The sequence below is a fragment of the Phodopus roborovskii genome, unplaced genomic scaffold (assembly GCF_943737965.1).
Source record: "Phodopus roborovskii unplaced genomic scaffold, PHOROB, whole genome shotgun sequence".
NCBI lineage: Eukaryota > Metazoa > Chordata > Mammalia > Rodentia > Cricetidae > Phodopus > Phodopus roborovskii.
The window spans coordinates 951512-1066718 of NW_026125853.1; the positions used below are offsets into that span (position 1 = coordinate 951512).

The 115207-nt window shown below is 39.7% G+C and overlaps 1 protein-coding gene across 1 annotated transcript; it reads right to left on the reverse strand.

The window, feature by feature from the left end:
* Positions 1-1918: 1918 nt before the first annotated feature.
* Stk26 (serine/threonine kinase 26) lies at positions 1919-55826 on the reverse strand. Its single transcript, XM_051178812.1, has 12 exons — positions 55763-55826; positions 55498-55648; positions 26921-27151; positions 19196-19252; positions 13315-13423; positions 13071-13228; positions 10713-10898; positions 9578-9726; positions 8477-8570; positions 7922-7984; positions 7704-7840; positions 1919-2196 (listed from the first exon to the last, which is right to left on the reverse strand). The coding sequence occupies exons 2-12, from the start codon at positions 55537-55539 to the stop codon at positions 2172-2174; spliced, it is 1251 nt and encodes a 416-aa protein (XP_051034769.1). The 5' UTR covers positions 55540-55648; positions 55763-55826; the 3' UTR covers positions 1919-2171.
* Positions 55827-115207: the final 59381 nt, after the last annotated feature.

A 115207-nucleotide genomic window follows, 5' to 3' on the forward strand; every position in this document is an offset into this window, starting at 1 on the left:
CTTTTCCCACAAGAAACTCAAAATTTTGTATGTTACATGCTTTTTCTCATCTCATTTTCATTTCTAAATCTTGGGCTAAATGTGTATTTTCCTTAAGAAGTATAAAGTTCAAATCTGTATGTGATATTTTATTAAAATGGTAATTAGGTAGATCATTGAATTGCTTGTCTGAAGACATTTTTGAAAGGACTATTAATAATTCTGTTAAGGAAGGAGGCAGAAATCAGAATATATGTGTTCAGCTATAAATTGAGTCAGTTCTTAATAACTTTTAATTTCAAAGTAAACCTTGGTTATGCTCCAATAATAAAAGAAGGAGGAATTTTTAAAACAATTAGAATAACATATCAGATCCATTCTTAAGGAAACAAACGTCAAAGATCATAAAATTTAAATATTTATTTTTTAAATCCCCCAAACACTGACATATGCTTCACCTAGAAAGAGTCTACAGGACTAAAGCTATGAGTAAGCAATACAAGTTGTATTTGGGATGCAGTTATGTGATAAGGGCTTATGTAATCAATTTATGAACTGGTTGATTTTATTTTTACAAAAATACGAATGTAATCCATGATTCAAGTCACATAATTATTTGTAGATCACTGTGGAGAACAAAGTGTAATTGAGTTTCAATTACAGAGCAGATGAAAAGTCTAACCAAAACATTACTTCAAAATACAATCAATTAAAAGCAACTATTACAGTATAGGCACCAATGAAAAGAATTTTCTTGGCATATGACATTACACTTTCTCAAGTGTCTGTATTTCTTTTTTAAAAGAAGGGATGTAATGGCCACTTCAACTAAATACTGCATCATTTACTTGAACAACATTTATTAAGATATTTTAAAAATCATTTGTGCAAAAATCGAATGTGCAGATACAAACATTAAGATCTTACCTGTTGAAATTAACCAGTACCAACAAGTCTAAAACTATGAAACTATAGCCCCAGTTCAGCACTTAGGCAAGCGTAATACATATACATACATATATATATATATATATATATATATATATATATATATATATATATATATGTCTAAAAATAAGGATATTACCCACTTAACAGTACCATAAATAGAACTGAAAATTCACTGTACAGTCTATCTTCCCTTTGTATGAAGATAAATGATCTTGCCCTATGAGCTAGAAAAATGTTCACTTAAATACCCTTTCAAAACTGAACACACTAACCTTATGTGTGGAGAATTATAAAGAAAAATGTATAAATAGTTTCTACGAAAATGCGTTACCATGAAAAAAAGATGCTGGTGTCATTATGTTCATACTTTCCGATTAGGTACTTACTCACAAGACAACAAACACAGTTGCTAAAGTTTTCTAAATCTAAGCATGTACTATGTTATTTGATCTGAAGATTTAAAGATAGAAGCCAGATTAACTCTTCCAGTTTAACCAAACCCTCATCCTTGGCTAAATGAGATTACTTTAACTGTCTAACCATGTTAAATAAGGGTTCATTGCTTCTTCCCTCTGGAAGAGAAGACAAAAACACCGAGAGGTACTTACTTCTTCTGCTACATGTTACCTGGAAATGCTTCCAACACACAGTTCTCAAATGTCATAAACAGAGCTAGTTGCCTGGAATCCAGAACACCTTGCTAGAAAAATCAATACTTTTTTTGGTGTTTTTTTCCCAAGAGATTATTAAAAATATTTGTTTTAAGAAGGTCTGACTTACTTCCACCTTGCTACACATACATAGTCATTTTTAGAATGTGTGCAAAAAAAAAAATGTGTTTTGAAACTTGACTCTCAATGTGTAGGATGTCTTTGAGAGACCTGTATGTTTGATGAGTGTACAGTTAACTAAAGATTGAAAACCAAACAGTATGCATTCTAGTAACTTAAGAAATAATGGTATCTAAAATTAAAAAAAAAAAAAAACTTATCTCAACATTTACTACAATACAGGCAAAACTATAGTATTAAAATTATTCCTTACAAAATAATCTCTTTAAAATACAAAATGATAGCCACCATCACAAAATAGTTGAATAGCTTCTCCTAAAATCTTCAATGTCGCAAAGATCCAAAAGGCACCGGAGCTCATGGGTTAAGCATTATTAAGGTTGACATAGCTTTGGTGGGTTTCTCTGGGTCCATATGAAACAGAAGCCAACAATAACAACAACAAATTTCTTAAGAGGATTCATCAGCAGAACACCTATAAAATTAAGAAAAATATAAATTAATGTATAGTTTTAGATATGTCATTTATATTTCTTACTCATGAACTCTACAAAAAATGGAGACAAATTATTTTCATTGAATCTTATGTTGATGGATGCTAAAAGATGCGAAAATGGTCAAAAATTCCTCTGCATTTGCTCTCACAACTTGCAATGGATTTGTTTGTAAACAAGAAAAGAGATTCCTATTAGAATGTGGGTGATCTTAAGAGTGCTTTAGCTCCTGAGTTCTCAGTAGGCCATATTGGATGGAAAGATAATTATGAGGGATTTTATAGGCCACATAATTTAGTTTCTCCTTGAGCTCAGTTGGTCAAGGAAATCTAAAGATGGGAGAAGAAGAGATATGATGGATTTAAGGTTAAAATCTGTGTGATCTTGTTTGAACTCTCTAAAGTTAATGAGTTTGTATGTATAATATGAAAGTCTTGTTTAAGAAAAGAAATTTCGCCGGGCATTGGTGGTGCATGGCTTTAATCCCAGCACTTGTCAGGCAGAGGCAGGTGGAACTCTGTGAGTTAAAGGCCAGCCTGGTCTACAGAGCGAGTTCCAGGACAGGCTCCCAAGCAATATGGAGAAACCCTGTGTCGGAAAAAAAAAAGAAGAAAGAAAGAAAGGAAGGAAGGAAGGAAGGAAGGAAGGAAGTAAGAAAGGAAGGAAGGAAGAAAGGAAGGAAGGAAGAAAGGAAGGAAGGAAGAAAGGAAGGAAGGAAGAAAATGAAATACATTTCAAACCAAATGTAAGGACTTTTTTGAACAAAATCAAACTAATAGGAGACAAGACAGGAACTGAACACAAACAAAGCCATTATTAATGTCTAGGCCAGTAGTCTCAACCTAGCAGGTTGAACCTGCATTTCACAGGTGTCATCTAAGACCATTAGGAAACACTTGCATTAATATTCATATCAGTAGCAAAATTACAGTTATGAAGTAGCAACATAAGCAATTTTATGGTTGGGGGTCAACACAACAAGAGGAATGTATTAAAGGTCCCAGCATAAGGAAGGGTGAGAAACACTGTCTAGACCATCAACATGAGGAACTGTATTAAAGGTCACAGCATTAGGAAGGGTGAGAACCACTGTCTAGACCATCGACATGAGAAACTGTATAAAAGGTCACAGCATTAGGAAGGATGAGAACCACTGTCTAGACCATCAACATGAGGAACTGTATTAAAGGTCACAGCATTAGGAAGGGTGAGAACCACTGTCTAGACCATCAACATGAGGAACTGTATTAAAGGTCACAGCATTAGGAAGGGTGAGAACCACTGTCTAGACCATCAACATGAGGAACTGTATTAAAGGTCACAGCATTAGGAAGGGTGAGAACCACTGTCTAGACCATCAACATGAGGAACTGTATTAAAGGTCACAGCATTAGGAAGGGTGAGAACCACTGTCTAGACCATCAACATGAGGAAATGTGTTAAAGGGTCACAGGATTAGGAAGGGTGGGAACCACTGTCTAGACCATCAACATGAGGAACTGTATTAAAGGTCCCAGCATTAGGAAGGGTGAGAACCACTGTCTAGACCATCAACATGAGGAACTGTATTAAAGGTCACAGCATTAGGAAGGGTGAGAACCACTGTCTAGACCATCAACATGAGGAACTGTATTAAAGGTCACAGCATTAGGAAGGGTGAGAACCACTGTCTAGACCATCGACATGAGGAACTGTATAAAAGGTCACAGCATTAGGAAGGATGAGAACCACTGTCTAGACCATCAACATGAGGAACTGTATTAAAGGTCACAGCATTAGGAAGGGTGAGAACCACTGTCTAGACCATCAACATGAGGAACTGTATTAAAGGTCCCAGCATTAGGAAGGGTGAGAACCACTGTCTAGACCATCAACATGAGGAACTGTATTAAAGGTCCCAGCATTAGGAAGGGTGAGAACCACTGTCTAGACCATCAACATGAGGAACTGTATTAAAGGTCACAGCATTAGGAAGGGTGAGAACCACTGTCTAGACCATCAACATGAGGAACTGTATTAAAGGTCACAGCATTAGGAAGGGTGAGAACCACTGTCTAGACCATCAACATGAGGAACTGTATTAAAGGTAACAGCATTAGGAAGGGTGAGAACCACTGTCTAGACCATCAACATGAGGAACTGTATAAAAGGTCACAGCATTAGGAAGGATGAGAACCACTGTCTAGACCATCAACATGAGGAACTGTATTAAAGGTCACAGCATTAGGAAGGGTGAGAACCACTGTCTAGACCATCAACATGAGGAACTGTATTAAAGGTCACAGCATTAGGAAGGGTGAGAACCACTGTCTAGACCAACAACATGAGGAACTGTATTAAAGGTCACAGCATTAGGAAGGGTGAGAACCACTGTCTAGACCATCAACATGAGGAACTGTATTAAAGGTCACAGCATTAGGAAGGGTGAGAACCACTGTCTAGACAATCAACATGAGGAAATGTGTTAAAGGGTCACAGGATTAGGAAGGGTGGGAACCACTGTCTAGACCATCAACATGAGGAACTGTATTAAAGGTCCCAGCATTAGGAAGGGTGAGAACCACTGTCTAGACCATCAACATGAGGAACTGTATTAAAGGTCACAGCATTAGGAAGGGTGAGAACCACTGTCTAGACCATTGACATGAGGAACTGTATTAAAGGTCACAGCATTAGGAAGGATGAGAACCACTGTCTAGACCATCAACATGAGGAACTGTATTAAAGGTCACAGCATTAGGAAGGGTGAGAACCACTGTCTAGACCATCAACATGAGGAACTGTATAAAAGGTCACAGCATTAGGAAGGATGAGAACCACTGTCTAGACCATCAACATGAGGAACTGTATTAAAGGTCCCAGCATTAGGAAGGGTGAGAACCACTGTCTAGACCATCAACATGAGGAACTGTATTAAAGGTCACAGCATTAGGAAGGGTGAGAACCACTGTCTAGACCAACAACATGAGGAAATGTAGTAAAGGTCACAGCATTTGGAAGGGTGAGAACCACTGTCTAGACCATCAACATGAGGAAATGTGTTAAAGGGTCACAGGATTAGGAAGGGTGGGAACCACTGTCTAGGCCATCAACATGAGGAACTGTATTAAAGGTCCCAGCATTAGGAAGGGTGAGAACCACTGTCTAGACCATCAACATGAGGAACTGTATTAAAGGTCACAGCATTAGGAAGGGTGAGAACCACTGTCTAGACCATCAACATGAGGAACTGTATTAAAGGTCACAGCATTAGGAAGGGTGAGAACCACTGTCTAGACCATCGACATGAGGAACTGTATAAAAGGTCACAGCATTAGGAAGGATGAGAACGACTGTCTAGACCATCAACATGAGGAACTGTATTAAAGGTCACAGCATTAGGAAGGGTGAGAACCACTGTCTAGACCATCAACATGAGGAACTGTATTAAAGGTCACAGCATTAGGAAGGGTGAGAACCACTGTCTAGACCATCAACATGAGGAACTGTATTAAAGGTCCCAGCATTAGGAAGGGTGAGAACCACTGTCTAGACCATCAACATGAGGAACTGTATTAAAGGTGACAGCATTAGGAAGGGTGAGAACCACTGTCTAGACCAACAAAATGAGGAACTGTATTAAAGGTCACAGCATTAGGAAGGGTGAGAACCACTGTCTAGACCATCAACATGAGGAACTGTATTAAAGGTCACAGCATTAGGAAGGGTGAGAACCACTGTCTAGACAATCAACATGAGGAACTGTATAAAAGGTCACAGCATTAGGAAGGGTGGGAACCACTGTCTAGACCATCAACATGAGGAACTGTATTAAAGGTCCCAGCATTAGGAAGGGTGAGAACCACTGTCTAGACCATCAACATGAGGAACTGTATTAAAGGTCACAGCATTAGGAAGGGTGAGAACCACTGTCTAGACCATTGACATGAGGAACTGTATAAAAGGTCACAGCATTAGGAAGGATGAGAACCACTGTCTAGACCATCAACATGAGGAACTGTATTAAAGGTCACAGCATTAGGAAGGGTGAGAACCACTGTCTAGACCATCGACATGAGGAACTGTATAAAAGGTCACAGCATTAGGAAGGATGAGAACCACTGTCTAGACCATCAACATGAGGAACTGTATTAAAGGTCACAGCATTTGGAAGGGTGAGAACCACTGTCTAGACCATCAACATGAGGAACTGTATTAAAGGTCACAGCATTAGGAAGGGTGAGAACCACTGTCTAGACCATCGACATGAGGAACTGTATAAAAGGTCACAGCATTAGGAAGGATGAGAACCACTGTCTAGACCATCAACATGAGGAACTGTATTAAAGGTCACAGCATTAGGAAGGGTGAGAACCACTGTCTAGACCATCAACATGAGGAACTGTATTAAAGGTCACAGCATTAGGAAGGGTGAGAACCACTGTCTAGACCATCAACATGAGGAACTGCATTAACGTTCACAGCATTTGGAAGGGTGAGAACCACTGTCTAGACCATCAACATAAGGACTGTATTAAAGGTCCCAGCATTAGGAAGGGTACTGCTGCTCTAAACTCTTCTCTCTAAATCTTTTTTGTTTGTTTGTTTTTTTGGTTTTGTTCGTTTGTTTTGTTTTTGTTTTTTGGGACAGGGTTTCTCTATATTGCTTTGGAGCCTGTGTGGAACTAGCTTTGTAGACCAGGCTGGCATCAAACTCAGAAATCTACCTGCCTCTTCCTCCTGAGTGGAGGATTAAAGGTGTGAACCACCAATTCCCAGCTTCTCTAAATCTCTTAATTAATATTTAATAAGGGTTCAAATGTAGGAACTTCATTACCGGAAAGAAACAGAATAGTAGTGTTTCTGTGAATACTAAGAGTACTGTTAAGAACAGAAACATGTATAATGTTTCATGTGACCAAATTTCATCCCAACAGAAAAAAAGAGGGCAAAAACCTGGGCCGTTTGGTTCAGTAGAAAACTACCTTTAATACTGGACAGCCTCAGTGGTCTAAACGCTTGAGGTCCAAGCACAAGGACTTGAATCCATACCCCTAGTGCCCATGTTCTTTTCAGCTGTGACTGAGTCCCATAACTTAAGCATTGGAGGACAAATCAAGGGAATCACTGGATACATTGTCTGGCTAAAAAGGCAAGTTCCGGGTTCAGTGAGAGACCCTGCCTCAAAACATAAGGTGGAAAGTAATAGGGTAAAAAATCCTATATTGATCTATTTCCTACACAGGCCCATTTGCAAGACAGCTCACCCACGTACCCAAGTGCATGCCCAGATCCAGTGCATGCATGCATGCTCATACAAACGCATACACATTCTTACAAAAAGCAATGTTTAAGATGGGCAAGAAACAAAACTACTTTCAAGCATACAACTATTAAAAAGCGATTTTTCTGGGGAAAATATAAATGAATGCATCAAAGTAACCATATTTCATCATGAATCAACATCCAAAATGTCAACATCATTTGGAAAACGATACTTCAAACTTACTTTTGAAACTTTTCAATTAATTTCTTCACCATTTTATCTGTGATGCCAGGACAGGCAGCTTCAGCCACAGCAATACTTTTCTCAAGTTCTTCAATTGCTTGGTTTCGCCTTGCATTGTTTTCATCCTGCTGCTTAAGCTGAAGAAGAATGATAGTTAGAACATTTATAATACCCTGCCACTTGAGACACATAGCGGATACTAAATAACCCATACTTACTTCAGCAAATGCAGGTGTGATTATCATAGACAAACAGCTCAAGGTTTGCACAAGTTCTTGCTCCTTTGAAGAAATGATACAGATTACACACACGAAATTAAAATAATCATTCATGGCTTTTCTTAGTTATTTGATAGCAAATGTGAAAAGCCCAAGATAAGGCCAGCCTCTATGTTTTCTTTCTGTCACAAATTCTCATCCATCACTGGAAGTCCCCTAACTTCTAGGATTCCAATAGATATTTGATTCCCTAGGTTTACATCTCTACATGGAAATGCATTTTAAAGATAACATTGATCATTTAAATGACTTCTATGACTTACTTAGGTCACAATTAATGACAAATGAACATTCTTATGCATATAGTGATATATGCAGGCATGCAGGGGTATTATACTCTCATAGATTTTTATAATCTCATCACACCATTTTTATAGTCTATAAGGAGGACATGATGAGATAAGAAAAATTATAATGCCATGTATATAAAGATGATATGATGAAATCTACTACTTTGTATGCTAATAAATAAAGGGATGAGTTCCATATACAAACCTCCCCATTTTGTAGTTTCTTTGGATCAGGCTTCTTACGCACAGTGGTGAAACTCCATTCAGGGTGAGTATTACTTTCTCTGCTGGTGGATTCCCTAAAGAGATGCCAAAGATACTAAGTAGTTTGACATGGCAAAAACACCAAATCTGAAGATCGCACTGTGTCAGTGTTTACAAACTCACCATACAACATGGCATCTGACCTGTTTCAGGTGTGTACTCTATTTGACTCAAGAACAGCAGCATTTATCAGCTCCAACTGATCTGATCCTTCAAATCCTATGTGCATAGCACTATATTGTTAATTTTGACATTCCCCTACACCTAAATTACGAATCCTAGTAGACTGCCTTGTGTTTTTAAAAGTTCTATCATGAAGTTTTCATAGGCAGTTAAGATTAAGAAGCCTTAAATGAGGCACAAACTATATCCTGATCTATTTTATTCATTTCAAATATTGGACAATTTCTCATAAAAGCAGGTGCCTGAAAATATTGTGTGAAGACATAGGGTGCTATCTCTGTGAAGGTCTACATACCAAAAGACTAAACCCTGGTGCAGCCCTTGAATTCTTCAACTCAAGTTAAAATAAGCACACAGAAGCAGAGATACTGCCATTTTTCAAACAGACTAACTTGCCCACAGGGTAAAAATCATACATAAGTAAATAGGTGTCGCAATTCACAGGTCAGTCTGAGAAGTTTGGTTTGGGACCAGGAAATAGCAAAGGCCACAAGATCAGTTCTCAAAAGGGTTTTGCAGGTTGTAATCACACTATGAGAAAGCATAGTTCCATATTGCTTCTGGTGAACTAATAGGATACTTTTAATCAAATTGTATTCCAAAATTTTGTAATATACTCAAGTATCCACTAGGGGTTAGACCGAGACCATTTAAAAGCAGAGCAGAGCTTTTCTCTTCCAAAGCAAGTTTCCAAACTTACTGTATTCCATGAACTGTAAAGAAACTTCACAGTGGCCGAAGTAAGCCCTCTGACTGCGATTTATAACTTAGTCTAAAGCAAGCACACTAGGTCATTGCAAAAAGGCAGAGAATATGAAAACAGGCTGCCTACATAAGAATGGCAGTAACAAGTACATACGAGTCAGAGCCATCGGAGTCAGATTCATCATCACTGTGTCCTTCGGCCTTCCATCTCTTAAATCGATCGATCAGTTCAGTCAGATAAGAAGTCTTCTTTGAATTTTTTACAATGAACTTATGTTTCAAAAGTTCTTTTGCTGTAGGACGCTAAGGTACAGACACACACAAAGAAAAGAAGGACTAGGGACCATTTTGAGGATCTTTCAGAGAGACATCATTTGAATTATTAAATGGAAATCTACAAAACTGAATCTATGGACAGAAGGACATTTAACATGCAATAGGAAAACTGACAATTGAAATGAGTCAAGGTAGCAACTTTAAATTTGCTGTTTTAGCAGCCTAATTTGTTAAAGCACAGTAGACAGATGCTAGGATACCTCACCAGCATGCCACTCAACAAAGCTTTCTCAGCAATAGCGGGACTTAGAAAGTAACTATCTAAAAATGTCAAAACAACACTTTAAGACACTTTATTACATTGACTGTAACTTGAAAAAATTATGCAAATGAGCAAGATTGCTATAATTTTGTTATCATCTGCACACCTTATGAATACCTAATTTTGTCCTTATCTGCCCACATCTTAGTATATGCTTTTCTGTGAAACACTAATTCCTATTGTACATAAATGCAAACAGCAAGTGCTGTGGGGAATATGCTCCCTTCAGGGTTTCATTAATGTTATAATGTTCAGTGTCAACATAAAATACTTACATCCAGCTTAGAAAGGTGCTCATGTATTTCTAATCACCAAGAGTGAAAGGCAGTTTTATTTTAACAACAGTAGGACAGATAATAAATGTAATCAATTCCCTCACTAACAGTACAAGCCTACTTTAATAAGAAGGAATAGAAAGCCAATTACTCATTTCTCCAAATTTTCTCCTTGAAATAGGAAATGATCAGGTAGTTGAGGACCAAGAAGATGATGTCAGGGAGGAGAAAACAGGACCAAGGATCTGGCTACAAACAGAGTGGAATTAGAAATACAGAAGGAGAAACAAGCTTTGTGGGTGGATCAAAGATGTTTTTCACAGGCATTCATATTCTCCACCATAGAAAACACCACCTTTGTTAGAAGTAGATAGAACATCTGGAAACCACCAGTGGTAATAAGGACATATACTCACAAATGATGGATCTTTATTCAGGCAAGCATCAATAAACTCCTTGAAAGACTTCGTAAAGTCTCCAACGAGAGTTGGGGGGTTGTTTTTTGGAATAAGAAACAGAACTCTCATTGGGTGCATGTCAGAATTTGGAGGCTCTCCCTTGGCTAGTTCAATAGCAGTAATTCCCAAAGACCAAATGTCAGCCTAAAAACAGAAACAGTAACATTGACATGTCAAAAAATGTGGTGAATTACAATTTTAATTAATGGAATTCATCAATGAATACTTTAAATCCCATATTCTGTACAGGCACAGCACTACTTGAGTGCTAAACAAACCAGGTGAAAATCCTTGCCGTGAAGAGGCTTACATTCTAATAAGAAAGGCAGATAAATGAGTAACAATGTCATATGGGACTCAGTTCTGTGGGGAAACAAAAAGCAGAATAAGGGAATACTGAGCAAAGCAGAGAACGGAGTTACATGTTGATGTGGGATGGTTAGGGATGCTTAGAGAGAGTTCACTGGGAGCAAGGCTATTCCAGACAAAGGGGAAAGCACTGAGGTCAAAATGTAATTGTATTTATCCCTACTACTCTGAGATACTATCTTGCTCCCATAGAATGGCTAAAATCAAAAACACCAAATACAGTTTATGCTGGAGAAGATGTGGAGAAAGGGGAACACTCCTCCACTGCTGGTGTGAGTGCAAACAGGTAGGGCCGCTGGAAATCAGTATGATGGTTCCTCAGGAAAATGGGAATCAGTCTACCTCAAGATCCAGCAATTCCACTCTTAGGCATACACCCAAAAGATGCACATTCATGCAACAAGGACATCTGTTCAACTATGTTCATAGCAGCATTATTTGTAATAGCCAGAACCTAGAAGCAAGTTAGATGCCCCTCAACTGAAGAATGGATGGAGAAAATGCAGAAAGAAACAATGGAATCTTGAAATTTGCAGGCGAATTGATGGAAGGAACTAGAAGAAATCATCCTAAGTGAGGCAACCCAGTCACAAAAAGACAAGCACGGTATGTACTCATTCATGTATGGTTTTTAGACATAGAACAAAGGATCACCAGCCTATAATCCACACTGCCAGAGAAGCTAGGAAACAGGGAGGACCCGAAGAGAGACATACATGTTCCCCTAGAGAAGGGGAAAGGGACAAAATGTCCTGAGCAGATTGAGAGCATGGAGGGAGGGGAGAGGGAGTTATGGGGAAGAGTAGGAGAGAGGTGGGCATGAGGGAGCAGGAAGAATGAGTGAGGGAAAGACTAGAGGAGAGCAAGAAAAGAGACACCATAATAGAGGGAGCCATTATAGGTATAAAGAGAAATCTGGCAATAAGGAAATGTCCAGAGATCTACGAGGATGACCCCAACTAACAATCTAAGCAAAACTGGAGAGGCTACCTTAAATGCCCTTCCCTGATAATGAGATTGATGACTACCTTATAAGGTAGTCCTAGAGCCTTCCTAGAGCCTTCACCCAGTAGCTGATGGAACCAGAAGCAGACACTCACAGCTAAACACTGAGCCAAACTCCTGTAATCCAGGTGCAGAGAGGAAGAAGTGATGAGCAAGGGGGTCAAGACCAGACTGGAGAAACCCACAGAGACAGCTGACATGAACAAGGGGGAGCTTATGGACCCCAGTCTGATAGCTGGGAACCAGCCTAGGACTGACACAGACTCCCTCAATGTGGTGTCAGTTAGGAGGACTGGGCAGTCTATGGAGCCTCTGACAATGGATCAGTATTTATCCCTAGTATACAAATGGACCTTGGGAGCCCATTCCACACAGAGGGACACTTTCTCAGCCTAGACACATGGGGGGAGGGCCTGGGCCTACGCCCTGCTCCAAATGATATGACAGACTTTGAAGATCCCCATGGAAGGCCTCACCCTCCCTGAGGAGCAGAAAGGGGATGGGATGGGGGTTGGTGAGGGGAACAAGGGAGGACAGGAGGGTGCGGGAACTGGGGTTGATATATAAAACAAGCTTGTTTCAAATTTAAATAAAAAATTATAAAAAAAAACTGTACTTGTGTTTGAGGAACAATGAGGCCATAACAGCCGAAGCAAAGAGAGTATGGATGACAGCGCTTGAAGACAAGGATGGATAGACAGACAATGGCCAGATAATCAGTGGCCTTATATGCGACTATGAGGACTCCAGATTTTATTCCAAGTGGGATGAAAAGCCATTGAAATAATTAGGGCTCAAATATTACCAACACCAATGGGATTTATGATTCAGAAACAAAATATGACACAATTTTTTAGAAGCCCTTGTGAAGGAAGGAAACATTAAAAAGCTTATTGACAAGGCTACATTCAATTAATTCCATCTGTATGGGGAATACTTTACTTTAGAGTCATAAGCTGACTGTTGAATAACTTCGGGAGCCATCCAAAATGGAGTTCCCACAAAGGTGTTTCTTTTAATTTGTGTATCTGTCAGCTGGCCAGCAACTCCAAAGTCAGCAAGTTTAACGTCACCTTGCTCAGAAAGCAAGACATTGGCAGCTAGGGGGTCAAAGAAAAACAAAGTCAGTATCCCTCAGTTTCCCCAAAATATGTTTTTCTCAGGCTTCTATTTGACTTTTGTATACCTTTAATGTCTCGGTGAATTTTCTTTTCAGAATGTAGATAGTCCAGACCTTTCAAAATCTCCTTGAGCATGGTGGCAATCTGGAATTCATCAAATGGACCAGCACGTAGCTTAAGAAGAAAACACATGTACACACACACACTTTAAAATTTTTGTAAAATAAATTCAAAATTGGTAGTTCTGAAACTTAGGGATCATTTAGGTATCTGAAATAGTTTATTAAGCCAACATTTGAACACATGAGGAGAAAAACTTAAAAAGGAGAAATGATAGTAAAAGGGTCATGTCAAATGGCTGTACAGCTTTTTAAATGATTAATTTGTAGGTTGGTGATACAGTTTAGCCGGTAACATATGTGTCTGACATGAGCAAAACTCCAAGTTAGAACTTCAACTCCCATAAACTGGGTGTGGATTCACATGCTTGTAATTCCAGCACTTTGGAGATGGATACAGGAGGGTCTGAAGTTTAAGTTAATTCTGGCTGCATAGACAGTTTGAGGCTAGCCCAGGCTACAGGAGAGCCCAGACAATATGAGATTTTGTCTAAAAACAAGCTATCCGTTTACACACAAATAAGTGATTTATCTTGAAAGGTCAGCTAATGAGCATTTTTTACCTACACATTAACTGCTCCAAATTCTGAGGGTCCTAAAATTTATATTCCAAATTCAAAAGATACATGTAAATGATAATGGGAATGCTGTTATATGAGGAAAGGTGGAATGAATCTGTTATTTAGGGAGTAAAACTCTCGAAGGGAACAACAGGGACTAACAGGAAGATTAAGAAGCCGGGGTTTCAGGGTATGAAAGGAAAAACACTTAGTGTATAAATACATGTGTGTGTATGTCAGTGTCCTTATGTCACACCACACTATGCACAATGACTAGATAAAATGATAAAATGAGAATGCAAAAACAAAAGAAGCCAGCTGCCTGAATTTTGCATTTCCTTTTAAACAGTCAGTACATATTAACACTGAAGTGGTTTTTCAATCAGACATTCCTAATTTAAATTCAGCCAGGAATATAATAACGAAACTATTCAGACTCTCATTGTAAAAAATTCAGATCATGGAGGAATAATATTTTTCAAATAAACGGAACACACTTACCTTCCTTTTCCCACCCCTGAACCAACTGGACGACAAGGAAAGCAATCATTAGGTTTCAGGAGAACTTGTAATGGAATACCCAAAAATCTCTTTAAAATAAATGGTCATTTAAAAATTCTGGTACCTCATAAAGCACAAACAGTGACCTGTACAATATTATTACAGGAAGGGTGGGAAGCTGAAGTCAGAGGGAGGTAGAGTTCTGTTTGCTGGAAGGAGGGGCGAGGAGGTACAAATCATACATTGCCTATTCTGCCTCACACTGGGAGGGGTTCAGAGTTCTTTGGCACCTTGTGTATTTCATCTTTCCATGAATGCCATATTTATACTGAATAAAGGGCACGTTTATGTCCAAATTTAACAGCTTAAATAGACCTTGTACTTTGGTTTCACCATTCACTATTAAGAGTGGCCTGGGTACACTGTATCCTCCAGGGATGTCTGTAATTCAATAGATCCCATTCCGAGGTAACATTATCTATTTACTTTCAAATCTATCAACTTCTACCTCATTTTTTTAATTTAAAGTTTAGTGATTAACTTGATTCTAAAGGTTAAAGTAAGACATTATTTTATTGATGGCTGCCAAAATCCAGTGGAACAACTAAATAATCATATGAGTTAAGACTGGAATTTAACACATGATCATAAAACATTGGCAGGGCCAGAGGCATACTCTTGGCTACTTAAGAAATTGGGCAAGGACAATTTAAGGTCACCTACTATCATTTTGAAGGGTTTCTAAGTGAGGGATAGATACCTCAATTCACTTCCTAATATAGAACTTTTAAAAGTTCTATAAAAATGAAGTGGGTCTTAAAGAGTCAATACTATATGACATAATTTAGGATTTGTTGAAAATTCTAAGTAAAATTTCAACTGGAGGCTGAAAGGGGAATACTTTGTAGTGGTGGTGAGGGGGATGGGGCGGGAAGGATATGGGATGGTGGGGGGGGTGGATTCTTCTGGAACATTACCATACCAAAAATAGTCTCAAACCTAGTAGTGCATATATTTCCTAAGGTGTGCTGGCAGTCGTGACAAAAAGAGAACAAAGTATGCTGGGAACAGAAGGAATGTCACATAGATGGAACACTAGAGGAGATGTTTGCTTGTTTTCTTTTTCTTTCTCTCTCTTTTTTCTCCCTTTTAATTTCAAATACAACCTTGGGAGATATAATGCCAAGGCCTTGGAATGCTTAACTGAAACTGCTTTGCAAAGTTCTAAGCCTCTGCCCCAGGGCAACATACCTGCCTTGTATAATCTGCCTGGGTTTGAAAGTAAGGATATGCAGAAGAGGGACAATTGGTCTTTTAAAGACCCTGCACTTGCGGGTTTATGGGTTTTCCCTGCATTCCTTTCACTTCCTGCCAGTCCCCGAGGCAGCATGCTACAGTAGGCCTCCTTTCATAACTAGGAATATTGTTCCAGGCTTCTTTCCATGGGGCTCATGCCTTATCCACGCTACCCAATGTCTTTGTGCAAGACCATGTAAATGTTTTAGATAGAAGCAGAAAATAATAAATTCCATAACATTGCATCTAATATGGTCAAAGTCTGTTCATCTGCAAGGAATGGCTTTCCTGGAATAAGACGCTTGAGGTGTACAGTGTATAGTCCTGACAATAAATCACAATTCATAGTGTCATGTTATTCAATTAGTTGAGTGCCAGTTTGAATGGAGAAACAGTCTGCTCAGAATCCATCTTGTTTACTCTAGCTTCTCCACAAATTCTTGGATAACCAAAAGTGATTGCTTTCACCTATGACTATACATTGAGAAGGAGCAACATGCTATCTCAGTATCTTCTTTGCTGTATAATTAAACAATAGTATTGTTAATTTTAGTTTTAGCTAGAAAAGCAGAACTAGAGCTTTCTAACCCATTTTCTTCACCTAATTTAACATTTGAGGAGATTAAGTCACAGCGTAACTGACATGCTCAGTATCAGTGAGCCATTTAATAGAGCTGGGATTGGGTACCTAGACTTTTAACCAATATGGTTACATTCATTATGTTTATATTAACCTGCCACTTGTCTTTTGTGAAGAAGTAGGTAGCAATATGAGATAAAGGAAATATGTTTGTTTGACTCAGGCATTACATTAAACTGACCAAACTATTAGTAGTGGATGCAGGTTAGGGTTGTTAGCTGGGACTGTGCCAGCAGACAATAGATCACATTACTATTAGTGAGTGTAGCTTTTCCAATGCCTATAAAACAGAGGAAAGATATGATGAGTGTCTTAGGGGACCCAAAGTAAGTGATGAACCCGCAAAGGGCTATCAGTGTTTACGGAATTGGAGAGGTAGAGCTGAGCAACGGCAAGACCTGGTGGTATAGAAATATGGTCATTCATGTTCAAGACAACAGAGCTTAAACTCATATGCATGGAAGATTTTTTTTCTATAAGAAGTTGCTGCACTGGAAAGGAGAGAGAAATAGTGAAGATTAAGGGTAAAGTCAAGGATGGATTAACAAACTGGATAAATGCATAAGCTACCATGCATTCCTAGGAGGTGAGGCTCTCCATTAAGATTAATTGTCGTTTCTGTGGAATAGTTTTAAGTATGGAACATCCACCCTCCCACCAAGAAAATCTCTCAGACATCTTTTTAGTCATAATATTTTTTGAAAATTTAAGGCAGTCAGGGCTAAGGATTTTATTTTGTGTGCATTAGTATCTTGTCTACATGTATGTATCCAGACAGTTGTTAGCTGCCAAGGGGTGCTGGAAATCAAATATAGGTCCTCTGGAAGAACAGCCAATGCACTTAACCACTGAGCCATTTTTCCAGCCTCATCACTTTCATGACAGGATACAAATTTAACACACAAAAATAAATATCCATTATATATACCAATAGCAAACATGCTAAAAACAAGAGAAACTAGGGAAGTCATCTCATTTACCATTGTTTCAAAGACATAAAATACTTTGGAATTTACATATATCTAACCTAGAAAGTGAAAGAATTCTACAGTTAAAAATTTTAAGTATTGAAGAAAGGAATTGAAAGTGGTAAAAGATGGAAATTATATTTAGGAACACACATGTGTGCACATAGTCATGTAATAACAATGAAGAAAGAGGTCATGATCTGAAAGAGAGTTAAGGAGTGTATATGAGAGGGTTTGAAGATCCTGCCTCAAAACAAGTTGGAACACTCAGGGATGTTGAGGCAGGAAGATTATGAGTTCCAGGACATTCTGGGCCTTAAACACAAAAGGACAAAACCCCCAAATATGTCACATACTATTAAAAATATAAGAACTTAGTTCTTTGTGCTACAGGATCTCCAAGTCCAAAGAGTCTATGTGTCTTCTTCAAAGTAACAGACCTTGATGACTACAGCCAGATGGAGAACTTCAAACCAATATATGTCCATCCAATGATCAATATATAACAAGTTTACTATTATAATTTATATTACATTTTAAATATATTGCACACTCATAATTTTTCAAGGGAGGGATCAACTTTGATATCGTCACAACAATTTAGGAAAAACAATCAGTGAACATGTCTTCATTGGGTGGAGCTACACACCACCAGATTTTAGGAAAATGGACTAGTAGATGGCTCAATGAGTAAAGGCACTTGCCATCAAACCCAGTGACCTAATTCAATTCCCAGAATGCACAGGGTAGGAGGAGAGAACAGACTTTGGTAACGTGCCCTCTAACTTTCTTATGTAACCCAAGGACTGTGTGCACCCCTTCTCCGCCCTCATAATAAGTAGATTAATAAATGATAATGTACACAATTTAAAAATGCAACGATAGTAACACTTTTCAGTTCTTTTAACAACCAAAGGAGGGGGGGGAACACGACATTTTCAAATGACCTACTGAGGAGCAGAAATCCCTCTTTAGAAAGCCATATCTACATGCCAAGTGGATTAAAAAAACACCTCAGTCTTACCCACCTCAGGTTGCTATAACAGAGCATCTCAGACAGGCTGAATTAAACAGCAAACACGGATTTCTCAGTTCTGGGGGTCTAGGCAGATGGATATCTCCTGAGACCACTCTTCCTGGTTTCCAGATGGCCTTCATTATATGCTCACATAATAGAAGGAAAGTTACAGAGGCCTCCAGGGATCACTTTGACAAGAATACTGTTGCATCCCTGAAGGCTCCATTCTCATGACTTCAATATCTCTCCTAATACAATCATGTTGGGGGTGAGAGTGTTGACACACACATTTTCAAAGACTCAAACGTTTGGTTCATGATCAGTGTTAGTGACAGTTATCTCAATAATGGTATTTAAAGTTTTTCTTTGATTATTATTTTATGGATATACATGGCATTACACTACTTATGTGCTTGGTGCCTAGGAGGCCAGAAGAAGGCACTGAATCCCTTGGAAGTGGAAGCACAGCTAGCTGTGAGTTGCCAGCTGAGTGTTGGGAATCAAACTTGGGTCCTCTAGAAGAGCAGCCAGTGCTCTTAACCAGTGACCCATCTTTCCATCCCCCATAATGTATTTTTATTAACTCCAAGAATATTCGGTATTAAGGGAAGCATAAAAATGTCAAAACTGACAGCAATTGGCAAACATTGACTCTGAATTCATGACTTTATTTTACTGAGATATTTGTATTTCTTGTATACCCGAAGATTGTCAGCAGCATGACCAAATCTGTAATACAGTTTGTGCGCATTACCCAAAACAAAGTTCAAGGTGAACATCTTTCCTGAATAACTTAGCTTGCCCAAAAGCTACAGTTTACATAATTACAGTTTAAAATACTCACAAGATCCAAAGCTGAACCTCCACCTAGATATTCCATTATAATCCATAGTTTTGAACCCTGTAAGGACATAAAACAATTTAATAGTTACATGCCTGGCCCCAAATCACATATGGAAAATAACTTAAATCTTACATAGTAACCAGTCCACTGGTTATAAATACAGATGTTAACACAGTTGTTTGGGACCCAGAATATATATATTATCTTTCCATAGAAAATTACAAAGAGTCAGATTCCTGTACCTCTTGCAAACCTATCTAAACAAGGCATCTAAACATACATAAGTGCCACACATCACTATTTAACTCTTTCTAGTTTTTATAAAAGCCAGAAAAGGAACGATAACTTTAAGTCACTATCTGGAGTAATATTGAAGGAAAAGTATAATTTACATAAAAACGTAAGGAGGCAAGTGGATTCTGTGGAAATTTTTGAATGCTATCTGTGTAATTTTAGAGTGTGAAGACATTTTGCATTGTTCCATTTGTTTTAATACATTTTAGAACTTTTACCAGCCATAATTTTAATATGTTTGCAACACTTGGAATTAAAATAAATCCCCCCCATGAAATGAGAACATGTAGTTTACTATGACAGCTACAGATTGTTAAGTTCCAAGCCTGACACTTCATTGGGAGCTGAACAAGCGAAAATGCTTATAGGTGAGATATAAAGAAATGCACTATAAAATACACGCGCGCGCGCGCACACACACACACACACACACACACACACACACACACACACACTTCTAGCTCTATTGGATCAATACACGATGACCAGAATAGTACAGTAGCACTCTATGAGGCACTAGATTTGATCTCCTGCACCCCCCCCCATAAAACCTTTTTAAAATAAATCACCAACTTCCTCTTTCTTTCAGACATAGCTTGAAAAACTTCTTTCTCTATAGCAGTCCATGAATGGTATTCGCTGAAAATTTGTGAGACCAGAGACTTGACTAGAGGTGGAAAGGCAGGTTTAACTAGGCTGACAGCAGCTCACGCTGTGAATGAATTGTGTTCTGTTAGCCCATTTCCAAGTAAAATATTTAAGTTTTTGAAGCCTGTGCTTCCTCATTAAAATAACGTCTAGGTTCCAGGAGAAGGGGGCGGGGATAGATGCTCTCAAAGATAATTTTAACATACATGACTCCATAGTAGCATAGCATGAAGTATGCCAGAGGTACTACCTACAGTTTTCTACATTAACCATTTTACTAGCGGAAAATGGTCATTGCTATGCTTCAACTTATGACACATGTACTATTTTTGTCACTTGAAAGCCTCAGTTGTGGGTCACTGCTACTAGCATTCGTACTTTTAACATTACACAACAGCATTCAGGGGTTCAATTTAATGTGTGCAACATTTCCATGGGACTGGAACTTTATCAAGGCAGGAAATGGACTCCAGAGATACAAACACTCATGAGATGAGGACAGTTGTATTGACATTGTAGGGAAGCTGGGATGTAGCTTACTCTGGAGTTAGGGAGAGAATGTTCACATAGAACAAATATAAGACACACAGGAAGTCTTTTTTCTTGTACATGGGTATGCATGATGTGTGTGTGTGCGCGCGCGTGCGCACATACACAGTTTTCACGTGTCTGGAAACACACGTGTGTAGAAGCCTGAAGGTGAATGGCTTCCTGCATTCCTTTCTACCTACCTTATATACAGAGACCAGTGTTTTAGGGTCCCCCCCACTGAACTTTGAAGTTACTGTTTTGGCTAGTCTGGTTAGACAGCTTGCTCTGCGGGTTTTCTGTCTCTGCTTCTAGCAGGCTGGGATGAAAGGCCATATGTACTTACAGAACTTCTACCTAGGTTGCAGGGATTTGAACTCTGGTCCTGATCCTTGCATGTCAGGCATTTTAGCTGATGAGACACCTCTCCAACCCCTGGTAAACCTGTTTCTATGTGGGAGATATAAGAGAAAGTGTCCCTATCCTCTTCACACCCCCTCCAGTAATCTTGCTGTCCACTTTGTTCCACCATTGCAGTCGAGCTTGAACCCAGGAAGCAAAGCACTTGTATTACATGATGGCTACGAGACCTCTGCTGCCTCCCCTATTATTGTGGGCATCTATGTCTTATTTTCTAATGTAGACACAGGAGCCTCTGTGCTTTGTATCGTCAGGCACTGAGAACCTGACAACTGCGAACGCGGTACGGTTTTACCTGTTTTAAGAGGAAGAAAAAAAAATTCTTATAATGACTTATAAATTAAGATTTATTCACTCACCACAGACTTGTTTCTAATAAGAAACTCTACTCCTTCTACCACGTGCACTCAGAATGGTTCCTGTGTGCCTGACATTTAAAAGAAAGTCCCTATAAAATATGCTTCTACTTTGCTGTTCTGCATGAACGAAAGCACCTGTTTTTCTAGTTAAAAAACAATGCATGCCATTTGGTTTGTGCCATTTCAAAATGGAAGCTTTCCAACTGTCACCAAAATGGATGCATAGAAAGCTTATAAGCAGTGACCTCACAAAACAGGATATATGGCTGAGTTTTCTCAAGTCACAACTGAGTAACTTCTACGTCGGAAAATAAGGCTTCCTAGCAGTAAGCGAGCTGTTCCCTGGAACTTTGAAACAAGCCAGGGATTTGAGAGGTTTTTGTGGCTGTCTTCTTTAGATCCCTCTATTTCTAGAGACAAGCTTCGCAGGAGAGTATTCTGGACTCAGGCAAGGCCTGAGGGAGCACAGTCAAAAAAGAAACACCAAGGAAGCATATCCCAGCTCTGACCCCACCTCTCTATCCCCACCCAACTTCATGCTTTTTCTCTTAAAAATACAAACAAAACATAGAGTTTAATTTGTGTTGGGATGGTCTCTGCCCTGGAGAGTAGCTGATATATTCACGGTTCATTTTGAAGTATGCCATTTTTGCATTGTTGTTCGACTATCACCACTATCCATTTCTAGAATGATTTTAATGTAGCCTGAATGATTTTATAGAATTATAAGGGACAGTAGAGATAGCTATATGAAGAATGTGGCCAGAAACTTTACCCCTTCTACATGGCGTTTTTTCCAGTTGTGAACCCATCGTTCATAACCCACAGCCCACAAAGTCAAAGCTCCAGTAGTTCAAACGCTACTTCCCCAGGGTTAGTGTTTTTGCCCTCAGTATACTCAAATATAAGTAGGTAACAAGAGAAAAATCTGAAACACATACCTAGGGCTGAGGAAGGAGGCAAGCTGTCAGAATAAAGTGGATGAGACTGCCTGAGAAGATTACAGGCAATGAGATGAATGCACATAGTAGGCATTCAATAAACACATGCCTGTTGAAGTATGGGCCTTCTCAGAGATGGATTCTGCTAAGCCTAAAGGCACTTTTATTTTTAGAAAAGAACATTTTACAAAGGAGAAAGAAATGACCTTCAAGCCTTATAAGCACATTTTCAAATAAAAGAATATTCCAGAGGCATTGAACATATTCTACATGAAATCACAAACACAGTTTTGTTGTAAAAAAAAAAATAACATGAAGGCTGTACAACTAAAGATTTTACTCTGGAACATTTCACTTCATTTTCAAAACAAATACTGGTTGTGGTATATATGGACCTTCAGATGGGACCATATTTCCTTAACATAAACAGACAATTTCATCAGCTAATACAAGCGTGACTCAAATTCTAGTCAATGCCTGAATGAGCCTCATTTAAAAATTACATTGAACTAACAAAATATTTAAAGATTATAAAAGATTCTTGCACTATTATGTGATCAGTAGGAAAATGTTTGTGTACCTTAGCACTCTTCATAAAAGACTAACTTTGTCAAGAAAATCTGCAGTGAGCAAAAAATGAAAGGGAAACACTGTGGTCACACTGATGTGTATGTCTGCTTTTTACTCTTGTTTTTAAGTCCTACAGCGAGCTCAGTCAAAATGAACACCTAGTACATTTTTGCATGTCTGAAGGAAATCACGACAACAGCACACAGTTTTAGAGAACATATAATTTTCTCTCAAATGTAATAACTTTTTAGCCCAGCTTACAGTAAAGTCACTTTTTACCCTGGCTGACAGTAAAGTCTTGGTTATGTATGATACCCTGTGTAAATCCCATATCCTCTGTGATCAAGTAAGCTGACTCACAAACTCCACTGGCATGTAAAATGCAAGGACAGGCCCCCAGTATGTGTCTAAGTCAATTGACAAAGCCATTCCCTCATGGTAATAACAGGATGTGGTCTTAAGTTACGCTGACTGCTTTAAAGAGAACCCTGTTAGATTTGATGTGGTTTTAGTTTATAATAATAAAAACAAAAAACAAAAAAAAAATGCATGCCTACGCATCAATACAAATGGAAAATAAAGAGTTGATTAATTTCACTAAAATACTTCGCCCACAAGGGTGGTTAATAACAGTACTCAAAAAGCTCCACAAGGTAAGGGCAGGAAACCATGAGTACAGGGCCAACCTGGACACTTAGGCCTAGGATTTAGCTTAGCGGTAATATGTATCAACCATGTGTAAGTCTCTGGGTTTCAATTACACACACACACACACACACACACACACACACACACACCACATGCGACTCAAAGAGGAAGTGACTTAAATCACAGAACAGTTCTAAGTTTTGTATGTATAACCATTTATCTATAACTACATTTATACAGTTTTGTCACAAAGGAAAAGGTTCTTCAAATACCCTTTTCCAGGCCCTCCATTAATGATGGATAAAGATGAAAATATTCAGTTTTATCCTTTTGTAAATATATTGGATATTAGTTTTCAAACATGGACTAGTGTAAACACATCCTACAGTCAATATCTGGGACAAAATAAAGCATCAGTTTGTACATATTAATAGCTGAAGTAATTACTAGATGACTAGTATGTAGATACTACTAAGCTAGGTTTGAAGGTAGTATTTTAAAAATATGGTATCTCACAAATAAAAACCCACACAGCTACAACAGTTGCCTATGAGCAAACTGTACTAAACAAAGGTTCTTAGTAACTATTAAAATCTTCACCACCATGGAACTGCTGATTTAAAATAAAATATTATGAAAAGATTTTAAATAGGGTTTATTTAACATTTTAAGGCAGCCACTGAAAATAGCTTATCTGATCTAGGTGCCTAAAAATAACAAGGGTCATGTTTGCTCTAGAGAATCTGGAATTACCAGTATTCAATCCAGAAAGAGCAATGTATGACAGAAAATTCCCAGAGCTGCCTGCAACAAAGCCCATTGTGGGAATTAGAGGGAGATCCTAAAGGTCCTGAGATGGAGAAATCACTCCAAAGCATTCCATAAAACAATATGACCTGCCAAGTTAGATATTTAAGGAATGAATACAAAAGCAAACATTATGCTACAAAGAACCAGACTTTTTCATGTGTAGTAAAATATGATGACAGCTAACTCTTAGTAATAAATGCTGAAATTAGAATTTTCCAGCCTCATCACCTCTTTCTTGAGGCCATTTCTTCATGCTGTTCTTGATTAAAAATACACAAGTAATCACTTGCTTTTTTGCGCTTATTAATATGCAGCTTTTGTTTGAGTTTAATTTTTGCAGTCCTGTGAATGGAACCCAACAGGACAAGCATGCTAGGCTACACTCCCGTCCATTTCACCTGTAACCTGGCATACATACTTTTATCAGAAAATCTGTACTTTTTTTGTAATACTGGAATGAGTGTTCTCTGGTTACAGGGGCATGCTATTCATTTTATATCTCCAGCACCTGGTACCTTGTATGACACAGTTTCTAGCTGTTGACTGACTCTATAGTGAATTCACTCCTGTTCCATCCAAAGCATACAATATTAGAATTAAATAAGTTTTGCAAAGTCAGTAAGCTTGATGACTTTTAGTATCAACGTAAACATGTATATGTACACACACACACACACACACAGGGGTGGAAAGAAGAGAATGAGAAAGAACATATACACAAACCAAAATAACTCATAGCCCTAACTGTAACAACATGGGAGACACAAAGGAGCAGGATCTCTCCACAGAAAGGGTCACCTGTGACACTAGCATACCTGTGCAGCCAAGAGATGTCTAGGAACAGAAAAGAAAGGTATCGCCGTGCAGTAGGAACCACTGTGGCCCCAAGTGGACTGCTCCAGAAGATACTGCCATCATTACTGCTGAAGATACTGCCATCATTACTGCTGAAGTGATCAACAGCCAATTTTCCAGGAAGGCACAACAACACAGCCTTGCTCATGAGGCAAATAACTGCTGAGGCAATGGGAAAAGGAGCCTCTATTCTCCCAAACTATGCCACTTCCTCATCCTGGGATTAATGGCTGCCCCATGACGGTCCACAGTTCAGATCTTGGATCTGTAGCTGTACTGGATCCACACCAAGTGGGACCACTGCATTAGACTGCTAGCTCACACTCGGGTAGAACTAAAGTATCTCTTTGGGAACCTGTACTTCCCACACTAACTAGTCTGGTGGATATGAGGGAAAGCAAGCTCTCTGGAGGGAGGCTAAATGTCTTGATGGCAACATTTTATTCACATCTCAGACAACTCAGGCACCACCGTACTGAAACTTCCATCTGCACAGAGCTGGAAATCTTTCTGCACATGCCTGAGCTCCAGACATGCACTCCCGCCTCTTAGAAGCACTGTTAGTAAAGCTATGCAGTGAATCCATACTACTGTGGCAATGTCTCCACTCACAACTTGGATTTAATGCTACCGCCCATAGCGAAATGGCTCACACTGGGCTGCAAGTAGTTTCTTTCATATTTATTTGTCTCTTATTTATTTTATCTTTCTTTATTACTTTTTGACAGTAGGAAAAGGATTTATTTATTAAAGAATGCAGCTGTGAGTCACTGGATAAATGAACACACTTGTCATATATCACTTTGGGGTAGAACATGTCATTGTGCGTGGGATGGGAACTGTCTCTGTAAATATTGCACCATCTTCTGTGAATGAAGAATTTGATCATATAGATTTTAGTGTTGTGGAGGAAGAAAGCAAGAACCTGGTGATGGTGCAGGTAAACTATATCATGTGCTCAGTATTAGTCATTTGCTGGACCGAGGGATATAAAAACTAGGATCAGTCAAGCTAAACTGTGTTATCAATGAGCTCACATCCGTGTAAGAGAAAAATGCATAAATAACCACTATAACTCAATGCTATGCAACTTAATCAGTTCTGGGTTTGAGACAGATTAGAATATTAAGAACAGCTGTAGAAATCCAGGGGTACAGCTTTTATGTGGCAATATGGCCTTAAAGACCACAAACCTTTCTTCTGGCCTGTACCAAAGTTCAGGGATAGAAGAGTGTGTCTAAGCTCTGGAGTATTTTCAAGCAGTGGCTGCTAACTCTAACAATGCTTTAGTTGACACCATAAATGGAGCTGGATTCTGCATGGAGGGTAGAGATAGCCAAATCCTAATTTAAGTCTCTGCCTTTAATACTAGCAGGCAGATCTCTATGAGATCAAGACCAGCCTGTTCTATATTGTGAGTTCCAGGACAGCCAGGGCTACATAGTGAGACCCTGTCTTAGAGAGAGAGAGAGAGAGAGAGAGAGAGAGAGAGAGAGAGAGAGAGAGAGAGAGAGAGAGAAAGAGAGAGAGAGAGAGAACAAAGAAGATACTACCTTTCAAAAACAGAGTTAAAAAACAAAATATAATGAAAACACCATATGAAATAATACAGCATGAACACCTTATGAAATAATATATAACAAGCACATTACCTTCAAATAGGAGCCATAGTATTTTGTTACATATGAGCTGTCGCACTGACTCAAAACAGTTATTTCTTGCTGAATGTCTTCTATTTCATCTTCAGCTTCCTCAAGGTCAATGATTTTAATTGCAACCACTTGCTGGGTACGGTTATCAATTCCTTTGAAAACTTCTCCAAAAGAGCCTTTTCCAATGCGCTCTAATTTTGTGAACAGTTCTTCTGGATCAGCTATATTATTCTAAGGGGAAAAAAGAAGAGAGTAAATCCAAATGCTTTGAATCAATTTCCTTTAGGTTTATTTTTATTTTATGTGCGTTTATTTTTATTTTCCTGCATGTACGTAAGTATACCACATATGTGCCTGGTACCTATGGAGGCCCAAAGAGAGCATTGGATCTCCAACAACTGGAGTTAAAGACAGTTGTGAGCTGTTACCTGGGTCTCTGGCAAGAACAGCCAGTGCTCTTAAGCACTGAGCCATCTCTCCAGCCCCATGAATCAAACTTTTTAAAGAAAATCAGATTAAAGTTATAGCATACTTCATGCACATTTTCATATTTATCACACTCAATATATATCAAATGTTTCTAAGGGTGTAGAGAAAAGGGAATTAGCATAACCACTACAAAGAATGGTAGGAACAGTCTTCAGAAAACCAAAAATAGATCTAGCATTTGATACAGATATCAGACACTTGAGTTTACCTTTTTAGAAAATGAAGTAACCGTGTCAGAGATGTGCGCACTCTCATGCCTGTTCACAATAGCTAGGCACTATTCATAAGAACTAACATAAGGAATTAGTCTAGGTACTATACAGAGAAGAGATGACTAAATAAGAAAAATGTGATGTATATACACATTTACACAAATAGAATAACAGCTATCAAAAGCATGGTATACTATCCTTTACAACAAAATGGATAGAAGTAGATGGCATTACGGAAAGTAAGACATGCAAAAGACAAAAATCTACATATCCTTTTTACATAAGTATGCTTTAACAAGACAATTGGAAGAGTTGGGAGGAGAGCATGGGGGAGTTTGGATGGCAGGTAGCCAAACATAGCAAAGAGGTTTATAAGTTCAAATGTATAGTGTGTGAGTTGGGGGGGTACAGTTCGCAATAAGCTAATATGTTTTATGAATAACACAAGGTAATGATAAAGAGATAAGAATGTTAATTACCATATATGGTGTGCACATTTAGCATATACACATGGAAATACTGTATCATACCACATAAATATATACTACTGTTATGTCTTTAATTTTTATGTTTAAGGAGGTATCAATATTAACTACCCCAGTTTGATTGTTACACACTGTTTTGTGGGTACCAAATTATCATGCAACACCCCATCATGTGTATAATTACAATAATTCTAAAGAAAAATTTTTTCAAGTCATCTTACAGAAGGGAACTAAAATTAGACAACACAATACAATCTAGAACTAAGCATACATATGTACATTGGCTATGCTTATATGTATAACTGTACTGTCCTTTCTTGATACAGAGATAGCTTTTGCCTTAAAAGATGCAAAATTCATCCCATGAGACAACCTTTTTTATATTCTTATTGCTAAAGAGCCACTGCAGATCAGGTTGAAAATGAAGATTTGTCAAGCCTTTCAAAGAGAACATCATTAAAGTATACTTGAGGGACCTGTTAGTCTAAAACTTTACTTTGAGCTTCTTCAAAACCGAAAAAGATGTTAGTGGTTCTAGTCACTCAATCAAATTTGCCCACTAAACCTAAAGCATCTGTTCATTTACTATAATTTCCCGATGTTTCATCTCAACATGGATTTCAGGAGACAATTACAGAATCTGCATATCCTTTGTGTTTCACTTCATTAGCCAAAGAAGCCGCTGAAGTTTTCACATCAAGTTCTTTGTCTTGCACTGCAATTGAAGATTGCCATGTGCTTCTCTTTCTCATCTTACCTAAAATAAAGTTAGCACATGATCTAGTCACCTTCCAAGCTTCCCATATTTTCTCCTCCACGTGGTTTAATTTTCTTTTCTCAAAAATATACTTTCCATTTCCGAGTGTTTTCTTTTTTTTCTCTAGTTCAAGATTAGTGTGCATCCATACCCACCTTCAGTCACCATCTCCTGCGTACATCTCTAGATGCAGACAATATACATGGAAATTCCCATACGGCTCCCAGAGGGGCTTTTAGTGGGTTATAAGTGACTCTCCACAGTTCACATTTGGTTAGGATTTCTTTTCAACGACTCAATTACCAGCACTACAGATGTTATGGAGCATTGTTGGCTTCTTTTGTTCTCAGTTTGGTTTTGTTTATGTTTTTCCCAATTCATTGCCCAGGCTACCCTAGAACTTGTGATCCTCTGCCTTGGACTTCTTAAGTGCTGGAATTATAGGTGTGAACAACCAGGCACAGCTCCTTTGGTGTAGCCTTTTACCAACAATTTACTGTGATTACTGTCATATATATGGCAGCTAACCCACAGTTACCTCTTTGTGGTTTGTGTCATAATTTTTCCTCATTTTAGTATCTTGTGGTGGAAATAGTCATGAAAGAATTTGAGGATGAGTTCACCTCACTATAACTTCCTAAATTTAGAGTGGAATTAAAAAAAAAAATCCAGTGTCAAGTTTTTGCTTTCTTTCTTTAAGGTGTATATGTGTATGTGAAAGTGAATATGTGTATGTGAAAGTGAATATGTGTATGTGAAAGTGAATATGTGTATGTGTAAGTGAATGGGTATGTGGGTTCAAATTTGGGTGTAGGTACGTGTGTGTATCTGCATGGGGAGGCTAGAAGTCAACCTTGGGTGACATTGTTCAGGAGCTGCCCAACTTGTCTTATGTCTTTAAATTTTATTATTATTATTATTATTATTATTATTATGGAGGTGGCATAAGTACCACAGTGCATGCGTGTCAGACAACCTTTGTGGAATAGTCTCTTCTTTCCAAGGACTGAGCTCAGGTCACCCGGCTTATGTGGCAAGCATCTTACCTTGTTGAGCCATCTCACTGGTCCCTACCTTGTATTTTTAAGACATGGTCTCTTGTCGGGGTGTTGCAGCACAGTCCTTTACTCCCAGCACTCTGGAGCCAGAGGCATGTGAATCTCTTTGAGTTCAAGGCCAGCCTGGTCTACAAAGTGAATTCCATGACAGCTAAGGTTACACAGAGAAACCCTGCCCCAGAAAACCAAAACAACAACAAAAACATGGTTTCTCACTGGAAAAGAGGCTCACCCGATAGGCCATGCAGTCTGGTCATCAATTGTCTACCCTATCTCCACCTCCCCAGTACAAGGATTACAAACTTGCATCCACCCCACCAGGATTTTACATGGGTTCTGGGCATCAAACTTGGGTCCTCATGCTTGCAGAGTAAACACTTTACTTTAATGATGCTATCTTCACGGCCCCTCGGGATTTTTTGATATACCTGAACTTTGGAACTACAGACTTGATTAACAATGCATATTGGATGTACCATCTAATAATACAAACTGAGGAGTATACTATTAGCTAACTTACTAATAAGAAGGTAATAAGAAACAGAAATTAAATTCTACTCTTCTTAATTGGTGTTTTAAAAGGCTTTAAGTGAAGCTATCAACCCTAGGGAGGACACAGCTGTTCACTGCTTTCTGTAATAAATGGGCTCCTGCAAAATATGTAAATCATGCATTTAAAACCCAAGTCACATTTCACATTTTAAGGAAGCTATGAAGTGAATCCTAACTTAGCAATACAGTTTAAGAATTTCAATTGAGTAACAGTAAGTTGGAGACAGAAAAACAGACAGAACCATCCCTTACAAAGTATTTACAAGTCAACTCTAATTCTGGGCTTAAAACTTCTGCAAAACATCGACTTTTAAGTAGAAGAAAACTTAAACCAAGGATTCCCCCCGACCCCCGGCTGTAGCCTTATTCTCCTAACTATCTGAAGAGCAGAGACCTTTGTTTCACTGCCAACTCTAGAACCCCTTATAAATAACACCCAATTTCTAATTTCCTCTTTACTATCTTATACCGAAGTATCCAAAGGCAGATTTCCTTCTTGAATCTCTGCTTGGTTTTGTTTTTGTCTATCATCATTTTCTCTTTGTCTTTGTCTTTTTTTCTTTCTTTCATGAGGCTACTCTTTGTCAGCACTTCCTTTTTTGTTTCTTTCTTAGGTAGATGCTTCCCATGTTGCCTTGACCAGGATGAGAATATCTAGGTTTCCCAAAATGTCCTTCATCTTACAAGATCATCCTGCCTCAGCGGGCTGAGTGTTGAGACTGTGGAAGTATGCCATGATATCCAAGACAGAATTGGATATGATGGCATACTTCCACAGTCTCCACTCTTTCTTGTCTTTAGAATTAAGGCAAATTCAAACAAATAAATGGCAAGCATTTAAAGCAATGCAATGAAAACCCACCTTCCCAAGGACATGTGGAAGAGGGAGTTTCGAGTTCTCAAACTACGGGGACAAAGTGCTAGTAGAACTATGAAAGGCTCTTAACATGATCAGTTGTATAGCCTTAAGACATGCAGACTTCTAGTACACACCCAGAACTTCTGATTCAACATGCCTGAGACTGGGACTTTGCAATCAGCACAAAGAAGTGAAATTTACATCACTAGGTACAGAGAACTCTTTGCCCCAGGCAAGCATATAGGTCTTATCTACTTATGCACACTAAAGTGAACAACTTGGAGATTAAAATAAAAACCAAGACGTTTTATGTGTAGCTCAGTGGCAGAGACTGGGGCTGGATCTTCACCATCATAAAACAAAAACAAAAGCAAGAACGCTGTGTGCTTATATACTTCAAAACTGAAGTCTGCAACACTTCTAAGGGCTCATCTCAAAAATCAGTGCCTTTTCCTCAACACTACCAACATTCAAGGATTTCTCCAGCACAGGCCATGATTTTTCTAGAATTCTTCTCAAACATCATTTCCATCCAATACTGTCTCTGGGATACATTATAGTTTGAAACGTAATGGATGATAGTATTTATGTTAAAATCCAACAATGACGAGAAATAAAAGTCTTGATCTAGACGACAAAAGAGAATAACTTCAGGTTGTTAAAGAGAGACACTGCAGGAAAAGAACTGTAGAGAAAGTCAGATATATACTTTGGGTCCTAGCAGAACAGAGATCCAGAAAGGCAGAAAGGAAAGAAAAAGAAAAAAATTCAAGTATTATCTATTTTCTTTGAATATGAGGTAGCTAAGTAAGATTACCACTATGGGTCAAAGAGTGAAATCATTACGATGTACAAGTAAAGAAGGTAGATTTCTCCGTGTTAAATTTTTTCTCTGTGAACACCGTGAAAGGAAAAGGTTTGCAGTGGATTTCCTCTACAAGATACTGACACAAACTGGTTGAAAATGAACAGGCATAAGCCTCACAGTACTGCTGCATTCAGGATGACAGGACACCATCTTTCAAAGCAAGGACTTGGACATATGCAAGTACAACTGGCTTCTGCTTCAGCCCTAGGCCTTCTGAGCCAGCAGGAAATGCAAAGGTCATGAAACCTCATCTCTTATCACTGCTGCTATCTATATTCTGGATGTGTCCTAAACTACTATCACCAAACACAACCAGTGACATCTAAGGTATGGCAGAAATAATGAGAGGTCAAGGACCATACAAAATCCTGAGATTAAAAGAATGAGAGGACCTTTGAGATAAATAGGAAGTTGGCAAGACATCTTAGCCAAAACCTTCCTGTAACAGAGCAAACCGCAGCCTAGACAGATGATAAATCATTAGGTATACAAGATACATTGTCAGTGACAAAGGTCAAACTGAAATCCAGAGTTCCTGATTCTTATGTCCAAAGTTTCCTTTCTACAGCTTGAGTTTATCTGCAACTTAAATGATATTCCCCTTTTCCATAACACAAGAAATTATTCCCACTATAAATAGATCAAACAAGTGCCCAATGTCAACTTTGTAATAGATCATTATTTTTTTCAAGACAGGGTTTCTCTGTGTAACAGGTCTGTCTGTCCTGGAACTCAGTTTGCAGACCAGGCTGCTGGCCTCGAACTCACTGAGATCCTCCTGCCCTTTCTCCCAAGTGCTGGGACTAAAAGCATGCGCCACCACTGCCCAGCTATAGCTCATCATTTAAAGAAATTAAAAAAAAATTAAAGTTTCTTCAAATTTTAACACAGGAATTTCCTATTATAATTCCTTATTTTAAATCAATTGATAACATCCCATGTTTTTCATGTATTTATAATGTTTTGAAGTATGTATGTTTTAGAATAATTAAATCTAAATGCATCACCTCACAAGCTACAGTTTCTGTGCTGAGAACATTTAATATCTACTCAGTATTTTTCAAGACTACACTATATAGTTGTTAACTGCAGTCAACACATTGGATAATAGATCTCATAAACTTATTCCTCATAGCCAAGTAAAATTTTCTACCTTTTACCAACTACTTTGACTTCATCACAAAGCCTAGTGAACATTAGTGAAATAAGCTAAGGACTAAAAGACAAAAATAAGTCATTCATTATGGAACTTAAAAAAAATATGACCTCACAGAATCTGTGTGTAGAGGGATGCTTAATGGAGATCAGGACTGTTCGTGAGGGTAGAGCTCAGTATCAAGGAGATATTGTTAATAATATAGTCTCTTATAAAACTCTCTGAACCAATCTGCAGTAGTCTGACTCCTGCACATATATGCAACTACCATTTATTTAGATTTAGAATCTTTCAAAAAAAAAAAAAAAAAAGCGATGATCCCAAAATCTTGACTTCCTGTCAAGGATACTACACTTGGTTGCTTTTTTCCTATGGCAATAATGAGGCCAGAAGCAGCTAACCTCCAGAGTATGGAAGGCCAAGTATGGTGATAGTCTATCTGATGATTCGTATAGGCTCCAATGTCAGCATGCCAACAGCTCCAGTCAGTGACTGTTTATGTTAGCTCAGTTCATAAATAATCCCCTCAAACTGACGAACTGATCCAAGATTAAAATATGTATTATCAATTATTAAGCTTGTGCTAAGTACTGTGTAGATCTAGAGTGGTTGGAATGACTGAGTTTTCAGATTGCTTCACTAATGAGAAGGATTAAGCAAACTGTCCATAAATTTTGCTAAACACTTGAAGAATGTGGTGTGAGTGGAACATTTATCTACCAGGCACAACTCAGGATCATATTACACGGATCTGATAAAAGCCTTAAGAGACTTCTATGATTTATATTTCTGAAGTAAAATACTTAGCCTGACTATATTTTACGTATGACAAAATAAGAACTGAGATCAAAATTACGTGTGTTTCTAATTAAACATAAGGAATTTGGCTTGAGGTCAGATTCCTTTAGGTGGCCAGTTGCTTAAGTTTGCGTTTCCATGTTTCTAAGACTTCAAAATGTTTATGTAGGTATATGAAGAAAATGTTCTTAGTTTATCTATTCTTATAGTGTACTTACATTTTTATGTCTCTCTCAAAGGTTATTAAACTTGCCTCTGCAAAATAAAGCAGGGCTCCAAGTGCCATCTTTCACGGGTGTGCAATGAAATAAATGGAATGTAGTCAGAAATGCAGTTACAACAACTCCGAGCTTCCCCGTGGTCATTAGAAAGCATTCAATCACTCACAGTCCAGTCCTTTTCTTTGTCCACCCACTTGAAAGCCAGCTTAGAGATGGATGAAGCCAGCACAGGAACCTTGGTCATAGTGGCAAAGCATGGACTCAAAGGTCTTCAGCAGCATTGTTTTGTACTCTTAAGGCAAGCAATAACTTTCAGCAAGTCTGTGCTTAGCAACAAGAAAAATGGGTTCATAAAGCAGAAATACAATTAAATGCTTAAGTACATTTTCAGCTTCCTCTTATTTTCTTATCCCTGTTTGTAAGAGCATCTCATTAACCAAAGTAGTGAGAGTGTAAATATATCAGTAAAGGATAACTTCATTAAAATGAGTACAAAAGGTTCTAACATAGTTGCATGCGGAACAGCAGTCTGAGGAGTTTCCCATGATTAGTAATGCTAAGTCTACTTTATCTTTTAAGAACAAAAGAATAATTGATAATATTCCTTCATCTTAATTCCACCTACTCAAGAGACGATGGCAAAGAGAAGAACTCCCTCTGCCCATAACTTGCTAACTTGCATTCTGCTCCTTCCCCTAGGGTATCAGATCACAAAAAAAAGGAAGTGACTGGGGCCCAGAGATGTGAAGAATGAAGTTCTTTACATATGGTTGTGAGACAGTTCAGTTTGCAAAGGGGAGAGGAGAAGCAAAACCTTTGAGTCTCCTGTCATCTTTCCACATGTTTTTAAAGAAAGGTGAAATACAGAAATAATGAGCAGCACTTTACCATACTTAGAGCTGCACACACAGGAAGCAAAGCCAAGTAGCAACACTTTTCTTAGCTGCAGTCTCCAGACAGAGTGGTCTCTACATCCCTGGGATTCTAATGGACGTTTCTCAGATTATTTTGTTCAGCCAACTAAATCATCCTTGGGCCTAAAGTGCTTGTAAATGGAAGGAAATAACTAATTTTCTCTTTTTTACTAACTGTGGGATCCAAAGTTCCTGAAACCTTTAATTACAGCCGTAGGTACGGGGAAAGAAGGATCCTGCAAACAATCACATTCTTCTCTTGATAAACCAAAAGCCAAGGCTATCATCACAAGAAACACTGGATGCAAATTCCATTGCATCATTTAGCTCATTTCTCTCTGACCTTAAATCCAGTCCGAAGACAAAAAGGAGGTCTGGTGTCTCCTAGCATTCTAGAGGTAAAGAGAGCAGAGAGGTCAGACAAAATTGGCTTAATTTTGCTTATCCTGAAAATTACAAGACATCCACAATTAAATGTCAGCTTCTCCATCTGTCTGATGAGGGAGAGTGGGTGGACTCGGTGCTCTTTAAATTCCTTACTGTTCAGATGTTGTGTGGCTGTGAAGCATTACAAACCAAGTTCCTTTGTTCTCCCTTTCACACTCACAGTCACCAACCGCGGTTTTTAAATATAAAGTGAGGGATTAATTGACATTGACCACATAGTAGAACACAGTGAGTGAAAAGAAAAGCATGCACTACCATGTGTCAGTAAGAAAATCAGCATCACTAGCTGATTGTACCAAAGCCCCAACTCCCTGGCAGCGTAGTGATGCAGGCCCCAAAGCTAAGGGTAGAGACACAGTAATACAGTGAATCACTATGCATTCTGAGCTCTGCCCCTCACCATTATATATAAATGACTGTCCCCAAAGACATCAAGACAGCCAGGACTGGAAACGAAGCAGAACCTAAAGTAACTTCTCTCTTAATTGTGAAGGACTTTCATTCAAAAGGTATTCAAAATGTAACACAGTTTACTAAGCATAAATAGAGCATTAACATCCAGCAAAAACAAGCACTGAAGGCGAAAATTCCTGGGAAAGTTAACCATATCTCAAGCCCAGTGTTTCCTGCAGATTATAGCGTAGGCATACAAATTTTAATACAATTCTCCAGTAGCCCATGATTCTACTTTCTTATTTTTGAGGCTTTGAGCCACGAAGTTTCCTCAACAAACAATATCCTGCCTTTCTTCTATCTCTGGATATCCCCTGTCTCTAATAAAGACAACAATACTTTCTCCCAACTCCATTTCCGAGTGGAAACTACTGTTTCATCCTCTGTCATCTCGCAGCCCTTTCTTTATGTCTCAATTAGAGCATGCATTGTCTTGTGTTTGCATTCACTTGCATTGCCATGACCATTTGATTTCATCAGTAAGTTAATTCTAAGGGTAGGGCTCTCTTTTCCTCAGGACCAGGGATGCTTCAAGGGACCCCAGTGCAATATTTTATACACTGTGGTCTTTAGGTGTTCACAAAGTGTTTACTTTCAGGACCACTTAGGGAAGAAACCCTTGGTATCAGGTTATCTTCTTATTTACAATCGAGTTTCAGACTTTTGGTACAAGGGAGATTACTTTTAATAAGCTGAAGAATTTTAAAAATAGGTATGAAATTTTCAGGTATTCCCTATGTTCATATATGATTAACCTTTCCCTAAAGGTTGAGAATTTTCTTCAGTGGGAGACATCATTAAAGTTAGCAAACAGCAGTTTGGGAAATAGTATGGATCTACCGCCAAGGAAGAGTTGGAGGTAGCCACAACACAGGGTTCCTATCAGTAGATTTGCAAATCTGATTCTGTGAGCCCATCTGCCACAGCAATTAGTCAAAGCTCGTGACTCCTGCACGTCCTGAGGGCTGTTTTGCCATTTTATACTCTAAAGATTAGAGACTTCAAGAACCAGGACTTGCTTCATCTCTGTACTACACATCTCTTCTAATTTACCGGGGCTAAACATATATAAAAATGCACAATTCAACCAGGGTCAGGCTTACCCATGGGCATTAATGTTAAAATGAGAGGGATTATTACTGACTAGACAGGACGTTACATAAATATGGCCCGGGATTGATAATAAGCTCTAACTATAAAATATTCATTCAGAAAGGAGGAAAAGGCCACACAGGGAAAGAAAGACAGGGGTTCTGTTAATATATAAATGGTAAAATAGGTAGCCTGATATATTCAGGCCATTATTTCATCGAACCCACACAGGGCACTTTAAAGTGATGGACAATGAGAAGCTCATTCCGACACCCATATGAGAGTTAAATAAAGGGTTGTCAATTTAGCACTTCCAGAAGCAGCCACCTTTGCTCAGCACCTAGGGCCACAGCCCGTTAGAGCAGATATTGAGCTGTCCCGGGTAATGTTATGATGAATCTTTAGCACACTTATTAAAATGCATTGAATTAAAACAAAATTGATTTGCTCGTGCCCGGGCTTCCTTTTAGATACAGAACTCCAATTAAAATCAATAGGTTTGAAGCTTGTAAGCACAGCACTAAATTATTAACACCGTGAGTTCTTTTAGAAAATTAACACTGATTGGAAAAGTGGAATTTTGCGTAGCCTTACCTTTTCATTCTTAATGAAAAAGTGGCTGTAGAATAAATAATTCCCCGCCAACATTTTCTTCTTTAATCAAATCTATCCTTGGAATGAATTTAATCAAACAGTATGTTCAAGGAGTTGCCCAAAGGAATCTCAAGACTGAGGAAAATGATCTCTTGGGTCCTGCTGGCTTTAACATTCTACAATCATAAGAAAATGATGCTGGTGGCATGAGGGCATCAATGGCAAATGGTTTGGATCATGGAAAACTCTACTAATGGAGTAGAGGGGAGATTATAGTAAACGGAAAGGGATGGTCTTCCAATATGGTAAACAATTCAATTTCACTTCCCAAAAGGGAAAAATACCATTGGAGTCTTTGTGTATACATGTATACGATTAAAATATTGTTTCTTGTTATTGTATGCTTTTTAAAAAGATTTTGAAGAAGTCATTAATCAATGGGAACTCACTTATAGTAACTGGACTCTGTACTTTTACATATATATGTCTAGATGCATATATATATATATACATATATATATATCAATAATGATTATGGAAGAAGAGGACATGAATTTGAGGATGTGAGATGAAATGCAGGAGTTGGAGGGGGAGGGTGTGAATATGATGAAGATACATCGTACTCATACGTGAAATTCCTAAAAAAAAAAAAAAACAATAAAATGTTTTTGAAAAAGAATACACTCAGAAACTAAGTAAAATAAAATAGCTATGCCTGAAAATCGGCGCTAAGAACTATTACAATTGAGCTAAACAGTTAGTTGTATGTGCACTCAGTGTGATACACATGCAACTTTAAGGTGACAGAGCTGGCTGGATTTCACTGTCCTCTTTAACGACGATGGCTTTGCTTTATTGTTATTTCTTCAGGAAATGCAATGACATTCATTAAGAAAAAATACTAACCATCTTCCTAAAGAAATGAAGCTATACAAATTCTTCTACTTTTCCTTTTCTGTTAATCTCCTCTGGAAGTTCACCAACATTTCCTAAACTGAAAAAATTTCAAACCTATCTCCATCCCACTCAAAACCCCTGTTGTTATCCCAGTTGTCATTAGCATTGTGGATATCAAATGTCTCTCCGTGCCAGTACAGATTCACCAGTGTTTAAACCCATTGGTCTTGCTGACATTACCAAAATTGCTACCTATTACCAAAGCACAATTGAAATCTTTGGATAGATTAAATGTCAAAGTAAAGGGAAAAATATCACTGAGTTCTGAGATACATAATGAGCTAATTTTAAATTTTAATAAGTATTATAAACAAGAAGCTGTTTCTGTGTTTTCTCTACAAATATGACTCATCTATACTAATGGAAATGCAAATCATTTTAATTTTTTGCAATTTATAGTCCTTGTCTTTTTAACAACCAATCTGGCAAAACTGTCATTCTCCAATTAGGGTAAACAATAGCCAGTACCAAAGTTTCTCCCTTCAAAAACTGCCATATGGTCTATTTATGGGTTTTGAAAAGTGTAAGTTTTTAGAGCAGACATGAGCCTTGAAAAGCACTTGCTTGCCCTGTTGACTTTATATTGAGTTTCTAGGTGGCAGGGTGGTGCAGTGGGTTGTAACAAACAAGTAACCCCAGGTTGAGCACAGATGATAAAATCCCTTAATCAGCTCTCATATCGCTGTCACCAACATAATCTTGATGGCTGATTCAGAGCAATTAAAATGCTTTCAGCAATCTCTACATAGAAAGATCTGTAATCTCCTTCCTATTTGAGCTAAATTTTAGTCTCTCACTTTATAGAGCCCTAGCTAGAAAGAGCCCTTATCTAAGGAAATCTCACTGCCCAAGCCAAAAAGACTGGAAAAAAATGGAAAATACAATAGAAGTCCCTTTGATCTTCCTTGCCTTAGGTAAATTCTTTCTCCCCTTTTTTTAATGGCAGCTCAGAATGGCAATGATTTTCCTGATCATTTCTATACTCTGGCCTGCCTTAGCCTTCCTCAGAATTTCCAATCAGGCTGGTAGGGAGCCACTGACAGTTTTCAGGAGATGAGGGCTAAAATAAATGTTGTATTTCAGGTAATCCCATCATATCTGCACACAGCCTTTTGTCGAGTTACTGACAAAAGCCAGAGGAACGTGATAAAAAGCAAGGATGCTATCCGACACTTTCGGGGGGGGGGGAGGGAGGGAAATGTTGATAGAGCCTCATGATTAACAGAATGTGGAGAGAAAGGAAATCTGCACCAAGTTATACATAATGCCTGCTCGTCGTGATCATTTGTGATTTGCCAATGCATGCTTTATGGCTGATGTCACCTCCCCCACCAAATCAAGCAGTTTAAGTGGCTTTTGGTAGAGCCTGATTATTTCACTTGCTATGATCTAATACTTTTAATGCATTTTTGATTAAGTATTCTCCTTCCTGCTGACGAGGTACCTGAGATGTTAACTGTAGGGAAGACACTCAGTACAGGGAAGAAACAGATGTGATTATTTCTGACACTTAACACTCGCTATTCAATTCCCTTCTCAAACAGATATAGCCATTTAATTTAAACTATCAATAAAAGCAATTAATGCCACCTTCTGCCCTCCATTACATTCTGTATTTTCTGTGTTAAAATTGAGAAAAAAAATGTTTAAATGCATCCATTAAAAACACACACACACTCTTCAATTTAACTTTCTACATGCCACAGTATGTAGAAATTTATTTTTAAGAAGTGAAGAAAAATAAGCTTACGTTTACTATAATCTGAGGTCTTGAGTTCATTTTAATAACAGGACTACATATAAACCAGGTGGGTGTCTTGCAAAGAGAAAACTCCAGTTTTCATACCATACATCTACCTCTATAGGAAACAATATAAAACTCTTTCTTTCTCTTGACCAGCAATTATTAGTGGGGTCAAGGTCCTAAGGGAGAGTTGGGAAACATTGTCTGCAAAGGGGCTTTGTGAGTCAGATGAAGACTGCAGTCCATGAGTGTCATGGTTTTTAAAAAACAGTTCTCTAAAAACATAAGCAGTGTCATCTTTTTCTTCCTCCAACTGGGTCTTGAGGATAGAGTTCAGGGTTAAAATGCTTCCCCAACACGTGCTGGGTTGCATTCCCAGTATGGTTACATTCATTATTATTATTATTATTATTATTATTATTATTATTATTACCAGTATTAATATTTAATATTGTTTTAGCTTGCAGGCCACACAAACAAGCTGCAGGCAGAATTTGGTTCTCAGGTATAGTGTACTAACTGTTGCCATCAGGAGCCCACTATATGTTGCACACACACACACACACACACACACACACACACACACACACACACACACACAAGTATACCTGCTCTAGAATACAAACAGAATTAGCCTTAGTCATGTGTCCTTCAAAGGAGAATGGGGAACTTTTTTGTTTTATGATTCTGATAACAAAGTCCTCCTTGAGAAAGTTCCAAAAGCTCTACTGTATAAGGTGAATGATAAATATTTTAAAAACACAAGGACTTGGGCATGGTAGGGCACTCAGGAGAGGAGACACAGGAATTGTGAATGAGAGGCCAATTTGGACTAAAGTGCTAGACTTTGCCTCAAAAACATAAAACCAAATACACAGCCATTCATAACTATTTACTAAGGGACAAAGTAAAAATGTCAAATCTCAAGCTTCAAGCCATTTTCCTTTGTCTCAATTGCAAGGCAAACATTATAGCCTTACCTCCTAGTAGAAAACATATTTATCAGCCAATAATTAATTGTATATCCACTGCCTTCACAAAAAATACATCACATCTCATTCAAAATCTGTTTGGAATGGGTATGCAGACTCTTCAGTATGTAAATACGTGTATATGCCCCTGATGTACGAATAATAAATAACCCACATATGGTGCATCAGGCATGTGATCCCAGGCCTTGGAAAGTTGATGCAGGAGAATTGCCACAGACCCCAGGCCATCCTGAACTATGTTTTAAGATTCTATGTGAAAACAAAATGAACTAAAGCACAGCAAACTAAACAAAATCCACCAAGATTAAACAACAATGCCTTGGTCCTCGTTCAAATCATTCCTTGAGTGTTACTGGTGCAGCCTGCTCACATCACAGTTTAGTGGATGCTAGAGAACAGGGAGTCAGAATGTACTGAAATCTTCATCTTAATAGTTAAGAGGAAACAATCTAGTTCCCTCCTGGGGTTAAAAAATCCAATCCTCCAGCTCGGGAATTACTTGCTTATGTTAACCAAGACTACATCTTTGCAGCCTTATCTATCAGCTAGAAGCTCGATCCCTGACATTGTAATTGGATGTCAAACTGTCATCAAAAAAAAAATGCATAGCAGAGCAATCAGATTAAAATGCTTCTTGTTACCTAGATTCAGAGAGAAATGCAGGTGAGCAACAGGAGAGAGCTGTCTCTATCCTGGAACTGCAGCTGGCACTGAAACTCCTACAAGAAACAAGTGGGTTCAGTTCTGTTTCCTATTTTTATGTCTGCAAAGGATGAAGGCATTTATACCCTTTAAACTACTGCAGATTTTAATCAGTAATAGAAACAATACAATATTCAATATCCACTAGGTGTTCCAAAGGGGGGGGGGCAAAAAATACTGGATGACTACAGTTTGAACTCTTTTCTCAGCCAAAATACAAATCAAACAGTCACTAGGCAAACTTATTTCAAAGTAAATGAGGGATGTTCTTCAGTCTTGAAGTGCTCCAAAGGACTATTCTAATCCCTCCTGCCAGAACCTATTGAAAATGTAACCATTATATTAAGTCCAATCATTTGAAAGTGAGAATCATTCTTTTGCCTTTCCTTCCCACAAAACAGTGGTCCGAATGAGCCAAATAAAATACGTGATATTCTGGCATCTTTCTTTGCTTAAATAGAAAGTATGCTTTTAGCTGCACAAGGGGATAAGACCTCCTAAAATGATTACAGGTATCTAGAAACAATTACTTAGATCGATATGCATACAATCAAACTTGCACGTCTTAATTGGAAAAGCAGTTAAAATCACCACCCCATTGTCATGACTTATTTCCCCCCCACAATCATTCACAAGCTTTCTCTCAATCCCCCAAAAATCCTCTTTACATTTTCTTGCCATTACAAATCAATTATGCAAATATAACTTTCATCACAGAAGTCATAAGCAACAATAAAAAATAATTACTATTACCTCCTCAATCTCCTTTTCTTTTAGCTTTTTCTCCACTCTGCAGAAAGTATGGAAATTTCCCATTCTTACAAAATAAACAAAATTCTCAATCTTTGAAGCAAAAGACTACTTTGTCCCTCCTTGGAAACACTGTCTTTCTGTGCTCCCAGAGTCCAGCACCGTTTTCCTTCACCTACATTTTCTGTTTGCCCAGGAGACAGCAGTAATCCTCTGGTATTAGGAACTGCTACCTTCCCTAAGCAGGGTTTCCAAAAACGATGCCTGAACCTCAGACAACCCTGAGTAATAAAGGTAATAGTTTTTTTACTTGCTATTATCAGAAATCACAGTCTGAAAAGACGACCACAGAGGTGCCACCTATGCTAAAGTCTCTAAACCGACTCATTCTTAACTACTTGGATGCCAGTTTTTCATTTTATGTGCCCTATGGGAAGTTGGTGACAGAATACAAAAACAAAAAAGATCTTTCATTGACAGTCACCATTTTTCATGAAGAAATAAGTAATTGGAAGAAAAAGCAGCTTCCTGGTTCAAGATTTTGTTTGTGACTGAGTCAGACTCCTGTATCTGATTCCTTCTATTTCCTGTCACCTTAGAATCCATCGTGTGAAACATCTCTAATACATTTAGCTTCAGAATTAGCTTGGACAATGACAACGAGCTTCTGTTAAGTATAAATCATTTGCATATTGCCAAGTATTGCTGCTTTTACTAACAGGGGAAGAGATTTGTGTTATCAAAGGCAGCTCTTTTGATGCAATGATTCTCCATAAGACTGTTCTATGGGAGAAATTAAGCAGAATATTGGAAATCTTGATAAATGTAATCCCATGTAATGTTCAATTCCAATTCTCTAAAACTGCTTAACACTGGCATCAAATTTCATTAAAAGTCAATTCTCATAATCTGTATGGAACAGACTGCAGTGAGCTCAATTTCTTTAAGAATGACTAGGTTTAAATAGCAAGAGAGCAAAATCAGAAAGAACCAGCCACAGTTAAAGTGTAACTAACCTGTGTCACAATAAAGTGTCTAGCATTTCAACACAGGTATATATAGATATACACACACAAATACGTTACCTTAGAGTGAACATTGTACATGACAGTCTACATTCTCCAGATTTTTCAAATAACATAAAATTTTCTAACACCAGGAATGCCACAAATCCTCACAAATACACAACTTTTCCATAAATTCCATTCACTTCCATTAAGTGCAGACCTTCTGTTAGGTCATTATCAAGTCATATTTGTCTGTTTCTTGAACTTAGTGACCATATATCATCTTTTGTTCACTTTAGACTAAGCCTTCTTTTTAAATAGTGTTTTCAAATGCAAGATATGTTTCCTGTGCAATACCCTTGTGTATGTATGTGTATATATATATACACATGTATTTGCCCACCCATACATTAATCATATTCACCAACACAAATTAAAGTTAACAATCTTTACCCTAGTTAATGGATGTTCACTAAAGCATGGGCATATGGTAAACATAGATTTTTTACATCTTGAGAAACTATCTTCTCTAAAGGGAAAACAGTGATTATGTGGATTTATTGTAATAATGAATAACCGTGAATTAAAATACTTTAAGAGAAATTGCTGTATGTGCTGTTTTGCATATCATTATTGGTGGTCAATTTTTATTTCTGAAGGATGGATTCTTTTTTGTTGTTGTTAACTTGTGTTCCCTTTAGAAATTGGAAAATGATCTAATACAAAAGTGGTAAGTGGGTAATCAAGTTTGTTCACATTGTTTGGAGTTGGCAAACTCATTAAATATTTGCTTCCTTTGTTTTCAATTCTAATACTTTGTTTGAACTTGACTCTGTTTTTCCTACATGGTACCTATTGGCAAGTGCTAACATACTAACCTGACAAGTCTAGGGAATGTGTTACAGAGCAGAAAGGCCATTTAGGAAGTGGTTTAATATTTCCTTAATGATTTAGAATTAACTTCCTCTCTTTCCCAGAAATTTACATATTTAATCACAAGTTGACTTGAGTGGCATGATTATGAATAAACATTTTTTTTTCTAAAATCATTCTAGATAGATTCTGTTTGTTTGATTGAGGGGGTCCATTTGGGCGAGATGGTATACAATAGCAAGCCGGAGGGGGATTCTGAACAACGAAACGTGATCCTGTTATGAAAATTGCAAAAGGTCTTAAGAATCTCCAATTTAGGAGGAAATATTGCATTTATAGCCATGGTATTCTACCTCATTTTAACCAGCTTTCATGTTCTTAATAAGCACTTGCATCCCTAGTGAGAGAATTTGCTGAGCTGTTTACTATAGAAAATAAAGAACCATGCTGAGCATGGTATCAGAATTCCACAGAAAGTTTCTATTTGCAAGAATTTCTCACCTAAAGAATCTTACCCAGAGTGAGAATGCTTTGTAACATGGCACCATTGAAGCCAATTAGGTTGATACCAAGCTAATTAAAACATTTGCTAAATGAACGTTTTTTCCCAGATAGAAGTTAAATATATATATAGTATACATAACAAACTTTAAATTATAAATTGGTAAATAAAAGCAGAAGTTCTTTACTTACAGCTTGCATGAGTCAATGATCAATAAAAGTGGCAACGGACATTTTCTAAGATGCAAACATACCTCGAGGAAGGAAACAAATCATGGAGAGTGAGGGTTTTGTTTGTTTGTTTGTTTTTGAAGCTGTAGAACTCCGACACAGTTGTGTCCACATCCTTGGAGGGATAACTGGAAATCGTGTTATTTTCATCTCTCACACGTTTATCTTCTACCAGTTCCCTCCGGGTTTCCATTTTCTCTCTTGAACAAGCTGGCTACTAATTGCTTCTGCTAGGCTGTGTGAACCAGCACTTCACATATGGCCTTCTGCTGAGTCTCTTCAAAACTCAGCTGTATATGAGATTCTTGACCCTCTCATCATGCTTCTCCAATTCCCATATTCAATTAGTCACCAAGGTCTGTAAATACCTGGAGTGGAGCTCAGAAGAGGCCCCAAACCAACAGAGCAGCTGTGAACTCATTAGACATGCAAATTCCCAGACTCCACCTCAGAACTCCAGAATCAGAAAGGGAGGGGATGGGACAAGCCTTGGGTGTTTTTTAACCCCTTCAGGTGGTTTCTTAGCAGACTGGGGTTTGATCTTCAGTGCCCTAGATCAGTAGTGCTGACCCTGTGGATCTTGGGGGTCAAATGATCCTTTCATGGGGCTCACATATCAGGTATCCTGCATATCAGATGTTTACATTATGATTCGTTACAGTAGCAAATTACAGTTATGAAGTAACAATGAAATAATTTTATGTTTGGGGGGGGGTCATCATAACATGACGAACTGTGTTAAAGGGTCGAAACATTAGGAAGGTTGAGATCCACTGCCCAAGATCAAACGCTTATCAACTTAACGTCTCCAGACCTTTGTTCTAACTCCATCCAGTCTGTTGCTATTTTTTTTTGGGAGGGGGGAGTTCTAAACTCATTTCCAAACAAACACTCATCTTGCTAAATAACTTCTGATAACCAACTAAAGATTAACCAAATAAATGTCTTTAGTCTGACATTCACGGCTTTTTAAAGTATACCCAAAACAGTTCATTTTAACTGTTACCTACCTCAAACCTCTAATGTATCCATTTCTTCTCTCATGAACTTCTTTTTATAAATGACAGTATTCATCTTCTCTGGGATGCTTTTGTGGCAGAGTCTATCTCATTTAAGATGCATTGGTTTCAATCCGCACTGTTAAATTTCTCAATACGCAGATGGCTAGTCATTCTAGTTCATGAACGTCTTGAAGTCAGAAAAATCCCATGTATGTGGTGTCTCAAGAGATGAGCACAGAGTCCTATGCCCCAATCAATGCAAGCTTTAGAAACAACGGTTAATTCCTTTCTACCTGAGATCAGAATCAGTTATGTCTTGAAGAATTAGAACATAAAGCCACTGAACCTGGGGCAGCCTAGCCCAGCCTGGGAAAGTCTGATCTACTACCATTTACTGGGTAGCACATAGGAAGGCTCTGAGATCATTTCAAACTAACAATTTGGGTGTAAATTGGAGAAGTAAATAGTTGTGAGCTAATGAGTTTGCTAACCCTTTCCCCCATGGGGTCAATAGCATTTAAAAGCAAACATTTGAAAAATGTTTCTTTCCCCAGGGCAGCTAGACACTCTGACTATAGACTCTTTAACCACACAAGGTCAAAGTTCTCCTTTCTATCGCCATACTTAGTAGCATGTGTTCATGCTTTCCTGGTTGGTTTCTTTTGTGCTTCTGCTTAAAGTTAAGGCAGGCAGCAGGAAATTGAGACTGAGGAATCCAAAAGCTTTCCCAGCTCTGGTGGGCAGAGGGTTTGGGAACAAATTCTGACTTTCTGGTTTTCACTGGCTCAGCTTCTTCCAATTTCCTTGCATTAACAACAACCACACCCCACCTGGTTATCTACGTTGCTCACCCCTCCCCCATCACCTGTTACTCAGTTATTCAAACTCTACTGCATCAAATAGCTAAGCCCAGCTTAATATACGTGCTGTAAGATGATATGCCCCAAATCCAGCAGTTTAATGGAAATCTAGGGGAGAGGAATTTTAAAAAAAATGCTGGAACAGGGGAGCTCAAAAATGCACTTTCAAAGAAAACTCTGGATGCTTCTAGATGTCCTTGAAGCATTTCCTCCACCTGCCAAAAAATTCACTCCTAGGATCGTGTTACCCGGCACTATTGAAATCTGGTAGAGCAATTCACCAGCATACTTCGCAATGACTGAACACATCTAGTGTGGTATACATTTCAAATTCCCCTGAAACTTCATTAGGTTGATGCTAGGAAGCTGCTCCTACAATCCAAAGCAACTGTTATTCTTTGGCTAGACACCCTATTGTTCTTTAATAAACAAAATTTTAAAGGCATAATGGTTGATTTCAACCTCACTTTTTTCAGTGTTTTGAATTTTAAGCCAGGAAGGTCTTAAGAAGGTTCCCTCAACTTTCTCCTTAACAGGTTGTGTATAGAAATGGAAAATACCATCAACACAAATCCCTGTTGCAAGGGCCCCAGAGAAAGAGTTGAAAAGTTTTTCTTTTTTCTGTAAACATTTCCTACGATGAAAGCACAAAAACACAGCGCCTCCTTTTCTTGATCAAATAGGTGGAGATTCAGCACTTAAACGTAATCAGAGGTGGTGAGTGGAGCTCCTTAATAGAACCCTTGTGTAACATGTGCTAGAAACCGTGAGGGATGCACTGGGGGTGGGGTGGGGAGGGTGGGGCACACATAGGTTTCAAATATTTCATCTCTTTCTTCTAAACTGTCTACAACCCCCCACCCCAGGGCCCAGGAAGTACGAACCACAATTGTATTCTAATTTTGCCAGAGTATAAGAAAGTATGCCATTCTAATGGCTAATCTGATATTTGGGGATATGAATCATCGAAATCCATGATCTTATGATAAATGAAGGAGAAGAAAAACCAGTAGGCTATTGTCAGGGGAATGCCAGAACAAGTCCAGAAGAGGCTAAGGGGAGGTCTTGGTAGCATCTTGCAGATCTCTCTAGACCCAGTCAACTAGGGCTATGATGACAGACTTCTTATTTCTAAATTTCATTTTGAAGGCACTTTCCTTTAGACACTTTTTATTTCCTAAGAGTTTTGATGGGAATTAGTTAGTATCTTAAATATATGATTTCTATAAATACAATAACTTCTTTAAAGAGGCAGATGGCAAAGTAAGAAACATGTATCTAACACAGGTTTAAAATTTTAGGTGTGGGTATTTTATTATTGTTTATTTTTAAATGAGGAGCTGGCAATGTAGCTCAGTGCTAAAGCACTTACTGAGCAAGCAGAAGGCCATGGGTTCTATCCTGACTGCTGCAGAAATTAAATGAATAAATAATAATAATAATAATAAAAGTACTTCATGACATTCATCTAAAGACATTGTTTTATATGTATATGTGGTGGGATGTCTTTGAGTCTTAATTACAAGAAATAAACAGGAGTTTGTTGTATCACACCTAATAATGATGCTACTTTTGATCTTCCTACTTCCATTTTCTCACAGCAAACAGAATCAGTTCTATCTGCACTCTTCCAGAAGACAACTCAGTCAAGTAGTATCAAGATGTTTGAAATTTCCATGTAGTTAAGTCATGAGCCCCTGTAAAATGTGACCATTACAAGAGAGTCCACAGACAAAAATACCTCAATACAGGAGGAAGAAATGCTTGAGTGATTAAGAACCCTTGCTGTTCTTTTGGAGGACTGTGGTTTGATTCCCAACACCTATATGGAAGCTCTACAGGTAGTAGAGCTTTAACTCTGGGGCCTACCATCACATAGTGCACATACATACCCACAGGCAAGAACTCACACGCATAAAAATAAATGTTTTTAACAATCCATTGATGTGAATGCTCTTATCAGACTCCAATGTGATAGCTGGGATTGGGAAATAAAGAAGCCTCGGGAAGTACTTTAGGCAACTGGAGGTAAACAGAACAAAGAGACAAAAAGGGTGGGGAGTTCCTAATCACCGGGCAAACAATCCCAAAGGGACAATGGAAAAGGAAAAGCAGATGAGGACAGAGGATGACATTTTTTTTCCCAAAGACAAAAGTTTGTGTGAAATCAGTCGCACTTAGAAGGAAAGCTATCAGCCTCTCCTTTTCTCCCAAAGACCTGGGAAGGCTAGTAGATGACAGTTTCAGAGTGTGGACAGATAATTAATTCTGAAATGAATCATTTTAAGTGTAAAGTCTCTATGGTATACATTTCAATTTGTTTTTATGATCTACACACCGTAAGCATGCCACAACATATTTACAAAACAGCCAGACATTAAAAAGCAGGAATAGTCTTTAGTATGTTCATTAGGCAATTCTGTGTGTAAAGATTCACAGATGTATTTTTAGTAACTATAATTTCTATTTGATCTATGTAAAAACACATCGATAATGGTATAAAGAAACTTCAGAACTTCAGAAATTTACAACCTAATTTTGGACACATACATAGCTTATTTATTTTGAAATATATATGCATGTGCATCCCTAACACTACTCCCATTATGGACAGACTGTCACCCCACCAGGAATTTATGTGGTGCTGGGGTATGAACTTAAGTCCTCTGGTGCAAAGATTTTACTCCCTGAGTCATCTCTCCGGCTCTAACAGACATATTTAAAGAAAATCGAAGGCAGGTTATAAATTGGACACTGTCTGCTGCTGACAGCAGATAGAAATTGTGTGAAAATGGGAGGTTCTGTATTTTGGCACATTCTCATGAAGTCCTTAGAGATAGTAAGATTGTGACCCGAAAAGTCAGGTAAGGTTGTGCCCAGCAGTGATTGGGAACTAATGTAGCAGATCAATGAGTGGGAAGTAGTTACATAAAGACACTAGGTTTAGATCTATAGAGAGCAGCCTAAGACAGAAAATATGGGAAACTGAGCATTGGGCTTTGGATCTGATTGGGGGCAGGATTTGGATTCAATGAAAAAAAATGTGGTTATCAAGGTGGAGAGAGATGAGATGGTGATACTGTTTGCAGTATGAACAGGAGCTCCAAGTATACTCCACAGATAACTCCATCATAACAAGCTCTGGCCGAGGCAAAGGAAATGCAGCTTTTATTATTCCTAATTTTGTAGACAAGTGTACAAGATCATTGAAATAAAGAAAAGCAGACTAAAAACAACACAGCACCTCAATATTCGCTGGCTCTTAAGCACTAGGCAAATTGTAAGCTCTCATTTTCTATACCTAAAGAAGGGGAAGCATATGATGGATTTTTTTTTAATTCAAGTACCATTTCAAGACCCTCCTTACCATTCAATTCACATGCTATACTCTGCCCAATTCCTAATTACTTTCCCTAATAGCCTCTAGTCTGAAAGGCCTAGTTTTGAGCCTTCAAACTACCACTACCCCTGCTCCTCCAAGCTATCAGTTGGCTTGGATTATTTCGTTCCAGCTATTATCATTATAATTAATGCTTTGTTTTCAACCACTCAACAGAGGATTCCTAAGTTCAAGGCAATGCTTCCAACCTCTTGCTACCGCACAGCAAATCTGGCTGATCAGTGAGAAAGAAATGAGGACACAATAACTCCACATATTGGAATCTGGTGCCACAAGTAATCCCTTCTCTTGAGGCTTCTGGGTGACAGTAGAGACTTTGCTCCAGCTAATCACCCCCTCTTTATCTTGTCATATTTTCTCGTCCTCTCATGCATCTACATTACAACCCATCTTTCCTGTCCCAGGAGTGCCTTCACGTCCACACAGTCTCATTGATGTTATGAACCTCCATCATCTTGATGGCTCTCTGCCTTTTCATCTTAGAGTAAAATGCTGGCAAGTTATATAGTAGATGCTCAGAAAAAAAAAACATAATGAATGACTAAAGTTCCGGTTCTACATCTCCAGTCCTATGCTGGCTATCGTATGATAAAATCCCATTGCTACCTCAAAATCCACAAACGAGGAGCAGAATCATTGGCTTCCTGCCAGGTCTGGCTCTCGTACATTACATACCTATTTCCTTCAGATGTACTATAGTTATAGCACTTCTCCTTCTGTAACTAGCTAACTATTAAATCAGGCAATGTCTTTTTTCTTTATGGTACAGAGGGATATGGAAGGCAACCTGCTAATATAAGATCCATTGCATCTGCATAGCTATGACTGTCCTACCGAAATAGCCTTTGTAGATCAAATTGATTTAAATATCAAACTCCAGTACACTCAATCATCCAATATGGAGTTTTTGGCTATTTCAAAGGCTAAAATCTTTCCTTAGCATTCAAAGGCCACCACGATATGGTCCCACTCCAATTTTCCAAAGTTACCATTATTTATTATTCCTCTAGAGAAATACTTCATTATCGCCTAAATTATTTTATTCCACTTTCAAAGACTGTATGTACATGTATGTTTAAACATGCAGACAGGCCCTTGAATATATGTGTAAGTATCCTTAGCTAAGGGTATTTCCTCACTTGGAAATGTCTACCCTAAATCCTAACAGTACAGTAGGGTCAGCTGACCTTCTGGAAGACTTCAACTCTTCTATTCATAAACACCTTTTATAACCACAGAAGTAATAGCACTGAATTGATATTGCTTGATAGTTCTTTAAAGGCAGGTCATATATTTCTATATTGGTCCCTCCTAGAAGCAACTACTAGGTTCACCAATGCCAGGTAATGTTTTTTACTTAGTCAAAAGTCCTCAAAAGTGTTTATTAATACTAAAATTTCATTTCCATGGATATCTGAAACAGCCTTAGTTAAACTGAACTATTCTTTTCATATGTAAAAGTACTACGAGAGAGCTAATTTTACAATTCTTTAAGCAAGAAACTTTATTTCTTTAGTGAGACATAGCCCAAAGCATAACAAAGTAACACTTACACTCAGCTGAATAGCTAGCTTTATTCTCTCACCTAAACATTATGAAAGACTAAAGACCTAAAAATTGCTTTTGCATATTTGTTTAAAAACACACAAGCTTTAAGGGAAATATCTTAAACTTTCAAATATAATTTTTAACTGACAACGTTAAAGACAAAAACCCAGTTTTAAGTCACGAAAGAGTAAATATTTTGGGTGGAAAAAAACAGATTTATTGGTTTATTATTTTTTTAAGGTTGTACTTTAAATGTGGTTCAGGAGTACAGTTCTTGGGATGGAAAACTCCTTTAGTTACAAACCTAAAAAAGTGCACAAGTTAAATAAAAAAAAAATCATATCCTATCCAAGACATTGAGTATAATAGGACAAAAATGTTCATTACTACAGTATTGAGAAATAACAATATAAATTTTGAGGAACTAATTTCATAAAGGATGAGTTTGAATTGGATCAAATCCTGAGTTTTCTACCTTCACTCCAAGTTTCTTTTATATTTTAAACTAGTGGCAACAGAAATGTCTTTGTTTGAAAGTTTGCAATGCTGACTCTTAAGTGACAGAGCAGGTAGCTTGGCTTCTACTCCATGTCTCTCCTCAGAGGGAGAAAAACACTGTGGAGAAAGTAATTTTGCTTTTAATTTCTGGAAAACTCATTTTTCCCATCAATCTTCATAACTCGCCAACAGAAACAGTTAAAAACCTACAGGCTGGTCCATCACTTCACCCTGATTTGGGAAAATAGTCCACATTAATTTAAAGAACACATGGCAAATTCAAGTCTTCTTGCTACTTAAACAGCCTAAAAGTTGCTTGCTCCTAACTTTAGCAAAACTCTAAGAGACTATTGTGATTGCAGGATACATTTCCACATCATATTTTTGCAAAAGAAAACAAAAGTACTCCAGGCTAAAGGGCCATGCTGCACGCTGTGAACTTTTTTTAGGTCACTGTATAATTTCAAGTAGGGATAAGTTTCTTTTTTTATGTTACAAACAAGTGCTTGAGAAACACATCTTGAAAGAAAAATGGAAATAATTTAAGAATTTGCTGTTTCATTTAGATGGAGAGGGTAGCAAATCAATAATTCTTGCACCTTGGCTAAAACTGAAATGACGGCCCTATGGAACTAAGGTTTGACAAAGAAACAACTTTGGGAAGGCATACTATGCAAGGCAAAGTTGATGATTTCAAATATGAGGGTCACAATTTTACCCTGCCTTAAGTAAGGATTAAAAATCCAAGAAATAGCCACTCAGATAATTAAACAAAGCAGGAGCGACGCGAAAACGCTGAACAGCAAGCAGTTCGTAAGCCATCTAAATCAAATAAAGTCAAGACAAATGAAATAAAGACCAGAAACCACATAAATCAAATAAAGTCAAGACAAATGAAATAAAGACCAGAAACCATTCTCTCCTGAGCACACAGAGTTCCCCAGAACCACGGTTGATGAATGAGAGCATATGCAAGAGGACGCTTGCACACAATGGCTAGAGAAGCCTTGAGCCCCTGAGCGACAAACATTACATACATAAAGTTCTACTTCTCCGCATAATGGGAAGCAGAGCATGCACGGGAAAGTTCACACTTTGTTCCAGACCAGACACAGCAAAACTACAGTTCCCATTGCAAACTACTGCTTCTCTAGATACAACCAAAGCTAGAACTGAATGAATGGGGTGTGGGGAGTAGTTAAGGGGAAGAGAGCCAGGGAATGAGAATGTGTGAGAAAGAAGTTTGGGGCACTGGGGAAAGCTTAAATGGATTAATACCATAAAACGCCCTTCTATTTCCTACTTCCAATTTCTCCTTGCTTCTGTAATTTTATTAAATATAGGCACATTTCCTGAGTCTCAAATTCAGACCTACCCCAAACACAGGATAGATGCCTGTCTTACACAAATGGCCCCTTTGAAAAGAAAGGATCTTTTAAAAAAAATCACCTTTGGGATCATGCATAAAATGGCACCAATTTCCAAGGCAAAAGAAGAAACCCATGCAGGCAGTAAAATGAATCTTCAATCCACAAAGTTTTGATTCTTACTAGAAACATAAACTATGCAATGTTCCAGACATTTTCTGACTTGAAAAAAAAAAAAGTTTATTTGGTTGTTTTAGCATATTTAGAAGATCAGAAGAAACCAGTATCAGTGTTTTTACTCTCTGAACTATGCTTCATAAAGGGGTTGTTTATGCTACTATGTGGTGGGGTCAAATGTAAACGGTTTAAAATGTTATAGTGTTTTAAAAAAACAAACAAACAAAAACAAAATCAAGATGTGTAAAAAGCCTGTTGACATAGCTTTACCCTAATAAAATGATAATATTAAATGGGGAGAACTGCATAGACTTCGAATAGGAAGTTGGGTCCCACTCAGTAGTCCTTTGGACTGGATAAAATGCTTAAAACATGTGTCCAGCCCCTTATGAAAGAGACAGGGAGATGGGCCTGGGAAGTCATCCCCTAAGTACTCAGAATGGGACCCTGCATTTTTTACAGCAAGTGGGGGGAGCGAGATACAAGTTTGCTTTAAGTAGCACTGAAAGGGAAAAAAAGTCATCTCACTCTTCTCTCTTTGCACACAGGAAGAGCCCAATTCAGTGCCACCACCACTCCTGGTCTCGCTCCGCCCCAACTTCTGTGTGTGTGCCCTGTGGGGGGCACCGCTTGAGTGTTTTAGCCCACACAGTCCAAGAAGACTCCATCTCATCTAGGTTCTGGGACACTCCCCTCCCCCGTCCTCAACCGTGTCATGATCAACAAGCCAACAAGCACAGGTGCCTAAGATTCTGGCCTATTTTTATACGTACACCCCTCCCTGCCAACCCCAACCTCCATTTACTGTCGCGCCCCAGTCGCCCCAATCTCTCCCGTGCAAAGCACCTTCTAGCCCAGGCACCAGGAAACACCTCGAGCTTTACTACGGGGTCACCTGGAGAGAGATCTGGCCCTACCTTCAGGTTTGCCCAGTGGCTGCCCCTGGTCCCTGGTGCCCAGAGCAGGGATCTGGAGCAGTCACGTGGGTGGCAGAGAAGGCCTGGGCTTTCTCACCTGCATCCCGGGCACTTGGACAGCCACCGGTGAGTGGGCCATGGAGGCAACTGCTACTTTGCGCTGCTTCTGCGGTGGTGGCGCCTTGGGCTCAGACTGGCTCCTCCTACAGGGGTAGCTAGGCTGCTCTCGCAGGCTTCTCGATCGGGGCCTGGAAAGACACAGAAGTGGAGTTAGTGGGCTGGAGGCTTCCAGCCTCCACTCCCCAACCCCCCTTGCTGGGAGGTGAGTGGTTCGCGGCACTGCTCCCCGGGACTCAGTTTACCTCTCAGATGCCCACCCGCCGAGGTCGCGGCCAACTGTGCAGCTGCTCCTCTTCCTGAAAGCAGGGCTGTACGTGCGGCTGTGCCTGGGACCTGGGCGCCAGTGATGCCGCTTGGCTGCGCCTCGCCGCTTTAGGAAGAGGAGGTGGAGGCGCCGCAGCAACCCGCCCGATCGTTTAGCCTGGGAGGCGGTTGGGGGCGGTTCCGCAGTTGGCCCTGACTCCACCCCGCTGCCGGGCGGTGTCAGAGGAGTTGAGGCTTCAGGCTGCAAAGGGGCTAGGCTAAAGTAGCTGGAGTTAGAGAAGCAGGAGGCTCTCCGAGTTTGTGAAGAGCAGCACAAGCCTGGGATCCAGAAACCTGGAATACGACTGGGCCTGGAACAGAAGAGTTTGAGAGAGCAGGAGTCGGGTGGGGGACATGAGGGCGGCCCGGATGAACCCGGCCACGTTGCAGACAGGCTGGGGAGGCTGGGATGGGTGCAGCCTCACAGAGGTCTGGAGTTGAAAAAGTTTTGCTTGGCTCCCCCACCTGGCCGAGGGTGGGGCCACCGAGCCAGACACCTGCTCCTTCAGCGCTTTAGGTTCTTGTCCTCTTGCTTTTCAACTTTCTTACCCCTAGACTTGACTCAGATCACTTTAACATGAGCCTGTCCCCACATTAGGCTATTCGTTGAGGAACGGAGTGGCTGAAACTTCTCACAGTTTCTGCTTGTTTAAAAGAGGGGAAAATTGGAAAACAAATCACCTATTGGCAGAAAAATTAAGGAGGACAGCAAAGGCAAGGAGCATGAGATTAGCGCGTTGGCAGCACACATAGTTGCATTCAGCATACAAAGCCGCGACTTCTGCAACTCTTTGCCTTTTTCTAACTTAACTAACTACAGGGGCAAGGCAAGCCCTTTAGGGGGAACCCAATTACAACAGTGACAGTGATAACAATAGCTGTCACAGGAATCGCGTATGGTTAGGGTTAGGTATACACAGAAGGGGCTAAAGCTAATAGTCAAGTGCCAGTTTCACATGAGAACACACCTTTGTAGTTTGTTCCAAGCCTGTGCACTCAATACACTATGGGCAACTCTAAGTAGACACTCAACAATTGCCATTCTCAATTATAAAGGAATAGTAGCATTTGTTGAGATGAGATCAACAGTGAGTCTTAGTAATGCGAATCAGGCTCCATCATTAAAGACCCACCTCAAGGTCCATTCCACTTTCTTTAGACCCATCATCCAATTTTCATAGTTGCTCTGTGCTCACTTTGAAAATCCTACCATGTGTACATGGAAGCAATGTTTATATTGTTGCTCTTTCTTTGTATTTCTGGCATCACATGCCTTTTATTTGCCCACCAACCTTACTAGGTACGTGAGGCCAATGATCCAACTTCTCTTCTATGAAAATTATTCAAGAAGAATGGGTCTTGCTTGTTGTTTTTACTGCTGTATTGCCAGCGCCTACAATGTTCTGTGGCAAATGTTGTTAGGTGTATTCTAGGACACTGTGTTTTATTGTATTGTTGTCAGGCTAAACTTGTAGACACTGCTCTTGGTTAACCTTGAAGTTGATCACTTTTTATATATATATATATATGTTTTCAATTTTGGCTTACTGTGTTGTTTCCAGTTACTTAAATTTTACAACTACCTAAGAGAATGTTGTATAATTCTAGTAAACAAGTGAACTCTAATAATATCAAAGAAATACCTTTCCTGACATCATGCTAGACTTGAATGATGTTGTAATATGGAAGGATTAACACTAAACTTTGACTACTAGACTACTGAGACTGAATGACACCGATGAGCAATTTTAATTTAGGTATGCTCATCTTGAATAAACCATTCGTTATTGCTACTATTGATAACGATCACTTGGAGATTTCTTTGGGGCTCTCTCTCTTTCTCTCTCTCAGACACACACACACACACACACACACACACACACACACACACACACAGTGGGTAGCTCTTTTACTTCAAGGTGTCTGTCCGTAGTCTAATAATACATGTTGAGTGTCTCTCATATGAGGGCTTGAGGGAAGTGTTTTGGATTTCAGTTTTTCAAATATGGGGCTGTTTACACAAACAAAAAATTTCAGAGGATTTTGATTTCAGATTAGGGACCCTCATATGTATGCTACAATATATTGCCACAGTTCAATGGAAAGTTTTTCATGAGGACGAACAACACATCTGATGATTTTTGGTAGCCTCATAGGGTATATCACAGTACCTCAGACAGAAGTTAGTACTTGCTTGATACATGTGACCTTATTTCTATGAGTATTTATTAACTAGACAGATGAAGACTATGTGCAGAATTATGGAAGCAAATGAATTCCATGGCAGTGTCTATGAGCCCTCCAAACTTACAAAAATAAAAAAATTGAACATCTCTCTGCACCGGTGAGAGGGCTTAGCAGGCAAAATTACTCACCACCAAGGCCGAGGACTTCAGTTCCAGACCTAGAACCTGTATGGTCAAAGGAGAAAACCAACTCCAGGGAATTGTCCTCTGATCGCTACATGCATGGCATGGCATAGGCAGGCTTACACATATGTATACACACAAAGACACACAAGTAAATAACTAAATAAAATTTACCCTCTATGGGTTGACTTTCCTGATATTTATCACACTTTCAATATTAAATACTTAACTTTATTCATGTTTATCAATATTTAGAAGATGGACTGATTCATAGCAAATATGTAGGTCCTCATCAAGGAGCAATTTCTTTTTTTAACCTTTGATAGAAATACCTCTGTAATAAATATTACCTCTGCAATAAATAATGAGGGGATTGCTACCTCTCTCTAGCTGGTAGAAGTGAGGGGCGCACACAACAATTTCCACAACAAAGAATTATCTCAATGGAAATGTCAGTGGTGCCAAACCTGAAGAAACCATGTTCTACAATCTTTGGTAGAGACACTACTAATCAAGTCATACACTTGGGAATCAGTGTTTCTTTAGTATTTTAGTCCAATGTGCTGTCTGTAATAAAAAATAATCATCTGGAACAATGGCAAGGGGTCCTATAAAACAAAGCAATATTATCATGTTACCATTGTACCACAAACCACTGTTTCCTAAAGAGTGAATATAGTGACAAGAAATGCAACTGTTTGTTACTCTCCCTCCCCCCCACAGACTTGCATATTTTACTTTAAAATAGTATCAAATAGTAATGTTTAAGGAAAATATTGGTTTGCTTAAAACATAGTCACTGAGCATATTCTAATGTGGCAGACATTATCTAAAAGCTTTCAAATACAATAATTTATCAAGACAAATGTGAGCTTTTAGTCCACAAAATTTAAAGAAAGGGCCTCATATTATGAATTTTCACATTTTAAGCCTAAAGTCTCCATTGAAATATATAAAATGTGCAAAGAGCGATGGCAAATGTTATAATTGTCTGGATTTTATTCAATTATTGAAATATATAAAAACCAAATGAATTACCTGGGTTGTTCTTGAAGTTTACCATCCAGTGATAGGAATATCTGGATTCATACTATAAGCTACTGAACTGATATATTGAAGTAAAACATTCAAGGATCTTTTCATTTTTGTTGTAGTTGTTGTTTGCTTTGCAGACAAGGTCTCACTGTGTAGTCTTGGCTGTCCTGGAATTCACTGCATAGGGCAGGCTGTCCTCAAACTCACAGAGATCCGTTTGTCTCTGCCTCCCATGCACTGGGAGTAAAGACATGCACCGCCATGCACAGTAGGTTGCTTTTTCCCCTCAAATAAAAGCATGTGATATCTCCAATCTTCTCTTTGCTCTTTGTGGATATCAGATTGGAAAGCATGATATAATAGCTGTAACCGTTGCTATAACAAGTATCCTGAGCAAAAACCTATGGAATCCATTGTGAGTCAGAGAATGTTGAGCCTGTCTAATTGCTGAATTCTCCAAAATAAGCTTATATCATTTGGGGCATGCACAATAGTCAAGCACAATATCATTTGTAACAGAAATGCAAGACTGCACAGGAGAATATTGTCAGTAGAGTTACTTCCTGATGCTACCGAGGGGACAGAAGAGGTGGGTGGAAGCAGATGCTGTGTAAGCAGCTTCCTGCTTGTAGCATTTCTTTAAGTGTGTGCTTCAGAAATGCTTGCACTTAGGCACCAATGGAAAAGAGCTCATTGCCTGTATCAGAGCTGAGAGACGGCAATGCAGACTGGGCCTTTTCACACACATGTATATTTCTGAATCTGAAGGTAGAATGGCTCCTTCTCTGGTTCCCATTTGGCTGACCTATCCCTCCTCTGTGACAGACTCATGCTGTGGAGTTGCAAATGCCTGGAAAGGAGTACTCACAGCTCTCCTTGGTGCCAAAAGAAACACTGGTTACTGCACAGGTCACCCCACAATGACAGTTTTGTCTTGACAGGGATAGTGGGGAGACTTCTGGGGAAGAATGTTGAGGGACACTGTTGGGGAGAACTGATTTGGGAAACTGGGCTCTTTATAGTATGAACTGGTACCCTCTCTGCCCCTTGGGGTACAGACTTGAGTCACGGGAGAGCATTTTCATGTGTCACCATGAAGTGATTCTCAACTCCTATTCTGGGCGATATTTTCCCCTCTGAGTTGACTTTTTAAAATGCATCCAATTGGCCACTTGTTCCTTAATTCATAGGCTTCTCAAGAGAGCAGATCTAGTCAAAGGTGGCAGTTAAAAACAGGAAAAAAAAACTGGCAGTTGAAACCAAATAGGAAGTGACTATGCCATCAGCTCACACTGAGCAAAAGGAAGTTGTTGCCAGGACCTCTAAGAAAGGCAGTTGTGTAAAATTACCAACTTTTAACTGGCTCGGCTGAGGTTCTGTCGCACTGTGGTTAAAAAAAAAAAAAAAAAAAAAAAAAAAAACACACACACACACACACACACAAAACTTTGCATGGTTTTGTTACAGCTGTACTTAAGAGGTCACGAACAGAGTATGATAATGACAGACACTCTTTGCAAGGCTATTATCAGAGATACCAAGAAGTTTCTGAGGAACAGAAAGTCAACATTAAAAACAAGTAAATCTCCTATCTCACTACCTTTACCCCAAGGCCACTTCCAAGGCCACTTGGGTATTTTAAGAGTGAGAATAGAGCAAAGAGGGAATTCAAGGCAACAGGCAAGGCATGAACAAACAAATAAGCCAGGCATTCATATCCCACATCACCTATGTTCTAGTTAAATATAGATTATGACATCCGTGAATACAGATTGTGAATTTGTAGGCCTCAAGTAAAGAAAGACGGCCTGTATTTTTTTTTTTTTTGAGGTTCTGTTAATATGTACTCCATTAAGAACAGCTAGCTTAGGAAAATGACACACTGTTCTTGTGGTCTAGCTGTGGGTTTACTTTTGGGCAGGCAGAAACGGAGCCCATGAGGCATCCCAGCAGTAAGGCTGGGATAAGTTAAGGGCAGACTGTGGGCTCGGTATGCCTTTCTGCCATTGAAACTTGATCCTGGGGTCTTCTAGAAGGCCTGAAGTGTTTTAAGGAAGAGAGGGACTTCAGCCAATTTTTTTTTTCAAAAGAAAACCCTTAGCACATGAAAGGTTGGATATGGGAGAAGGTTGAAGCAGAGGAAGCTATTAAGAGATCATCAGATGATCATAATAAAAGTATAGAGGGGGGAATGAACGAAAATTAATGGCTGAGACAATAAAGAAGAGGGGTAGATTCCAGACACAATTTGAAGGTGAAATAAGCAGCATTCAATTGATTCGACATGGACATTACCAGGGGAGAGGTTTAAGATGCCAGAAACATAGTATAAGGACTGGGTAAGTGATGCCTGAAAACGTAAAAGGAACACCAAGATTGGAGAAAAGATAAGCCAACCAGTTTGGGATGCACCTAAGTGGAAAGATCCAGAGAGCTACTAAAAATACCAAGAAATCCAATTGCAAATATAGATTGGATGATTGCAGAGATAAATCCTGTATAACCCCATGCCAAAGTGTCAATAAAGGGCATAAAAAATAGAAACCACATTCACTTCCCATTAGAAAACCACTTCTTAAATAATTGGTTTATGCTTGGGGACAGTCAAATATTATCTGTACCTACTGACATCACATATATAACATCATATCATATCTGCAGAAAATGTATTATTTTTCTTCAAAGGAGAAATTGTTATTATCATGTGTATAAGGCCATTACTAAATATTTCTGCCATGTGCTTGCATACATAATTGTTTTTTGACTGCATGGTATTGACAATTATGAAACAAGGGAAGTAAAAGAGAAATGATCTGAAAAGGTCTAAATCCTCTGTTGCCAGGATTTCTGGGATAGTTTCCTTGCATGTAACTGTAAAATAGATTATTGTGCACCAGAACAGTTTGTATTATATTTCTCCTCCTACACTCAAAAGAAAATGAGGTGGGAGATGACATGCATGCCTGGTTTCGTGAAGCCAAGTTAGTGTCTTCCCCAATGGAAAGAAAAACAGGAACAATTTATTGCTATCTAAAGCACAGATTACTGGCAAAATCATGATATTTGCTTGCTTTGAAAGTGTGCTGTGACTTGTTAGTGTTTCTTCAATCTTTCAGAATCATCAATAATCTGTGTCAGTGACCTTAGGTGAGACTTCACACATCCATGGGGTTTACAATATGGGAAGGTTAGCATTCAGATGGCTGGCTGCCAGCTTGAAATTAACATAGATAAATCAAGCCTCCCATATAAATTGCAAAAATAGTGGTACACATTTACAAAATGAGATCATGAAGGCAGATACAAATAGATTGTATTTTAAATGTTTTGTATACCACATTTTATTATGTGTTTGGGCTCTTTCTCCATGTTACAAGAGACTCGAGTATACCAGCTCTTAAATTTTAATGTTTCTTTTGCAACTGACAACATAAAGATTCCTGCCATGCAAAATATAGAAAAATAGATGCTTATGAAGGATGGATATAGTTTCTGAAGTATATAGATTTTTTAAAGAAGAATTTCCAGACTCTAAAAGCATAAAAGATTATTGCTGTATGGAAAGGTCATTTATATGACCAAGAGCAGAAGAAACTGTGTCTGGATTGTAAAATGCCGGGTTAGCTTTCCAAAGTGAGTGTGCATAACCAAATGTTATACACTCAATTTTCTGCTTTGCAGAGAGTAATTCTTTCACTGTTTATAAAGCAGAAGCCCAAGCCAAGCTTGAATTAATGTAACTAGAGAAATTAATTATAATAAATGCCATTTCTGTAGCCCCTACTCTGTATCAGGCAGGACTAAGATTTATATACAATTCTGCTTAATCCTGACCAGCATTCTTTGAATTAGGTACTGCTGGTAGTTTACCATTTCCAATTTACAGATGAAGAAAGCAAAGAACAGACAGAGCAAATCACTTATCTCAGACAAATGTAGAATGGCAATTCAATTTGAATTTTAAATCAATGATGCATAATTCTGTGTGATGTATATTTATGCTGAAAAATTATCATCTACCTGAAACTCAAATACACTTTTATTTGCAAAATTGAACAATCTTATAAACCAAGGTCAAATAGACACTAAGAGGTGAAGTGAGAATTGGAGCCAAGGAATAAGGCATCAGAATTCATGCTTTATGCTACCACATTGATTTGAGCTAGTTACAAAAACAGAGGGAGAGTTTCGCATTGCCTATATCTGGAGTGCTGCAAACTTTTGTGACTAATAGATAAGCTTCAGAGAATCATGGATTTAAAATAGCTTTGACTTTATTAGAATTTACTGTAATTATTCCTCTCATTTAATAATGTTTTAATATGAATATTTTTTCAAGGTGATATGGTCTATAATATTTTAATTTTTTCTTTCATGTTCTCTGACAGAGAGATTGAAAGAATAAGTGTGATTGGCCCTCCTGATCCACTGTAATGAACAGAATTAGCTGATCAGTACTGTTGTTCAAATCATCCTGCACTTCTAACACAACATAGCCTTGTACTACCATTACACCACTTTCTTTACTTCTGATATTTCTACTCCAGAACAGACAACAACACTCATTTGGTGAAAGGTAGTACACTTTAAAAAGGGAAAAAATGAGCATTCTTCGACAGCCTAATGGTCCTTCTTAGCTCTTTGAACTTGATGTTCGAGTCTTGTTTACTTCTTGTGCAATATGGAGATAATTAGTATCCACATCCAATTGTGGGGGCCAATTGAGATAAGTAACAATCTGATAAAGATTTGAAAACTCAAAAAAGTAGCGTTTCTACTTTTCTGTTCATTTCTCCCTACTCCTGAACCTCTAGTCGCTACTCTTAGCGAGCCCTCAGGAGTCTTTAAGAGGCTAAACCTTCTCTGTCAAAGTTTGCCTGGCCCAGAGTCACATAAGACTCACGGGTCAAGTTAGCTGGTCTCCATTTTGTCTTCTGTGATTTTCTGAATTCATATCATGGCTAGGATAGAGAAGATACTACAATGCAATTTCTGCTTTTAGAGACAGGTTAGGAAGATTTTTAGAGTGGCTTTTAGAGGCCATAGAGGAGATTCTTAGAGGTGCAATTTAGGCTTTATGTAGCTTATTTTCTTTTAATGGACAGCAAAGAAGATGGCAAGGTCAGGGAACTGTTGTCATTTAAGCATTTTCCCTTTTCATTTCGTTTTCCAAATGTATGTTTGTATTGAATTGAGGGTGGTAATATATGGTGAGAGATATACAGAAATAGATTCAGTAAGAACCAGATAAAATGTTACCACAGGACTAGACAGTGAGATGCTGATCCAAAGAAATGAATCAAATCTGAGAGGTGATATATATGATACAAGTTTAGAACAAAGGCCCTGGAACCAGACTACTTAGGGCCAAATCTTAGTTTGGTCTGTATGTGCATCTTGAGGTCTTCACTGAAAATTTTTTTTAACCTATACTACAGTTTTATCATTTTTCCAAAAGGAGTAAATAAATGTACTCAAAATTGATTTAAAGTTGCAAGCGAGGGTTCCTTTTCTTCAAACATTCATTAAAATGTGGTATGCCTATAGAAAGGTGCACACATCCAAGGGGTTCAATGGCTCAGTGAATTTTCCCAAAAGCAATCTATCCATTCACAGAACGCATCATACCACTAACTAGATGCTATCGTTATCCAGGCTCTTATCCCAAAGCTGCCCTCTCCTTTGTCTTCAAAGTTTGTAAAACTACACTTGAATTTTCTACAATAAAAGGCTGAGGACAGAGTTTGGTGCATAGCGAACACTAAATAAAGTTGGCAGCTGGATTTTGATAACAAGAAAAAAAAATGGCTATGGTTTGGATAGAATCATGGAAAGAATACTAAGACAAAAGGCACATTTGAGGTGAAAGCAACATATATGGTAATAAAGTTAAGTTTAAGAAGCCAACCTTGTAAGCTGGAAGTTTCCAAATTTCCTCCCATAAATAACAACTATAGGGAATCTCACCCATTGAACCTTGCAAAACATTTCAGTATAATGTGAACATAACTTCCAACACTGATTTTTTTCCTTAAATTTAGTTTTTTATTTTCAAGAATTTCATACATCATTTCTACCCCTCTAGTTTTTCCCTCCAACTCTTATCATGCCCTGCCACCACCTCTGAGATTCATGACCTCTTCTTTCATTATTACTACAAATACATGCACAACCTGCTGTGCCCATTTAGTGATACTGTTATGTATGTGTGTTTCGGCCTGAGCACCTGGGATTGGATAACCTATTAGGGAACCTGTCCCTGGAAATGACTGATTCTCCCTCTCTCAGCAGCCGTTGATTGCCTGTAGCTATTCATCTAGGGGTAGGGTCTTCCGAGAATTTTCTCTATACAGGTGGGCACGTCAGCTGGTGTTGTCCTAGTGCAGGTCTTGTTTAGACTAGCATATTAATGAGATTTTTTGTGCCAACAGTGACATTTAATGGCTATATGAAAATATTTCTTTTAACTATTAATTAATTCTTAATTTCATGTGTTCATACATGCATGTGTGTATGTTTATGTGTGTGTGTGCATACGTCAGCACACAATGTACAGAAATTGCTTCTTTCCTTCCACCAGTTGGGCCCTGGAGCTTAATCTCAGGTCACCAGGTTTGGCTGCTGTTACCTTTACCCTCTAAGCTATATTGCTGCCTCCTTAAAACATTTCTTTAAAACAAAAGGCAGAATCTGAAATTTTTCAAAAATTATTTCATAGCTGATTAGCAAATCCAGAGTCACAGTTCCATATGCCTTTTCCAAAGGAAGATGGATTTCTGTGAGAAAAATTCATGTCTGGCAGATCTACCAGTGCACCTTCGGAGGGCAAGTACTGGATGGACAGGAGTGTATAGACTTTTTAAAAAGCCCTTGATAGGCTGCCTTTTGTTATTTTCAAAAGGGGGAGGGGAAGGTAACTAGCAGAATTAACCAGAGGACAGGGAAAAGTGGATGCTTCCCTGAGTGAGGGTGTGTTAGAGTGTGATTCTCCCAGGCCCTCATTTGTTCAGTATTACAAATGCTGTAAAATGCAGTGTACACAGTGGTATTTCTCTGTTTGTAGCTGGCACTAAGCTCTTCTCTCAGTAATGAAATGTCAGGTTGATGTGCGGTAAATGGCAAGAAAATGTCTCAAAGTAGGGGGAAGTGGAAAAAAAGAAACAAAATGTTATCTCGGAGAGGTAAAACACTGTTTTATCCAGGGCCTTGGAGTGCAGTCAAGATGACCTTAAACTTGTGTCCCTCCTGCACATCCTCCCAAGTCCTAAGATTACAGATGTGGGACCCAAACTCAACTAAGATGAAGCATCTAAAAGAGAAAACTCACACAACAATAATAAACTAATTTACTGTTACCTATGAATCTAGAGAGTAATCTAGGAATTGAAAGCTAATTCTGGAATAATTTCAGCTCACTAGGCTGTTCTGGCCAGGATGCCCAAGAAAACTTTGTGCAATGATAGAAAATAAACCAGAAATAAAATTGCATGTTATCCAATTTGGTGAAAAAATGAAAATGTCCTTGCAGCTGTATCTGGAACATAATGTTTGGTTTATGGAGTCACAAATCAAGATAAAGGGAAAATGAAATGCGAAGTGGTGAGCAGATGGGCGATGACAACTACTGACCAAAGAGAAGCTATAGAGGGACAGAGTCAAAGTATTGCCGTCCATTGACCAAAGGACAGAAATCCAAGAATTGACAAAGTTAATGTGGATGCCAGAACTACTAGCAGTGATCACATACTTAGAACACATTGTGTGTGCTCCACAAGTCCAAGCACATTACAAGCACTGGATCACTCAGTATCTATTCCCTTTATGAAGGAACCATGACGGATATGGACAGAGCAAATAAATGATCAAAGCTATTTACAGGCAAGAGCTCAGCACAGACCTTTCAACTCGAAAGAGTCAAATCCAAGACAAACAAAAGGATGGGAGACTTTATACATTGGGCAGTAAAATCTGTGGGACTCACCACATCCAGCGACAGCAGAAGTTGTATGGATTATGATTCAGGAAGAATTTAGACTATATTTGTACAATGAAAGCCCCAGGGCATGGTAATGAGAGAATCTTGTAAATTATTGTCAATCTCTGACATTGTCACTGTGGCTGACTCTCCTTTCCTGTGATCAATACACCCCTCAGTTCCATTCAAAACTTTTGGACTAGGTGGATCCAAACACTGGTCACATATGGCTTTTCTTTTTAAACTATGGCATAAGTGATGAAATGGTATACCAACCCTTTGTAGCCATTCAGGCTACAATATATATTGTTCCTGATTCTGATTTAATTGATGGCCTAAATCACACAGCCTCCCATTTTAGACAAATCTATGCATCCTGCAGAAATAGAATCCTTTGGAAAGAGGGTGTGCTGAAAGATGCATTGCCCCCCAAAAAGAAGACAGAGGCTTTTTTCCCCCTTTAGCATCTATCATATAAGCCAACAGTTATTTGGGTCTGTTTTGTGCCTAGATTTTTTTTTTTATTTTCCATGTAAAAGAAACTTAATTTCATGCAAGAAGCATCAGGAAATAAACCTTAAAAGAAAGTGTCTCCCGTAAAAACTTACATGGTGACTGACTTCTCTGTTGCGCCAGCCCTCGTTCACAATGGCTCCTGTTCTGTTGGCCTGACACTGCTGGTTTTGACAAAATGTCCCAGCATCCTACCTTGACTTTTATGGCCTCTATCCTAATTGAAACAATGTATATGCTCTGGGAACACCATGTACATGAACATAGAAGAGGAGAAAGATGGGGAATGACCACCTAATTCACAGACAGCTACTTTTATCAAGGGGTCGGAAATGTGAAAGGAAACAAACACCCAGGAAAGATGATAAACAAAGGAAGCTAGAGGAACAAAATGAAGATAGCCTTGTTCTATAAAGATATTTATTTAAATTGCTGTAAAAGAGAGATGGTAACTAAATGTACTTCCAAATTCTGGTATAGTTATCTGGGTCACAGGGAGTGCCCTGCCCATTCTCACCCCTCTTGATCAAAATGTATCTACCTTCTTCTTGTTTCCTTTGCCTAAGTACCTTTTCATATTAAGCTTTTTAAAGTTAATACTTACTAAATAAATATTCTGTCCTCTTTGAAGTTGCAAGTAGCAATAGTGGGGGGGGGCGGGCAATCATCTCTTCTGGCCCTCATATAGCCCAAGCCAACAGTTTTTGTCTAGTAACTCACCAACTCATCTGTAAAGTGTAGACAATGTTTTTTTATTTTCATTATCACTTAGGGGCTGGGGATGTGGCCTAACATACATGAAGACCTAGGTTGGATCACTGTCATCACATAAAAATTAGGTGTTGTAGGATGCTTCTATAGTCTCAGAAAGTGGGCAATGGATGCAGCAAGATAAGTAAGTTCAAAGTCAACCTTTGATATATAGCCAGTTCAAGGACAACATGAAATATACGAGATCCTGCCTCAAAAGCAATAACAACAAAAATACAGTTTACAACCCTTAAGTGTATGTATTTAACACTTGAAGCCACTCTCTGAGGTAATTATGTCTCCCATTTTACAGACAAAGGAATGGAAGCTCTTGAAGATTAAAAAATCTTTCATTGAGAAAGCATATAAAAAGGCCAGCGTATGAGGAAAGTGGTCCCTTCAATGTGGTGAGTTGGCATAGAGTTAGAGAAGTCCCCAGAGTCATGATGCCTGTCACACGAACCATTTGTATTTTTTGAAGCCAGTAAAACCCCAAAGTTTTGAGTATATTGGAGCCCTAGAAACCTAGGCAGGAACCCTGACTCAAGATACCCTGTGCAAGCCTCCTTCTTCCATCAACATTTCCTCATTTGGAAGATGAAGATAATTAGTCTCCTTTAACACCATACATTTAGGTCACAGGATATGGAGGAATCATGTTTGTAATGACCCGGAAGCTTCTTCTCTGATGCCTAGCTTTTATAGTACCAGAAAGTGTTATGTAGACTTCTGGGGGAATAAATCATCAATAGTCTTACCCAGATAGATCCCCTGTGCACTACAACAATACTCAACATGGAAAGATACTCCTATGGTTTCAACAGTGACACACATGTTATGGGGATGAGAAACCATGTTCTGATTGGATTAAGGCCATCTACACTGGCAGGAACTCATGACATTAGATCTGGCCATAAACCCATGTTTGGGGAGCTCACAAGACCCAGAAGTTAACCTATTATAATTATTTTCTGCTAAATGAACATAGTATCAAACTGTCTGTTAATACATATTTCTTTGCCAGTGGATTCGTATAGCTCCCAGACCTCATCAGAGAATTTTCTTTATGCAGTGAACAGTGGTTAAGACAGAAACTCACAACTGATCTCAGTGTAGAGAATCAGTGACTGAGGAGTGTTCATCCGCAAATGGGACATCTAGATCAACCCCTCTTCATGGTTCAGGGTCACTATCTTAAAAGGTCAAAAAGGAAGAAACTGAAATAATGCCTTTTAAATATGACAAGAGCACTGCCATAAAAGAAGTAACAGCAGCTATGGTCACCTGCATAATACCTACACAAAATCAAGCCAGTCAACATTCCAGAATAGATGGGGGAGGAGCTCATGAGCCCCTGCTCCTAGCTGAGGAACTAAGAACACTTGATGGCTTCTGGGGGAGGGACAGTCAGTTTTTGTTTAGGGTGTGTTTCCTGGTATGTTGACAATGCGCCAGTGGATGGCCCCACACCCAGGAGTCTATGGGCAGCACAAATTGGACTCAAATAAAAAGCACAAGAGGGACACAAAGTTAGAGAGGGTGGCTATGGGGTAGAGATGGGGGGATAGATGGGGAAGGAAATGAAAAGGAGCACACAGTCGCTCAAAGGGATGGATGAGGAGGTGCCTGTTGTAGATGTGAGGGACGGAATAGCTAGAGGCATGTGGACGAGTCCAGGCTGAACACTGGAAGCAGAACAGACCAGTCACGAGAGGAGAAAGAGAAGGGAGAGCGGGAGAGTGGGTCAAAAGGATCAAGGGAGCGCATAGGAGCATAGGAACCAAGAGAACTCCTGGCGAAATGGCTGAGTTCCATGGGAAAGGGAAGCTGGGGAAGGGAAGCAAAGCTCAGAGGCTGGAGACAGTTAGGGAAGGGCAGGCGGTGAGAAGCGCTGAGAAGAGGGAGAACTCTGTAGCAGCTATTTGTGACACTGGCAGGAGAGAGTTTGAGGGAGGGGTGAGGTGAACATGCTCAAAATAGACGGCATAAAATTCTCAAAAAATGAGGATTTCATATTAAAAACAAAACAACCAAAAGGGTCGCTTGGTTGAGCTCTTAGGAGGATGAAGTGAGAAGACAGTGAGCATTATGTCTCCAGGAAAATCAGGACCCATGGAAACCAGGCAAGCGTGTGGAAGCCACTAGGTAGACTGTTAGTGGTAACACTTAGTGTGCATGCTACTCTAGGACATGGAGTCCACTGAGCCAGATATAGAGATGGCCACTTGTAACTCTGCCAGAAGGCAAACCAAACCAAACATAGCTGATAGAACGCACAGAAAGTCATGGGTTTTGTGAGATGAGACTAAGTGGCTTGTTCTCAGACTCAAGCAAATGCCAGAGTCCCAAGGGGGTGAACAGGCAGATGGCTAGATCCTAGCCCAGAAATTCAGATTCTGTACGTCTAGGGTGGAGGAGTCTAAGGATTCGTACTTGCTCGTGGCTGCTGCGGTCTGTGTCAAACTCTCCAGTCCCAGGCAACAGTATTTCCTTGCCTTTGTGTAGCCTTTCTTCTAGAAGAGTCTACTTGAAAAATTGTAGTGTTATATTAGTAGAACAAAGAGGATCACTACCTAGAACGTGTTCACTAGTGTTTGGGCACTCAGGAGTGCAGGCAGTCAGGGTTGGTGATGGCAAAGGCTACCAGAAATGGGAGGCTTGGGAGGCGGCTTGGGCAAGAATGAAGGTCAACATCTGCCCAGGCCTGGAAATAGTGAGAGATCACTGGGATTAGTGATCCTTTGCCAGCAATGATCACTCTCCCAAGCTTTTTCCTCCTTAAACCTTTCCTGCTTTATTGCTAGGACTATATCTGGTGGTGTATGCAAGCAAAGGTCACTGTACTTTTGCATTCTCCCTATTCTTTTGTCTGTTCCTAGCTCAAGACCACTATGTACCTCGTGGGGAGCCCGAGACAACAACAAAGATGATGGCAGTCTGAGCATCTAGCCATCTCTCTGGAGGTAAAGTGTGTGCTCTGTATCACATTACAGCAAACTCGCCGGGCAGTGGTTGGTAACTAATCTGCTACCTGTTAAACACAATGAGTGCAGCGGCCTATGTTTATAGATTAGAGGATTTCTCGTCTGGAAACAGTCATTCAATAGAAGGAGAACGATAGTCTTGGATTTAGGCTTCAGGATAGGAACTCATCTGTCCTGCACATTTCAAGGGGGTGGAGAGGACTTGGGGAATCTTGCTTCTTAATGAGGTTAGATATTTTAGCAGCAAATCTTGGGAAACTGAAACACACACATGAAACTCGGCTTTAATTATAAGACTGTATTTTTTTTTTCCCAACTCCCCGGGCAGAGACAATTTGGCTCAGGGATTCCACATGGTGTCTGGGCCTGCTCAATGCTGTTAAGCTATCAGGTACTTGCCTGTACCAACCTGCCCACATTGCATGAAAACAGGCCTCCCTCATTCTTTCAGAATTCATTACTTCTACCCTGAACCATTCACCCCGGCTTATCTCAGACTCCAATTCCTAACTCCCGCCGTCTCTTCTGACGGTGTGACTCACTTTTCCTCCGACTGCCTTGCCTCACCCTAGGACCTGGCACTTGGGATGACTTCTCTGACTTGAACCTTGTGCAGCACTCTGGGGCCAATCATCACAGTCCCTGTCTGGTTACACTGCTTGCACTGTGGGAAAAGAGTCCAGAAGAAATAGCCTTCACCCTGAGATCAAACACTTTCACACAGGCTGCTGGGCCTGGCTTAGGGTTAATATACATAATAGAAATCCTGCAATTTCCAAACACAAATGAGTACATATACTATTTAGTACTTCTTAATTCTTCGATTGGAGGAATTATTATTATTAACTCCCCTTCCTATACTACTCTCCCCAACATGACTCCTATTGATTAATGACCGTGCTGTTCATATAGCTTTTTTCAATTTTTTTCAACAGGGTCTTATGTGGCCCAGGATAGCCTTGAACTCCCTGTGAGACCAAGGATAGATAACCTTGAACTTCTGATCCTCTTACTTCTACCTCTATACTGTCAAGATTATAGATGTGTGTTTTCCCAGCTGGTTTGTATAGTGCAGGGTATGCAATGAGGCATTACAAACGCCAGGGAAATACTTGACCAACTGCCTCTGTTAATGTATCTCTTGAATCTATCTCTTTTTTTTTTCAGAAGTGCTTGCCATGGTCTCTGAAAAACTGGGGGACTGCCTTCAGTGTCTCCTTCTTCCCTATGGCATGGTTTAGGGCCTCTCCCTCTCAACCAATCCATTCTCTATACCCCAAGCAATGGGTACACAAAACGAAGCCATGTATGTTACTAGTGGCTATTGTGCATATTGGCTGGATTTCCTATGTTGCATACTTTTTTACTGATGACAGTAGTTGTCTAGTGCATGTGTGTCATGCTTTATAATAGCTTCATAGCTATTACAAAGTTTTTATAATGAATTCTATGGATTACGTACATTTTGTCGCTCTATTTGAGGACTGTGTACTTCTTGGCTAATGTGGATGGTAAACAGTATAAGACAGATGTACTTTTAAAAATGAAATGTGTTTGATTAATTTGGCTAAGTGAATAGGGGATTCTAAAAATGAAACAAAACCAAACTTTCAGTGCCAGAGAATTTAGTTATTAGGTTTCATTCAGATGCTAGCACAGCTCAGTTGTTTAGACCATGCAGTGGCCGAGGTCAAAGTTGATGGGTCAATTCCCATTTGTTTAAGTTAGCCACATCAAGTTTCAGGGGCATAGTCTGTAACCCTAACCTTACAGAGTTCTTTCACAACTGCAGGCCCCAATGGAATTCAGATAAAGGATTAAAGACAAATCCATTCTGTGACTTGACCCTTATTATTCAAAAATGCAAAAATAAATTTCTAGGTCCTCAGTATTATATTTGGTTTCTATATGTAAAATTCTCCCAAGAATTTTTAGCCATGATTATATTCAGAAAGAAATAATATGCAGTTCTTCAGAATATTTGTCTGAGGACACTAAAAACACACATTAATTACAGGAGTTGTTTTCTAGTCGGGCGATTTAAATTTAATAATGTGTCCTTTGGTATTTAAAATTTAATTAGCAATAATGTAGGTTTTAGACAAACACTGAACAATTCTCCTCCTTAATGTCTACGTCCTCATTAGAATGAATAATGCAGCCTTGCCGGTGTATAGCCATTCTCATTGGCAGACACGTGGTGAGTGTCAGGCTCACACTTACACAGTTCACGTTGCAAGTTATCTGAAAAAGACTCTTAGCTGGAATCCTCAGGTCTCAGTTGGCTTATTCTAGGCCGTAGACACACCCACTGTTAATATGCAAATGAATAACATATGGCCAGTCCTTAGCCCAGGAGTATAAATTAATGCATCAGATCTCTTCCACCTAAAAGGTAACTTTAAAAGATAGCCCCAAGGAAAACATCTGACTGGTTGTTCAGAAGGGAAAATAGTGCAGCAAAGGTTCATGATTCCAACCCACAGACTCTGATTGCATCCCCAGATGGAGCTGAGCTGGAAGCAGAAACAAACACTACCTACACACCCAGGTCTGATTTTTGATCAGCCTGTGCAAACCAACATGTAGTGTGCTTCAGCAGAAGAGGATATGGTGCACGATCCCTTCAAGCTAAGGATCTGGGAGCTAGGCATTACTGACAAATAATGCACAATGATCATATTCACTTTTACTTGTGTAAAACTTTGGCCAAAATAATATTTGTCTTTCCGCCCATGCGCTGCAGAACATTTTTCTTCTCACAAGTCTGTTGATTTGCAAGCATAAACAAAGCTCAAATCACTGAGTTGCCACTGTCGCAGTGAGGCCTTGCCTCTGTGACTTAAAGCAGGCCCAAACCCCAGTTTTGAGGAATGTTGAAAGGTTGCTGTTCACTGTCACCTGCACAATAATTCCCAACAGACATTTCCTGCTCGGCAGTGTGAGCGAGATGGCTGGAGAGTGTGGTTGATTGACTAGGCATTTCGATCCCTTGATATTCGTTCTGCCTTGCTATCCAACACAAGTGCTATTTTATTTAGTCACCGAAGACTGGTTCTTACGAAATAAACCATGATTTGATCCTTTAAATTCAAGAAATTTGGGGTTATGAGGATTTGAGGATAAGTCAGTCAAAGAAGCTTAGCACTTGTATGGGCCGGGGTTACATCTCCAGTACCACACACTTGGGCCTCTTTGTGTGTGTGTGTGTGTGTGTGTGTGTGTGTGTGTGTGTGTGTGTGTGAGTATGTGTGTGTGTACTCGAGCATTCATGGACACACATGGAGGGGGGAGGAACTCTTTGAGTCAACAGAATAATAGTCAACACTTACATGTAGCATCTTCTAACATATACAGTTATGTGCATATATTCATTTCCTACACAAGACCAGTCGTGGTACGTCATGCTATCTGGGTTGTTCCTACAAGGTATTTTCAGGGTTAAGAAAAAATGCCCCAAACTTCATGCCTAGTAAATGGTGACCATTCCAGCCAGAATTCCAAACTCCAGGCTCTTGACAGCATACCTAATGTTGAATAATATTATCACCATTGATGAGGATTTCCAGTCTCACATTTTGAAATTGACTTAATTTATTCTGTGTGTGTGCATGAGTTGCATGTGTGTATGTGTTGCATGTGCTTGTGGAAGCCAGAGGAGTCCTTCAGGTGTCTTGCTGTATCCATCTCTGCTTCATTCCTTTGAAACTTGGAGCTTGCAGATACTCAGTGAGCTCCAGCAGTCTCCGTATCTCCACTTGCCACAGTACTTGGGATTACAGTGCTGGACTTACAGATGTGTGGCCATGTTGCTGGCACTGTGATTCAAACTTGATTCCTTATACTGGTGCATAAAGTGCATTGTTCTGTTGCTCACTAGATGCTATTTATTTTGTTTCCATCATGCTTTTCGCAACTACTATGGAGCTTTCAGTGTCTTCTATGACCCTAGTGTACGTTACCTTTGCTTCCACCGACAGGATTGCAGTAGTCTAATTGGTCTGTTCATGATGTTCAGATCAGAGCTCCATGAGTCTGCTACAGTGGCCTATTTAGCAATGCACATGTCAGCATGATGCTGCCATGCTAACAACTTCTCAGTGACTCTCTAGCACTTTCTGGATGAAGCTCAAAATCTTTTGCATGGCCCTCTGTGGTCCTTCCTCCCTTTCTTCTTCTGTGTCCTGTGATGACAAGAATGTGCATTCGTGTCTCTGAAGATCTCATGGGGTATTTTATGTTCATTTAATGGGAGAAAGTTCTTTCCCTGGTAGTCCAACTTATTATGTAGGAAGTGCCTATTTTGTATTTCCTCGGGAAGATTTTTCTTTCACCCTGATATTCAGTGCCTGCATTTATCTGCATTAAACTCCTGCATGTACTTAACTGATTTAGTTGTCATTACTGACTTACATCACTACACTCTGGTATAATAGTGAAAATCATATTTCATGCAAAGTACAGTGTTGTTTGTTTGTTTGTTGTCTAGCACAGGGCTTACAACACAGTAGTACGGAAAAAAATAAAAAAAACTATACTAACTACTTCAAACCCAACTAGCAATCAAGATCTACTATATGCCAGCCTCATGAAATGTAGTGAGGTACTAGGTCCAAGGTTTACTGAAAAAGAATCGCACAATTTATTTTGCTAAGAAAATTCATGAAACATTTTATAATTGACAGGCTGTGTGGAACTGAGAAAGTCTACAGTAGTTCAGAATATTGGAAACTAGGGAAGTGTCTCTTCCCATCAGAAATGGTAATTACTTATGACAGGTCAACAGCAATTGAATATTGACCATCTGGCAACCGTCATAGTACTCATTGTAAATCAGATTTAATAAACCCAAGGCCTTTTAAGGGAGAAGGTGTCCTGTGCTAGTTAGGGAGGAATTCATCCTTTAAGAGAGCCAGTAAAAGAAAGTATATTGAAACAGAGACTAAATGCCTCCTGGTGCTGGGAGGGAGATTGCTAGCTAGGAGAGATGTGGTATGATTGGAATATCTTTATTAGATGGATTCATACTTATTATCTCTGATGGACAGATTGAAGCATGCCTGCTTTACATTTAACCATGCAGTTTGTGGGAAAGACAGTGAATATTTGGTGCTACCCACTGAGGTGAGTAACCTAATGTAGTGCTGCTGACATATTTAAGTTATGAGGCCCACTGGTTGCTCTGCTCCTACCTTTTGCCCCCCCCCCCCGTAAGAACAAAGCATGGCTTCTTTTAATGCTTCTCTTCATTACCAGGGAACCAACTGGAAAGGCACGCCCCTTTTCTCAAAAGCGATGTGAGCATCCACAATCGCTGAGATGTGAAAACAAACTAAATGCCCATAGATACATGAATAGAATATTATTTAGCCATACAAAGAACAGAATCTTGTCATTTGACACAAGGATAAATCTTGAACATATCATACTATGGAAAATAATGCAGTAATAAAAGAATAAACACTGGATGACTCTCTACTTTTGCTTGGGTGAAATACAAACCTCTATTCTTTAAATAAGATAAAGGTCCAATACTTTGGCAATTTTAGATTTTTAACTAACATTTATTATATATTTTATGTGTTCAAATCCTGTAGAAATGAAGACTTCCTCAATAATACATTCAGTTTCAAATATTTATTATGTATGCAATGCATATCATTTGTACTTTGAAAAGGAAGCATAGTTTGGACTGCCAAATTCTACGATTAAGATTCTAAATTTAATGAGTGGAAAGAAATCTTGAATATAGACAGAAGAGTGAAGATCTTAGCAGATTTACTTCATGGGCAAGGGAAGGCCAAAAATGACTTGCTTAACTATTTTACCTTTTCTACAAATTTATAATGTAAATGTTCTTATATGTTACTTTTGTCTGATGAATTTGCTCTTATATAGGTGTGTGTGTGTGTGTGTGTGTGTGTGTGTGTATTAAACAAAACCGGCTCCCAGGAACCTAATCCAGTTTGACAAAGTTATGTTCTTTAGAGTGTTTTAGTCTTCCCATCATATTTAACTAAACACAGAAGCAGCATCCTACATACTACATAAAGATTTCTTAAAATTTCTTGTCTGGCTGGGCAGTGGTGGTGCACTCTAGAGGCAGAAGCAGGCAGATCTCTGTGAGTTCAAGGCCAGTCTGGTCTACAAAGCCACACAGAGAAACTCTGTCTTTAAAAAAAAAAAAAAAAAAAAAACAAAAAAACAAACAAACAAAAAAAAAAAAAAAAAAAAAAAAAACAAAAGAAAAAATTCTGGTCTATATTCCAAGATTCTAAACAATATTTATATGACAACATACATACTAAAAAGAGAACTGAAAACTCTGTAGCCTAAAAGCATGGACTAACATTGAACAGGTAAATGCTATGTCCATTCATGTTGGACAAAGCCCCTCCCAGTGGCCACTGGAGACAGATGAGAATAAAGAGAGATGGAGACAGGGAGTGTAGGCAGATCCGACTATTGTGGTCATGGGGCAAGACAAGAATGTTGTGTGCCTCCATAGGGAATGGGGTTCCAAAGCCTATTCGTGCAGTGGGATAAATACTGGTTCCACTGCCAGAGGCCCCATGAACTGCCCAGTCCTCCTAACTGTTACCCACGTTCAGGGGGCCTGATTCAGTCTTTTGCAGGTTCCCCAGCTTTCAGTCTAGGGTCCATGAGCTCCCCCTTGTTCAGGTCAACTGTCTCTGTGGGTATCTCCAGCCTGGTCTTGACCACTTTGCTCATCACTCCTCCCTATCCGCATCTGGATTCAAGGAGTTCTGCTCAGTGTTTAGCTGTGGGTGTCTGCTTCTGCTTCCATCAGCTACTAGATGAGGGCTCTAGGATGGGAGCCCACTCCCCCTAAAGAGATACTCCTTCAGCCTAGACACATGGGGGAGGGGTTAGGCCCTGATCCAAATAATGTGACAGACTTTGATGATCCCCATGGGAGGCCTCACTCTCCCTGAGGAGTGGATGGGGGATGGGATGGAGAGATGGTGGAAGAAATGGGAGGATGGGAGGGAGAGGGAACCAGAATTGGTGTGTAAAATAAGATTGTTATTACTTTAAATACAAATTAATTTAAAAAGAATATTGTACCCATGGGTGGCAGAGCTGGAGCTGATGAGGAAGGTCACTTAATGTTGGAAGTGGTAACATAGGCAGTGCTTACAGTGTGTTTCCATTTGGGCCCACAGTAGGATTCAAGGAATAAAGGAAACTAGGTTCTAGATTTCTTGCTTGGGAAGCCAAAGCCATTTCTGGATCCAATTTCTATGATTAATCATTTGGGAAATACTTCCATTTTGGGGATGTCTCTGTTGATGTTTTTTTCTTCCCCATCATTGTTGATTTAAAATGCTTTTAAGAAGTTCAGCAGTGGTGGTGCATGCTTTTAATCCAAGCACTCAGGAGGCAGAGAGGCAGGTGGATCTCTGTGAGTTCAAGGCCAGAATGGTCTACAGTGTGAGTTCCAGGACAGCCAGGGCTACACACAGAGAAACCTTGTTTTAAGAAACAAGAAATAAATAAAATAAGCATCTCCTCCTCAGCTCCAGTCTCTTCTACGAGGTGGTCTGATGAGCTCTCAGAACTGTAAAATCGCTCTCTCCACCTGCCTGGCACTAGCTTTAGCCTAAAATTAACAAAGCGAACAAGATGTGGTGGGCAAAGTCTGGCTTCAAGAGCAAAGCAAGGAGGTAAAACCAAGAATTCACAGCAAGAACCTAGGTATCTACCAGCAGTAAAGCGGGGGTGGGGGGTGGGGTGTGCAAGATTCCACAGCAAGAGCCTAGATATCTACCAGCAGACAATGCCCAGCAGGACTTTTGTAGATAGAAAAGCGAAGGATACATGACTTGAGCTAGAGCAGGAAGGTGAAGAGCAAAATTCCCTTGGTGGGAATGTGCTGTTGTATTGGTAGTGAAGGGATTAAATGCAAAGTTCAAACAGGGTTCAAATAGAAGCCATTGTTTTCCATTTAGGGGTGAAACAAAACAGAGCCTTACTCCTCCAGGAACCGATATTAGAATCAAAGAGAGTAGCTCCACTCTGGGCAAGAGGGTAAAAGGAAGGTGAGCCAACCAGAGCAGTCATCACTTTAGAGGCATGTGATTAAAACTGGAATGCCTAGCAGATAGACACCCAGTAGATCCAGCCTAGGGCCCTTAGCTGTGCAAAGTCCTGTGTACTGTGACTGGGAAAAGAGCCTTTATTGGTTACATAGTATACACTATGGAAATCCTTTGTTTCACAGGGATGTTTTCTGAGAAAGCCAAATTGCTTTGCTGATTCTCCATAGACAAAGTGGATGTTAGACCAATAAAATAAAATAGAAGACAAGGGAAATAAAGGAATGTGATTACCAAATGCATGGATGAAATAACTTACAACCTGGAATAAGCAAACTTCCAGTCCCATCATACATGGCATCTTTTTTTTTTCTATTCTTTTTTTCTTATTTTACATATCAATCCCAGGTCCCTCTCCCTCCCTCCCATGCACACCCCCACTCCACAGGGAGGGTGGTGCCTTCCAGGAGGGATCAACAAAATCTGTCAAGTCATTTAGAGTAAGGACTAGGCCCTCCCTCCTGTCTCTAGGTTAAGGCAGTTATCCCTCCATGGGGGATGTGTTCCCAAAGTCCTTTTGTGCACCAGGGAAACATCCTGGCTCCACTGTCTGAGGTCCCTTAGACTGCTCAGTCCTTCTAGCTGAGACCCATGTTCAGGGGGTCTGAGTCAGTCCCATGCTGGATTCCCAGCTATCACTCTGGGGGGGGTCCATGAGTTCTCCCTTATTCAGGTCAGCTGTTTCTGTGGCATACATGGCATCTTAAGAGTCTGAACTACACTGACACGGAGATACCACTCTTAGTGGGCTAAAAACCTCACAACACTAGACTTAATCTTCCTCTGCTGTGTGCAAACATCCATTCCTAGTAAATTAAAACATTGTTGCCTGGAATGAGTGCCATTTCATCTAATTGTGATTTCCACTCATTAAGCAAGCACTGAAGACCTGGGACTTTGCTGTGGGGTGAGCATATCTCTAAACTCTAATCCATACAAAAGGTCAAAGTTAACCTGAAGCCAGGGTGAGAAGGTGTAAGTGGGTAAAGGTAAGGTAATAGAGAGGGTAGAATTTGCAAGAGGCCTGAGAAAGCTCAGACTGGAGATCTGTGAGGGACTGCAATTTTAAAATGCAGCCATGGACGAGGTGGGAAAGGACAAGGGAAGAGATAGGGTGGGAGCGTGCTCTGGTTAAGACTAAGAGACTGAAGCAGAGGCAGAAAGACAAACAATCAAATCTGAAGAAAAGCAAGTCCTCTGAGTGTAAGTTCATAATAGAGTGTCTGACATTTTAAAGTAAGTGGTTTGTGGGGAGAGGAGGAGCCTGTGGAACCTTTGCTGAAGACTATTACCACTGGAACAAAAGCAGCTATCTATATCAGTGAGCTGAAACCAAACAAAAGAGGAAGTGAGGAAAGTTAGTGCGCTCTGGTGGCAGGAAATCCGGTGACTAGCCCTATTTCACACATTTTAGATTATTCAAAGGTTTCTTTCCTTTCTTACAAACAGTGCCTTCAAAATGGGAGGGGCCTCCTCCCAGGCACTGATATCTGAAGAACATTGACACCTTTGCTAAGGAAACCAATCCAATTTGAATTGCCCTTTACTGTGTGAAACGATGCTTTAGGGAACACGGATCCCTGCTGCTGCCAATCCATACAGTCATGCTACATTAACAAATGTGATTCGACTCCATTGAATAAAAATGCCAGCATATTGGAAGCCAATGAAATCAACAGGCTAGCTGCCTTTTACTTGTAGAAATGTTTTTATAGGACTGAAAGCAACTGCTGCTTCTGAGATACCATCATTCCAACAGAACTGGCAGGTGTCTGGACTCTGATGAGGATTATGGGGGTTGAAGATGGGTTTGGGAAGGCATCAGATGATGATCGATCAGGCAATCATAAAACAACAGTGGCCAGGCAAGTGAGGACATGTGTTCCTTTGAGGACACTATAATGGGAAGGAGACCCTCTCCTGTGCTAGGCTAGCCCATTAGCAGAGAGACTTAGGGTTCTAAGCACGTGGAGCTGAAGGTACAGTTGTGGCAAGAAGGGGGTGTTGAACTTATTTTCCTCTCAACTGGGTGTGAAAATGAACCCCAGGCACAGGCAAAAGGGTTTTTGTTTTGTTTTGTTTTCTACATCCTAGAAGTCTATCAAGGTTATGATCAGTTTTCTGAAGACAATGAAATAAGAAAGTGTGAAAACTATCTGCCACATATGCTGAGAGCTAGCATAGATCAGGCCAGACAAATGAGCTTTCTAAATAGCCCTGGGCCAGCTCATTCCAACATATCACATCACTACTCTTCTTGGGGGAGTCAACCGGACTCTCCCCAAGGGTCTAGTCTCATAAAGCAAGTGCATTGGCATGTGCCAGGGATCACAAAACTAGGGAAGTAGAGCAGAGCAGAGGACCAGATGTTCAAGGTCATAGTGGCTACAGAATGAGTTGGAGGACAGTGGGGATACATGAGACCTGGCCTCAAGGAACAAAAAGCTAGTCTTACTTTCAAATAGAGCTCTGTACATGGAAGTGCACATTCCATGTCAATGCTGTCTTCCGGCCAGCTTCCTCTCCAGTCTGTCTCTTGAGTGTGCTCTGTCTCTACAGGCAACTGAGCCTCACTAAAAAGGCCAAATTATATTTATAGCCCAGACTTGCCATTTTACTCATGGACTGGTAAGGGAAGGGTTCTTCCCATGTTGTTTAAAATGGTCATTTTTTTGGGGGGGGGGACCTGTTGAGTTCAGTGAATTCAAACAAAACACAGGATGAGTTAAGAAGTTCGATCTTTACAGGTACCTAATGCAGGTCAACCAAGCTTCTAGCTAACACATAGCAATGGTGACCTGTTAGGACTATCCACTCCCTTATCAGCTTCATGCTGGGACAGCCACCAGATCTCAGGGTCCTGGTCACGGTTAGAGTCCCTGATATTCTCAAGTATGTGGGCTAGAGTGGCACAGAAATTTAGTTCAGGCAAACTCCAAGAACCCAGGACAGGCCATTGCAGAAGTCAGGACAGATATGGAATAGTGTGAACAAAGACAGAAATGGAGAATGGAGAAAGGCATGAGCCACTTCTCAGGGATGAGAACTTGCCAGCACTGGAACACTCGGAGCACACAATAACTAGGAGAGCCAGGAACTGAACACCATGTAAAATTGCCCAGGCCTGAGGATGAAGAAAAATGAAGGCAAGAGCTTTTTGCCGTTTACTGAAGAGTGGGAAACAGTGACCTCAAAACTGGGCGAAGGTATTGATCTTTACTTTCAACTTTAAGAGTGGATCTTGTACCTGAAAAGCAGACAGGAAGAGATGTTGGGATGTAATGCATTTGTTTCTTTTCATTTATTGAGAGTTACTATTTGAAAGACCTTATGAATCAGGCGAGACCACTTGAAACACAAAAGCCATACTGAGAGCACAAACCCTGAAGGGCTCAGCTCTGACAAAACGCCAAGTGAATGAGCTCTTCACTGTGAGTGGGTATGAGGTGCACTATTGATCCATTATAAATGTAGCAACTATGTTTTATTAATCCTGGAACGTACTTAGGATCAGCGAAGTTTTTGTTCCCTATAACTGAATTTTTTTAAAAATAGTTCCTGAAACACAACATCACATTTAGAGTGCAGGAGAGGTAGCTCAGAGGGTAAATGCTCTTGTTCAAGCATGAGGAACTGAGTTTGATCCATAGAACCCAGGCAAAGAAGGCAGGCAATGCCACATGCTCTTGTAATTCCGGCATTGTTGGGTCAGAGATAGATAGATCCTTGGGGATGGCCAGCCTGTCGAGCCTAATTGGGGAGTTCCAGGCCAGGGAGAGGTTCTGTCTTAAAAAATAAGATGAATAATACCTGAGGAGTGACATCTCAGGTAGACCACAAGTCTCCAATTACACACATGTACACCTCCCCACAACTGTGTACACATATGTACACACATGTACATTTACTCAGTTACATTTAATTACTGGCCTTTATTAAAATATTGATAGCTACAAATAAATAAAATTATGAGACACAGAAGATTAGAGAAGAGAAATTTGACTCTCAAAAGTTGTCCTCTAACAAATATACAAACTCCACAACATGACAATATATACATACACACTAACAACAATAATAACAATAATAAGAATAGCAACAATAATAATAATAATGTAGAAAACCAAAATACTTCTCAGGATCAGGATAGTAGTTTATTGCACTTGAGGTCCACCTGTGTTACAATAGTAATAATAATAATAATAATAATAATAATAATAGAACAATAACTATGATAAAAAATTAATAACCATTAATGATGGTTTTTGCCTATGCTAATTTTACTTTTTCATCTTTGATGAATATACTTCTGTTTGAACTTTTAAAATATATATGTTCAGCATATTCCAGAAATCTTTATCCTAAATAATTAATTTTCAAATAACTTTTCAAACAAATTTTAGCAGGTATTTGACTATTCATTTGACCTATACAGATAAAGTTACATGTTCTATGATCAGGAATGACTTTCCCTACTCCCACTAATGTCTCTGTCAATTCTAGAGGTCTTTGATTGAGTTGAAGACAGATAGTTATGATTTTATGGTTTTCCTTAGTTATGATAAAAGATAAGTTACATATAAGACTTCAGACTCACAAAGATAGGGTAGATGATAGAATATTTTCTTTAAATTTTGCCAAATGTTAATGAACTAAATATTGTTAACTATAGTTCTTACTTGATAACTGTTTTGCTATATATAATTTTACTATGTTAAAGTTAAAACCTTTCTTTTTATCTAGACAGAAAAGAGGAAAAGGGGGAAGTCCTACTGTATATATGTTTCACTTATTGGTTGATGAGTAAAACACAATGTGTGGCTAGCGGCCAGTCAGGAAGGATAGGCAGGGCTACCAGACAAGGAGAATTCTGGGAAGTGTAGGCAGAGAGGAGTCATCTCATAAAATCCAGGAAGAGAGGATGTGCAAGGCATTCTCTAGTAAGATAAGACCATGTGGAAATACTTAGATTAATAGAAATGGGTTAATATTTAAGACAGCACTAGCCAATAAGAAGCCCTAGCCACTAGCCAACTGTGTGTTCATTTGGGATGAAGCAGTTGTGGGACCAGGCTGGTGGTGCAGGAACTTTCTGTAACACACTAATTTGTCCATTTGTGAGAAATGACCTTTGCTCTCAGCATTCCTACATCAGAGGAAGATAATGATTTCTCATTTAGATGACTGATATACTCAGTAGGAAATTAAGTATATTCAACTATATTCATTCTATAGCTACTCTCTTTATTTCACTTGATTAAGCCTCAGTTGGTTATGATTTAAGATAAAATGGGAAGAACCACTTTGAAATATTCGTCATCTCATTTGGCCTCTTTCTAAAAGGTCTATGATAGAGTCTTAGCTTGGGCTCCTTGGAAAGCAGATTCTTAGACAGGGATTCATATAAAAGTAGATTGGGAACTGCAGGTAATATGTGTGTATGAGTGGTGGATTATAAAGAAAATGATGACTGTCCATAGGATGTGCTATTAAGCTAGCTACCACCACACAGGGCTGACAATCATGTAGAGAAACTGAGCGATACTGTAAGTCACACATCTGAGAATTATTCTCCCACCCAAGGAGCCAGGGTGCTGAGACATCAATTCATTAGCCGTATCTCAAGGTCATTTGCAGATTGCTGCCCCTAGAGATGGCTCTGAATTCTCTGGAAAAATAAATCTTTGTAAAGCGTTACAGTAGGAACTTGGCCGAGCAGAGTAGAAGGTTCAGAGGCAAAGAGTGGAGTTCTGAAAACACACAAAATACTAAGAAAAGCTCAAGTGTGCTTTTCACTCATGAGAGCAGGACTCTAGAGATGAAGTTTAGTTTCCTTAGCCAGTTGCCCCAATCATTTAAAATTATTTTTTATTAGTTATTTGAAAATTTCATACTTCAACACGTGTTCCCTCCACCAGATCCCCCTCAGATCTAACACCATTTCCTACCCACTTTGTGTTCTAGTTTTGTTTTGAAACCAAGCCCACATGTGTGTTGCCCTGAGTTTTTTATCTCCCCCCCCCCCCCCGGCATACAGTTTTTTCTTGCTACTAGAGTAGTAAGGTTTGAAAACAGAGTATGATTTTAGGACTAAAACGGAAAGCAGAGCTACAGTGAATCCAAGTAAATATATGTTTTTCTATGGTAGAACCCCTTGCCTAGGGTTTCTTGTACCTCTGACCTCTTCTTATCATTTTATCTCACAAAAAGAAGCAAGCCTGAACAGAGGGAAATGGAGTGTGACTGGGCTGAAATTAGAGCAACGTTGTGGAAGGAAAGAGATATATGGTAGGGTGCTGTAAGACAGAGGCACATCCGTGAGCACCTGGCACAACAGAAGACTATTCTAGAAAGTCACAGTACCATAGCCACTCTCTTCTTCAGTGTGGATGGGAGATGCTGAAAAGAAGGGAAGGGTCAGACTTAAGATTTCTTAAGATACAGAGCAGTCACTTTCACACGCTGCGCCCAGATGTAGTAACTATTTGCCATCAGATGCCTCCTTCTTTACTAGCTCCCCAGTCTCCAAGGAATGAAGTGCTCTTGCGGGTGTGATCTTAGGAAGATAGCACCTATCTTTCATTAGACTGCCCTAAAGTATCAGAACCTTGCTTTCTTCTCCCTGTGCATCCATTTAGCATGTCACTGAGAGGATCAACTGAGAATTAATTTGCAAAATTGTGGAAAACTTGAGACACAGGATAGTAACTGGGATGAATCTATAATTTTAGACTCAGAGAACAAAAAGAAGTTTCTTGACTTCTGTGGATATTTAGAAATGGCCATCCCAGAGACATGTGGGAGAGGCATTGTATAATAGGATTATCTGGACATTTTCATCTTATTGGAAGGAGGAGTGGTGGTGGCAGCGATAGATATTTCCTGAATATCTACCCTATACCAGGTACTTCCCATTAGATGATATCATTAACCACATCACAATGTGGTGACTTAAAATAAATGCCGTTGTGATGTCTGGCTTCAGAAAAAGGAGGCTGAGGCCTGGAGTAGTTGAGTAACTTTGCTGGAAGTCATACATCCAGCCAGTGGGCTGCTTCTAATCCATCTCAATACAAAGCACGCCCGAGCCCTCTGTTGTTAGGTTAGGCTGCTGCTTCCCACAGCTAGGAATTCAATTTGCTAGAAGGAGCTTAGCTGAAACTCATGATGCGAGAAGAACACCACTACATTAGCTGGCCAGAGAGTGTCACCTGGGAAAAGAAGTCGTTGTGATCAAATCATGCGTTCGTGATTCAAAAGACAGGGGAGGAACAAAGTGATTAGATGTTACAGTGACGGGGAAGAACCAGTTTAATGACTCCATGGAATCATGAGCACAACACAAAGGAGGAGAATCGTATGATTGGAGATGAGAATACTGAGCCCAAAGTGGCACGTGCTGTTTCATGACTTGTGTGGATTTACAGGAGCCAGCAGCTCTACCTCCTGCCGTTAACTTGTTCAATATTCCCGTCGGTATCCCGATTTCACAAAACTCACTGTGGTCCTGATTTCAGTTTCCTTCTCTTTCCAATAAATGAAGCAATATTTACATTAAGTTTAATTCTGTGTTTATATATTTCTCTCCTATAATTGTGAGCACCACTGGAATACCATTTGTGGCAAAATTTAAGGGACACGTGTGTGTATGGACACATGCATAACATACTGCACGCACTCCCCTTCGGCTGTTCAGAGCTCTATGAAAACAATTCTATTCCATTATGCTCCCTTCAAGAATACAAGGACTCTCGCTCGAGGGGATCTAGTAGTTCTGATTTGCATATTGCAGGCATCAAACACCAGCTATTGAGGTTCTTTTGTCTGGCTGTTCTTAAGGGTTTGGAAACGGTGCCTCGGGAGAATGAACATGAGAAGTGCAGCTTGATGCTGGTGTGTGTGTTCTTATTGTGAGAGCTCTCGTGCCTGCTCTCCTCCTCTGCCCTGTGCTGCCCATGACTGAAACATCACAGTGCAGCCCCCAACAGGAAGCCAGCAGATACCCAGAGGCCTACTAGGAGTGTCATGGTCTTAGAGCTGTGAAAAAAGAACTTGAGAGATCATACTGGAGGGAGAAAGGAAAAAGCCTGTTTTTAATCTATTTGGCCCTCAGGGGGTATCGTATAGATGAGTATAAAATTCACTCAGGTATGTAACCTCGGCATAAACTGGAGCGGATGAGGCATAGCAACCCTCCCCATGACATACTGCCTTTAATCACTTCCCAGGCTCTGTTGTTTGCATTAGTTGATGGGAAAATGTGAGGGATACAGAGGGTTGGAGAATGGAGTGTGTTCGATTGTCTCAACAACTGTGTGAGAGTCAGTTATTTGTGGGGTCAGTTGTTTGCCAAAGTCCAGGAGCCCTCTACATGCTCATCTGCATGGTGTATGTCTAAGCAAATCTCCGCCCAACTGGTGACCTTGAGACAGGCAGGCTTGCACACTGCCAAAGCCTCAAGTCAGAGGCCCATAACTGTTATAAGGAGCCATAGAGTTTTTCTGAATTACTGAGACAGGGGTCACAGTGGGGGCCAAATGCTGTTTCTTATTTGATGTCTTTATGATAAGTGAGACAGTCCCCTCCTGTATAAGGAAAGATCCCAGAGAGATAACCGAGGAAGGCTGTGAGCATAGCAGACTTTAAAAAGGAAACCAAGGCTCTTACCACATGGATGGTGGACAGAGCCTGAAAGAGAGCTGAGGACCCTGGGCTCCTGGATTAGGGACATTGGGAAAGGCACCGGATGGGAAGCATCACGGATGGCCTTGTCCTTTAGACCTTATTCCACAGCAAAAGGAGGCGCAGGCCAAGTAAATGTAGTCAGAATATATTTCCTAATAAAAAGAAAATCACATAGGCTGGCTATCAAGACACGGTCCCCTTTGGCAATTCCTGAAGCAAGTGTGATGATAGTGACAGTAACACTGGGAATGGCGATACTTGCATCAGCAGTGTGTTTAAACAGTTGGCAGGTTGCCAAAAACACGGACAGTAGTAACTACCATTCACCTCTTTCTGATATTATTCTAATCCTGGGGAGTAGGTGCTGTCTTATCTCCAATTTATATATCAGAACATAGAGAACCATGGCCCCAAGTCAATCTTTTTTTTTTTTTTTTTTTTTTTTTTTTTTTTTGCAAATACCATGCTTCTAATTCCTGGTAGAGAGAATGGACAAAAAGTGCCAACACCCCAATGCTTGAGTGGCTTAGAGTTCTGGGATACGTCTGACTAGACTGAAATGGCTTGTACAGGAAGGTTCACTGATGACCCAGGGAAATCCATCTGCATATGTCTTCATTCCAGAGCAGTGGCTCAGCTGAAAAGTTTGAGAAATTTGGGGTGCGGGCAGGGCATATTTCACCTCTTGTGGAATCTAAGAAGTCTTCAGATAGAAAAATAAATCTTACTTTATGATAAAGCTTTCTTTTTCTTCTCTTTTACCAGAGGGAATTATTCAGTTATTACATTGCTAGTTACGTGTTTGGCAGATCTGAACACAAGGTTTGTTTGGGTCAGGATTATAGGAGAAGTTGCTTACTGTGTGGTGCGGGAGTATGTGTGATACTGTACTGATATGTTTTTTTAAAGTGTCTACATCCCTCCTGTACATGTGCAGGCCAGAGGAGACCATCTGGTATCATGTTCTATTAATCTCTGCTTATTTCTCTGGAGGGTTTCTAAATGAACTTGGAGCTATACTAGTAACCAGCAGGCTCAAGTGATCCTCCACCCTCCCGCCACCCCACAGGGCTAGGGTTGTAGGTGCATGCAGCCGTGCCTGGCTTTGTATGTGGTCACTGGAATCTGAACTCTGACCCTCATGCTTACACAACAAACCGTCTTACCCACTAAGCCTCCCCAGCACCTAAGAGTTATTTTTAAACATATACTAAGATAAAGATTAAATTGTCCAACATTTATAACGATCCCTCTAGTTGGGATACACTCCAATGTCAAAGCAAGCTCAGACCAAGGCAGAAAATGGGCAGTGTCCAAAGTATCGGGATAATCCAGGACAGCCAGGACTACATAGAGAGACCCTGTCTGAAAAAGAAAAAAAAAAAGGAAGAAAGAAAGAAAGAAAAGAAAAGAAAGAGAAGGAAAAAGAAAGGAAGAAAGACAGAAGAATGAAATAAATTTAGGACAAGTCAGAATGAAACAGTCTTGGTGACTTTCTTAAGTAGCAATAAGAAGGTAGTATACAACTCAGAATTAAACAGACATGTTTAGAAAAAGAGAGTATACACCTAAGACACAGGTGCAGGGAGGGAGACTCACGTCTAAGAGTCTTATCAAGGATTTAGCTCAGTGACAGAATACCTGCCAGCTAGATCTTGCTGGCAAGCCAGGCTAGCCTTGAAATGTCAAACTCCAGTGTTAGCGAGACATCCTGTCACAAGACAGCACAGCAGAGAGCAACAGGGGTGTACAGACACAGACAAAACAGAAAGAAATTAGAATAGGTCTTTGCCTTCCTCCCTAGTCTCTCTCTCTCTCTCTCTCTCTCTCTCTCTCTCTCTCTCTCTCTCTCTCTCTCTCTCTCTCTCTCTCTCTCTCTCTCTGTGTGTGTGTGTGTGTGTGTGTGTGTGTGTGTCTGTCCATCTGAGACAGGCCAAAAAAAAAAAGAAACTATAAACTTTTAAAACCAGCCTGCAAACTTAACTGTTTTATATATATATATAATTTTTCTAACTTAACTGTTTTAAAACCAAGTAAAAAGTGTATGAGTTGGCTTCCTTACTTGTCCTACTGTGAAGCATTTCCTTTTGGAACTGAAATGTCACGTGGTTTTCTGAGAAGCTTCATTCAGCTTTAGGAAGAAGGAGAGGTGCTGATGAGGTGAAAATCAAAGGTCGCAGACACTGCATCCCCAAAGACGGGCTTTGTTGACCTTAGCATCTTTGAGATGTATCTTGGAAGGAGAATGTTGTATTTGTAGGCAACCTTGATTTTTTCATTTCTGTTGAAATGGTGAATTGGTGAATACAAATGGCCATTGGTGAATACAAATAAATTCTAGAATCAGAGACTTCTTCCCCTTCCCAAGTCCCTTCAGTTTTTATTGCCTTTCTGGAATGCCTTGGTGTGACTATTACCCAAATGAGGGTCAAAGTTGGCCCCCAACAAGCCCCCTAGCCAGCCTCTCATCCCAATAATTCAATTATTGATACATTTGATGGCAAAAAGTAAGTACAGGGAGATATGTTCAATGTGGGCCACATCGGAAAAAGAACCAAAGAATACCAGAGACCCTCCTGTCTCCATCTTTGTGGGTATTTATATGAGGTTTAAGGTTAGAGGGTGACCAGTAGTCCTGGTCAAGGCATGGTCCAAACCCATCATGCTTAGCTTTCGTCTCTCCTGCAAGGGGGTCCAACACAGCGTCAGAAATGCCTGAAATCTCTTCCAGGGGGATGAATCCCTGCTCCAGCTGGCACCAAGCTTCAGGCTTTTCCTTCTCTAGCAAGAGCTCCTTGAGGGGAATTCTAAGCTCTTGGGGACCACCATCATTCCAGTAGTCTGACAGCCTGGGGCGAAACACAAGCACCTCTTTAGAATATCTTCATTCCTGCTGGGCCAGCTCCACGACCCCCATTCCCTCTCTGCTATGATCTCCCCTGATTTCGGCTGTACTATCACCCTTCTTGCTGGCCTGACTGCTGAAGAGGTTCTGGGAACATTTGTGTGGTATTCACTGCCATGTGCCTCTTAGTAAAAATCCTGAAACTGGGTGGCAGTGGATGGATGAGTTTGAAGTCAGTGGCTGGGAAGTCCATGTCTCCACTTACTGAAACACAGGAGAAATGCTATATATACATGGTCGTCCATGATTATAGAATCCTGGAGTTTTTCTTCATATCCCCTTTTTGTTGTGGCAGGTCTGTGAATGACATGTAGTTCTCTGTGGGGGATTATTACAAACTGAACCACTGAGCTACAGTCCCGGCCCTAATCTTGTGGTTTCTATAAGAAGCCCTGTATACTTAATAATCATCAATGAGACCTGATTTTAGGCCTCAGTAGAGGCCTTATGTTCATGGCTTATGTTTACCAAGCCCTTGCTTTAAATTCATTTCTTGAGAGTTCCACAAATCCCCAAAAATTGCACCACAAAGTTCCATGCAAACCTCTTGTTTAAAAAAAGAAAGGAAAAGTGAGCTAAAGTGGAGGGAGACGAGAAGAGAAGCACCTTCCATATTCATGCCCATCTCTTTGAGTTCATGAGGGAAGAACAGTCTAGACTTTTGTGTCCGGGGCTTTCAGAGCTGCCCATAGCTTCCAATTCTGCTCAAGTAGAATTTTCTAGTTAAAAATTCACTCAAGCCACACAGTGTTTATTTTACTGTTTTTACTTCAGAGAAGGGAACACAGTACTGGTCTGTGACTCATACACAGAAGGTGTTCATCATGATGCTGTAAAAACTTTCCAAAGGGGATTCAGATATTTGTTCTGCCTCCACTGTAGCTCAGTAGACAAAGAGTGTAGTGTGTACCTTTTGAAGAGGATAGTAGCATTTCTCACTGTACAGGAGCCTGTTGGGTTGGGCAGGGTCCACGCTCTGCTTCCTAGCATGTAGTCACATTAAAGTTACTGAAACATGTGGCCTTGGACAAGGTAAGTCACTCCCTGGAGCTCTGTTTCTTGCCTTTTAAAATGAATGTGGTGTTAGCCATACTAATGACAGTATTCCAGAAGCAGAGTTCAGAGGACTGTGGGTTTCAGGTCAGCCACCTAGGCTACAAAGAAAAATGTTGCCTTGCGTCCACAAGGCCTGTGGAAACCCAAGACAGGTCAAATCCCAGAGAGTGAAGGTACACAGTAAGTCCCATCCCTAGTGGAGGCTCTATTGGCAATTGCTAGCTGCTAGAAGAGGAAGAGACAGTTCTAAAAATATAGCCCTTGGTAAGCCAACTAGGCTATAGTACTAGGCCATACATCAAAGAATATTTGGGCAGCATTTACTTGTCTTTATGGTTTTTTTTAAGAGGCACACAAATTCAGGTGTGTAGGAAGAGAAGTAGATCTGGGAAGAGTTTGGGGAGGATGTTTTATCAATGAATGGTCTACAAAATTTTTAAATAACTAAATATAAATATTTGAAGGAAAAGAAAGATGCTAAGATTCTGTCTTGAAAGTACTACAAACCCCACAATGATTCATAACTAAAATGTGCCTGGATATAATGAAGTCTTAGCATCTCTGTCTTCTCCGAAAGGGTAGTGTTCCTTGTCTCATCATCCACAGCCTGTCTACTCCTGTTGCTTAGAGCAGATTATGACGTTCACCCCAAACCAAGGCTTGGTTTCTATGGATTTCAGTATGTTCCATGGTACCTTCTTTAGTGCTACTCTTCTGTAACTAGGAAGATTATATGCCTGCTCAGTTCCTGCCTACTGCTCATTATTACTTAAGGCAGTCCGGGGCCACCGAGATAGCTCAGTGGGTGAAGGTGCTTGTAACCAAGACTGATGGCCTGAGTACAATCCCCAGGGTATAAGTGGTAGAAGAAGACAGCTGACTCTCTTAAAGTTGTCCTCTGACCTCCATACCCACCCACACTGTGGTAGGAATGCAGGCACACACAACAAACAAACAAATGTAACAACTTGGAAAAATGGAAAATATAAGCTTTACAATCTGAGTTCCCAGGCTGGAATCTCTGCTCTGCCATATAACTGTGTTACCTAAGCCAAGTATAATTAACGTTGCCTAAGTTCCTACAAATGCAATATAAAAGATAAGAAGATTACCTGCCTCATAAAGTTACGATGGAGATTAAAAGATGATTGATGTAAAACACTGAAAGTAAGCTATGGCCAGATTTGTTGCCCATAGTTCAGTGGATGGCACTATAGCCACTAATGCACTGATGGCACCAATTGGATTCAGTGTCTAAAAATAGAGTACTTGAAGTTGGGAGGGAGATGTAATGGGAGTGCTGATTTGATCCAAACACATTGCACACATCTATGACATTCTCAAAAATGTTTTAAAAGTTCCTTTCTGGAAGGCCTCACCCTCCCTATGGAGTAGGTGAGGAATGGGATGGGAAAGGCTTCAAGGGGCATGGGAGGGAAGGAAACGGGGAGAGAGGGAGGGAGGGAGGGGGAGGCAGAGGGAACTGGGATCGATATGTAAAATAAGAAAAATAAAAATAATAATAATAAATTCAATGAAAGAAAGAAACCCTGTCTCGAAAAACCAAATAAATCAATAAATTAAAAAAAAAAAAAAAAGTTGGGTCTTCAGGATAGCCAAAACAACCCTATACAATAAAAGAACTTCAGGAGGCATCACCATTCCTGACTTTAAGCTCTACTACAGAGCTATAGTTCTGAAAACAGCCTGGTATTTGCATAAAAATAGACATGTAGACCAATGGAATCGAATTGAAAATCCTGATATTAACCCACATACCTATGAACACCTGATTTTTGACAAAACAGCTAAAATTATACAATGGGGCGAAGACAGCATCTTCAAAAAATGGTGCTGGCACAACTGGATGAGGGTGAGTAGAAGACTGCAGATAGAACAATGTCTGCCGCCATGCACAAAACTCAAGTCCAAATGGATCAAAGACCTCAACATCAATCCAGCCACATTGAACATCTTAGAAGAGAAAGTAGGAGGTACCCTTGAACAAATTGGTATAGGAGACCGCTTCCTGAGCATAACCCCAGGGGGCACAGACACTGAGAGAAACAATTAATAAATGGGACCTCTTCAAACTTAGAAGCTTCTGTAAGGCAAAGGACACAGTAGACAAGACAAAATGGCAGCCCACAGACTGGGAAAAGATTTTCACCAATCCTATATCCGACAAAGGGCTGATCTCCAAAATATACAAAGAACTCAAGAAACAAGTCAACAAATAACCCTATTAAAAAATGGGGTACAGAACTGAAGAAAGAATTCTCAATGGAGGAAATCAAAAAGGCTGAAAGACACTTAAGTGCTCCACATCCTTAGCTATCAGGGAAATGCAAATCAAAACAACTTTGAGATACCATCTTACTCCTGCCAGAATGGCTAAAATTAGAAACACCAATGATGACTCATGTTGGAGAGGATGTGGAGAAATGGGAACACTCCTCCACTGCTGGTGGGAGTGCAAACTCATACAGCCATTTTGGAGATCAGTATGGCGGTTCCTCAGGAAAATGGGAATTAGTTTACCACAGGACCCGGCAATCTCCCTCTTAGGCATATACCCAAAGGATTCACATCAATGCAACAAAGACATCTGTTCAACTATGTTCATAGCAGCACAATTTGTAATAGCAAGAATCTGGAAGCAACGTAGATGCCCCTCAATTGAAGAATGGATAATGAAGATGTGGCACATCTACACAATGGAATACTACTCTGCAGAAAAAAAATAATGGTATCTTGAAATTCGCAGGCAAGTGGATGGTACTTGAAGAAACCATCCTGAATGAGGTAACCCAGTCACAAAAAGAGGAACACAGTATGGACTCACTCCTATATGTATTTTAGACCTAGATCAAAGGATCACCAGCGTATAATTCACACCACCAGAGGAACTAGGATACAAGGTGTATCCTAAGAGATTCATATAAAGTCCCTCACAGAATCGGGAAGGGACAAGTCCCTCAGAGCACAGGGGAAGTGGGGGGGGGGGCAGCGAATGGAGAGAGAAGTAGGAGAAAATGAGGGGGAGGAAAGGAAAACACGTACAACCAGGAAGATTGAGCCCGGTTAGGAATAGAAGACAAGAGAGAGAGAGAGAGAGAGAGAGAGAGAGAGAGAGAGAGAGAGAGAGAGAGAGAGAGAGAGAGAGAGAGAGAACATAAAAGAGGGAGCCAATATTGGTTTGAAGTGAAAATTGAACACAAAGAAAGGTCTAGAGAACTACAAGACTGCTGCCAACTAATAATTTGAGCTTCTGTGGAAAGGCTACCATAAATGCATTTCCCGGATAGTGAGATCAACAACTAACTTTTCCATGGAGCCCTCATCTAATGCCTGTTGGAAACAGGAACAAACACCCATACATAAACACTGAGTCGAACTAGAACCCAGATGCAGATGGAGAGGACAAGACCAGGAAGCAGAAACACATAGAGACAGCTGACCTGAACAAGGAGGAGCTAACAGGCCACCAGACTGATTGCTGGGAAGCCAGCATGGGGCTGACTCAAGCCCCCCTGAATATGGGTCTCAGCCAGAAGGACTGAGCAGTCTAAGGGACCTCAGACAGTGGAATCAGGATGTATGCCTGGTGCACAAAAGGACCTTGCGAACACATCCTCCATGGAGGGATAACTGCCTTAACCCAGAGAAGGAGGAAGCCCTAGTCCCTACTTCACATGACCTGTCAGACCTACATGACCCCTACTGGATGACATTCCCCTACATATGGAATTGGGGTGGGGGGATGGATGGGAGGGGAGGGTGGTTAGAGTGCATGTGAGAGGGCAGAGAGGGTAAAAGGGAGGGGGGAAGGAGGGAGGAAGGGAGAGAGAGGGAACTGGGATCGATATGTAAAATAATAAATTAAATAAAAAAATGCTTTGACTCCAAAATTTAAGGTCAAGGACAAGTTACTGGGGAAAAGAATTTCTATTTTTGTTCCACAGAAAATGAAAAGCTGTGGATTCCTTCCAGACTAATGTGGTTTCATCAAGCCAGACCGCCTGAAACAGAGTACCAGGTGATCCTACATTCAAAACAGCTGGACAAAGCAGCCTTACAGACTACAGCCAGGATTTCTGCATCTTCTTAGAATCCCCCATGACAGCGCCCCTTACCAGCAGGAAGTAGTTTGGAAAGAACGACGCCCAAATTCCTAAATATTGTCTATAAATGTTTGTTTTCATTTAAATGGGCTTGGTTATATAAAATAAATTTAAAAAACAGTTGGGTCTTGCTAGGGATATCATGAGCACTCGCATCACTATTATTATTGTTAAAGGCTTGTAGAGATGTATCAAGTTATATATTAACTAGTCCACGTCTTGTTTTAGAGAATGAAATGGTAGAAAACGCACCGTAATTTTTATGGCAATGATTCTTTTAACAATGAAGTAATGGCTTTCCTCCTAAAGATGTGTTCATGATAAGATGAGGTTTATGATGGCGCTTGAGCTGCCTGAACTGCCATGCCTGCCTCCTCATTCTGTATACACGGCATGGACACTGTGTTAGTTATTCTTCCTGTTGCTATGACCAACCATCTGCCCAGCGGCAACTTTGGGAGGAACGGTTTACTTTAGAGTTTGAGTGGATACAGTCCATCATTGAGGGGAAAACATGGTAGGAGGTGGTTCTCTAGTGCCAGTAGTGTGTAGTTAGGACCAGTCACCTCCTCAAATGTTAGTTCAACAGGATGCTGAGAGCAAACTGAAAATGGGGCTGAGCTATAACCCTCAAGTCTTGTCTCCACTGACTTGCTTCCTCAAGCAAGTCTAAACCTCCTAAACGCGGCACACTTTTCTGAAACAATGCTGCCAATTGGGAAACATGCACTCAAACACATCAGCCTGTGGGAGGTATTTCACATTCAAACCACAACCACTGGATTTCAGGTTGGTTTTTAGTTTTCTACTTTATCATATACAGCTTCAGGTCATGTGAGTCTATGACTTATCACCTTAACTAAGTAACCTACAACTTTTTAATTATATTATTTTATATTCTAACTGCAGTTTCTCCACCCTCTTCTCATCCCAGTCTCTCCCTGCATCCACCCTTGGCCCCATCCTCTCCACTCCTCCTCTATTCAGAAAAGGGCAGGCCTCCCAAGGATAACAACCAAACATGGTATATCAAGTTGCAATTACAGAATACACCTCCCCTTGTTCTAAGACTGGACAAAGTGACCCAGTATGAAGAATGGGTCCTAAAAGCTGGCAAAAGAGTCAGAGACAGCCTGTTCCCACTGTTAGGAGTTTCACCAGAAAACCAAGTTACCCAATGGTAATATATATACAGAATGCCTAGGTCAGTCCCATGCAGGCTCCCTGGTGGTTTGTTCAGTCTCTGAGATCCCTTCTGAGCCCAGGTAGGTTGATTGCATGGGCTGTTTTCTTACAATGTCATTGCTTCCTCTGGCTTCTACAGTCCTTCCTCCCTGTCTTCCTTAGGATTCTCTGAGCTCCACCTAATGTTTGGCTGTGCATATCTGCATCTGCTTTCATCAGTTTCTGGGTGAAGCCTCTCTCTGATGACAATTGGGCTAGACACCAACCTATGAGTATAGCAGAATAGTGTTAGGAACCATTATATTGATTATTTTTGCCAGTTATGTTTGGCTCTATCCTAAGTGTTTGGGCTACCTAACCTCTGGGTCCTACCCCTCCAAGAAGATGCAGAGATGAGAATGAATCTCATTGGTTGGCATCTCCCACGAGTTCTGCCCCACATGTACCCCAACACATCTTGTAGGTATGACAAATTGTATGTCAAAGATTTTGTGGTTGGTATGGGGTCCTAATTGTTCCACTGAAAGTCTGGCCTGGTTATAGGGGATGGCCAGTCCAGGCTCTGCATCTCTTATTGCTAGGAGTCTTAGCTAGGGTCCCTTGTAGATTCCTGGGAGTATAGATTTTACTAGCAACCTATCATTTTAAGTAGTACACAAACTTGTATGACAGTTTGAGTTGCTTAACAAATATTTCTATCCTTTTTTGTACCTGAGGTTAGAGTCAAGTAAAAGAAAGACCCAAAGATCAGGTGGATAGAAATCAAATTAATCTTCATTATTATTCAAAATTATCAGTACAAGCCGGGATGGCTTGAGTAGCAAACAATTAGTACCTTACCCTGCTATTTGCCTCACAAAAACTTCATGTTACTTCACTGGAAGCATTCTATCTCATTACGTTTAAGGAAATGTGTACTGAAAAAACATCTCTCACATAAGCAGTCATAGCCTAAAAGAGAAAGGAAGATGCCAAGGTCAAATGGTTATTCATCTATCATCAACTGAATCATTTAGCCAATGGACATTTTTATGACTTAATGTGAAATATTCCCCCAGGGATTCATTTGTTTGAACATTTGATCCCCAGCTTGTAGCATTATTTTAGGAGATTGTTGAACCATTGGGAGGTTGGGATCTAACTGGAAGAAAATCACTTCTGGGGAATGGGGACAAGAGTGGATATTCATGTGGTTGTTTTGCTTTGTTTTGTTTTGTTTGTTTTAGCTCAGCCTCATTTCCTGTGTACATCCTGATCCAGCCGGGTGTAAGGGTCTATTGCCATGCCTTCTCCATCATGATGGACTCTACCCTGTCAAGCCATGAACAAAAATAAACCTTTCTTTAAGTTGCTTTTTTCAGATGTTTTGTCAAAACAACAAGGAAATTAACTAGTGAAGGAATCAATGAATACAAGATGGATAAGCAGGCCAGGAATGATTAAGAAATTGATTAAAATGGAATTGTGAAGGGTAATGAATTAGGTATCATCAACTTTTCTTAAATGGTTTTTTTTTCTCTTATCCAGTAAGAATATGGCTAACCAGGGATATGGCTCAGAAATGATGACCTCTGGAGATTCATTTGTCCATAAAACCACCTTTCCAATACACTTCTCATTGGAGATGATTTGTTAATATTATTAGTGGGCAATGTAAGTTTTATTTCCATACATTTTTATGAAATCCACATTAATATTATGTAGCTCCAAAATTGGATTATGTGGCTATAGGAAAATCTACAATCTTGAGGGATTATTTTACTCTGTATCCATCCAGTGAAACTTAAGTGTTCCATACTGATGCTGCCTATCCAATATCTTCCCCTAAGACACTCATTCTGCCATTGCAGATAACAGTTTCTCATCTTGTGTTTACCTCAAAGACCAATGAACCCATCCTTTTCATGTGTACTCTCAGTTCTTTGTGCTGATGACAATTTCACTGAGAGAATAGAAGCAGCCAGAGAGCTTTTTATTTTCCCCAGAAGCTCATAATATGGGCTCATCTGGTAGCCCATTATATTAAGCCTTCTTTTCTGTTACTATGGAAACACTGTCCTGACCCTTCTTAGCAGAGGGCGCCTGTTTGTACACAGCAGCCAGCGACTTCTTCCTTGTTCAGTTGTTCAGGTAGCTCACTCCAACGTTTCTTTGGTCTTCCCCTTATATTACCAACCCTCTTTTCTTTCCCCGAGTTTTCTTACATTCAAGCATCTTTTCTATTAGAAAAACATGACATAAAAAATCCCTTTATGCACCACCCTGGCTTTTCTGTTTACAGCAGAACACCTTGGAAATGATATATTCTCTATCCTATGCCCGACTCTTCCAGTTTTCTCATGAACCATTGCCAACCACAGTTATCAGAGTCATCAGTGACCTCTCAGTGTAAGCAATTCATTCTGGTTATCTTAGTTAACCCATCAGCAACACTTGACAAAACGGATTGCTTTGTTCTCTTTAAACTTGTCTTCCAGGACACCCTGTTCTACCTCCCTAACTGTTCTTTTGCAAATGCCTATGCTAATTTCTTCTTTACCCCCCTGGCTCCTAAATATTATAATTCCACAGCGTTCAACCTTGGGGACTCTTCTTTTTTGCAAGTGCTATCACTCATGCTGATAGCTCCAAATAATGTTTTTTTGTATGCCACCCAGACCTCTCCAAAGAACTCCTCCCACATACATAATCACATATCACCACTTGGCTATCTAGCCAACAGCTTAAACTGTATGATTAAAATTTGTAATTTACTTCCCTCAAAACTGGTTTTCCTAGTTTTTCCTCTCTATGTCAGGAATAGTAATTCTGTCTTTTCCGTTGCTCTCATATCTCATACCTAAAGTTACTCTAGGTTGTGTCTTTCCTACATCTAAGCGGGGGTGATTCATGATTCACAGGGCTGGAAAGATATCTCAGTAGTTATGAGCACTGGCTACTCTTCCAAAGAACCCAGATTTGATCACCATCACCCACATGGTGGCTTACAACCACCTGTAAATAGCTCCAGGTCCTAGAATCCAACACCTTCTGGCTTCTGAGGGCACCAGGCACGCATATGATACATAGGCATACATGTAGGCAAAACACTAGTACATATAACGTAATAAAAAACTAAAAGGGATGGGAGGAAGAGGGAATTGAAATTGATACCTAAATTAAAATTGTTTCTAAATTAAATAAATATATTTTAAAAAATAAAAAACAAAAACTAAAAGGGCCACAATTCAATCACTTCCTCTTACCAGCTTTACTATGCCTAAGCCTCATAACAGGTTGGTATAGTTTATTCCTTTCCCTTTCCATACTACCAGTTTATTTCCTGAACAGTACTCAAAGTTCTCTCTGTAAAACTTGGTGTTCTCATGCCATTTTCTCTGCTTAAAATTTTCAACAATGTCCTGGGTCTTCCTGAATGAAGCACAAAGCCTTCTGCCCATTTCATGGACAGCATTATCTGCTTCCATTAACTGCCCTCATTTCTAGCAGACACTCCTTTTTAGTACCATCTCTAGTCACACAAGCCACTTTACCTTCCTTGGCCACTCAATCTAAAATCACAACTTCTCTGCACTGTTAGCTTATCTGAACTTAGAGCTTGCTATGATAGAACTTGTGCTTTTTATTCACTTTTTAATGTGTTAACTCTTTTTGTCTACTCACCCTGAGGTATAGGCTACTTGAGACCTGAGAAAACAAGTTTTTGTCAAGTTCCTCCATGCTCATCTTAGTTGGGCTTTCTATTTCTGAGAGAAACCACCATGACCAAAAGCAACTCGAGGAGGAAAGGGTTCATTTCGGCTTACAGTTTCACAGCACAGTCCATTACTGAGGGAATTCAAACGCAGCAGGGACCTGGAGGCAGGAGTTGATGAAGAGGCTATGGAGGGATACTGCTTGCTGACTTTATCAGCCTGCTTTTTGAGAGCACTGGGGACCACCTATCTTCCGTAGATGTCACTGCCATACTGCAGTGGGCCCTCCCACACCAATCATCAACCAAGAAAACACACTACATGCCGCTCCACAGGTCAATCTTGTGGGGGAATTTTCTCAATTGATGTTCCCACTTTCAAAATGACTTGAGCTTGTGTCAAGTTGACATCAAAATAGCCAGCACAATGCTCTATTTTGGCTCGTGGCATGTAACAAATATTCAACATCTATATGGTTTATGAGTAAACTCAAGGCTTATATTGAAAGTGAGCTACAGATTCAATGTGCTCCGCTTCAAAGCCCTAGTGGCCTTCTTGTCTGAAATAACTAAAAACCAAGTTCCCATGAAAGCACAAAGGCCCCAAATAACCAAGAAACCCCAGGGTTGGGGACACAAAGGCAAAAACAAACAAACAAACAAACAAAAAACAAAACAGCATAAAAGCAACGGTGGAGGTAAAACCCTTGGATTTAAAATCTTACAACATGTTCTACTTTCCCAGAAAAATATCTACAAGTACTATTAAGCAATGCTGGTTTTCAAGGGTTCTGCAATATAATTAAATATAAAAATGAAAATTCATCAGCATAGAGAAGCACTAAACTTGAGTGAAAAATCTTTAATTTTTTTAGCTCTTATTTTAATTGTTTCTTTGGGTTCCCATTCATCTCCCAATCCTTTCATATTTGCAACTACCTCCCCAAATAAATTAAAATTAGAAAGAAAAACACACATAAACAACAAACACACATACAAAAAGGAACAACAACCAAAAAATGCGTTGGCAAGAAAGTCACACAGTACACCCTTTAGTCCGTACACATTTGCATGTAAGTGTTCATTGCAATGAGTCTTGTTCCAGGCCTCTGGTTTCTGCTACACCCTCAATACTGGGTCATTGGGACTCCAATTGGCTGTGCTGTTCTTGTCTTGTGTCATGGAGATCCTGCAGCTTTGGATCTGCAGATCTGGCCCCTTCATAAGCTTTGGAAGTTCATTGATGAGGTGGATATCTGGGTGGGCCAATACAACCCCAGTTCTGGGACTGGGTAGTAGCTGGATTGGTCAGCCTGCCATTTTTCCCTCTTCAATACCACTAGCATGAGCTCTCCAGCATTGCTCTGGCTAGCTCACCCACTGTAGAAGGCAGCAAGGAACAGGGCCAGTTCTGCTCTCACACCATCAGGACTGGCTCAGGCGCTCACTCACGCGTGCATACACACACACACACACACACACACACACACACACACACACACCACTAGTGCCAGCTCTACTATTTTTGCTCAGAGGAAATACAGGGCCTACTCTTCCAAGTGCTGCTGTTAGCGTGGTTCAAGGCCAGCTGTTCTGCTCTCCCCAAAGGCTAGTAGGGCGGGGGGAGGGGCTGCTTTCCCTAACCCATGCCATAACATGACAGGCAAGGGCTTGGTGGTGGAGTTAGCTCTCCTGATCTTATGCCTTCAGGACGAGCTCACCAGCACCAACACTACCCCCATACCCTCACCCCAACCCCTCCCTGAGAACAGGGTCAGCTCTAGTGTGCTGCCCAGGTGAAAAGCAGGGTCTACTGTCCATGTGCTTCAGCCAGTGAGGTGAGGGGGAGTGAAAATCTTTGATTTTGCAGAGTCTAGGAAAATATAAAGTCTAAAAACTACAAGGAACAAGTTTCGAAGAAATGTGTATTAGAATGTCTCACAAAATTGTGTGATTCATGAACTTCAACGCACCTGGGAATCTTACTGCTGACCAAGATAGAACAAAGGATTTTTGGTTCATCCTTCTTCCAGAAGCAATAAGACCAAAGAAGAATCTATGAAACAATGGTTTTCACAATACTGGAAATCAAACATCAAAGTTCAGGGATTGCTAACTGCTGTCACATAAGTGAGGATGGATGTAAGATTGCCCTGTCTCTGTAACTTGAGAGTTTCTGAATGGGACCAGGAGAGAGGATACAGTCAGAGCCCAGCATACTCCCTATGTTGAAGAAGTGGAAGCTAGAATTCCAGAATAATAATATAACAGGGAAGTACAGACAGCTCCACAGAGAAACTTGAAGGTGTGCAGAGGGGTCTCCATAAGCATTTAGTAAAGTGCTAACTAGCATGTGCATATGAGGAAAACAACCAAGGCAAGGGAAAGAAGGATTAGAAGTACCAGTACTTAGTGTTCACACAGGGAAAGTATGGTGCTTGTTTCTTTCTAATCAGCTAGACTGCAAAGATTTGTACTTCATAGGGCATGGGGTAAAATGCTTAGAAGGGCCCTGCTTCAATAGTGGGATAGAATTAGCCCTACCCTAGACTAAACACTTCTGGATCTGTCCAACAAATCACAAAAGCAAGACCCAAAAGGATGAAACTGTTTCCAAATAACTTAACAGTATCCTAGACAGAGTTCAAGAATATTTATAGAACTATAAGAATCTCCAGTATCCAACAAGGTAAGAGTCACAGTGTTTGGCACCCAATCAAAACTTACCAGGTGTGCAAAGATGCAAGGAAAAATGAGGGGAAAAGAAAACCCATCAATCAAGGAACTGACACTACAAGACATGTTTCAGGGCTTCCTTTGGGCAGAAGAAAAGTGATACCAGATGGAAATGAGGATGAAGAGCACCAGAAAAGGTGACTAAATGGAGAAATATATAAGCAATACATAAGCCTTTTTGCTTTCTTATTATTAAAAATGTAAAATATTCTTGTAATTTTAAGTTAAATAACACTAGACAGCCAGATATATGATCTATGTAGAATGTTCAGCAACAGAAATGAGGTCAGATTCATTGTTGGTTAACATTAATTGAAAGACACATTTCGTGATGGTGGAAATGACAGTTCTCATGGTTGAGATTTGACAGTCCCAAGGTATCTCTTCCTCCGTGCTCTTCTATGGCATACTACTTCAGTGTGTCTTTCCACAGCTCTTACAATTGAATCTTCTAAAGGTTTTCCTTCTTTCTTTTCTTCTCTACTGAGTCTGACTATTTTTTTCCCATTTCATTCTCTGCTTTCAGAGGCATTTTGAAAATCAGCATCCTCCAAAAGTTTGTCATGTAGGGTCTTTCCTAAAGAAAGACAGATGGTACATACTGTGGTTCCCCCAAAAGCAGACAAATCTTGTCTATTACCACCTCCCTAAATTGCATGAACCCATTTGTCAACGTATTTTCCTATGAAAGTTGTATTTAACTAAGAATCACTCTAGGTAGATCCTTGGCTGAAAGATGTATAATGTGGCTCTTTCCTCCAATACAACTTAGGGTCTTTGATTAACCAGTTTCTCTAGGGATGCAGACAATTCTTATTTTATACAAAAATCTACATCAGCACACACTTTACTGATTATTTCTTGAAATGGATACTGATTGTACTTGCTTTCTAAATCAGTCCAAAATTTCCAAAACCACTTTCTGTATTGTCCTTCAACAGCCCTTCCTAATACTTTATTATTATTATTATTATTATTTTGCAGTTTGCATGGTGATCTCCAGCAGCAGAAACACACTGCAGCTGTGGCATGGTCTATAAAAAATAACCTCTGTTGCTGTCAAATGAGGAGCGGAGCTCACTCAACAACTCTGACCTCGTAACTACAAATTTTCATTTGATCCAAGGACATGCTTTGGCACATAGCACTTAGAAGATAAGAGAGCAGGGGATTTTGCTTTCCTTTGAAAAAACACATACAGCCTTCTAAAAGGGAGTTGTTTTCAATGTAACAATGGGCTTACAAGGTTAGGGCATCGTTTGCAGGATCCTGGGAGGTTCTGCTGGGGGCATCTGCATAGCAGTCCCAGAAAGGTTTGTGCCATCTGGCATGTGTCTCCATTAGAATCAATTCACTTTCCCAACTAAAGGAGACAGAAAGGCACTACCATGCCTTTGAAGAACAAAAACTTACCTCAATTTAGCTACAGACTCATTTAGACCGGCTTGCATATGCCTTTTCTGTTAAAAAAAAAAGTCTCATTTTCCCACTTATGCATGTTTACACCCTAACACGTCTTGCCCTTTCTTTCAGAGGTATTTTTGTTGTCCTTCTGATTTCCATCTATACGTTTTAACCCGATTTAAAGAGCATGCTAATTCTTTTTTGATTTCTGGAATGAAACTGATAATTACAAAGATAATATTTCAGACCCAGAGCATTCTTATTTCCTTCATTTTGAGTCTCAATTAATTTGTTTTTCTTGCCACAAAGTAACTTTGGTTTTTCTGGCTGTACAGTTCTATGAGATTTAACATAAGCATAGATTTATGTAGCCATTACCACAATGAGGACACAGATCATTTCCGTATTAAAAAGAATTCTCTATGCTACACTTTTCTTATTGCATTCTCTCTTTACCTTTAACCACTGGGTGTTACTGGTCTATTATCTATCTCTATAGGTCTGGCTTTTTAGAGAGTTATGGAAATAGAAACATTGTAGACATAACCTTTTAAGATTGCCTTATTTCACTCGGTGTAATATTTTTTAGAGTCAATCAAGTTGTGTGTGTATCAACTGCTTCTTTCTCTTTTTTAAAATTCTCGCATGCATTACATCCTGACTGCAGTTTCCACTCACCTTCCTCCTTCCCCTCCCCAACTCCTTGGGTTTCCCTTCAGAAAAGAGCAGGTCTCCCAGGGATATCCAAACACAGTTGGAAGAAGACTAGACACAAAATGTCTTGTCAGGGCTGGGCAAGACAACGATAGTGATTTGAAAGGAAATTGCCCCTAAAGGGAGTGGCGCTGTTAGGAGGTGTGTCCTTGTTAAAGTAGGTGTGGTCTTGTTCGAGGAAGTATGCCACTGCAGTGTCAAGCTTTGAGGTCTCATATATGCTTAAGATACCACCCAGTGTCTGAGAACACTTCCTGTTGCCTGCAAGATGTTGGACTCTCAACTACTTCTCCAGCACCACACCTGCCTGCATGCTGCCAAGTACCAACATGATGAGGATGGGCTAAATCTCTGAACTGTAAGTGAGCCACCTCAATCAAATATTTTTCTTTATAAGAGTTGTCATGGTCATGGTGTCTGTTCACAGCAATAGAAATCCTCATTAAGACAGCAACCCAGTGGGAGGAAAGTGGTCCTAAAATCAGACAAAGGGGTTGGAGGCAGCCCCCACTCCTACTGTTAGGAGTCCAATAAAAACACCAAACTAATAACTGTAATTATTTACAGGGGACCTGATGCAGGCCTATGTGGGTTGCCTGTTGCTTTAGTCTCTGAGAGGCCCTACTTGATTCTGTGGGCCATGTCTTCAACCCTTCTGGCTCCTACCCTCCTACCTGCCCCTCTTCAACTGGGTTCTCCAAGCTCTGCCCAATCTTTGGCTTTGGGTCTCCGCATCTTCGGGATGAAGCCTCTCTGATGATGGTTGGGCTATATTGTGGAAAAATAAGGATCGGGGAAAACAGATAGCCTGAATAGATGTGTATTCAGAGAGAAATAACTTACAACAGAAACAGATGACCTCGAGCAGATCCCAAGGATGGTTCCAGATGCTCTCTGTCTCCTACCAGGAAGAGCTCCAGGATCCCCAACCCCAGACCTAGTTGTCCCAGGTCATGTCCCCATCTGTCCCCAACCCCAATGGGAGTGATCAGTGCAACAGATGTGGGCAGGGTGAATATCTCACTACGGGGCTAGGCATTAATCTAATGAGAGCATCAGAATATCATTAAGAATTATTTCAGTGACTTTTTTTTTCTACTTCCTTTGACCAGTTGTGTTTATAGGTAAAGGGATTCCAAATGAAAGACATTTTTCATTCCCTTAAGAATATTTGGGTTGTTAGCAAATTGGTTCTATTATAAATGAGGCTACTATAAATATGCATGCAGGTGAAGAGTTTTCTAGGAACACACATTTTTATTTTTCTGTAATTACCCAGAACTGTCACTTAATACACAGAGCCATGCTTTAAGTGTATATGGGACTGACATGCTCATTATCATGTATGCTGAAGCATTTGCATTAGATTTCTCTTGCATAGCCTCACTTTCAACACTTAGGGTTGTCAGTAACTGTCACTTCATTCATTCTTTTGTTTTAATATTTAATTTGTTTGTATTTATATGCCTCATTGTGTGTGAAGATGTCCACAGAGATCAGATGAGGCATCAGATACCCAACTGGAATTGCAGGTGATTTTGAGCCAACAAACCCAACTTCTGGGAACAGAACTTGGGTCTTCTGGAAGAGAAGTGTTCTTTTTTTTTTTTTTTTCTGTTCTTTTTTTTTTATGCATATAGAGTATTTTTTATTTAATTTTATATAACAAAGTCCAATTAAATGAAAACAAACATTTATACACAATATTTGGGAATTTGGGCGTCGTTCTTTCCAAACTACTTCCTGCTGGTAAGGGGCGCTGTCTTGGGGGATTCGAAGAAGATTCAGATATCCTAGCTGTAGTCTGTAGGGCTTTGTCCAGCTGTTTGGAATGTAGGATCAGCTTGTACTCTGTTTCAGGCGGTCTGGTGTGATCAAACCACATTAGTCTGGAAGGAATCCACATCTTTTCATTTTCTGTGGAAACAAAAATAGAAATACTTTTCCCCAGTAACTTGTTCTTCAACTTAAATTTTGGAGTCAAAGCGTTTTTTTTTTATTATTATTATTATTTTACATGTCGATCCCAGTTCCCTCTCCCTCCCTCCCTCCCTCCCCCCAAGCCCTCCCTCCCTCCTTCCCTCCCTTTTGCCCTCTCTACCCTCTCCCATGCACTCTAAACACCCTCCCCTCCCAACCCCCCACCACAATACAATATGTAGGGGAATGCCATCCAGTTGGGGTCATGTAGATCTGACAGGTCCTGTGAAGTAGGGACTAGGGCTTCTCTCCTATCTCTAGAATAAGGCAGTTATCCCTCCATGGGGGATATGTTTGCAAAGTCCTTTTGTGCACCAGGGATACATCCTGGCTCCACTGTCTGAGGTCTCTTAGACTGCTCAGACCTTCTGGCTGAGACCCATATTCAGGGGGGTCCGAGTCAGACCCCTGTTGGCTTCCCAGCTATCAGTCTAGTGGCCCTTAGCTCCTCCTTGTTCAGGTAAGCTGTCTCTATGTACTTCTACCGCATGGTCTTGTCCTCTCCATCTGCTTCTGGGTTCTAGTTTGACTCAGTGTTTATGTATGGGTGTTTGCTCCTGTTTTCAACAGGCATTAGTTGAGGACTCCATGGAGAAGTTAGTTGTTGATCTCACTCTCCGGGAAGGGCATTTATGATAGCCTTTCCACAGAAGCTGAGATTGTTAGTTGGGAGCAGTCTTGTAGTTCCCTCGACCTTTCTTTGTGTTCAACTTTATCTTCAAACCAATATTGGCTCCCTCTTTTATGTTCTCTCTCTCTGTCTCTGTCTCTCTCTCTCTTTCCTATTTTCCATTCCTAACCAGGCTCAATCCTCCTGGTCGCACATGCCTTCCTCTCCTCCCTCTCATTTTCTCCTACTTCTCTCTCCATTAGCTGTCCTCCCCCACTATACCTGAGGTCTGGGGGACTTGTCCCTTCCCAGTTCTGTGAGGGACTTTATATGAAGTTCTTAGTCAATGAACCATCTCTCCAGCTCCCTTTCTCTTTGTTTTGAGACAAGGTCTTACTCTGTACCTCAAAATGGATTTGAACTTCTCAGTTGTCCTGACTTCTCCCGAGTATAGGGATTACAAGCATAAGTCACCATAGTAGGTGTCTTTTTCATAGACATCAACAATACAGAATCCATCTTTGTCTCTTGTAACATTTTTTGTCATTAAAAAAAAATCTATTTTTTCCTCCGACATTGGTAGAGCTCCTCCAATATGCTTTGTTATTATTTGTATGAAATATATTTTTGTCCTTCCATTTTCAATTTATTTGTGTCATATGATATGAGATAAGTCTCTTGTAGTCATGAATAGATGGTTCACAGAATTTTTTTTCCATTCCAGTAAGAATGTCTCATCACTAGGCATATAAATTCACTATTACTAAGAAAAGATCAATTCTATCATTTTGTTACTTTACATGTATTTTTTTTAACTCCACAACTCATATGTTACTACTTACTTTGTGGTACAGTTGAGTCTGCTTTTCATTACCTTGTTAATCTCTCTTCTTTGTATTTTTATAGTGACATCCATATTACGGTACAGCTGAGTAGATATAACCAAAGGAAAAAGAACCATCTAGTACAGAAAGCATGCTCCTTAACATGTTGGAAATAGACCACACCTACTAGGAATTCTTCGACCACAGTACAGACTGAAATTTTCCAAAGGCCTAATTCATACATTGACACCTGTGGTTGTGTCACTGGGTATAACCCTCTAGACCCACATATTTGATTGCTTGGCCAATAAGGAGTGGGCTGCTGCGAAGGGATGTGGCCTTGCTGAAGTAAGTAGGTAGGACATTGTGCAGGAAGTGTGTTGCTGTGCACACCGTTCCCATTGAGACAGTTCACTGTGGATCAAGATGTAGAAATCTCAGCTCTTTCTCCAGCAGCATGTCTGCCTGCACACTGACATGAAGGTAATGGACAAAATCTCTGACACTGTAAGCCAGCACCAATGAAATGTTTTTCTTTGTAACAGTTGCCATAGTCACGCTGTCTCTTCACAACAATTGAAACCCTAAGGATCACCAGCCTATAATTCACACCACCGGAGGAACTAGGAGACAAGGTGGAGCCTAAGAGATTCATATAAAGTCCCTCACAGAAGGGGAAATGGACAAGTCCCCCAGAGCACAGGGGATGTGGGGGGGCAGTGAATGGAGAGAGAAGTAGGAGAAAGAGAAGAGGAGGAGAGGAAAGCACTTGTGACTAGGAAAATTGAGTCTGGGTAGGAGGAGAAGACAGAAGACAGAGAGAGAGGGAGAGAGAGAGAGAGAAAGAGAGAGAGGTCATAAAAGAGGGAGGCATTATTGGTCAGAAGAGAAAACTGAACCTAAAGAAAGGTCTAAAGACCTACAAGACTGACGCCAACTAACAATTTGAGCAACCATGGAAAGGCTACCATAAATGCCCTTCCTAGATAGTGAGATCAACAACTAACTTTTCCTTGGAGCCCTCATCTAATGCCTGTTGGAAACACCCATACATAAACACTGAGTCGAACTAGAATCCAGATGCAGATGGAGAGGACAAGACCAGATTGCAGAAACACATAGAGACAGCTGACCTGAACAAGGAGGAGCTAACAGGCCACTAGACTGATAGCTGGGAAGCCAGCATGGGACTGACTCAGACCCCCCTGAATATGGGTCTCAGCCAGAAGGACTGGGCAGTCTAAGGGACCTCAGACAGTGGAACCAGGATGTATCCCTGGTGCACAAAAAGACCTTGTGAACACATCCCCCACGGAGGGATACTGCCTTAACCTAGAGACAGGAGAGAAGTCCTAGTCCCTACTTCAAATGACTTGACGGATCTACATGACCCCATCTGGATGGCATTCCCCTACATATGGAATTGGGGTAGGGGATGGGTGGGGAGGGTGGTCAGGGTGCATGTGATAGAGAGGGTAAGAGGGAGGGAGAAAAAAGAGAAGAATAAAAAAAAAAGAAAAAAAAAAGACAACAACCTAACTTCTAGTGTAATTGTGTTAGAAGAGTTTGTAGAGAAGCAATTAAGATTAAATTAGTGGTCCTACTGTGATAATATTTTAAGGAAGTTTTCAGAGCTCTAGGAATTACTTTATGTAACAAGAAAAAGGAAGAAAAAAAAGAAACACCAGGATACAGCAAGTAATTAGTCATCTTCAAGACAAATGAAGTCTTGCCAGAAACCAATGATGTTACCACCTTGTTCTTGAACTTCCATCCTCCTGAATTCTGAGAAAGGACATGTCTACTATTTAAGCTGCCAAGTATGTTATATTAGCAGACTGTTATAGGAAGTAATGGCCAAATAAATACTGATCTTGTTTTTAATTTTTTTTTTAAAACAGAAACAGAACATTTAATGGCAAAGCATTTAGGCGCATTCCATTTCTTTTTACTATTGCAAAGAGAACAGTAGTAAGCATGGGCATGCAAATTATCTCTATGATAGGCTATCATGTCCTTTGGGTGTATGCCCAGAAGTGATAGAGCTGGATCAAATAGTAGTTCTATTTTTAGTTTTCTGAGAAACTTCTACAATGATCTCCATAGTTGATACACTAGTTTACAGTTATCCGAACAGTACAAGAGGATTCCTCTTTTCCCATATTGTCACCAGTATTTGTCATCATTTGTTTTCCAGATGATAGTCCTGGAAATGGACTTGTAAAGTCCTTTTTATTTGTGTTTACATGATGGCCAAGGATGTTGGTCTCTTGAAAACTTTTATTGGCCATTTGTATTTTTTCATTTGAGAACATTGTCCAGTTGCTTAGCCCATTTTTTATTCAGTTGTGTTTTTTCTTATGTTTTTTTATTTATTGACATGGGGCCTCACTATCTAGCGCTGGTTGGCCTGAAATTATCTATGTAAATCAGGTTGACTTCAAACACACAGGAAACCTCCTTTCTCTGCCTCTGTTACCCCTTTCCCAGTATTCTCTCTCTCTCTCTCTCTCTCTCTCTCTCTCTCTCTCTCTCTCTCTCTCTCTCTCTCACACACACACACACACACACATGCTTGCAGTTCAAGATGTGAGCTCACAGAATCCTGCTTCAGCTGCCATTCCAGCCTGATGCCTCTGCCCTACTGTTGTAGAACCTTCCCCTCTAGAACAGTTGTTCTCACCTTTAATAATGCTGTGACCCTTTAATACAGCTCCTCATGTTGATGGTCTAGACAGTGGTTCTCACCCTTCCTAATGCTGGGACCCTTTAACACTAATAAATTGTGTATTTGTTTCTTCTTGTTGGATAAAATAATTGGATGATTTCCAGCATGTTCAACTAGAAATTCATCCAATTCATTTAGACTTTTGCAATTACTAGTATAGAAAACTTTGGTTCATTGTTTTGTTATTGAGACATGGTTTTACTGTATATTCCTGGCTAATCTGGAACTCACTATATGGACCAGGAAGGCCTTAAACTGAAAAAAGCATGTGCCCCTGATTCCCCACTACTGGGATCAAAATAATATCCCCAAATGCCTGGCAGAATATAGTCTTTAACAGTATGGATTTATAATTTTTCTGAATTGCATTGTTAATTTCTTTTATCTCAATTTTATTAGTTTGGGTCTTTGCCTCTCTCTTTTGTTTGTTTAATTTGGCTAATGGTGCCAGGCATGATGGCACATGACTTTAGTCCCAGAGCTCAAGAAGCAAATGCATGTGGATCCCCATGAGTTTGAGGCTACTTTGGTCTATAGGTTTACATAGTGAATTCCCAGCCAGCCAACAGTACATAACAAGACCTTGTCTGAAAATTAATAAAATATGTAATTTGTAATATTTTTTTATTTTTTAAGAAAGCCAACTTTTCATTTTATTCATTCTTTCTTTTCTCTTGTAGTAATTTGGTTTGTTTTTGTTTTTGTTTTTCGAGACAAGAGTTTCTCTGTGTATCTTTGGCAACTGTCCTGGAACTCGATCTGTAGACCAGGTTGGCCTGAAACTTACAGAAATCCACCTTCTTCTGCCTCCTGAGTGCTGGGATTAAAGGCATGCGCCACCACAGTCCAGCCCCGATTGATCTTTTTAATCGGAATGTTTTTTATTTACATTGTGACTGTAACCAATTTCATACTGTAAACAAGGTATCTTGGTCATATCTTTCCCCAAAGCCCCGCCTACTCTTCTTAGGTACTCCCAATACATTCTCCAGTGCTGGTAATAGAATACACCTTATGGAATTGTTGGCCTGTGAGATCACATTGATCCCCAAACATTAACGAGTATTTGCTTATCCTCCAGAACTTAACAGTAATACCATATTGCTAAAGATACCACATGCCTGCCTCAAAGAACAAGCCGTTATCAAGCTAGTACAGACTTAGAAATTTCATCCCTACTGGATAGCTTCCACAGTACTATAAGGTGCTATGCAGGTCATGGAAGGACAAAAGTACTCACCAATCATACTCAGCTATGAATAATGATTGGCCTGGAAAAGTTTGCAGTAGTGTCATGAACACCAAGTTTCTGATTGGATATAAGTCCCATTCTACAGGATGAAACTAACAACTGGCCCCATTATTGGATCAAGAAATTATTACTAAATAGATCATAGATCATAGGGGAGAACCTACTTCTACTATGCTACTAAGTGGAAATAGCATTTAATTGACCATAAATACTTATCAATTATAACTGTAGAATACATATTTCTCATCCCTGATCTGGGGAACTTCTATTTGTAGTAGGTGGTGATTAGTACAGTGATGTGCAACTGGCCAAAGGACTAGAGAAAAAAGAGACTGCAGAGTGCTCAGTCCTAAAAGGCACCACTTTCTAGCTTGAATTCTAATTTTAAATTCCATATTGACTTCCATAGTCCATTTCGCTGTTTGTATGCTCTTGAAATTAATCCAGTTCATTTGCATTCTCTTTTGAACATATTTAAGAACTTTTTAGAGTCATCTCCTGAAAATAGAAAATCATGTACAATACCAATCACCATCCAAAGTTAAACCATCTATGAAAACAATAAAAGTTTACTACAATAAAATCACTTCTTGGAGAATGGATGGGAGTGGGGTTGGGGGGGATGGGGGGGACCTGGAGGGATGGAAGGGAGAGGGAACTGGAATTGATATGTAAAATAAGATTCTTTCTAAATAATTAAATGAACAAAAATAAATAAAATTACTTTTTATTTTTACTGAATACAAATTTGTGTATTGGTAATTCTTTTCACTCCAAACCCTTAAAAACTGCTTCGTCCTTTATTTCTGGCTTCTTTTTCTTTCTTTCTTACTATTCATTTATTTATTGAGTATGTATAAAGGACAGTTGGTAGGGGAACATGTTGATGGAGATGACAGGGTGGTGTCAGAAAGGGGCAGGGGTCCTCCTCCTCCTGATTCAACAACAGGAAGTAGACTTAACAAATAATCTCAGGAAAAATGTAACTCTCTAAAGTCAAAATTACAGGACTAAGTCTAGTAAAATAAAATGAAAACCAAACCTCAATTTTACTCTATGCAGAAAAAGATGGAAAGAATTAATTGTTAAATGAGTTTCCACATACTTTTGAGACAATGTTTCAAGAATGTTTGAAAACTTTGGGTCCACCTTGGGCTTCATACGCATTACTGCTGAAGAAGTCAGGAGGTTATAGGTTAACATTCTTTCAGTTGTAAGTAATAGGAAATAAAACAGAAATGGGCTTATGGAGAAAAACAGGAAATACGTTGGCTTAAATTAGAAAAACTCAGCAATGGTTTGTTTCCAGCTAATGCAGGATTTTGGTACAATGGGATGGTGACTATTTTTTCCTGCCATCCATCCACTTCGTTGACTATATACTCAATTGGACTCTTATTTAAAGGTCAAAAATTTAATTTTCTCAGTCCATTTTGAGAATAATGGGTTTATTCTGTAGGAGACAGAACACTTGAGGGTAATATTATTCTTGAAATGTTATAGAAAATGCATACCCTGGAGGACTGCTCATGCCATAACTTCATCTCTGAGGACATGGAGTAATTGTGAACCCTGAAGCACATTGACTTGTTAAATGTAAATTGGTGTATGATTATCAGAGGAAGGTAGCAATGTGTTTGTAGGCCATGAGGAGAGAAATAGCCAATATAGGTGACACATTGAGATAACACCTGCCTTTCCCCATGCCTTTGAGGAGAATGTATTAATGTAGCTTGGAATT

Bases quoted from the DNA above. Each gene is read 5' to 3' on its own strand.
- Stk26 (XM_051178812.1), bottom strand. From the start codon at position 55,539: ATGGCCCACTCACCGGTGGCTGTCCAAGTGCCCGGGATGCAG. The intron at 10,899-13,070 runs GTAAAGTATTCC...TTCTGTTTTTAG, and splicing joins AGTCAGCTTATGACTCTAAA to GCTGACATTTGGTCTTTGGG. The intron at 7,841-7,921 runs GTAAGTATGGGT...ATTCTTCTTCAG, and splicing joins TCACACCTGCATTTGCTGAA to CTTAAGCAGCAGGATGAAAA.